Below are 114,004 nucleotides of genomic sequence, written 5' to 3' on the forward strand. Positions count from 1 at the left end.
AATGTTGTGACTAGATACAGGCACAGATGTGAAACATAGAAAAAGAAAGCCAGTCCTATTGCACAAGGCCCATGAACTTCAGTGTTTTTACTTCTGTACAGATTTAGGAAATTCAGATGATAACCAGGTAGAGAGGACACAGCCCAACAGCTGTGGTCAGGAAAGACATGGTGCCATAGCTAAACTGATAGAAGCACATACAGAATTGTTAGTGTGCCTTTAAGCGTGAGATGTCTAAGGGCAAGCTCCCTCCACAGAAAAGAGACTGATTTATGGCTGGTAGTGACAGAAATATAGACCCGTCGTCATAGAAGCAGAACAGAAACTTTGATGCTTTTCCTAATTTAAAATGCATACACTATCCAAGTGTGACCATTTTTGACTTTGTCCCACTCTAGTTTATTTATTTAAGTCTTCAGTATGGCCATTATTTACTGCATTATACAATCTAGACATGTTTTCTACTCCACATAGCTATTTTTCACACAAATGAGCTGCAAATTTTGGAGCCCAGATCATCTGGCTGTCAAAATCTAGTTCTAAAACCAGGTCTGCACCCTGCCAGTCTGATTATCTATGAGAGCATCCCTAATTAAGTGATTGAACTCTATGAAAGACTGTTTGTATTTTACCACAAAGCTACAATTTCCACCTAAACACTTTGTGGATATCAGGAGAATGAGCTGCGTAACACCGGGCAGAAAGGCAGAAACAAAGAGCTCTTTAGCTTCCTCCTGCTGATGGGTGGCCATGGAAAGACCCCCATCCCTTTCTTCAGGTGAGCCAGCATCATTGGCTTGCAATAGCAAGGCTGGACAGTCTTCTAAGTGAGGGGACTGCCAAGAAGCAGTTCATAAAGCTGGTCCTTAATGCCACTCCTCAAACAGCTGCCTTGTTTGCTGAGGAAGGCCTGTCCTGGCTTGCTGAAGGGGGGCTCAGCACCCCACAGCTGTGCACTCAGGTTTCAGAGCCACAGCCCAGGCAGAATTTTGCTGTTCATTAGACTAAAAGACAAATATCTGAAGTTTCATCTTTAAAAGGTGTGACCTTGCCCTAATAACCTAAGACTGTAACCAGCTAAATCCAAGTAAGCACATCATAATAACAAAAGGTTTGTCTGAAATACCCATAAATTGAGAACCTATTAATAGTCATGGCCCTCCATATTTCTCTGACATCATGCTGCCTTATGCTCCAAGTCACTTATTTAGATCCACATCTGCTGGTCTGCTGGTATTCCCTAAACATCAGTTTGAAATCATCAGACCCAGAGCCTCTGGCGGTTATTCTCAACCATCATCATAATCAATCTTTCTTGGTTTGCATAGCATCTTTCTAGTAAATGCTTTCTAGAGAAGAGTACTTCTGGATGGAAGGAGAATAGGGATGTTATCTATTATTTATGATGAGTAAAAATCATTGCAAATTTTTAAATAAAAAAACAACAAATAAAAACGAAAGCATTTGAAGCCACAAAATAAGACTAAGAAAGTCAACACCAACTTTGTAATTTCAGAAAGAATAAGATCTAGAGAGTGCAGCAAATAAATGTGTATGTAAAAACCCAGCATTAGATAATGATACTTCAGCTTTGCCACATTTTATGTCAAAGCCATTGCACACCTGCAGAAAATGTTCCATCTCACAGTTTGTCATATTACACACAGAAAAGCCAGTCTAAGCATCCAATCTAAGGCAAGTCTGTCTAGTTTCTCAGCCTCTCATCTCACCCTCAAATTTGTTAAGCCTTTAATTTACCCTTTGTCAAATCCAAACCTGATACCATATGCAAAGTCTCAGAGTAAGTTCAACACCACCTCAGAAAAACTGGAATCCCAAACCCACACAAGGAGAGAACTTTAAAGGGAGCAAGGCAAGTAATGAAGAGAGAACAATTATAAGGCTCTCTGTGTATTTGCAGCCTTACCCTGAAGCACTCACAATCAATTTCTCTATGAGCTGTACGTCAATGAAAAGACCCTCAACTATTTAGTAAATTATTTTAGAGTGAAATGAATACTCTCTCCTGTGTATATTCTAATTTGGAGTGTATAGTGGAAAAGCTGCAATGCTTGCACCTTGGAAACTGCTTATCACACTTGTCAGAATTTGCTGGGAGGTGCCGATAGCCTATTTACTCTCTGGTTTGCCCTGGGACTTCAGTTTTCAATGTAAATCAACATAGTACTTCTACCTTCTATAGTTCTTTCTGATTTATAACTGAACCCTTTATACAATATTAAAATAAAAACAAAACCCGGAGTAAAGAATGTGAAATCATTACCTAAGTTTCTACATCAGCTCTTGGAGGCAAGGAGATACCACTTCCACAGTTACTTCAGCAAATTGAAATCTCCTGTGTTGTGTGCTGACCTCTACACATTATACACATGAAGGTCTTATTGGGGAAAAAATAAAATGTCTGGAAATTGTAAGGACATTATAATACCTTAAAATACAAAGGGCGAGGATTAAGATACAGAAAGCTCTGTACCCATGCAGCTCCTGTTGCTGCCCAGGGCTCCTCAATGGCCAAGTGCAAGTGCCCCACAGCTCTCACCTAGTATCCACCTGAGGTTTACTGCTAGGAGACAGGGGATGACAATTTGCAAATTATTCAAATGGATGAGAGAGTGGGGAAAGCACTTCTCTACCTCATTAATTTCCTTCCCCACAGATTTCAACTGTTGGCTGCAAAAATTGATATGTAAAAGATACCTTAAAGTCTCACACATCCAGGAGACTTTTGAAGATTCTCAGTTCTCACAGTGTTTCCTTAAATTTATTACCACTCATAATAAAATCTATTCACAAAATTATATGACAACACAAATGGCACTATGTAAGTAACACTAATTCTTGGTGACATTAAGCTCGGTGCATCAGAAACTGGAGAGGAAAACTGGAAAGTTCTAAGTTATACCACAAACTCCAACCTGCTTCAGCTGAAGTAGTAACAGTCAAGATTATTTGTTTTCATTTATGGAGAAGGAAAATTTATTCATTTGATTTGGAGGTGCTGAAGGGAGAAAAGTGGATTCCTTTTTCCTTGAAGCATCTTTGCCACTCCACTGCTTGACAGAAATCTACTGGACCCTAGGAAGTGTTTAATCTGTTTTTCTGGCAGATGGGTAGACATGACCGCTGGTAGCGTGTCAGACAAATCCTCAATCGACCTGAAATCTATAGACCTCCACTGGTTTTATTAGAATTAAATGGGTATACATCAGCAGAATAACTTGTCCTATGGAGTTTCTCAGCATTTAATCTCCTGGAAGTGGTCCACTCTAAACACTGACCTCACTAAAACCATCAGGGTCCCTATATCATTCCTGAGGGCTAATGGAAACAAGCAACCAGCACTTAACATGCTTCTCATATTTTTGCAGCTAAAAATGTCAATTGTGCTCTTTGAATCAGTAAAAGGTAAACTTATTAACCAACCTGAACAGAAATAAATAGTGAAATGATTTACATGAAAGGAGTTTCAGGCACAAATTTGTGAGTAAATGGGAGCTGTTTAAAAGAAGAAAAGAAGCCTTCTGTTTTCTTCACTCTTGGTCACATGCTATCAAGATGTGATCAAGGTGCATTGTAGCTGGCTGTCTCCAAGCAAATTACAGTAGGGGCTTTAGGGTCTTGCTTACAGTTGACACATAGCTCCATCCATCGCATCTGTTTTCATCATAAATTACTGGAATCCCAGGATACTTTATGGTTCACCATACTTCACAAACCCTCGCTCCCCTTTTCTAAAATTTCTTTCCTAATAGAATATACATGAGGGAGGGAAAAAAAAGTTTGGCTATATTGGTTTGAATGCACAGCTTGTCAAAACAATTTTTCCCTCCAGCTGACATTGAACTTTGTAATTATTCCTGAACACACAGTTTTAGAGACTGCCCCTGGCCGTGCTAATTTAACAGAGATCATGTTCTCTACAGCTTGCCTACATGTCTCCTGCCTCTGCCTGATTAAAGAGGAATATCATGGTTTTTTAAAGGACTTCTCTCTGCTCCCTCTGTCCCTCTCTTCCCCCCCCCCCCCCCCCCCCCCCCCCCATCCTCCCCAGCCATTTTCACTCAGTTATTTTAGCCTTTGGTTTTGTGAAGGCAAACTGTCATCTGACTTCGAGGAACAAAACCTCAAGGAGGAAACCACAACACAAAACACTCACGTACATACTGAATTAAGATATCAGCAGCTGCACTGCACTGGAGTTTGCAGTCCAGAAACAAGCTTTAAGGGAAGTGGGGGTTCAGGGAGAACAGAAATCTTCCCATCTCTAAAGCTCTTAGGAACTGCTTTTCTTCCACCCAGACCGAAGAGAAAGCACTGAGCACACAGGGCTGTATCTGAACTCCAGCCAGGAGTGCAGGGCCAATTACCTGAATAGAAGCTTCACCCATTTTGAAGCAAGAATGCGGACCTTCCTCATGTAAGACCCACACTGTTTTCTCAATCAGTTCAGCAAAGGTCAGAGACACAATTTGAAAATGCAGGAAAATCTCACATAACAGTATGTATAGAATATCCTGGCAGCTAATGCCTCACTGAGGAAGTTAGCAACCACAATTTGAACACATCACACCCCTGGGAGACTGATCTGCTCACCAGGCTGCTGAAGTGCCCTAAGTAGGTCTATGCCTCCTACGGACACTGGGCTGCTATACAGCCTAGCACACAGGAGATGACAAAAACACTAAGGCAGGTTATAGTGTTGTAGGCCAGCATCCAGGTCACACACTCAAGTGTGACAGGAGAGGGTGAAGCACAACTAAGTTTCAGAACTGACTGAAATTATAATCATAGAATCACAAAATGGCTTGGGTTGGAAGGGACCCCAAGGATCATCAAGCTCCAACCCCACTGCTGCAGGCAGGGTCATCAAGCTTCATATCTAATACTATTGGACCCCTGCAAATAAAAGACTGAAATCTCACAAATAAAAGACCTAAATCCTGATGGACAATTTGTTACAAAGCATCTACCAAGTCTGCTGAAATTCAGTACATACATGACTACCTAAATCTGAAAAAAAAAGATTAACATGAATATGCTTTTTTTTTTTTTTTTTTTTTAAGGATCTGAGGCTTCTGTATCATGGAAAATATGAGTGCATAATTCAAGAAAACAGAAAAACAGAAAATAAGACTAGGCAGCAAATCACGTGTTGTGAAGGATCCTTCCCCATAAACTTCAAGAAGTGCATTAGTTTGTGCATAATCCCCATGGGAAGCCAGTGTCCCTGTGCTACAGGGCTGCAGCTTCTGTAGTGCCTTTGTTAGTCAAGAAGGCGAAAGGTCACCAGCAAGAGTTCTTGTAAAATATTCAGATGTAATATTGCAAAATTAACGCTCTTAAAGGCTAAGCACGATAAGCTGATTACTGTAAATGGCTTTTCCTCTTGAACAATGGTAGGAGAAGATGAAAAACCACACCAGAAAAGGGAGGAGGTGATTTATGGAGGAGAATGCTGGTTGGCTGGGGAGAAGAGCAGAAATACATGTGAACTATTTCCCGCAATGGCACAGCCTTCTCTGGATTTAAAGCTACCTTTTGTGTCAAGCTGGAAAGAGAGGGTGCACAAGGTATCAATACATCAGCATTTTGTTCTCGTGACCTTTCAGAGGTGAGCCCATCTACCCAACTAGGCAATTTCCCCTCTCCCCTCGCATTTCCCAAGAGGCAGCTGTCGGGATAATCACCTCCTTCAAGATCCTGGAGCCTCAGAAAACACAAATAATGCACTAGGCCAGCAGTTCAGCACTCTCCTTCAATTACCAATATACGTAAGTCAGAAGAAGCAGGCAATAAAATATCCACTTTAAGGTAGACTTTAAGAGGTAGAAAAAACAAACCCACACACGCACCCTCCCCTGCCTCATAAAGTACAAATTTGTCCTCCCCCTACCTTCCTCAAAGCATCGTCTAAGCAAGGAAAACTTTTAAAAAGGAACAAAACGTATATTCCTCCTTAACTCTCCTGTATCAGAAGGGAAATTTATCATTCTGTGCGCCTCAGCAATATTTCCTTCTTCAGCCTATGTGCTTTCAAATTCCCTTCCAAACATAAAAGCAAAGCATCGATGAAAAGAAAATTGATGTCCCAACGAGCAAGAGCTCTTGCAGTGATTACAACCAAACAGCAATTGGCATGAACAGAGCCAACATTTAATACCATTTTAAGGTATAATTAAAAAGGAGAGCTGCTCAGAAAGGGCTCTTTACTATAAAATATGGCAGGTACACACCACAAATACTCCACCAGCTTCTTCCCATGCAGTGGAAGCCTAAAAACCTTCAGATGAAAATGTATGGTGGGTCTGCAGAAGCCCTTTACAATAACACTTAGGGGCCTTTCAGCACATAATAGACTTTGGCACCCTGCTCTCCCTGTCATTAAGGGTGGCACCAGGAAGATTTAGAGCCAGAGCTCACCTCCTCCCTATCTCACAGGGCGAGTGCTGTAAAAGGTTGGGGTACTTCCACTCCACGTCTGATTACACTCTGATTTAGGGGGATTATAGAGGAGGACAAATAAAAACAGATCTGCTGTTAGATGCCTTGTCTCCTGTTGTAAGACTTGAGTAATAACGTAGTTTAAAAGGAGTTGTGGAGTAGAAGGGAAAACCAGAGTAGATTAGCAGCAGAGCATAGTAACTGCAGTGATATGAGCTATTTCACTGAATGAAATAGGAACTTCACTGCCAGGAATTTACCAGTGTGAAGCACAGAGGCATTCGGCTGTCTGGGGTTCAATATGATTCCTTATTTACACAAGAGCCAGTTACAGCTGAAGCAGATCCAATTTTCCCTATAAAGCTGAGGATCTGACTCTAACCTCGGTGCATGTGGATAACTGACTGTGCACACAGTGAAACCACAGGCAGCACAGCCAACTGACAAGAGTGAGGGTGTGTAAGGACGCCTTGCATGTGTGCTCGGCAAGGTGTGCTCACATGACTAGGCTGGGGCTTACCACTGCATTGACAGTCCCAGGGGCACATCAAGTCTTCTTGACTTCTTTTAAGACAAACATACTAATTTCAAGGTGGAAGCCAGAAATGGCTTCTGCAGCACAAAGAATCCTTTATTTAATGTATAGAATCATCGAACTCTTAGGGTTAGCATCAGGTCTTCCAGTCATCACAGGTGGCACCCAGAAGATTTAGAACTTCTTCCATCTTTTACAGGGACTGCAGCTTTTCAGTGGCTAGAGTCTCTGAAGGAAGTCCACACACATATATCCCGCTAGTTCACAGATTGCCAATTCATGCACTGTGGTTTTTTGTTTTGTTTTGTTTTAAATTTATCCACCAACCAGTTGTTTAAGCATGCCATATTACTGCAGCCATCCTTGGACCACAGTGCATCTCCTCAAATTCCTGGTATTTCTGAAACTCGGCACTCCCTGCTCCCAAAAAACATACAGTAGTACCTTCAGCTCTCATGTTTCAGTAAGGCAGCATTTTAGGGGATCACATAACACTGACCTTAGACTACACCCACTCCTTTTCCCACACCAGATTATCCATGAGATAAAGCTCCATGGGAAATTTCAGACACATGCTGGACATGTCATTACAGGGTAGACACAGAATCATAATATTGAAAACTCTTAGTTACTGGGTACATGGGAGTGATCCCTGAGTCAAGGGAAAGTTCTAGAAGGAAGAACAGCTCTTGTGGAAACAGCAATGTCCAATTACTGTTTTAGAGAATGTCAAGATCTTGGCTGAATACAGCAAAACAGATGCTAAGATCTCACAGTCTGCTGCACACATCAACTGAAAGCACATGAGAAAAAGTATCTCAAGAAGCATCTGAGAATAGAAACAAGTGCTTCGACAGCCTCAGCCTAAACAGTGAGATCAGATGTTTCTGAATACCAGGTCTGAAAAATGTATTCAGCCACAAGAGGGAGACAAAGACACCGAAGGACACACTGCATTCGGATTTCACCAGAAGAAAAACTTTGTGGAAAACAGTCAAAAGGCAAATTCGAGTTCCACCTTTTAAATGAATATCCCAAGCATTAAATTTGCAGGGGTTCCTGGATCTAATGAAATTCAGCTCTAAGCCAGGACTGAAACAACCTGACTTATTTTTTTTTCCCCATGTACTAATCCCAGTGTAGTAAGTGAATGTCTAAACTAGAAAGAAATGCTTCTTTTCATTTGAAGCATCTTTTCTAAACGAAAAAACTTTGATGCCATGTTGAAACAGCTTGGCCATAAAAACCAAACTTTTCAGAAACATTAGGGTTAAACAGAGTTCACAGCATTCTCAATATATATTTTTATGACATCTATAAGCCTATCGTATGTTATAAATTAATGGCAGATACAGCACATTCTAATTACACCACCCATGTCTATGTCATTTAAGTAATAGCTCTAAAGGATGGATTAAAATGAGAAAACCTAAGGAATAGCTGCAGATAATTGTGTGAGGTGCAATACTTCACAGATTTACAGCCTACTGTACAATATCACCCTCTGCTGGGCGCAGTGAGAAGAATTTTGCAAGGCAGCATCCTCAGAGATTCCCACAATGCACCAGAGCAGGAGCAAGACTGGTAGTGCTTTATTTGATTGAAGCACATCATCTTACATACAATTTAAAGCATTTAGCCTGCAAGATTTCATTACAGCTCAGCATTAACTGATCAACTGGCCTGACGGAACAAAATGGCAAATGTACATTCAATATGTGGTAAATAAAATAACCCAGGCATCTGGTCTTGCATGCCCCTCACTCACCACAGCAGCAGCTCTGAATATCCTATGTAGCCAGGATTAAACCCAAATTGCCTTTTGTTTTCAAATCTTCATGTAAATGCAAGTTATTTTAAAAAGAGGAATTGTTTGGAAAAGGGCCATTTCACAAACCAATGAAAACAACAGAGAATTTAATCCTTACTTCAAGTAATTCCTAGAAGGTGGTATTCGCAATATCGGCTACCCAGCACTGCAGATTGAAGCTACACATCTGGCATATGGCCCGTAATACCTCTGCAGCAATATAGAAAAACCTGTAAGAAAGTCCAATAATACAACAGGGAAGAAACTGAAACTATTACCTTAGCCACATTTCACAAGCAAATCAGTATTACCCTAAATATTACAGAATGTTTGCCCATGGACTAATTTGCTTTCTATTAAAAGCAGCAGGCATTTGCACCCCATGACATAGGGTAGAGGAGCAGGGCTAGCTGTAGGGTCTTCACTGCTGGGATGAGCTGGGCCCATTGTAGGCAGTGGATCAGGAGGAGGTGGCTGCCACCTACTCTGTCCCTCACTCCAAGCACAGCACCAACTGAGGCCCCAGAGCAAACAGAGCAGCTCCAGGCAATGCAAAGAACCGCCGTGATGTCCTGTGAGACCATTTCGCAGTTAAGAGCAGCAAAAAAGGCAGTGTGACTCACCTGCATCTCATTCTTCCCACATCTATGTGTGGGCTATAATCTCTGGGGAAATCACCTTTACACCAGGCACAGTTTCACTGGCTCTTCAGACCCAAAACCTCCCTGTAGGGAGGCCTTGACTTGAACCCTGATTTTCACCATTTGTTCTTTTTATTTTAAAATCCTGCATTCAGACACAGGATCAATAACATCAGAGGCTATTGCATTTTAACTTGTTTAGGTAAGAACCATCCCACAGCACAATTCCTTCTTAAGTTCATAAAGGCTGCAATTTTCCCCAGCTGTGGTGCATGATGGAGAAGGCACCAGAAGATGAGCTACACATCTCTGGCCTTCATGGAACTCCAAAATGCTGTAGATTTAAGACAGGTTGCACTGCAGAAATCAGGTGCTGTAACATTCTCATACTCATCACTTTCCAAGAAAGAATGCAATTGAACTCCTTTTTTGTTCCATGAACAGGAAGTTTAAGACTCTTTTTATTCTGTGGTCTATATACTACAGCAATTTTTAGAGAAGAATTAGACAACAGATGGATGCTGCTTGATGGAAACGCACAAGTTCTAGGCATATCCAGATTTCAAGTCTCTGAAGTTCAGACAATGCAGACTCTTGTGCGACTCTTTTTACAGGACAAATGTCTTGCAAACACGCTTTTTCAAAATAATATTCTATTTACTGACTCAGATTAAATGAGTATAACTCAAGCTGAAATCAAGCTGACTACCTGAGTTTGCATTAAATGAGTTTAAAAATGCCTCTATTTAAAAAAAAGCAAACATCCATGTGAATTGAACCTTGGTGCAATAAAACTCTTTCTTTTGCAGACACTAAACAGGACAGAACATAAACAACTGATTCCTCCTCAAAAAAGATGTACAAGCACAGGTTTAAACTAATAATTAATTTTTTCCTCAATAAATCTGTTTGATGTTGGAGACAAGTGATTCTTTATCACTGCCATTTGGACCTACGTCTGAGAGCTTTAATATAGTCTAGCAAACACCTTCAAATGGAGAAATTATCATCCTTATTATACTACACCCAGATGACACAAGGAACCTCACTGGAGCTAGAAGGATGGTTTACATGTAGAAGGACAGCAGAATCAGGATCCCACAATTTCCAGAAGCAGCAAAAAGTTATCATCAAAACATAGATGTTTTCTGGGCTGCAGAGAAGTCTATAACTCCAGCAGTGTGAGCTGATGGCTAAACACATGCACCATCCAAGTCTTATAAGTGAACCTAATTTGCCTGTGTTTGAATTCCCAGTGAACAGTATAACCCATCTCTGCCTAGCATAAACTAAGCCAACAGCAGCACCAATCTCAATTTTATTCAAAACCACAAGTCATGCCTTGAGGATATAAATTTTTCCCCTCCCTTTCCCATCAACACGCACGTTTTGCCACTCGCCTTGGGAAGCATGTTATTAAAAAAAAATTCATTTCCCCCTTGGATACATTTTTATATTGTATACTAAATTATGCATTTAAAATCAAATAAAAAGAATTTACTGCCTTAAGATTACTGCACACATCAGAAAGCTCTCTGTTTCTAAATTTTGGAAGAATTTTCCACCTTCCCACCCAAGCCAAGCAAACATCCAGTGTTGTTACAGCTGAAGTCGGAGGAAAAAAAAAAAGACAAATATTTTTCACATTAGAAAGCTTTGGGTCAAGTATTAAGGAGGAAAAGAGCATCTCAGAAAAGGTTCTGCTCAATGGCTTCAAGAAGTAAAAGGAACTTAAATTTTGAGGGCATATCTGAGAAGTTTACAGCTTAGGTCAGTCTGAGATAATAATCCTATCATACTCTCTTGAACAGTATGGACCTTGGAGACTGATCAATTATAGCAGCCTACCACAGAAATTTTATCTTGTGGCATTTTGCTCCATTGAGTCATGGCTCTCATTGTTAGCAGGAAGGGAAGAAGTTCAGCAATGCAGATTCAGTTCAGACATGGGAAATGTTACTTGAGGCTTTTGTTTTCAGGAGAATGGAGGATGGGGGTGAGAGGGAATCTTTTTTTTTTTTTTTTTATGTTGTTATCAATGGAGAGAGAACTCTATACACAATAGTCAGCATTTACAAAACATAGAAATGTAAAATACAAATGCCTCAGTTCTTACCTGGAGAATTGAGTGAAAGTATCCTGATTTCCTGAGATAAACAGTTCCCATTCACTTTGGATTGTTCAAATATTCTTAAAAAAAAAAATAAAAATCAGGAAACTTTGATGCTTAAGTTTAAACTTATCACATTAACTGCAGGTAGTCACACTTGGACAAGTTTCTCTTATGCTTCTAAGGGAGTGGCTGCAGTCTGCACCAGTCTCTGATGAACACAAGGTTTGTTCTTCAACTTATGCAGAAGAAATAGCTCAACTAAGATGAAAAGGACTGCTATCAGGCAACACCAGGTTTAGTTTTTACAATAAGTTAGGTTTTCCCATGAACTAAATAAAAAGAAAAGCTAAGCTGGACGGAAATGGAAATCACTGTGAAAACACTGCTATAACTCTCCCGTGGAAGTCCACCAATGCAATGAGACCTACTGCCCAGAAAGAGTTAAGATAACACCCCTTGTCAAGCTCTGGAGACACTTAAAACTGAAGAGTAGGTATGGATGGAAATAGCGAAGAAATAATAGATAGAGGCTCAGGAGGCGTCGTAGCTAGAGAAGGCAAAAGTAGAGCAGACAACACTGAAGAAAGTATAGCACCATAGATACACAAGGATATATATCTGCAGATAAAGGAAGAAGAGTGAATACTTAACAAAAGCTTAAAAAAAAAATGTGAAGAAGCCAGTGTAATATAGGGCCAAATATGATCTAGAAGCAGGGAGACAAACACAGTCCAAATACCTCAACCTAGCCAGTAGCAGTATAGAACACAGTAACGTTTTTCCTATGTATGCACAGGTAGTGCCCCTCTTCCCTTCAGCAACCCCTCCAAGCAGACACATTCAGGTGGCAGGGAAGGTGACATACTAAACAGCAGGAACCCAGTGGCAGGCTACACTATATTTATTGCAAATCTTTGCTCGCACCTGAGCTTCTCCATCAAGAAGGGTCTATCCAAAACTTCTACATAACTCCATTGCTCTCTCACCCTTATGCTTCATGCAAACAGAACATGTGTTGGACTCCAACACAAAGGGGTTTAACATTCCTACAGTCCTCCCTGGCTTTAAAATGCAGGCCTCCGGGTTGCATGTAAAGGATACCACTATAATTTAAATCAGCTCATGGACACTCAAACAGGTCAAGCATTTGTCAATTCCCTTTAAATGTCTTTTAAAATATTTCCAGAACCACCAAATAAGCCCCCAGAGAAGCATGAACAAATAGCAAGAGTCTGTTAAAGAGAAGCGGAAGGATTGCTCTCTCCCAGAAGGCAATAGTCAGGACATCTGTTGAACACTCCAGGTATTTTTCCTTTCCTAAGGTAATTGTTGACCCAATCCCCTGGTCCTACTTATGCTTTCAACTGGAAAACTATAACTTGGGTAGCATCGTAATTCACTGTTGGATCTTTCTATCCGTAGGTTAGATGACTAACATGACACTTGGGAAATTGTTTGCACTTCTTGGCAGTGCAGGTTTGAACTGAAGTCTCTAATTTGTACCCAAGGAAAGTGATTCCCTTGTAGCATGCCTACTAGACACAAGGCAGACAGTGGATTTGTACCATATGTTGTGGGTGGGAAGATCGTTAGTTCACCAGACTGCACAGTTCTTACAGAGAAAAAAAAATAAGCAAGCATCAGTTTTGCCATGGCCACTTCCAGCTACTGCTCCAGATTTTGTGTTTTGGAGGGGATGCATCTGCAGGGATGTACCACAACAGGTGACAAAAATCTCAGCATTAACTACATCCTAAAGCTGATAGGGAAGAGTGCATCTGTGTCCCACATGTGCTGAAAACAACAAATTCAGCAGTTCTACCTCAAAGGGAAATTCTGCCTTCTGCGAATAGAGCAGTTGCTGTTCTGCAGCCCAGATAAAAACTGTGCATTCCCCTCCTGTGAGTGAATTTAATGATAGTAACAGTTGCCACATCAAGTGTAGGAGATTTAAGCTTTCTGCTCTTGCAGAGGTCATTTTGCACAACTTCCCTTCCGTACCTGATGAAAGAGTAATTCTCTCCTTTCCCCAGCACTCAGCCACACTAATGGGATTGTCAAAAAGCACAGAAATAATGGTGGAGCTTGGACTTCAAATCTCCTAGGAGTTCATCTAAGCAAACAGATTCCTTCTATGGTACTGGTGCCCCAAGCTGCACATGAAGAAACCTGCTCATGCTATCCATGTAGAAAAACTGGCTCCACTAGCAAGAATCTTACTAAGAATAGAAGACCTAACCAATGCAACAAATGTTTTTCAAGTAAACCCATATCTAATTCAGTAGAACTCTTACCCAGTTCCTCTCACTGATCAGAGGTCTCATGAACATCTTCAGCACGAACAGATTTGATGATTGCCAAGAGACAGCCTATTAGCGGAGCTCCATGTGAAACCCCATGCTGAACAAGCAAAAACAAAAAAAAAAAGGAACTATATCAACATCAAATTGCTGCTGCACAGTAGACCAGCCTCACACCTACAGGCCATCAACAAAACCAAGTACTCCCGATGAAAACAAAGAGAACACAGAAACATCACTCGTGAAAACACGGTTAATAAAATAATTTAAAATGCCCTGTAAATTCCTTTCACGTTTGTATGAGAAATCAAAATCCATACTTTTGTGACCACAGTGCATCCTGAAAAGGCCAAATTCCATCTCATCTAACCAGCAAAGACAGCCAGCAAGAACTGTACTAAAAACATCTCACTGCTTGGTGAGCTGTCAAATCCAGTTCCAACCAGCAAAATGCATCTTGCATGACCTCCCCTACATGAAAGTACTTCTGTATGTGCTGGGAGATGAACTTTAAGACTGTTCAGTTTTGAACTGTATAGCAGACGAACTCATTGGCACTAATGCAAGAAAATGATTGTTGGTATGAAGTGACCAATGTTTCACATTAAATGTTTTATATGCAACATAAACTGATGCTTCTGTATTTGTTTCTGCCCCAACTTCTTTAACTGCTCCCTAATGGAATGTAGTCAAGTGTTATATTTTGATTTGCATGTTTCACATGAATCATTAATGCAACAATACAGAACATAATGTTGTTCCCACCAAAGCCACTTTAAGTTCCTAGAAATTGAGTGCGCCCACATTATGCTCACTCTAGAAGAAGCACACAGCTAAAGAACGGGCACATGCATACTCTTTGCATTTAAAAGCTGCTGTGGGCAAATGTCCCTTTTACTTGTTTGCATTTAACTATTTTCATTTGTTTTCCTTTTTTTTTTTTCCTCCCTTCTAGCAGCTTGTCTAGATTTGTTTGGATTTTTTTTTAAACAGTTGTGGGATGTTAAATGGACTTGAAGTATGCGGAGCTGGTAAGTGTTAGGCGATCTCTACAAGATCGCTGCCATGTGGATCACAGACTGTAGGTTTTTGTCTCAAAAAGACGTTGATGCCTGCTGGCACAACTGAGCTAACACTTCACAACGTATCCCCAGCACCAGCTCATCCTAGCTTTTAAGACAGACCTGCACATATTTTCTACATATCTCATTTCCCAAACTCATTGCTAATGTTACAAAATAAGACAACTCCATCAGCCAGGAAGGCCAACCAACTGGTCAAGAAGATAATTTACAGTTAATGTAAACCTACTCAGTGGGATTACCAGCACATTTATACATTTACAGGCATTCATGAGTGGCACATGATGCTAATGGACATTAAAAGGAGGGCTGCATGATGAATGATGGTAATTAATGATTAAAGCATTACACAACACGTTTCCCTGGGAGTGCCATGTTAAGTGTCACAAAGTTAAGATCCATCAGCCTGCAGCTTAAGAGGTCCTGAGGTTGCAAATCATTTTGGAAAACAGAGAGATTTTACCCTTGCGCTTTCTTTCTGTAATGGCATGTAGAAATATTAATATAAAAATGAGGACACCTCCAGTTTGCAAAATATTAAATACGTGCACAGGAGCACACACACATGCTCTTTTTTGAAAGCTTTACCATTTCCTGGCTACTAATGATTCCCGTCTTTCCCTTCTTTTAAAAATGCTTCATTAAGATGTACCTTAGATTGTTCATGCGAGCAATGAGTCTTAATAACTTAATGCCAGCTTATCGGGACAGTCAGGAATTCTGTTTGCAGTAGTGTTGGTCATGGTTACGCGTTATGGGAGAAACTGTGAGAGAGGAAAAGAAACTTAAAAGAAAACAGCAAAGATTCTGCATTCACTATTTTCTGTCAGGAAAGAGAACAATTTTCAAAATAAATATACGGAAAACACACACACTCTTCCTCTGGAAGGAAAGCAGCAGCAGCATGCGCTGTATATAACCTGATCCTTATTAAGACAGCAAAGTGCTAAGTAACCTGCACAAATGAAGTAAAGCACTAGTAACTGTGCACCACATTAGTGTATTCACTCTGACCATCTGAGGATGACTTACATGTCCCCTGAGCAGGTCTAGAGGAATGGGCACATCAAGGATATGCCGCTGCCTTATTCCAGGTTAGGGCTATACAGTCACACCTGACTCCAGCCACTGCTCCCAGTGCTAACTTTTCGAGGTTCACAAGCAGCTGCCCAGACTTTATGACACTGAGGAAAAGTCAGCAGAGGAGAGCATGTCCACATCTCAGCCAAACCCATTACCTTCCGTTCTCTCAGCCCAAATCACACTGCAGTGTTTGAGTTTAGTGATACTGTCTGTGAAATTGAACCACTAGCACAAGTAGACATGACAGCCTGCCAAAACTGCTGTGGGGGCCCATGAGCCCTCATGTAGGCAGAGGTAGTATCAGCTTAAACTGTAGCAAAGAAGAGCCAGAAACCAGCCTGTCACACTGCTTTCTTGACACTGGGTCTTCCAGCTGTGATCAATAGCAGGCTGAAGGAAGCTTGGCAGGGAGGGGGAGGGTGTTTGTTGATTCTGCTATCCTTTTAAATGCAATATCAGCCTCTTCAGGGTTGCAAGCCTGAACAGACCTACCCTGTACTATTCTTAAATCACATCTACTTAGCCTGTTTCTTGAAGGATTAGATAAAATGGTGCAGAAGAGACAAGCACATGCAAGATGCAGGTCTGCACTGGAGCTTCCTAACATGTGAAGGGTGTGTGCCCATCTTACAGGACTCAGCTTTTAGCCTGAGAAATGGATTTTCCCAGTTCCATGCACTAACCAGACTGTTTTCTTCAACTTAGCATCTACCGGATGCTAATCCGAGTAAAGAGAGCTGTTATAGCAAAGGATGCAGGCACTGGAAGAGTTACCTTGGCTCTACAAAATTATTCGCTCACACTACATTTCATTTAAAATTAATAATAGTTCATTTAAAATTCAAACAAAACTCTGAGAACACTACTGGAGGCAGCTGCAAAGGATAACAGGCACATATACATTTCCCAAACTATATGATCAGATTCTTTTCACCAACCATCTATAGCCTGAATGTAACTTTCCAGTCTCAGTACAAACAGCACATTTTCAGAGCATGAGAGGCAGCCAGCTAGAAGAGAATGAGAAACTTGAAGTGATCACTTGATCCTCATAAATGCTGCTAAAGCTGATTTCAAAAGTGGGCCTTTGTCTTCCTAATCCCAGTAATTCCTTTAATTGAAACTACAAAAGTTGTCTTTTTCAGCTAGGAAGTGCTAATTCTTCATTCTTAAACTGATACAGCCTGGAAGCAGGCAGCATTTGCAAAGAGTATACTAGCTGGAAGGCCTAGAAGGAATAACAATAAAAAAAGCTTTATGTGAAATCATCAGGCACTTCATTTTCACAGGTTGGAGAGGAGAAAATGCTGCAGAGTCCACAAGGAGATGGGAGAAAAAGAAAAAGTAGGGATTTCTCCCGACACATTATTTTCCGTAGAGTGAAACTAGAAACCTAGAAGAGATTAATCATTATGAAGCGGAGAGGAATTACACCTAACAGTTTTGCTGTTCTTAAAAAACATAGAGGACAATTAGGAGCCACAGCACTTGGGCTCTGTCTTATACTTGAACAATGATGGTCTCCGGCTTTGAATAAAATACTGAGGTCCTGATTCAGGGCGAAAACCCCTATGAGGCCACTGAAGGACATGCTTCACATCAGCAGGACTTCCACATGGGAGCCTCAATTATCTGAGTGCCAGATTTCAAAGTCCAAGAAACTACCATAAATCTAATGGTTCACATACATCATATGGAGATACAACAAAAAAATACACTATTTCCAGATAAAACTACTCAAGTCCAACAGCAGGAATCCCTATTTCTGATTTCCAAAGGAAACCAAGTTCATGCTGCTATACACTTTCTCAGTAAAGAACGGCACTTTGTTCTGGCACTAGAACTACAAAGGCAACACTGTCTGCGTGCCAGGACATCATTCAAAGACTTACTGTAGAACTTAGGTTTTGTCAAAAGATATTTGTGGTGGTATCTTTTCTCTAAAGACGAAAGTTCTCTAAAAAGGAAAGGGCTAGCAAAGAGCATAACCAATTATTTCTGCATCCCCCACATAGCTGGAAAGAGACCTGAAAGATGAAAGCTGGCAGACTTCCACTTCTAAGGATCCAGGCCACAATCCACCTGCTTTAGGATATTTGATCATGATCTAATTGTAGCCTGGTGCATGTAGGGCACAGCTGATGATACCCAACAGACTTTATTCATTTTACATGGAGAAACAAATTAAGCCTTTAGAAGCAGAGAAGCCAATGGATGTCCACAGTAATGAGTGCAGTAACACCACTCTTAAAAAGACTCTAGAAAGGGAAAGAAGAAAATGAATGAGCTAATTTAAAATGAAAATACGGTTTCCATCCTTCCACAAATGGGAGAGACTGACTGCAGATGCCCAAGAAATCGCTATGATACAAATAACTGTATTACATTAAAAGCATTCAGATTCAGTTGAACAACTGAAGAGGAAGCTCAACTTCACAGGTTTCAAAACTGTTCTTGATTTCATCTGACCTAACTGAGACCAGAACCTGGCCTGCGACCATTAAGCTGCATAAAATTATATTTGAAGATATAAGTGACAAGTTTTGGAAGCAGAAATATAGAGCCAGAGGAATGGATTTCATGTATGCCATATTAAGTATTCCTAATCAAGAAAACTTCAGTAGTGCACAGAAGTCCACATTCAACATGAACAGAAAGTCCAAGCATCAAAGTGAGGATGAGAAAAAGGAAATGTTTGGGTACTCATTTGTTTTTAATGAAAAATCACAACGTTAAGAAAAATAAGTTAGACAGTAGCCATACGTACTCCAAAACATATTATGCTACATCCTAAGCTATTAACTACCTCTGAGGTTTCTTTTGTAAAGTGTCGAGACTGTGATTTGAATATCTTGAATGAGTGAACTTGTACTGCATCAATAAAGTCATGATATAGGTCACTAGCAACATCATTTGCGCTAGGCTGGCAATGAGATCTCAGATCTGACATATGACTTCACTGTCACAAGATGTTAATTATCCCCACTGAGCCAATACGCAGGCAAACACACAGAAGTGCACATTCACTTTTGATTTATTAGGAACTGTATTAATTTACAAGAATAAACACAGAACTCATTAATTTCAAATAATGTAATTTAGCTGCACTGAATTACACCTGTTCCTTAGCTCTAACACAGAACAGAAAGGCATAAGGTATAATAAAAACATGAAAAGGATTAAAATACCAAGTCAGGCCAGGGACTATTGCCTTTTTTATTTAATGCAGGCATTGTCTATTACAAGCAATTTTCTGAAGGCGATGCTCTTGCATAATATGCTGTATGAACATGAAGAGGGTGGGGTCCCAACAGCCCAATTCTTTTAATTCACTGAAGTGGAAACAGTCAAGAACAAATGGAAAGCAGAGATCAATTGCTCCCACTGGCAATGTCACCAATTATGAATTTTGTGGAATTAAAATGAATTTACCATCTTGGCTGTGTTATTATGGTTACATTGTGTAACATTATGAAAGCACATTCATTTCATGTATAAGATTAGCTGAAATAAATGTATGATTTTTCTCTTTTGAAATCCTGTACTTAGTAATGATACTTGATCAGTTCTAACAAGATGTCTAGGGCTCACTTGTTAAATAGTCACAAAGCAGCTGCCAGTAGTATCAGGAAGCAAATGCTGCAAGAAAGGTAAAACATTTATCCCCACATCAGCAACATCTGTTACAATCTCTGGTACTCACTGAGAAACCTAACAGCTCACATCTCCCACACTACCTTTCTCCAAAGATGAATTATCTTAACATTCAGAGGACCAGCTTACAGTACATACTAAAAATGAGACATTAATATGGTCTGTGCCTTCAGAAGCAGACTAAGCACATCAGTGATCTAAGTACCAGCAAGGAGCACCACCCTACCCAGAACAGTCCAAATGGGAGAAGCAAATGCACTGTTACTTTTTCACCCAACAGTGCTGATAGCCTGATGTTCTACAGCAAGGACCAAACCATAAGTGACAGCAGCTGAGGCCCAGACACTTGGAAATCCCCATTGCATTTAAGGGCTTATGTACTGCGGAAAGAGTAATCTTTTTAAGCATTCCAAGGAAATTCAGCAACATTCATCCAACCACAGCTTCTAGTCAGCTCCAATGTCATTTTGTCTTTTGGGCTCACAGAAAGAAATACACTTCTTCTAGACAGCTGATACACTAGAATTGCCAAGTTTGCGTTAGGAAATGAAACAAAGTAGATATTAATCACTTACCTAACAATATTTAGTGGTGGAAGGCAGAAAATACATATGACTGTTGTGCAAGCTAATATGGACAAAAGCCTTACCTGAATCACTAGCTCCAAGCAGCGAAAGTACAGCCATGGTACTGCAGGCAGTTAAAGTCACAAGGGTACCTACCCTTCATTACACTGATGCTAGGCATATATTAGACTTAAGAAACTGCATTACAAAGGGAATGGGAACAGGCGAGTCAAGAAAATGAAACAAAAGCTCTAAGAGAGTTTAGATTTAAGTAGAAAATACAAATTGTAATAGTGTGGGAGTGAGGAAGGGAATTTCAACAAAATTTAAAAGGAAAGAAAATTCTACAAGGCGAAAAGAGATGTTGCACAAAACCTGTTTTTAGAAAGAGAGAGAGAACCTCAATGATCAGGACAACAGTGTATAACTGACACCTTGCATCACATGGAGAGCAGAGAAAAGCATACGGTGTTTGGTTCGGAAAATGTCTTTTTTCCAGGCTACCGGAACATTACTGCTTCACCTTAAACAGCAATGACTGTACTGTCTGCTAAAGAACCAGAACTCAGTAAACAACAACAGATATAGTAATTCATCTGTGGGCATCTATTAGCATTAAAAATATGTTTCCCATAACAGCATCTCATTTTCTAATGGGCAAAGTAATGCCCATTTTTTCTAATTTCTAATGGGACAGTAATGCTAGAATACAATTAGCTGGCATTTTAGCATGGATGGCATGCAAGCCATGGAGGGCAGCATTTCACCTTTGGTAACATTTGTCTCAAGATTCTTGACTGATCAAGAATTGAATCAAGAATTGATCGACCCACAAATGAAGAACAGAAGATTCCTGTGAACAGGCTTTTTTTTTTTTTTTTTTTTGGCAAGACAGTGAGATGTTCTTTTAAACTCCTATTTTAATAATTTACATTGCTGTTAGAACCACGGCTCAAATCCCATCAAGCTAAACACATGCTGGGACGGTGTTCTAGCCAAGAGCTGAAAACTTTAATACTGCAATTACACAAGAAATAAAAAGAAAACTGTGATGAAATTTATGTGTTAGGAGTTGAATTAACTTGCTCTGGGCCCAGATGAAAGGAAGAAGCAGAGAAACAATTGTACAGCCTACAAACCTACATGCCTGCACTACCTTCTGCTCCTAAGCAGAAGTCAGGAATATCACTGAAGAAATGCAGAACTGCGCAATGAAATTACTTGAATTTTTCCTAATATGGATCAGCTAGCTAATATTAATAGAGATTACTAAAGAACTGAGAATAATTGTCCATTCTGTATAATTGCAAACTGCCCTCTCCTGGACAGCACCGGAACAGTCAGGTACTTTGTTAACTCAGAAAACAATGCTAACTTTTTAAAGCATCTGGAAATTCTTAGGCATTAGACACTGAATTCTCTGAATAGCACGGAAGATTGTAACTGCCCCTCTGTGGAACCCAGTGTCAGCACTCTCTCTCCAATCTGATTCAAAACACTGTCAGGCAATAGCCACCAGTTCACGGTTGCAGGCTATAATGGGTTTTGAGCTATAAACTTCCAAGGAGGTGATGGACTACCACAGATCCAAGCCTTACTGAAGCTTGAAACAGCAGCAATCCCCTCGCACACCCCCAAGACATGTACACCCAGGATAGAGGGAAGTTTAGGAAAGCTCTGCTACAGAATGGCCAGGCCCCCTTCATTTCTCAAACAACAGCACCATACAAAGCAATTAAGGAGACTACACAAAGGATATTCAGAAACATCCTGCAATGAGGCCAAATCCAGCAAGCTGCTGAGTAAGTACCTCCCACAAGGTGCAGCATGCCCCTGACTCCTGCCTCAAGTTATACTGCAGGAGCCTTGACACATTCGGACGCGTGGAGGACACCCATTATTTTACCCATTTGAAAGGAAGCCTGATTGATATAAGGCACCCACAGGGGCAGTAGAAGATGGCTGCAGCCTGAGCAGTGACACAGGAAGGTCAGAGGGAGGCAGAGGGACTGCCTGCTATGTCAGATTTAAAAAATAAATAACCCCTCCCCCTCCTAGAGCTTCGGAAATGACCTGCATGCCATTTGTCAAATAGTTTCTGCTGTGATACCAGCAGACACAATAGTTGTATAGCAGCCCTGAGCAGGATAGGGTGGCAGGAGAGGGAGCAGATGCTTAATAGCTGGCTCCTCCCAATACACTGCTGCTTAGCTCATGGCAGCCGAGTACAGTGCTTGGGACCACAACAAGGTCTTGCTTTTCGCTGCAATTTAAAAATACTAAGCAGCTTCCATCAATTAATAAGCTTTTTGAAATACAAATACCCTATCAGATCGTATTAGAAGCATATAGCTTACCAGATGTATGGAGTAAAAGCAGCATCACATTGTGCCAGTTAGTAAACATATTTAAGGATATATTTTTCATGGTGGTTTAAGAGAGTGAGGACTGGTAAATTATATAAACAATTCTATAATATACAATTCCTGCCTAGAGAACCTAGTCTTGGAGTCAGTATTTCTAGAAATGTAAGTACTGAAACTGCACTTTAGTTGTCAGTAAATTCATTATCACACGAACTAGGTCTAAATTATTAAACCTTAATGATGTAGGTTCTCAAAATGCGTTGGGCTTTATTTTCCCACACAGAATCAATGTTAAACATTAGCAGTATAAATTAAGTAATACTTTACCATGGCACGCTGCTGCTTTGAATTGAGTTACCCTCGGAAGATGTATATTCATGGCTACAGGCTCTCTTTGGCCTCCTAGTGAGGATGATATAGTTTATTGTAACAAATGAGCAGTCGACCTGTAATGACTTAAATGATGTATACGTTTTTGCCAGTGAAAATGTACCAGTGCGGACCTTTCTGCTTAAGGGAATGAGAAGAAAACAGGAGCATGTACTATAAACATAATTTCCATGAAAGCCTGAGGGAGCATCTCCCTTTACACGGTTTAGAAGCATGGCGCATACCACAAAACATTTTAGGACTGTTAAATTAATAGAATATAGACTCAGGCAAACTTGAGAAGGATTATTTTTTATAAACAGTATTTTGGCTTTAATCCTGTGCTGCTTTTTTGTGTGGCCTTTAATCTGAGCTGTGCAAGAAGACAAGTAGGGAGACAACACAGTCATTATATTGATACAGTTTATAGCTCCTTAAAAGAGGAAAGTATTTGTATTGCAAAGTCATCATAACCATTGTCACATATTATTGCTGAGTTTCAATCTCTTTTGTTGCTATTTCTTTTACTCACCCAGAGGGCTTTAACACTGCAATGACTGTCTGATAGCCTAAAGTTTACTGCAATGTACATTTTGCAGTGATATTTGAATTAGACTAGGGAAGGTAAAAATATACATTTCATTGCTTTTCAACAGTTCCCAAAAAGCAGCCTGAAGAGTCATGGATGCTAGCTTGTCAAAATCATCGATAACTATCACCAAGACACTCTAGCAGGTTGATAAGAACAAATTAAAGACTGATAATCCAAGGCCCTTTGCTGCAGATCCTTTGACAGCACTGCCATACCCAAAAAGACTATCTCACCTCATTCAGAAGTGCAAAATGAATGCTGATTCTGCCCAGATGCAGAATCAAAGACTAGCGAACTGACAAAAGGTACATTATAAACCAGGATGTGAGAGACTGCACAGTCAATGTGCCAGCAAGCCACTTTCTCTTCTACTGTTGGAAATACAAAGAAGAAAGATTTCCTCTATCAGGATGTATAAAAGACTCATGTTATCAAATAAAGATGACAGAAACTGGGAGGTAAAGAGAAAAAACAAAGATGACAAACTTACTAGTGACAGCAGTGCAGTACAACCCCATGAATGGCATGTGGAGATCCAGCTCAGAATAATTTCCCCTATCTCCAGAGATACCCAAGTGATCCAACCTTCTCTCACATGTTGTTATTAATTACATGATGACTTTTTCCTCAGTAAAGCCCTACTAGGCAGCAACTTCCAAAACACACAGGCTGAAAAATAAATAAAAGGACAGACCAACTTTTCCTCCCACCCCATTTGAGTACACTGGGCCAGCTGGATCAGTCTGTGTACAGTCTTCTCTTGATAAAGCCATGCATAAAGCCTGCTTTATAGGGCAGCACAGCGCATGCAGATGAACTGCTGTACTTAAGATTGCTATCTCTAACACATTCAAGTAGGTCCACAGAAAACGTTCACCTAACTGTAGCAAGACAGCAAAGCACTATCAACATAATGCAGCAAGTTAGGCACCCACACGACTGTTGAAGTCAGCTTGATAAAAGGCTGGATAGTGGGTGGTAAAAAAAAGTCTCTATGAAAATCTCAGGAAGGTCTGAGAAGACAAAGGGAAAGGCAAAGATGTTTTTTAGCTACAGTCAAAAACCTTTTTACCTCTTCTGCAAAATCTTTTATTTTGCATTCACAAATGCAGAAATTACTTATGGGTAGCCAATATTTTACAAATAGGAATCAATGCCTTTAGTCATTTCACACCTGGTTTCCCCTTTCTATCCACTGTCAAACTTACAAATGCAACTGATACATAGAAATAGGGATGTGAGACTTGCCCCTAGCTATCATCCGTATTACATGGTTGGTAACACATCCAGAAAAATCCCACAATTTGTGTCACTGGTGAATTTTAGTCTCACATACTCTGGTTTTTGAAACATGCAAAATTTCTTAGAAATACAACAGTGAATCGTGAGCTGTTTTTAAGTGTTTTATCACACACAATAAAGGATTGTGCTTTACAATATCCCTAGCTGAGTTCTAACACCCTTTATTTATAAGTCTTTTTTGAAAACTTTGATTAATTTGGAATGTGGACTTATAGTAAGCAGGACATTAACTCTTGAAACTGAAGTATCCATGGACAACTCTGCATGGTACCATACTAAACACTGCTGGTGTACATTAAGCATGTCCAGGAATGCCTCCACAACATTGCCTGTTTGCATCTACAACGTCCGCCACGGTATCTCTCAAAAACTACCAAGTAATAGTTTCAACCTGAGCAGAGTGCTTTTTCTGTCATAGAATGTCATCAGATATAGTATAAGTCAAATGCTGATTTAAGCTAACACCTGTGCTAAAGAAATTGGCTTGACACAAATACTGATCATTCTATTTCTACATTAAAATACTTATTAAAAAAGAAAATATTACTCCCCTTTAAAGAACTTCATACTAAGGACTAATGCGTGTTGTATCAGAAATGCAACTGTTTGAGCTGTAGAAACTACTGTAGTAGTAATTCTGGTCAGTAAGACGCAAAATAAAACTAAACCCAGATTTCCATTTAAATAGTATGCTTGCAGCTGGAATTATTTGTATTTACGTATTTCCTCTTGGGTTTCATTCATGGCACAAGGGATCCTTAGCTCCTGTAATCCTAGTGCAACATTTTTATACAACGGCAATTCAAGTACACACTATAGTTTAGAGTACATTACTTCCCTGTGGGAATTAGGTTTCCACTCACATAACTTTAAGTACATAGAGTGCTATTGCCAGCAAAGTAGTAATAAAGCCCTTCCTTGACTCATTTGGTGCAACTTCTCATTGGTTAAAGAACAGCTCACGAGTCTATCTGTTCCACTTGTTTAGTAAACCCAGAAAATGGAGAAAATTGCCTCCCTGCTTCTTTGCTCTAAATGCTTATTCAGAGGACCTCAGACAGGGTCTGTTCCCAGTTTTTTTTTTATTAAAACTGCTCCATTAGTACTTGCACCTTGACATGTAATTGCAGAAATTGGCTGTGCATCTCCAGCATTTTTAGGTACAGTGGCATGACATAGTGTGAAGGTATAATGTTATCATCCATTTACACAGCTTCTAATAAACAGATTTTTTTTCCTTGTAAATAAGTTAATCTAACAAATAGAAAAAGGGTTTAATAAATCAATAAAGAATACCAAAGATCCCAAAATCTCTCCTTGGTGAGGACACATCTTGATGGAGAATGTATGTGTATGGCACCGAGAAAGCTAAATTCAGAGTACACAGAAAATAAATACATATCAGACCAGGATCCCTAGCACTGCTGTCATCTCCATGACATCAATTTCAAAGGAACTAAGTAAGTCTAAGTCCAAATAACTACACGTAACTGTTTTTTAATTGTGTAATGGCCGTCCCCCAAGGTCTCAGTCGCAGGCCGGGATACACAAAGAAAACCAGATAGCACCCAATGACCAAAGTTAACACATACCTTCAGAAGAACAGGTACAGAAAGCAGTACTCCAGAAACACCAGGAGAATCAGTCAGATACCATTGTCACTGCACGGTGTCCACTCTGCCAGCAAGCATCCCAGGGAACAATATCCTGAGACACACAGCAGATGTGCTTGGTTCAGCTCTTAGACTGCTCTGCCTGGATGAATCTACTGTACATATCAAAGCCAAAATGCTGTACTTCAGACCTGAGTGAGAGCAGCGTCATGCTCAGACACACAGAGACACAGGAAAAGCTTTGGCACTTCAGACTGGAAAACATTAAGCACATGATGAAACAGATATACAGACAAAAGTGTGCAAAACCTCCCAACCTGTTTGTCACTTAGTCATTACATTAAAGTATATTTCATGTCCCCTGTCCAAAACCAGTCTCTTACAGAAATTAGTGTTAAACTGCACATTTCACATCCAGGCAAATGTCTGTCTTTTTTAACAGACATCTCATTATGTGGCTACAGGATAACTTCTAGATCTTAACATAAAAGGAGAACAGGATAAGCCTATTAAGATAGCCCTAACCGCTGGTTCCTACTTGGTACGCTAACAGTACAGGTGAAGTGCAGTGCTAAGCTGTTGCAATTTTTTTAGGTTTTTCTGAGCCAAGCAGAGTCTCATTAGGGACCTCTTCAAAGATCAGCTCCTCAAAAAGCAAATTGAAATTATCCTGTATGTTCTGGCTACTCGCAGTAGCACCTTTATATTAGGTATGGTTCTTGATTGCTCTCTGTGTGGGCAAATTGCAGAACGTGCTATTAGGGATTTTTCATTTTTACGAAGGATGAGAATTTATTGCTGTTTTTATGCTAACGCATTGGTGTTCTGAGTATTTATAACATACTGTTGCATTTGTTATTAATAGAGCTGTGTACTGGGGAGTGCATAAGAATCAATAAAACTCTCTCACATCTGCACTTATAGTATTTAAGAACAAGATAGAGCATACATAGTCCACAGGGTTTACTTGGGGAGATGCATTTCCTGAGCAATTACATTGTTCTGCCTCGTGTGGGGGTTTTGGATCACTAGTATTGATGGAATGCACTAGCAAAAACAGCAGAAATCATAAGGCAGTGTTTTCTACGTGCTGCAAAACACTAAGGCTGAAAGTGAAGACCTCAAGTTCCATCCTCGTTATTTATAAGCTACGTGATCTTGGAAAGTCACTTTAAGCCAGACTTCTAAGAAAAGTGAAGGGCCTAAAGACAGTACCTTGTGGGATTCCTGAAAGAGCCTCACCCTCAAACTCCATGAGAGAGGGCAGAACGTGATTCTTAGGCAACTTGTGTAGGGTGAGCAGGGATGGGCATATCTAGGTGGAGAGTAGGATTTGGGAACCCACTGCTCTCATCAACTCTACATTTTTCCCATCTTCCACATGAGACATTACTTTGGTCCTTTTCCTGTTACCTAGAGGGATTTCCCAATATCTATGCTCTACCTGTATCGATAAGGCCAGAACTGGTCTTTACAGCAGGTAATGCATACCAGGGGCTCCTAACCATCAACAGAAGGGAGGGTACCACTCACTGTCTATGCTTCTTGCATCCATCCTCATTTTTTCCTACTGGACCTCCCAGTGCCACCCCTGTGCAAAGCATTCACAAACACTCTTTCTACATTTTGGCACAGCAAAGCTACTATAAGACTTCAATCTGCTTTTAGCAAGTCTCCAGCTCTTATCTGGAGAGCGGACCAACAAACCCAAGCAGCAAAGTAATAGCAGAAAATACCAGAGGGGTTGTTCACAAACCTGCACCTTTCAGCCACCAGGGAGCACAAAAGATGCTTGCATCTTCTGCCTGAATGGATTCTGATGAATGGAAAGTAGGTAGGTAATGCGGAGATTAATAAATAGCAAGAGAACCTACACTCAGTCTCTCGACAGAACAAATTCACATTTGTGGGTGTGGTGGTAAGCAGCGTATGTTCTAGCCAACTCCCAAAGGGGCATTTCCCTTAGAGCCATTTGCATGGCACAGAGACATGGCATTTCTTCTGGGTGCCAGATTGGTTTCAGGCATTTGTGGATGAAAACGCTAAACTATGCAGATAAATTTCAAAAGATGAATGAGCATCTGCACTCCAAAATAATTTATATGCAATAATATATGTTATTTATACACTCTGAAGTCTCTGCGAGCCAGAACATCACCATTTTGTCTATTTTCCAGACTTATAAATAAGACATAGGATTGTAGAGAAATTATATTGGAGTACAAAGGCTCATTTATCTTTTGAAATTTACTTGCATACCCTTTACACTAGGAAAAATAGCACCATCCAGAATTTATACAGAAATAAAATCAGTCAGATGAAAGGCTGTATATGAAGTGTTAAGGTAACATACTCAAATTAAACAAAGTCAGTCTTTTTCAGCATCATTAACCCCCACCATAAGCTAAAAACAACTTCCCAAGTTTAAACTCTCCACATTTAGAAAACAATGCAAAGGCAAGTCTGGTTAGCTTGAAAACTAAGAACTACTCTCACAGGGAGCACCCAGCCTGCTTTTGCTTATACCAGGTTAACAGCCGTGACCTGGAAATTACTGTTCTAGATCTGCATGAATCTAAACAACAGCATAACATGCTGCAGAAAGGAAACACCTGCTCAGGCATTAGGAATCTGTGAACTTTAGGACATACTCACTGTAATAACTGTTTCTAATTCTGTAGCTCATCTCCAGTATGTGTCCTCTTGGAAGGAACTTACACAACACACTTGTTTGTTACCAGTAAATGCGAAGTCAACTACTTAGAACCGTACACTTTTCAGTTACAGCATTTAGGAGGAAATACTTCATAAGCTTTCTCACCCTTAATTTAGATATATTTCAATTTTTCATTTAGGCAATAAATCCGAGGACTGAAGTTTTGATTCCCGTGTTCTTCCCTTAGCCATCACCCTGTTCTTTCTTACACGGTCCAGTCTTTTATAATGTGTCACATATTGTGTTCTCTGCTTCATATTCACAGAGCAGATCCACAACTTTAACAACTCAGGTAGGGCTACAGCTCTTAGACCAGCTGAGAACCCACGTGAAAACCTGTCCTACTGCTACTTCACTTCCTTTCAGCCTGTCTCCTGTGTTTGAAATACTCTGCTCTCAGTAAGTCGACATTGAAACATCTTCTAAAGGCTTCCACATGTCAGTTTTTCGGTAAACGAAAGCATTCTGCACATCCTGTAGGATACCATGACAAAAAAAAAACAACCAAAATGCATGTGTTCTCAGAATACCTAAATCCAGAGCCACCAAGTATTTGGTCCGGATATTAACAGCTAAGCAAAGTTATGCCTCATTTTCCCCAAATTGCTCTTTTCTAACACTTTTTAGCCTCACTTTTCTCCTGAACTTAATCGCACCATTACCTTTACTGCAGAAACTGCACTGGGATTTCTTGCTTTCATAAGCAAAGGTTAGCTGAGTTACCTAAAACTGATTAAAAATATACCAAATCTTGAACTAAAATGATGGATTTAAAACATATTTATTTTTAAAGAGAAAAGTAAAGGAGGAGCAATTACTCTTGGTAAAACGAGACAAATCAGCAGACACCAAAGTACTTCCTAACTGTGATGATTATGATGGTTCTTGAACTTGCTTGAAAAGCAAAGAGCGTGAGAAGGAAATATCAAAACAACTGAAAAAAATTCCTATCTTCAATAGAAAAAAATATGAAGTAGTCAACACTAAAACCTAGATTTTACTAGTCACAAGTATAACCAGTGGTTATGTTGTCTTCCATGCAATGCAATCCTTTAGATATCTGTTCTGGTCTGGTTAAAACAGCTCGGTATGCTAAAACTTCTACTGTGAACCGCACAGATAAATAACTGATGTTTAAGTGCACCCTGGGATGAAAGCTTTATAGATCCAGAAACATTTTTCATCTGCTCAGTTCTGCAGCACATTCCTACTTTAGGCCTTCTGGCAACATCTCACGCGGCCACAGCCAGGGAGCTCCCAATCCACCAGCCTGCCTTTGTATTTTTCCTTTTCTGCAGATGCTATAATCTATTCTGCACACGCTTAGTACCAAACAGCAAAACCAAAGCCTGATAAAATGACAACAGAAGATAAAGCATTTCTTAAAATCCAAACAGCCAGAAGCAAACATAACTACAGTATTTCTATGCCTCTGGCTGTGAGGCAATACATAAATAGAGAAGTATCTCATTTAAACTATTCAGTTGAGCTTGGTATCCAGGTCCGAGCAAACTGTCTTCTAAAGGTAATCTTTTCAGTACAGAAAAAGAACCTCTACAAACTCAAAACAAGTACTTTATGTGTATCCTTTGCACTAAAAAAAATAAGTAGAAAATATCAAGGCTCAGATGCCATGCATTTGTCTGGTGACTCGTGTCATGTGGCGCTGCCTCTCCTCATAGACTGGGTGCCTCTTAATATAACTGCTCCAGATCCAGCTCTGTAAGCAACTTCAGTGGGTAAATGCACAGAGTTGCATGCACACAGACACTGGTGATGCCTTCACTCAGCCCTAAAGGCTCAGCTGACTAACCACAGGAAATCAGAAGTTTGGGGCCTAGAAAAAGAAAGGTGAAGTAAGATGACATGACACAGACAAGAACTACAATACCACAGAGGTTGATAAAATGAAATACAAAGCTAAACAGGATATGAGTAACAGAGTAGAAGTTGAGTCTTCTGGAACACTGTTCCTCCCTCAGTACAAGACAGAAAAATACTGCCAGGATGTCCCCTACAGTCCAGGCTACTTAGAGGCCACACCATGCTATGAAGTTCTACCCGGAGTTTCAGACACTAAAACCTCCTGTAATTAATCAGTCATAAAGAGAAAAGGACAAAACTTGCATTGAAAAACTACCCCCACTGACATCACTGGAGCAGATTTCAACTTTTCACTATACCAGCCTGAAAACAAAAGCTGCCTGACTCCCCCTCCACAAGTGCTGTCCCCACTGGCAAGTGACTGCCAGCACACAGTAAGGATATTCCAGCTGGTACAAGCACATTTTCTAGTTCCCTTGTTAGAATCCATTTAAGCATACCATGAAAGTAGCTTCCATCTCCCTAGCCCTCAAGCAAGAAAACACTTATTTGGACAAGATATTACCCTAGGTTACAACGAAATTCAAAACAGAACAGCTTCTTTGGGTTCTTGCTGAGACAGATCAGGCAATCTCTTGAATATATTTTTCTCATGCACATTAATATCACACCCTAGTGAGGGACACCTCAAACAGCAAAGCTCCTGACACTGCTCAGCATCTATGCAACCCAGGTGAGACACACCTGATAAAGGACACCAGGACAAGCAGGTGTGGTCAGGGTAAGAGGAGGATGCAACAGGCATTTCTTCTTGACAAGATGAATGGTACCTGCAACTCAGGTATCTCGTGCCAATTGTGAAAAGCAATCACAGCAGTAGTGCAAAGATTATTATACTGTTTGCAAAGACTGATTTGTCTTGGTCGTCCATTTTAAAAGTTGGGGACTTCTTGGTTGGGGATTTTGTTTATTCTTACACTGTAAGAAAGAAAACATGGCTGAGAACACCTAGTTGCTCTTACAAATACATAAAGCTTCCAGCCTTGCCAATAATGCTCTTCATTGTTTTACAATAGCTATGAGAGGATTACTGCCTGCATTTTACAGTTAGGAAGCTCAAAGAAAGAGCAAATAGGACTCCAAACCTATTCATTTTTATTATTGCATCCTGTAGGTATTTCTAGTGTGGGAAAGGAACCAGGAGCGCACAGCCAGCATCATCCAACATCTAAAGAGCTACCATTTAGATAAGCATGCAAGACAATGCACAGTGAATTGTATCAGTCACTCCTCATCACTCTGCTTGTTGCCCTCCATGGTCTTGCCTTTAGCTTCCAAGCCTAGGAAGGTGCTATACACCTGCCTGGATACATCAGCCCTTTACCCCAAGCAGCAATCTCAGAGGTTGCTGCCCCACTGCAATGCTTGGGTGTAGTCACAAGGCAGGTGTGTCTGCAGAAAGAGAGTTAAACTAATCTAAAATCAGACTTGCTTTTAGCAGTGCATGGCTACTGCAGTGTGATTTGCATGCTGGTTTCACATCCAGTGTCAAGGTTGGAGTTGCTGCGGTTCAACTACCAGTTGCATTTGCTGGCTGAAACACTATCTCTTCATCAACAGCTCTCAGCCCTCCCACTGCAGCAGCCATCTCACCTTCCCTCCCTCCCCCTCATTTTGACAGCCACTTCTCTGCAGAGAGGATGTTGTCTTCTCATTGGTGTGTTCCTGGACAGCTATGATAACCCAGAAAGTAGAAGACTAAGACCTACTGACCCAGCTCCACGCAGGCAAGATGCAGACAGAACAGACTACAGAAAATGCTTGCAGCAGCCTGTGGCACTATTTGTGGAATGCAGTCTGGCAATCATGGGTTCCTGCCATCCCTGCCCTTCCCCAAGGCCAGAGCAACCCCAGCCCAGCCTCAGCCTCGTCCATGGTCTTCTTACACCCCAACACTGCTGCTCTTCACCATCCTTTCCACCCTTCCAGATACAGTCCACACTCTGCCCTCTCTTTGATGATGCTTTCATCTGATTATAAACTCTTTCAGACAAAGATGATCTTTTATTATGTGTTGGTACAGTGCCTAGAAAAATGGGGTTCTGATCTCAAGACACTGCTGTAATATAAATAACAATAATTCACTACTACTTGCCTTCAGTAGCTCCAGGAGTTTCACTGGGAGATGGTGAGTCATGCTAGCATGCCTTTCCACAGCACAGAAATAAATCACTTTTGCACATTCCAGTATTTTTGGGAGATGGAAAAGGAGGGAGGAAATGCAAAATGAATCTAAAACACATTTGATTCTTTAAATTTATAATAAATCCGAGTGATTTACCAGAACGTAAAATTCTCACATGCAGAGTCAAGGACAATATTCTATTCATATGCAGGAGTCATTTATTCATTTATAATTAGATAAAATGAACTGCAATTTTTTAAGAAAAAATTTGCATGTGGCAACAGTAATGTATTATGGAAGGGTGGCACTCTGTTACATCCATTTGTTAGTCAGGACACTGGAGCTGCAATTTAATAGACAAGAAATAAGTACAGTAGAGGAAGGGAAAAAATTAAATTCCGCATGATCAGCAAGGTTTCGAACAATCGCTAGCCAACTGAAGTGGGTGCCATATCTATAAGTCATTTTGTTTTATAGGCCATTAGGATCTCCTGAGAGAGGCTGCATGGAGACCGCTGCTTTTTGTTGAAATTAAAATGTCAGAGAAAAAGAAATAGAACAAAACAGGGAATCTGCAATTAATTACAAGGCCATAAAAATTCAATAATCAGGAGGCAGTGCTGCTGTAGGCACAGCGGTATCTGATTCAGGCTAACAGGAATGGAATACATTAATCTTTTCAAATTAGTTTTTTAATCTGACGGGGATATATAGTGACGTGTTCTTTTACTGTTTGAGCAGAGCTGCTGTCTAATATATAATGCTGAGTGTCTGGAATTAGGACATCTATAGCTGTTTTGTGACTACAACATTTTCACGGCATTTATTCAACCTTATCTGTACACCTGTCCTACAGTAATCAAGAAAAACATGTTCAAAGTTCACATCCCAGATACTGTTTAAGAAAAAGACTTCACATGCTAGGATTAAGACAAAATACAAGGCCCCCAAACAAGCTTGTACAAGGCTGCCTGAAATGACAGTCTACTCTTCAGGATATATCATTAGGCTTTGAAACTGTGTTGCCTGTCCATGTTCACAGAAATTCACTTTTGTTATTTTCTTTTATTATTATTTCAAGTGATCTGCCAATGTTGTCTTACAGCTTCCAAGTTTTGTATGCAGTAAAGCCCTAAGAATTCCACAAGTTCTTGTTTTACACTTTCAATATCCATAACATCCCTCAGAATTATTCTTCTTGTGGTGAACGCTTCCCCACTCTTCCTGGTGGCCATCTTAAAAAGCACAATACAGATTGCTACATGTGAATTGAAAACCCAGGAATGGGATATTTTCTGGCTACCTATTACCTAGAATGAGCGTTCATCCTCAGAGTTTGTAGTGATACACAGAAATTATTTGACATCATTTTTTTTTTTTTTAAATAAATCTCTCCCTCTCATTTGCTCAGCTTTACTCTCTAATTTTACTGAAATTACATAATTTTCTTGAATTACCACTGGATGTAACTAGAGAAACCTTCAAAGTGAATGAAAAAAAAAATAGTAACCTGTTCCCTTTTTCCTACTTGCCTAAATACTTTTTATCCTTTGTGTAAAAAAACCTCTGAGAGACCACTTCTACATTCCTCTATCACATGATGTGTGGTAGTTTTTAAATTACTGAATTCTCACACTTTATGAGAAGTCTTTAAATAGACTTGAAAGCAACAGCAATACAATTAATTAAGGCCTACTAGCTCAAAACTTTCCAACATGTGGATGAAATCATTGCCACTCTGTTCATCCTGGGCACATCCATTGTGCTGTTTGAGGTTCCAATCCTGTAGGCACGCGTCCCAAGGAAGACATTCTAGATGATCATTAAAGAGACTAAGCTCAGTTTTGAATTAGACCTTTGGTTAATTCCGTTTTTAGTTTACAGATTTTTAAATCAAATTTCAGTGCATTCAACTTGAAAAGTGGTTTTTCAATTCTTTATGGCGCTTGCACGTAGAGTAACATCATTTATGCATTCATTGCTTTTTCCTGCAAGGCAGGATAAATAGGCATGGATGTATCCTTTTCACAGATCCTTCAAATAGATAAATAACATGTTGATGTGAGGGTAGATGGAAGAAAGAGAGAGGGAGCAACTAGGCAAGACCTAATACTGTAAGAGAGGCTTTGCAGATTAAAAGAAATAGTTGCTCCATTTAGGAAAAATACTCCAAGCTGGGAAGGACAGAAAAAACTTCCTGCAATAAGCATTCATCACTTTCGAGGCATCAGTTTTCTTTTCAATTACTATGATAGCAGAACTCTGCCTTATGCAGTTAGTTTATCTAACACCCATTTCCTATGAATGTATCACTCATATGCATGCAAAAAGCATATTTATATCCAGAGGACAATGGAGGGCACAAGTTTAACTCCCGAGGTCATCAACTATCATCAGTATTACTGTGGCAAGAATCTCTCCCTACATCTCCACACTGAGTAGATCTGTCCTGACTATTGTTTCTTGATCTTTAAAAGCCAAACACTTTAGTAGTTTCAGTGTGAGATAGCCATATTCTGTCATCATAATTGTCCATATGGAATTCCTCTCATCTGAAGGGGTCCCAAGGTGCAGTTTCCTGACTCTGAAAGCCAGATGTAACGATAATATACTCATTAAAATAGTTGAATGCAGCACCCATTTCTCATTACAAGATGCTAGTCTCCAACAATTCTGACCAACAAGAGCAGAGCACTGCACAACAGAAATTTAAGGCAGAGTTCAGGCAGGTGTAGTTTCCTGAGTAGTGTGGTACTCACTTATACCACCTTTATGCTACCTCATGGGAGACACTGCACACTGAAGCAGAGAGTCACGGAGAATTAATTCACACTGTCACATCCTAACTGCAGCCTCATCAAGCAAGAGGTAAAAGTAGAGCCAGGAAAACTGGCTTAAATTAAATGTGACTACTCTGTTCATAAAGTGTTACGAGTATTTCTGTAAGTGTTAATGACTCAAAATTATTTGTAGATGATCATCATTGCAAGTGCATCACAAGCGCTGAGAGTTCAGAGTAAAATAGATTGTCCCAATCATTCAATTTACTTTTCAATCATAAATAGATAAGCATAAGAATTGAAATGACATTAAATCCTCAATTCTGTCAGAATTTAAATGCTTCCAAATACTGTTCTGCTGTTTGAATACAAAGTATGTACAGAATTACCGTGAATATGACCCACAATAAAAATAAATTTAAAAAATTAAGAACAGAAAGAATGCTGTCACATATTTGTCCAGCCCTGACAAGACAGAGAAACTTTGTCCATAGTATACTCTGACAGTTTTGATCACTACCTCACACTGTGCAGCTCTATTAATGGTAGCACTAGAAGTCAGGCCACTGGCACTTATACAGCCGAGATACCTAGCCTTAAAGAAAATAAAACCTGAAGAACCTGGTTGTAGAAAAAAAAAAAAAGAAAAAAAAAAAAAGAAACTGGCTGTAGTAAAAACTTAATAAGGCTTGCATACAGCATGAGAATGGATAAGCACAGGACAGTTTCCTTGGACTCTCTTTTCCACTGTCCAGACTCTGAGGATAAACAGATGGCTCTTGAAACATGTCCTGTTGGCAAGAGACAGCAGCCTTAAATTCACTCAGGACAATGACACATTCCAGGGTAAATATTCATTGTGACTTGAGGAAATTAACCATGCGGCTCTGATTAGCAATAATAAAGAGACAGACAGCAAGTATCTACAGCTCACAATGGACATTAAACATACAATGTCTTCTCTTGTAGTTCCTGTGCTTTAACAAGAAAAACCTGTAAGGAGAGAAAATACTTTGTACTTAGCTTGCATTTTCTTCTGCTGAAAATAAAACAAAGTGTTTAAAAGTTGCTATGTTCATAAGATTTACTAAGAACATACACATATATACACACACACACAGATGGTACCCTGAGCCATCTGTTACATCAGAAAAACAGCCATGAGATTAGAGTCTGGACAACCAGTCTTCCAGTTGTAAAACATTCCTGGTGTTAGATATTTTGTTTACAACAGTCTTTAAAAATAATGTGTATTTTCACAATAAGATGCTAAAATAAAGTATAAGAAAATGTATTTATCAAGATAGTATGAGAAGTTGATTAGATAAAAAGGTATTGAAATGCTTGACTAGCCTAGTAGCTTTTCACAAGGAGATGATTGGCTTGGTGGATGAGGAAAGGTCATTGGATGTTGTTTCTCGACTTTCACCAGACTTCTGACGTTGTAACCAATGGACAGTGAGGTAAACTGAAATCAGGCTGAATTGGTAGGTTCAAAGAGTTGTGATCAGCATATGAAACCCAGCTGGCAACCAGTCACCACTGGTGTACCCTAGAGGTTGGTACTTATGCCAGACTGTAATGTCCTCATTAATGGTCTGGTGACAACACAGAATGTATCCTTAGCGTTTCTTGTAGACGTTAACAGAATGAAAAGAGTAGTTGACACATGAGCTCATTGTGTCCCATTCAGGGAGACATTTACAGGCTGAAAAAAATGGGTCAGTGGGAATTCCACCACATTCAGCAAAGGGAAATAGGGAATTCTGAATCTCAGAAAGAATAACTCCACACACCAGCATAGCCTGGGAGTCAAGCTGGAGGAAGAGCAGCTTTCTAGAGGACAACCCCTAGATTGTCCAGCTAGCAAACCAACCATGAACCAGAAATGTATGTTTGCAGCAAGTAAGGTCAGGAGCACCCTGGGCTGCATTCAGAAAACAATTATGAGCATATAGAGGAAGATGATTAAATCTGCCTTAGCAGTCCCAAGTCTGAGCAGAGAGATCCCTTCCAATCTCAATTGTTTTGTATTTCTCTGAATAAGTCTCAGTATATATGATATATACCACTATACATGATATATATATACACATGCACACACATACATATATCAGGAGGATTACTATTTGCACAATGATATCCAATGCAGTTCCTGGCCATGAATCCTAATCTCTGTTCTGAAGTCTTTACCACATACTGGCAAAAAGAAAGACAAAGGACAGCAAAAAGATAACAGAAGATCCTTGCAGTAAAGTCTGTTGACTTACCATATTTATAACTAACTGAAGTTACTTCAAATTAGGATTCAACATGAGTACTCCAATCTCATATTTCATTCTCCTTTTGCCTGTATATCACTAAAGCAAGTGTCCCATCTCATGCAGAGCCAGTGACAGAGCTAGGCAATGAAATCAGAATGAAGATTCCTCTGAATTATAGCCTCAGGTGTTTCCCCCATCTTCCTGAAAACCTATTTTATTCTAAGACAGAGTTTAAAGACACTTCAGATGTTGTATATGCAGGACACATTCTTTGTGTAAGAGCAGAGACAGCCAAGAGGCCCAGTGAAGCAGCAGTAATTTTCCTTGAGGCCAGAGGCCATTCCCCCCAGAGTTCAGCCTGTCCAGCCACACACACCTGATACCCCAATAAAAAAGACAGCAGGGAGGAATGCACGTGTTCCTCTGCTGGATTCACTGAAACCACCAATTTCTGCAGGTAAAGGACTCGGCCTCTAGATTGCCAAAGAGGACTGCTTTTTCTCTTACATGGGTGAGAATAGGTTAGCAGTAACAGTTATGTGGGTTGACTCTGAAAAGAATTTTGGAATTTATGGAGAAAAATGGCATAATCAGCAGTCAAGAGAAAAGATGAAGGTGAATTGAACAACAACACATGTGTGCTGGGAAGGAAGGGAAAGAGAAAGGGAGAACATGGAGGAGAAAAAAAAGATAGCTAGAACCTTCAAGACAAACCTCAGCTTCTCTTCAAAAATTATACATCCAGTACATCAATTCTCTGCTCCCAGTTTCAAATGCAGACAACAAACTATCCTTCCTCAGCATCTTTTGGAGTATTATGATCCATACTTCAGCCTCTAGTCCATTAGCAATATGGATTAAATTCCATCTTTCCATCAACATTCAGGTATCTGGAAATTGTAAAATTGCACAACATATTCTAGACGGGCATCCTACTGCATAAAACAGCAAGCAATTCTCAGCATACCTCTACATTTATGTAGCACCTCCTATATAAGTATTAATTTTTATATAACAAATGCGTACACTTTTATTATGTATAGCCTCACTCATCCCATATGACATCATTAATTCTTTCTGCAGGCAAACTGAACAGGCAAGAACAAAAACTAAGCAGGTTTTAAGTAAAACTTCATTAGGTGGTTTAAGAGAAAAGGTGAAGAGCAGCCAAAACTACTTGGATGGAAAGAAACAGAAGAAAAAACAACTTAAAGAAACCCGAGTCATGAATTACAAAGAAAGGTCAACTACATTATGCTATATAGCAGTACACTATACAAGCCTGAACCTCCTGCAGTGCTTATGTTCTATGGGCCAATGTTGGACATCCAGAACTAAGGAACCTCAAAACTACACGAGCATAGAGAAAAAAATAGGGCAAAGGCTGGGTGAGAAGACACTGAATGAAAACATGAGATAGGCAATTTCAACCTCCTCAGAAATGCAAGATGGAGCTGAGGATGGAAGGAAAAGGAACAAACAGTGAGAGGTTGCTCCAATTCCTGAATGACATTCAGAAGCCAACTCTGCTCAGCAAGGCAGTCATTACATGTCATTTTGTCAGCCTGCTCAAATCTGGAAACCTTATAAAGACCATTAGCTTCAACCTCCTGAAAATTAATTTAAAATGCAGCCCATGTTTTGGCACCATGAATTGAGACGGTATGCCCTGTTCTGTTTTACTCTCACATGTGCAATAGCAACACCAACCTTTCAACAATACACCATAATAACAGATGGCACAGGGAAAGAAAGCCAAAAATGTAACACAGGACCTTATGCTGAATGGCTTTTGGTATAAAAAAAAAAAAAAGAGCAGTGTAAGTATCATTTATGAAAAAGATTTGGTTGTGTGAGCCAGAAGACCTGACGATTTAACAGAAAACTTATGAATGATTTCTTGCCCTTTGAGTCTTTTCTTAGTTGCCAGTAAGACTTCAGAGTCTGAAATGTTTACAGATCCTCTGGACACCTTGGCTGCTGTTCTCCAGCCCCACCACTTCTTAAGCTTCATGTGAAACACCCTACAAGGAAGTTGCTGAGTTACAACAATCTCTGCAATAGTACTGCAAGGATAGAATTGCCAGTGATAAAGAATTCCTCACTGCAAAGAACTGACAACCACATGGACAGCGAGAAAACTCTCAGCCCTAGTCTTCTCCATAGGTGATTGTGGTTTGGCTGTGAAGATGTGTATTTAAAGCATTTGTATCATTTAATTATTTTATGCCCAGAAACAGCAAATTCTCTGCCTTTTATTATTTAGGCATTCATGTCATGTCTGACAAAAATAATAATAATAACCCCTTACATGTTTCATAGCCTTACTCTTTTGGCTCCAATTGTTAGAAAAGGTTTCAACTCAGCAGCCCTGGATCAGCTGCCCATCATTTCTGTGCAGCATCACCTGATGGTATACCTGCTAGAGCAGCAGCAGAAGTCACATTGGTTTCACGTGACACAGCACAGTAATTCAGCGTTCCAGCCACAACATGCATATTTCCTAAAGGGCAACGTAGCATTCAAAGGAATGAATTTAAATGATTTAAAATACAAAGAGGTAGAAACGAGGAAGACAAGCAGAGTTTCTCAGTCTTCTCACATTGATGAGCCTGCTTTTTCAAGCAAGCCAAAACATTAAGATTGCCTCAACTTTACTATTAAAGCTAAGAGCAAAATTATAGCCATCAAAACACTCCTACTCATGTGAAATTCACCTGTGTTTCAAGAACAGCTGACAGAATATTTAGCCTTCAGCAGTAATAAAACAGGAACAAGATTTTCTATGTACAGAGCTGAAATTCACATCTTCAACGCTTTTAGAATCTTAAATGTCTTTTGAAACATAGCACTCTCGAACAGCAAATAGACAAATGAGAGATTTTATGGATACAGTGCCATGTATGTAGTTAATTAAAAGAGAAGATTTGGCTATGTCAGTATAATTCAAGATAATCAGAACATATCAAGGGGGAGGGATCAGTATATATCAGGCAAAAAAAAAATTAAATTAAATATAGGACATAACGGAGCTGTAAACTCACTAAATCAAGAAAAAACACAAAAAATAAAATGCCAAGGAGTGAGATTTCCCAAACCTAAAAGTCTGAGTGTAACAAAGTAATGAGAAGAAACCAAGAACACTTCACATAAACACCATGGACAAGTTTCCAGAGCAAGAAACTGGCTGCAGCACAGCCTCACACAGAAGACTGGTAGCTGCAACATTTTGCAACCCACAAAGCAACAAGGAAGCTGGAATCAGAGAAGGCTCCATGCTGTACGTGGATGTACAGCACTGTCCTCAGTCTGTTCAGGTTTATAAAAGGCAAGCTCAAGCACTTTACACAGGCACAAACAGCCACTTTTATAACAACGCTACAGTGCCTTATTCACCCAGTCACTCCCACATTATTCGCAGCTAGCTACCCAAGGAGAAGCAAGCCTTATCATGTGAGGTGTTTAGAACTAGATTGGACAAGCATTAGAAACTGTACTGCAGGGGACTGGCCCCAGGGGACAGATTAGATGACCTCACAGGATTTTTTTTTTCATTTCTCTAATTCACGTAGTCTACGATGAATACTTGGCTCTTACTGAAGGTCCATCAAGGGTGCAATGATTGCAATAATCATGATTTGATAGAACAGTTTTCTTCCAAATTAGATGGCTAATACAGCCTTTGTCTCATTCCCGCCTCTCTCCCCCAATCTCTAATTAACTCCTCTGTGCAGTGGCTCAGGAATGCTTGTAATCCCTCCTGGAAAGGCTTTTTCCTAATCCTCTGTGACAGGACTCACAGCACGCTGATACGGACTCCAAAGACACATGACTCAGTGCAACTAGAGAGGCATATAGCAGTCCTGCTACGAAAAGCTCACAACCCCACCACACTCTCTCTGTCCTGAGTTGAGTACCATCATATTCCTTTGTTCCGTGAATTGATTTTCTTACACTAGCATCCAACTGACTTCAGAATTCACTACGGAAAATGGCCTGCAACTTCCTAGTTGCATAGGATTAACAGCAGGCAGATAGAGAATATTAAAGGCACTGACTAGGGGTCATCATCCAAACTGCCATCCACTGTGCACTGAGTGCCTGAGCCCTGTGGGGAATCCTACCGAGTCCAACCACAGCAAGAAGGCTTTCAAAAAAAGCTTTAGCAGTAGTATGAAACAGTGTAAAAATTAGCCTGAACTCCAGCTACTGGTTACTAGTAGCTAAATTCACTCATAACTTTTTTCTGCAATGATCCTGAGAAGCAAGAAACAAAGATTAACAAAAATAAAAATATTCATACTAGATAACCACAAAAGCCTGATAAAGAAAAATGAAGATTGGAGTGGAAGAAAAAAAATATCAGGCTATAAGGAAGTGACAGAAGTAGGTGAATCACAAAAAAATTAAAAAGCAACAAGTATTGAAAGTGACCTTAAACAGTTTAAGTTTCTTAGAAAATTATTAAAAACACAATTTAGCTGTTAAACATTATATGCACATACATAGACATACATATAAATCTGGTCAGATTTATTGAAGGATCAGACTGGAGCAGTTTTTCACATTGTAGATCAGTAAATCTCACAATCCATTTGTAATAATCTCCTCTTCTTTCACTGAAATACGTCTCCATTCTCAATTTATGACAAGTAATATAAAAGGTAAAGAGTAACTGATGAGTTGAGAATAATCAATGCTAGAAAAAAATGACAAGCAGCTGTAAAGATTGTATACTGGTGCACCAACCATTCTTCTGATAAATACATGTGCACGCCTTAATACAAATTCACATTATCACTTTCTCATTAATAAAATTTGTTCGCCAACACAAATTCTAGTAGCTCTAATTAATGCATATTTCTGAAAATCTTAAGTGCCTACTTTGCAACACCTTTACTTTTCAGGGCTCAGTTTTTTCAGGACATCATCCATTCAGGTTTCTTCCTCTTGATACATGTCAAGGTAAGCACCGATACCACATATACCACCACACCTACGGTCTCCATCAGCACAGATATTTAGCTTTTCCATCAGCAAATAGGTCACGTTTATATTGCAAAACAGCACAAATTCTCTATATAGTTTTCAGTTTAAATTGGCTCCTGGAATTAGTACAGCCATGTTGGAGCAGGTCCACAGAAGAGGGCCACAGAGATGCTCAGAGGGCATCTCACCTACAAAAAATGGCTTAGTGAGTTGTCCTTACTCAGCCTGGAGAAGGGAAGGCTCTGGGAAGACCTCATTGCAGCCTTCCAATACTTGAAAGGAGCGTATAAACAGGAGATCAACTTTTTACATGCTCTGATCATTACTGGACAAGGACGAACTGTTTCAAACCAAAAGAGGGGAGATTTAGATTAGATGTTTTGGGGAAAGTCTTCACTCATAGGATGGTATATAAAATATAAAATAGACAAATGAGAAACCTAGAGGGAAGAAAATATTAACAGAAAATCAGGTCCTAGAAAACATCTCTGATTGTATTAGAGTTCCTCTTACAGAGGATCATGTTCACTGTTTTTCCCTTAAGAGTCAGGTTTTGCAACATCAAGAGAAATAGGGATTCATCTCTCCCAGCCTGAGAGAAACTGTCAAGGAAAGACATCATTATCACTACATAGGCTCTCCCGAGCATCAGTGCTGCTATCTAGGGTATCTATTGGACAGTTCAACTGTTCCCTTTGAGCACCTCAGAACCATTATTTGCTATCAAAGTAAGAATTGTGTAATATTTTCTGAAGCTTTGAGTATTCAAATTGCATTATATTAAGTAGTGTTGTCATCCTTAATCCTGTCAGAAACCTCTTGGATTTTTACTGTAGCAAAGAGAAATAAGTAGCAAGCTGCTTTCAAGTTGACATAACCCTAGATGAATGATCCCAGTGAAGTCAATTGATTTTCCTATTTCCCAAGAAAGCATTAGATGATGAGTAAGATGGCTAAATGTAAACATTGTATCAAATCAAGTTTCTGGACATCAGAGCTAAACACAATGACTGACCTCATTCAAAGGATTTGGACTTCATTCACTGTTGCTCTCAACACATTTGAAAGGTGATGGCAACTTCATAAAAAGTACTCAAAGGATTCAGTATAGAAGACAGACAGTGATAAGAGGATTCAGGGTGCAGGAAGAGGCTGCAGTAAAATTTGACTCATTTCAGTTTGGTACAAAAGAGGAATTTAGTGCAGAATTTCAAAACTCAAAGAATTTCTGCCCATTAGAAGATTTAGGAAAAAAAAGAATCTTGATCCGTTATACAAATGCATAAAAGAGATTCAAGGTAAATATTAAAAAAACAATTGTAGATTAATACAGCTGCCTTTGCAATAAAGAGAACCATTCTTAACTATACTGTGCTGTTGTCTAAAGCAAAAGCAAAATTTTTCCAGAAGGTGAAGCTGTGCTGTGTCATCAGCTGTTCAAAGAAGGGTCTCACTTCCAGCATGTAGAGAACCAAATATACCTAGGAGTCACATTTGTCAAAGGGATATTGATTTCATTTATAGCAATTCTTCCCTTGTCTTGATGAGATGAACTCGTAAGTTTGACTTGAAAAATTCAGTTCCCCAATAGTCCCTATGTCTCTGAGGGGCTCTAAAATAACCTGAGCTTAGGAGGTATTTGTGAATGAGCACAATTAATATTTCATACTCCTCCATTTGCCCAGCTATCCACTCTATCTGAAGTAGAAACTGTAAACAGAAAAAAACTGATACAAGGCATATCAGCTTTACATAAAATAGCTTATAATGACAAATAGTGAAACCATTGCAAATAGCCATGAAGAAATTAGAAAAACAAATGAATTCTACTAAGTCTCCCAAAATAACTTTTCTTAACGATAAAGATGCCAACAGCTTTAGGTGAAAAATATGCTACTGGAACATATAGAAATCCACAGATTTCATAAGAATTTATCACATGGAGCCAACAAAAAACAAACAAATGAAAAAACCACCATCACAAAGCATACACATATGAGAAAGATGTTCCAAACAACAGAAATAGAGGGAAAAAAAAAAAGACAGACTGCAGTAGGGTAGTAAATTAAAATGTTATGCTAATGGGATTTTTAATGCATCATTTATTGTTTATTCCTCATTTCAGCAGCCCTTCCAGGTCACTAGAGTAGAGCATATCACGTAGGAGTAGGGAGTAGCAGCTACATTTAAACAAGTTTTTTTTTTTTTTTTTTTTTTAAAAAACATGAATAATAACCTTAAGTACTTTCCTTCCACCTAAAACCCCACTTACAGCATAAGATGACTAAGGAAGAAATTGATCCATCAAGTAATTTAAGACTACAAATTAAACTTGTCCTAATCAATTCAATACATGTGGTGAAAACAGGGTAAATAGCAAAGTCATTAAATTCTCCTTCAAAAATGACCAAGACAACATAAACAGATGATTTAAAAGTCAGATAAAGATGTAAGAGCCATCAGAAGGAAATCTCACAATTTCAAGTGTTACTCTGGATTTACATTAGTGAAGCTTAGATTAGAATTCACCCTTCAGTATATTGGCTGTTCAGCCATAAATCCATCTTAACAGAAAAATATTTATCTTCAGGAAACCACTTATTACCACTGGTGTATTTTTAAAGTTCTATATAGGATATGAGCAACACTGCTTCTTTTAACAATTTGCCACATGGGCCTGCTCTGCAAAGTTACTGAAGTTCCATATGTAATTTCTTTCACTAACATTAGATTATATGTAACGACTTCACAAAGACAAGAAAAACAATTTTTCCTAGCCACCAGCTCTCTAAACTTAGCCCAAATAGACTCAGTCTTTTCCCCATCCCTCATCCAGTCCTCCTGTTCACTAAGAATGGTCTCACAGAGTAAGCTATGTCTCTCCAATAAAGCTCCACCATATTTTCATTGTTCTCCATTGGATGACACAGATGAAAAAATCCACAACTGGGACACTAAACTGATCTGAGTGTACACAAGCAACCCAGCTGAGCTACCATCTCTCCTCATACCTCATTAGTTTATAGTTCAAAATCCCTTAACATATGCCACTGCCAGACAACTGCTCCACTTGACAGTTTGAGCAGAAAACCAGACTGACTACTCAATGTGATTTCTGGTATATCTTCATGGTGTTGGAACCAAGTAGAAAAGACTGTTTTAATAAATTTACAGATGAGAGAACTGCGAGTGATAGCTTAGTTTGACACAGCTCTATTGCATCTTCCTGTAACAAAAATCTCTTGTAGTGTAAGAGATAACAATTTTTAAAAAATTTAAATTATTTGGCAATTCAGATTTAACATTAAAACATAACTAATTACATTCGCAAAATGGTGTCAATATAAATAGCAGCAGAAGGGTAGGAGTACAGAAAAGGGATATAAAAGTACATAGCTTATAGAACATGGAACTTACCAGTAGTGAGAAATAACTTTCATGGATCAAAAGCTACTTAGAATTTTTCTTCCAGCCTTGGACTTCATAATTGTCCTCAGTATGGCAATTCATGTATATGACTGGACAGTGGACCTTGTTTGTAGCTGATTAGATTCGCATCCTAGCTTCTGAGTAGTATGATATTACAACTAGCAGTGATGAGGGATTGAAACACTCCCAAGCATACAGAAGACTAAGAGGTCTTTACTTGCATGATGTAAACATGAACACTTGAGCAATGAGGCATATAGTATAATTTGTGCCCACCTGAATGACAGCAGAGATGCAGTTAGAAACATCAATGAGAAACTTCAAATAAAAACCTAAAAGGTGGCTTTATCTCATGATGAGTATAATTATTTCCCAGCAGACAAACATTACTGGTTCTCACCCAAAATATTTGGAAGTGAAATACAGCTAAAAACAGACTCTTAGGCCTAATTATCCCAGACAAGCTGACATCCAGACTATGAATTTCTCTGCAGCAGGGGCTGATAGGGAAATTTAACAGTAGAACTAGTCGTTCTTTCACAGATGCTAACGTAGGTCCTACAAAAGCATCTAAGGTATTATTTCAAATGTGCAGACAGTTGTATGTCATTATACTAGACAGTTCAGTAAAATGTTCATTAATAATGGGTTCTCATTCTTTTTATTAAGGCAAGAGGCCAGTATTGCTGAATGTTCCTGAGAGGTTAATGTTTTTCTTTCATTAAACAATGTATGCTGGTGCAATGCTGTAAAATAGATGGTGACTGACCTAACACTACAGGACAAGGTAAAGCAAACAAGTTTTGGTAATTTTGCCAAGAATAAATATTTTTATTCTCAGGACTGACTTTGTACAGAATGCTGGTCCTATAATAAATTCAACTTCAGGACATTACTATTTGAATGAAACCCAAAACTACTGTTTGCATTGGAAGATTCTAATGAGACCAGTCATCTAAATGAATTGGATTCAGAACTGAGACCCAGGAAAAACATTACTTTTGGTTAAAAGCCATGCAGTCATGGGGAGTTCCAACCAAATTAACCAAAAACTAGTTGAAAGAAAGATGCTTCACACTATCCAGTGAACTGAAAAGTATCAAAATAATCAGCTACACCATAATGACTGGAACATTGATAGTGGTTTCTGTGACCTAGAGTAACATGCCTCACCTCACGTATAGGCAAGCAAGAAGTTCTGTTAAGTGTCACTACCATTATTTTTGCAACAGCTATTAAAAACCCTCACACAGGGAATGAAATATCAGCTACTGAATGGTCTATTTGAGTCCAGTGGAAAATGGGCTTGAGTAAAGACTGCGGGAAGAAACATACAATATTACAGTAAAAGGAACTAGCAGAGAAAACAAAGGAAAATTTCAAAGAACATTAAAGGAAGGTTTCCAAAGTACAAAGGCAGTTGGAAGCCGGATATGCAGTCCACTTTACTGTCTTTGAAACACTATCTCTGAAGAAAAGAAATTAACTGGAAATGACTCCAAACATGACACACATTACTGCTAGAGAAACTCAGGAGCTCATGATCAGAGTTAGAGGGGAAAAAAGAGTAACATTGATTTGACAACTTTCAGTAAAGTATAGCTAAACCATAACAAAGAAGTCAAGATCTTTTTCACGTGTCAACAGGGAATGGATGTTCTCCAAGGTGCCAAATTCCCAAGTAATTCTGTTCATTAAAATATTTTGAAGTGCCATTAGCAGAAACTGGTACTATTTTAACATTACCTCCCCTCCACACACCTTTTACATGGACTTGGAGTTTAAAACTTTAACACTGTTCTCTTGGGACCTTTAAGAACTGGCAAGAATTTCTCAAAAATGGAGGGGGGGAACAGGTATGAGATTCCATGTCTGCTTTGCTCCTCTGGTCTTGTAAGTTCTCAATGCCATTTAACTTCTGAGCTGACTAAAATAGAAGCCACTCTCAAATTGAATGGAAGCAATCTGCAACATAATTGTTGCAGAACACAACAAACTGGTCACCACGCAAACCACACAGCCATGTCTGCTCTTAACAGTACTCAATCTTCACCAAAATCTTTGTTTAGAGCCCTACCAATTGTGCACAAGGAGCAAAGTACAAACAAGAGCTCAACTCAGAGACAAAGCTTGCCCAAAGACACAGCGTGGCAGACCTCAGCCTCATGGCTGTCGTTTTGTTGTTTCTTGCCTTCCAAGTTGAAGACTCTGCTTCTTTCACTAATTAGCAAGTGTACAAAACTGTACAAAATTAGAAAAATAGAAACAATTCTATTCTCTACTACAGCCTGAAGATATTTATACTTCCCTGTCCTAGTGAAGAATACAACTTCAGCCAGAGCAGATTTAAGTTAGAAATGTGATATAAGGTACAAAAAAAAAAATCTTCCAAATCAGAATTTCAAATCCAGTTCAGTATATTACCAATGAAGATTCATCAAGTGGCTTTTCTTGAAACGTGTTCACTCTCTTGACTAAAAAATTCAGTAATTCACAATTAGACCCAATTCAACCAAGGAGAAAAAAAATGTTTTCAGGTGGCAAATATAATTGTGCCAACACTGCAACCTTTTGAAATATTGAATTAAATGATGGAATGTTTAAATGGAATATTTAACATCCTTGGTTTGGGCTCTCTGGCTGCATTTCATTCTGACTTTTAATTTTGTATTGCATTTTTATTATAATATCGGCATATATCATGTTATGCAATATTGGAATGTTCCAAGATAAAAGCATTCTGACATCTTCAAAATGAAGTATTTCTGACTTTTTATGCTGTGTTTAATTTCATGACCAACGAGGAAAGATGAAAAAAAAATTCAAAACATCACATCTTCCCCACAAGGACAGCAAATACATTTCTCAACTACATATACTCACAAAGAGCAGTCTGACTGCATTAGCTTGCTACCTCCTGATACACAGGCATCCACAAAACAACAACAAAGACAAAAAGCATACCACATACCCAATGCCCTAGTCACAAATTCCTGAATCAGGGACCTGAAAATGAAGTGACGTTCTACTTCTTTCCAGTCTGAAGTATTATGATTTATCTGGGTCACTTAGGATGTGTTCTATGACTAAAGAGGATTTTTGCCTTCAGCAACTTTCTCCAACAGCAAATTCTGCTTTAAAGAGCATAAGGGAAGAAATGGCCTTTGCAGACGAAACATGTTGAGAGCCAACACATTCAAAGCAGCAGTTACAATTTTGTCAACTGAGGAAATTAAAGATCTTCACCATGCTTTTGTCAAAGTCAGTGGCCAGCATACAACTTCCAACCCTCAGCAAAGACAGCCTTTGACACAGTAACACCGATTTGCCATTAAGGCTCAAAAGCACAGCTCAAAAACACATTTGAATGAGATGTAGAGATGCATATGGTGAAGTTAGGAATCACCAGGAAAAAAATTCTCAACCTCACTCTTATTTCATAGCCTTATGAAGCCAAGACTCCAAGAAACTGAGAGCTCAACTAACACGTTCTTGTGAGGAGGCAGATAAATGACTATTTCAGGTGACTGAATATCTCTGGCTTGCTCATTTTCAAAGTCAAGTGAAAATAAGCTTTCATCAAAACTTACTGAGAGGCTCTTGCTAAGGAAATGTATATTCAGATACAGTTGCAGACAACTCATGGGAAAGGAAAATGCACTGTCCAGTTGCCAGCTAATGTGCATTTTATGAAAATAGAAATTCAATCTCGATGCTGTCAGCTACAGAATATTGATGGCATTGATGATACTTCCCCTGGTCCACAAGACTGTGAATCACCTTCCTGGGGACACAGTGGCATAGGCTGTGGGAGACAGTAAGACCATCACTGTCTAGTGAAGAAACTCCCTTAGATTCATGATCAGTCAGATAACAAACCAAGCTGTCAAGGGATAAACAAATCATTTCTCAAGAAATCCACACCACACATCTTTATGTGGATGCTGATGCTACCTTTGATTAATACACACCTTCATTTAGCAGCCCCCAACTTCACAAGAAAGCTTCAGGTGTTACTGACCTGGAAAAGCAGCCACTTTTTTGGCACAAGTGTCTTTACAAAAATGCAAAGGATAAACACCACCTACAATAACAAGTCAAAGAGAAGCAACTGAAAAAATACACTATGAGCAATTGAATCAACTGTCTCAAGCCAAAGTACATTATTTTGTATTTTCAAGGTTCTTGTATTAAAATTAGTCAATTGCTTCTGCTTCTCCTGAAGCTCATGTGTCACTACAGACAGACTGCCTGAAATTCCTTTTGCCCCAGATTTTAATACACACAAAGGAAATATCTTCCCCAAATCCACTTTGCACTATGCAGGGGTCTTCTAGCCATTAATGATATTACCTTAAGCCAACAGCTCAGAAGTATAGTCAACAGTCCATTTTATTACTCAGATAATTAAAAAAAAAAAATCACAGCTACTGCTATTTCATGAGTTAGCAGGTGGTGTGAAGGCAAGTGCAAGCTTCTTTAAGACTCCATAAAGAGAGGAAACCATTCCACTTGGTGGCAGCAGTGGTCTACAATGCAACTCCATGTTCCAAAACATCAGGATTGACACCTTCAAATTCTTCATTTAGCAACAGAAAGAGAAACCTCCCCTTCTCATACCAAAATACATGAGGTTCTCAATCTTTTAAATGATTAAGTTCGTATCTTACTGATTTATTCCTTATGATTTTGAGTTGCATTACAGAACGGAAACAAGTTCCAAGAAAAATCAAAGCTTCCTGTGTCAGTAAGGTTGATGTAGATATAGAGCTATGCTGAACTGTAGTCTCTGTGAGAAAGAAATAACTTCACCATCCACTATACCCAATGTATGGCTCTGTCAAACTTCTAAAAAGTTAGGAATACGGAAAAATGTCACCTCACAATACTCAGCCGAATAGTGTTCTGGCAAGAGACATGAGACTGACATTGAGCTATGCCATCACATGGCCTTTAATGCCAACTCCCACATGAACAATTTTACAGGCCAAATCTTTGTCCTTAGAGCTCATTTCCGCCTCGTGCAGGGATTCTTGTCAAGAAACAAAATATAAAACCTAACTCTGACATACTAACAAAATATTTCAGTGATGGCTAGAACAGTGTTCTGCATTCCCTACAAGATACATACTGCTTTCATAGACTACAGCAGCACCTCGGAGTCTCTCCTCACTTAAAATATTATTCTATGCTCAAATACAATCTGCATCTCTCACTGCAACTCCCCTCTTTGCTTTACCAGAGAAATTTTCAATGTCACTACATCAAACATAGAAATGGATTGCCCTCCCCTCTTCTTTATCTGAGTCTCAGGAACTCACTGCCCTAAGCAAGAAATGAGCACCATTCCCACCACAGTCACTTGCACATGCAGAGTTGCTGAGCACTGCTCTGCCATAGGCAGCCCACACACTAGAAACACATGGCAGTGCCCCTCTCCACCTACACTTCAGATGAGAAAATACAAGGCCCTTGTACAAACCAGTCCTAAGACTTACACCAGAGTGCTGCAGATTATAGTCTTCTAATTGTGAGTGAGACAGGGCAAGGAGGAGCCAACAGGTTACTTGAGCAGCGAATTATTGATATTTGGCTATTAGCTCCAAAGCCCCACCACAAACAGCTCTCCACCTGACTCAAGGTAATTTGATTTGCAAAAGTAAATCTTTCCTACAGGCCTGAACCATGAGAATAAGGAGTAGAGAAATCTAGAAGGTAGACACTTAAGTGAGGTCACAGTTACCTAGGCAACTGATACCCCTTTATCTGCGTCCCTTGCACTTCATCTTTCTTTGGACACCTTTCATCTCTTATGGACCAAACTTGGTCTGTGCTTTTCAGATTACGTCACCTAGATTTTCTGAAACACTTTATTAACCAACAACACAAGTTGATACCTTGAGCAATAGCACAGCTGAAACAAAGCTCTCTTCACTGCCTTCAAAAACACACAATCTTACAGCTGGAGCTACAGCAAGACTTATTCAGCTGGTGGCTGCCAGCACCTTTGCGTATAAACACAGACAAGCCATAACATCTACACAGCATCAAGTGAGTGTAAGATGCTATACACAATAAAGTAGCAAAATGCCTGAAGGAGCAGAAGTGCTTTTCTATGCACCCCTGAAGACACTTGGACCAACAAGACCTTCAAACCATTCCCTGGCAACTGCTGTGACAGCTCCTATAAACAATTACTAAGGGGCTTCAAACATGGAAGTGTTCCCCTGCCCTCCCCCCCCCCTTTTTTTTTTTTTTTTTTTTTTTTTTTTTAAACACAGGAACATCCCTACCTTCAATTACACTCCTGCATTTAGTTTGTCTGTAGAAGGGTTTTTGTTTTTGTTTTTTTGTTATTTGCTTTTTCTTAGGGTTTGTTTGTTGTTGGTTTTTTTTTTTTTCAAGAATCTGCAAATTTGGTAAAAGCCTCAGCTGTATTGATTACTTTTCAGATTGGGGGTGGAGAAGATATTTTAAAATCTTTATAAGTAGTTGAAAGCTCATTTTCCTTTCTTCCTTCATATTGGTTTGTCTGAAAAAGCAAAAAATCTATTTGTTACCCCCAATTTATCATCAAAAAGGACCCGACATTAATTGCATTCTGTTATTACAAGCGGAGGTCATACGTACTTTTCTCAATAGAGTTTGTAGCTCTTATTTTTATAGATATTCCATGCAGGCTAAATAACATTTAAAAAGCTAAGGTCAAAGCCCAGTCATTTCAAAAGAATAAAGGGAAAAGATTTACAAGATATTCGGTGGGAACAGTTTATAAGGGGAAGCAAGACTTTTCTTCTGAGATTACACCAATTGAAGCCTAAATTGGTGAAGAAATCCCAAAGGAAGACACATTCCACTTGGAAAAAAAAAAAAAAAAAAAAATCAATATTGCTCAGAGATGCAACTGATTGGATCTTGAATTTTAAATGGGTGATAGTTTCTCACACTCCAGAAAGCTTCCCTACAAACTTTATGTTTCAGTTTCCATAAAGCACTTTTATGATTGCACCCTCTGCTCAAGCCTTCCAAGAGTCCTGTTCTGAGTTCACCACTTTTAGCCCATCCCAGGTGTCTGTCACCAATATATCCTCACCCACACAGACACTTTCTCTCAGATATACTGGCATAATTGCTTCTGAAATCATTTCCTAAGCCACTTCAAAAAAGCAATCTGTCTGGCTTACACGTTCTTTCTACACTAACTGATTTTAACCATGTCACATTACATGAGCAGTTATCTCAGTTGACCAGAGAGAGGATCTCCATGACAAGAACCACCATGAGACAGCAACTTGTCAACACAGTACAGCTAAGGTCCAAGACAACACTGACCAAAGCCTCATCGTCTAGTACCAATGTTTGTATCTGTGAACATAAAACAAACAGTTAAAAAGAATAATGAAATAAGAAATTAAAACTAAAATTTCTCGGGTGGAATTTTGCAGAGGCATCCCATTATTCTTCCCCAGTGGAGAGGTATAAGATTTAGGCTTTCTCTAACCAGGCCTTTGTCCATTAGAACTCTCTAGCTTCTCCTGCAGCTTCATCAGACAGATCTCTATTAAACAAGGTCAGAGCATTTTCACCTTCTTCCAACTGGCATTACAGGTATTGAAAAAGAAAAACAAGAACAAACGAAAGCCAAAGTCAATCCTGTCTGCACATTTCAAGAAGGAAAAATAAGCTGCTAATTTTTTCTTTTTGCTTTCCCTTTCCTATTTGCTTTGATAGTATAATTTGTTATTCTCTTCCCAATCTCTTGCTCATAAATCCTCTTCAGTTCCAGAAAATAATCCCACCAGGAATCCTGCCCAGCACTGATTTCTTTGGGCATGGTTTAAAAACTGCTGCTATCAGTCCTCAATCACTGCCTTCAACAGGATCCACACACATCTAGCCTGCATCATCCGCTCTAATTATCACACAATTTGATCCATCTCCTGTCGCACTATTTTCTTGTAATGATATTTCTTTTGCTATGTAATCTGAGATTGCTTCTCATGTACGCTCAGTATCTCTGAAATTAAGTAGTCTGAAAAAGCATCACACCTCGTATAGACTATGTATGCAAAAGATACAGTGGACAACATCCTTTCCCACTCCCCTCAGTGACTCTCTCAACTATTAACTATTATATTATCAATATAATGCATTGTCTGGTTCCTCTCTTTTTAACACTCACTTCAGCAGCATTTGCAAATATCTATTTAGAGACCAAGATCTATCATCTTGCATGCCTTCAAGTCAGGTCTGGAACTGTACTCTGCCAGCTGAAATATCTGTAGCCTGTAGGTTTGCCTCAGGCAAACCCATCTCTAGCACTAGTAGTCAAAGCAAGTACCTTCCTCATTCATTAGAAATGAGTTGCATTCAGATATCTCAGGAAGATGCTGTGGCTAGCTGCTCAAAAATAAACTAGAGTCAACCAGTTTGGATTAGGTCCATACAGATTTTTAACTCCTATCTCAAAAGAACAGGTTACAGAGAGAAACTTGACCTTAGATTATTTCATCTGACCATCTGCAATTATTTAGAAATATCAGCTAGAAATATGGAGCTTGAAGTATGGCTTCAAAGCAACTCAGCCTGAGGTTCATAGAGATCCTTAGACATAGATCTCAGTGCAATCTTGTATCTAAAACCAGAGGTAAAAATCAGAACAAATACAGTTAGATCCTGATTACAGAATCCAGATAACTGGCCTCAAAGGCTAGTATCTTAAATTTAGCAGTTAGGTTTTAAAGATCACTGCAGATACAGCAAGGTCCTTCCTGCAGCTATAGGAATTATTACATTCAGCAACTAAGACGACATTTTGTTTAATTTCAGTTACCAAGGTATTACTGTTAACTACATCACCATTTCTTAATAGGATTGTTACAATAAACAAAACATCCAATTCAGAAGCTAACAGACAAACATTCTTAAGTGTCATTCAGAATACACCATTAATCACACAACCTCACTCTGGAGTTAATGCTCCTTCTGGGCCTGATGTGTTGGAGCCGCACTGTCCTACTTAATTGGAAAAAAGATACAGCATGAGGGAAACTGATCTGATTAATTTCACAAGAGAAAAATATTAATCTTCTGATAGTTCTGCAAAAGTTACTTTTCCCATATTGTCCAGGATGACTAATATACTGGAGATAGTATATTTTATCTGATGGATACAGACTCAATACAGTGAAATCTACTCCTTGTAGTATTATTAAGAGGTGCACATTGATAAGCTTGGGGATGATCTTGTCCTAAAGCCCAAGAAAATCAGAAATTGCTTGCTCAAAACACAAAAGAAAAGCTCTTAAGTAACGACATACAGAAATGTTACGCATAAACTACTTTGTGATAAACTGAAATGTTAACAGTATACTTATAGAGTCCGGTTTCATGTTATACAAATCAGAGTCAGAATAAGAACAATAATTTTGACTTGTCGAGATAGTTCAGCCACCTTATATAATTTTCTTCAGCTGCCTCTGTATTTAAAATTTTAGATTTCAAGGATAGTAGCACTACTCAAAAATGAGTTTCTGCAGCTCTTGCATCTTCAGTTCATGTATTTTCTTGTTCAAAAGAGCAGATTCACATCCAAGATCCTAACCTAGAACCTAGACTTATTAATTCCTGGGAGGCCTTGCCAGTCATTTAACCATTTTTAAGTCAGGCTCTGTTACTTCTGTCTCTGTCAAATCAATTTCCTCATCTCTAAAGAGCAGTGATAGCACCCACCACACCTTGCTTTTGTCTGCCTAACCAGATAGCAAACCTTTAGAGCAAGGACTGATTCTTAACATATGCCCATATCACACCTGGCATTCTATGGCTCCGGGTAGGCAGTAACAACAATTTAATAAATAAATCCACACCAACCTCAGTCCAAAGAAAAAAAAAAAAATCTACAAAACTGAAAAGAAAGCAACAACAACAACAACAAATAAACAGAACACTACTTTGGAAGAAAAAATACAACTTTTTATTTTTTTCCAGCCGCTATTTTGTTCTAGTATCTTTTAGGACAACTGTTAAGCGGTGGAACACAGCAAATGGTGCAACCACACAAAGGGAAGGCCTCACATTGAACATGGAACACCATCCCACCTCCCACTCAAAAGAACAGAGGTAACACCCACATGCCAGAAGAGTCAAGTGCCAAAACAACTTCTGTGCTTAACCAAACTCAGGCCCATCCATCCTGAGGGATTTTAAAAGATTACCTTCCTATGCCTTTTGCACAAAAGCAGCACCTTCTTCCTAACTCCAACATTGCAAATGCAAAAGCCCAAAGGGTGATCAAAGTATGCCAGAGGTGGAAGATCCTCCACATATTTACTCCCTTCCTTGGCAGAACTGTGAATTACAATTTAGAAAACACTATTTACTAGATCCTATACAGTATAACAGAGTGCAATTTAACAGTGATATGCAGAAGAGTCACTTAGGCCCTTCTCACCTTCTGACCCCAACTCAGTTCACAAACAAAATTGGCTAACAATATCTAATGTAGTATCAGCCTCTGGCTACAGAAATACACAGGATTCTGTAAAGACACTGCTCTCACTATGCAGCAGACTCAGTAGTCACCACGGATTACTGCAGACTATTTTCTGACAAAGCAGCTTGATCTGATTGCCCAAACATGACATTTGTGTCCTTTCCCAAATCTATAAAAATTCAGTCACATTTTGAATGCCATAACTGTAACTTTCATATACATGTGGCAAGTATAAAAGACACAAGAGGAGACAGTTGCTTAACCACTCCTGAAAAGTTCCTAATTTTCATTCAAGTACTAGCCTTCAAATAAATGCTACTTTGTAAGTAAACACAACAGGAATCAAAAGTTAAGAATCACTTCCAGAGAACATTCCATGCTTAAGACATGAAAATTCTCTTTAGCAAAAGCATGAATTATATTGTGCAATGTATTAATGCAACTAATAATTTCTTCCCAAAGCTCCCCCCAAGAAATGACAGGAATCAATCTTAGGCAGATGCACAAATTATTGGAACAATCTAAAATAGATTGAGCTTTGCAGTCTAACACTGCAATGATTCTTAAAAACATTTGTTATCACGTAATTATCCCAGCATCATTTTCTGTGAACTTTTGCCTTCTCTTGTGCAAGAAATCCTTCAGGTTTTTCTTTTTTTTTTTTCTTTTTTTTTTCTTTTTTTTTTGCATTTTTCACACAAAATAACACAGCACATCAGAACAGCTTTACTGTGATGGTTCTGTACCAAGATAATACCCCATGTATAATAATTTACATTAAATCTTTTTTGCTAAATACATATTGTTCCCATCAGTGAACAAACAGCCTACCCAAACGTCCAGATAATTTGTTTTAACAACATGTTACTGTTCTTGGGTAATGCAACAAAGCAGGCAATCACAGATGAGTGAGCAATATGCCAATAAAATTCAAAGAAATAAATTAGTATCATGGTAACACATGTGTCTTCACAATTAATAAATTCCACTCCATCAGTCTATGATTTAATTATGCATTATGTATAGGGCTACCATGAATCATTCATGTATTCTTTTAACTAAATGGCTGGATACAAAGCTTATAATGAGAATATTTACATGAAAACTTAAGTGTTCATGAATGGTAGAACACAAAATGATCTGAAATTATTTTCCAAGGTTTTTTTAATTGTTGCTTTTTTTTAAATAAATATATGCATAAAACAATTTTGTCCAGATTTGGAACAGTTTTCTGTACATTTCAGCTGAAACGATGCAAGTTTTTATTGCACAATCTACAGCTAAGTTTAACTAAGCAATTCCTTAATAAGATCTTTTTCAAGAAACCCAGCTCTGACCATTGACTACCAATAGAGCCCTAGATGAGGTTGCTCAAAGTAAGATTTGTCCCTGCCGTCTCCTCACTCACCTCAACCACTGTTGTTCCTTTCTGTCAAGAATCATATCCATCTGGACTTCCTGACTGACACATCTATAGATTAAGACATAGTATTTCTTACAGAGGAGAAATGCACATATAATAGGAGCAGAACATCACATACAAGTCATATGGCCCTGACTTAATATCTATTGCAGTGTAAAAAAATAATACTTGATCGTTCTCTGAGTGGAGGAATTGCTCCCTTATTCTGAGGCCTAATAAATAGGAGAAATATCCTTTCACAGAAACTGCTTTTAAGATCACTGAGACAAGGAGTCTTTTCATTAACTTCAGTGAATTATTGATGAAGTTCATGGTTAGTAACAAACACCAAAACATGTCTGAGACATGTCTGTTTAGGGCTCTCTTCCTGCCACCAAGACAAATACATCTGAAATCACAGCAAAATTCTACATCACCAGGCATCACAAAAAGCAAGAAACCCACACAAAGGCAATATAGGAGCACGGGGTCCCCCTTCTGTACTTCCTTTACAGCAAATTTTGATCAAGATCTATTTAGCTAAGACTTCCTAACAATTATATAAAGACCTAAAGCGATCTCGTTTCAGAAACTATGTCATACAATTCTAGTATCACTGTTTAACTTTTACTTATGAATAAGTCACGGGCAAATGGTTCAGAGATTTCCATCATATAATGAAGAGTTGGATATTTCTAGAAGTTTTTGAAAGTTTTTTCGGATTCATCCTCCTCTTATTTACAGTGAACTTTCCGAAATCTTACAAGAAAGTGTGGTATAACATCATTACACCATGACTGACATTGAAAGAAGCAGCTTTTGAGCCCCTTGCATTGATTTCAACACTGAAATGCTCTGCAAGACCACTGTTCTCTTAAGCAGAAGCTAAGAAGAGATTCTGGCTGCAGCTAAGTTTGGACTTGCTGACCTCTATCTGTCCAGAAATACTAAAAATAGTCTTCTCTGACTCACTGCTCAAGCAATTTTTTCTGAAACACTGTTTTAGAAGAGTACTCCAGATTTTTACACAGTACATTGCATCTGACATGAACAGTCTGCAGCATGTCATCTTAATGCCTACAGTACTGCCTATAAGGTAAACAAGGTAATATAAGGTAAAACCAGTGTTTTACATGATGTCTACTCCTTATAATAAATAGCCAACAGGAATAATCACTTCTTGACATCCCATCTAGAAAAGAGAGGTCTGAGAAACCCTCCTTATAATACTGGTGTCTCATTTGCAGCTGAAGAACCAAGAGATCCTCAGATCATTCACGATCATTATCAAAAACCTTGTATTTTAAATAAGAAAAAATCTAGTCAAGTTTTACTATAAAATGGACAGTGTGCAATGTTCTTACAAGTCTCCAGGGTGACTGCAGTGAGGTACCACAATGCATTCCATCACAGAAGCATCTCTGCTTTCCAAATAGAGCTGTTCCACAACTTCTCATGCAGACCTCCACTACCACTGAAAGCAGAAGAACTGAACACCTCTCACTCTTTCCCTGCTTGCTTGCTTCCTGAGTGTGCTGTCACCAAGAGCTTGGTTGACTTGCCCCAATTACAGACAGCTGATTAGTTAAGAGGTATCTCCTAAGCTACAGAAACACCAGAAAAGATAAAGCAGAAGATCATCAGTTACTGCTCCTGTGTCTTCTGTCTTAGAGCTATGTGAAACTGCTCAGGGAACTGTCTTCAGCAACAACAATTCTCAGGTAACTATCTTCCACTACCTCCTGCAAATGTAAGCTTTGCAAAGCGGTCACATCACCACATACCACAATAAACTAAAATGCAAAAAAAAGCATACATGTTTGCATCTAGAGTATAGGCTCTGGTCCATCACTAGTTTAAGGTGAGGAAAAGAGAATCTTGTATACGTTCTTTGCAGTTGCAGATCAACTTATGATAGTAATAACACTGAGTGTATACCTGCTGCAAAGAGCCTGGAGAATCAGAGGCAATTTTATACTCCTGGAAAGAAGCAATTACTTATAGAGATGAAGAATGTAGCTGTTATGATAACAGCAACATATTCAGGAATTTAGGGATTATCTAGCACTTGGTTCTAGGAAACCCTAAGGTTAAATCCAGTTTGAGTTCCTCAGTTTAAGAAGAACACAGAAAGAAAGCATCTTTGCTTCAACAGCCCAGTCCTTGAAGGAGCAACATCTGAGCCCACCATCTGAAAGTTCCTCCCCTAGATATCCTGCCCCACTGCAGGACTAAAAATCAAATTAACTTCTGAGTACCTGAGAAGGATTTTAAAAGCAGCCTACGCACCACAGGGATGGCATAATTGGAAGTGGAGTTGCTGGGTCAGCTTGTGTCAACAGTCAGAAGTGCTAAGAGTGGTTAAGCAGAACTTGTTTAGCCAACATGGAAATCCAGAAGTGAGGTCAGTTCATATGCACATAAGGCTTTGTTATTTTTAATCTACTTCTACTTCTCTCTACTCACTTTATTTCTCTGGGATAAGTAAAACCATGTGTTTTTGAATCTGCTGCTGTATTTTGAAAACTTGGATCATAGTATCCAGTCTGGGAGCTATAAAAGGGGTCAAAACTAACTCTACCTGTAGGAGGTGAATACTCCTGCCAGAAGGAAAGACGGAGTACTCAAGCAGTACATCCTAAAAACAGAGGGCTAATGGCTGTCTAAATGAAGGCCAGACACAGAACTGAAAAAGGCAAAGTTTTTTCCCCAAAGGAAAGGCAATGGGTAGACATCCAAATGTGACACACATATCCAAAGCAATATGACTGGATATGTTTCCTTTCAACCAGTTCCTGCTGTACTATTGACATTTTTATAGGATGAAAAAGAAAATCTTTTCACAGTTCTATAGAGAATGAGTGGAAAATCCTCATGTAGTAAAACAAGCAGAATTGTCTGTGCAAAGTCAACCAGCTTCCTTCACATTACTATAGCCATTGTAGATAATAACTGACTCTTCAGCCACATATACCATATTAAATCCTTGATAATGTTTGGGAAAGAGGGCAGTCAATTAAAAAAAAAAATTAAATGCTTATGTCTTCCTTATTTTAATTTGCTCTGTGTCACCAGTTCTCTTTAACAGAACTTTTCAGGTTGTTTTAATAGTGCTGTAATTATCATTAATGATTACCCCTGCCCACAGTGGAAAGCTGCAGATTTCTTGTGGCAGGTGATGCTGTACACTGCTTAAAAAATTGTAATGCACACTGATACAAAATGTGTCAAGGAACAGCATAAAAAATGAGATACTTGGACAGGCTCAGGCAAATAGACCAACTGTTCCAAGCTTCCTGCTTCACCTGAATCCATGAAGCTTTAAATGTTCGTTTGAACATAACCATTCAGAAGATTCAGAGGATCGGGTTTTCACCCCCAGTTTTAAGATATTGGCATGCTCAACCTTAGGTACGGTCCAGCTCAGTAGCATGTAAAGAATGGGACAAAAACTTTCCAGATGATGAAGCATGATCTCAGCAATCTCTAATTTGAGAAGCACAAGGAAAACGGCATCATCTGGATTACAGGAAGGCCAAAAAAACAGTGAAGATGTCAAAGAAAACACACGAGATCTTTAGCATGCACCTAGAAATTCCCCACTTATAAGTCAGAAAGAATAAATATTTGTGCCCAGCACATACAGGAACTTAGGGAAACTGTCTTACAAGAAAGATATAACAGACATGTTCCACGGGAAGTGGCTTAAGTTACCTGCTAGGGGAAATAGAAGTTGCCTGCAGTGCGCTTATGGTCTATAACAGACCACTGTGCAATTTCAGGCTAATCCAAATATTCAAATAAAACGTTCTAGTACATAGATATTTCTAAACAGCTTTGGACAATTTCCTTTCTGTGCACTGAAGCACAGGAATTTTTCTAGACCAGTTGAATGACTCAGTAGATAAATCTTAGGGAAAATGTCTGTAGTTATACCAATTCAGAAACACGGGATCTCCAGCTTCCTGGGATGCCTTGAAGCATAAAAGCGATTTGTCTTAGCTTATTAAAGAAGTGAAAACAGAGGAAAAGGCTTGACAGTTTTCTGGCTGGACCTGGTCTATGTGTATTATGCCAACTCTGTTCTAGAAAAATCACTTTAGTAAAAGGCTTCTTTATGTTTCTGAACTAGTTTGGTTTCATGAAATATTAAAGACCAGCCGTCAAAAGGGAACATGTCAGTATGAACATTCCTTTCCCATACAGAAACATCCTACAGTAAAATGACATTAACGTTATGTGCTTGTTCTATTCCTCTCCCATGGCTGCCCACTGCCTGGGTCTTCGGGAAACTTGGAGACCGATTTTGTCTCCATTTTTTCCTGGGTCTTTGTGTAACACAGAAGAGAGGTAGACAGAGCAGGCAAAGTTTCAAGAGTCTATTGTTTCAACTGATGAGAGCTGCGAAAGCTCCAGATTCTCCAGTTGTTTGAAACATGCTGGGGGAATAGGCAAGATGCAAGCAGATGAAATTTGATTTATATGAATATAAGGTAATGCACACTGTCAAAACAATCTTAACTTCTCATGTATGCTGAAGAAGCCTCTCAGAAGAGCAAAGGCAGAGGAATCAACCTGAAAAATCAGAGTAATGTTGCCTGTCCTCTTCTCATCCAGAAGTTACTAAAGCATGTTACTTCATTCTTTCTTGGCCCCTTTAAATGAAGCTTAGACACACTGTGTTCAAATACACATCTGAATCAAATTGTCATCTGCAATACTTATGCTCAGTCTTGCCCCTGGAAAGGCAGAGAAGAAAGCGAAAAATTGAAAGGAGATCTGTGACGATTAGTGGAATCAAGAAGAAGCTCCAAGGGAGCACCTCTCCTATGAAGACAGGCTGAGGAAGCTGGGCTTGTTCAGCCTGGAGAAAAGAAGGCTGTGGGGTGACCTCACTGCAGCATTTCAATACCTAAAACGAGTAGGGGAATCAACTCTTTGAAAGGGTTGATAACTGCAGGACAAGGGGAAATGGTTTTAAGTTGAGGGAGGGGAGATTTAGGTTGGATATCAGGGGGAAATTCTTTACAGAGAGAGTGGTGAGGTGCTGGAACAGGCTGCCCAGAGATGTTGTGGATGCCCCATCCCTGGAGGTGTTCAAGACTGAATGGGGCCCTGGGCAGCCTGGTTGAGTATTAAATAGGGAGGTTGGTAGCCCTGCACATGGCAGGAGGGGGTTGGAGATTCATGATCCTTGAGGTCCCTTCCAACCTGGCCACTTTATGATTCTGTGAAGAGGCCACATTGGAACCAGAAACATTATTTTCACCTGTTACATAGCAGCCTCTGCTCTTTGCCCCCACACAAAGGCAGATACAATACTCAAAGAATATCCTTTATTTCTACTGCATTTCTATGCAATGGCTGAAAACTGTCATATCCTTTACAGAGGCTGTTAGGACAAGCTCTGCTCACTTTCAGCACCGCAGCCATTCTTTTTATGTGCAGGACAAAGGGAGAATGGAATGAAAATAAGGAGGGCATGATACTCATCTCCTCTGCGGTGACTAGATGTTCTCCTTCAGATCTGTGCTTTATCAGGAATATCTGAGCCCTCCTAGGGGGCTCTGCTGAAGATAAACACTCAGAACTTGTGAAGGCTAGACTGAATGACAGCATCATAACTTATGGGTCAGAATGTATAAACACATATGCAACTGGTTATTTCATAGCACAGAACCAAAGAACAATTGGAGTCTTAGGAACTATGAACAAATTCCTGCATTTTAACTGGCAGAGAATACTTCAGGTCAGTTTGTTGGCAACATCAACACAGCCCCAGAGTGGGAAAATTTCATGGCCATTTTGAACAACAGGCAGCAAGTGATCCAAAGGCCTGCAGAGACGTCACATCCGCATGCTACAGTATCTGTCAAACCACCTCCTGAACAGAAGTGAAAACATACACACAAATACATATAAGTTAATTTTTCCCAAAATTGAGCACAAGTACAAGGATGGAAGTGGATAAAGATGATGTGCCAGAGGTACAGCATGCTACACACAAAGTAGGGGTTAAAGGACTAATTCCAGACAGCACAGGAAGGTCAAGAAACAAAAATCTAGAGGAGCACTGGCTTGGTGGATAGTGGCCAGGGACACTCAGGCACGTCTGCTATTCCGAAGAGCAGTGTACCACTTGGTCTCTCTCCTATTTCTCTGTAGAAGTTCACACCCTGTGGGGCAGAAACTCTTATTGTGTGTTTATGAAGCATCTTGTACAAGACAGTCTCATCACTCACTAAACTGTCCCAAGCAATTGATGGAGATGTGTACCAAGTACCACACTCAGCTCACGATTTGATATAATACCTAAGGAAATGTCAGCAACAAAAATTTGGCTGTAATAAGAGCAAGGTCCAACTTCCCTTCTCTGTAAGCAGCTACAGCCTGGAAAATCTGAGTTACTCTTGTCAGAGCTGTTAAGACTAAGATGAAAATGTCACTGTAGGAAAAGTTCGCTAATGAAGTTACTGACAGATTAGCATCACTGCATGATTACAAGGATGCATTCTCCTGAAATAGAGCAAAATACAGGAATAGAGGCAAATTTCAGAGAAAAATAATTTGGCATTACAGATTTCCAGTGGACCAAGAAACTAAAATTAAAAATAATTCAAACGGTACACATGGGATTTGTTACTTAAAAAGGATGATTTCCACAAAGCATCACTCACACATGCTAGATTATCTCAGACACACAAAGAAAGCCAGCATCTTCCTCTCCAGATTGAAGGTCACCAGTACTCTCTATATCTAGAAGTGGCTGTTCGGTTTATAATTAATAAATAAATCAGTGCTCCTAGATCCATTAATTGGACCAGAACAGTGCTCAGGCAACGTGGGTCACAGTGCTTTAACAATACCAGTACAAAGCAATCAGTGTTTCAAGTGACCTCGTGCCACTGCCATTTCATTGCAGAGAAAAAGGCCTCCAAAAAGAGGAATCCTTGCACCTTTCTCCACTTCCTTTCATTACAGTTTCCTATCAGAAAGAAAGATCAAGCTGAGGGCAGATGTGGGAAAAAGTCATTTGCTATGCTGGTAAATGTTAGAGGCAAACGCTGTACTGTCAGTTGCAATTTGATTTTACAAACTGTTTCATTGGTAATTTTAAGTATAGCAATAAGATTTCCCCACTGCACCAAAAATAAACCTGCTCATCCAATTACCAGCAAATTATCCACCATTACCTTTGTTAGCGAACAGTAATTTTTTCCTACCCCACAGAGGGGGAAGGAAGTCTGAAAAATCACATCCCTCCCTAATTTCAGTAATAGGATAGTTGCTTTCAATTCATGACATCTAATGCACCTGGAGTGACTTCATTGGTTACTGTACTGGAATGGCTTTGAAAAAGTAGTTTTTGAGACCTCTGATGTCAGCACAAGCTCTGCAAGCAATAATGTTTCTGCAGTCGCATACAATTTCTTTTCTGACTGCACTGATGCAGCCTCCTTATGTCACTCCTCACAGATACTTTCTCCACTCATCAGAGGAGCAGGCCTGGGAGCACAGCTCCCCTGCAATGCACACTGGTTGCTCTGACTTGTACTACACATTCGAACTGTTCTCAGTAACTCAAAAAGGGGAAAGGTTAGTTGGAACAAGCTTGTAGCTTTAATTCTAAGTACTACACCTTCAAGGACTTTATGAACAGCTAACCTGTATCTGCTCCTTGAGGAAAGCAAATGCTATTAATTGCAGACTAAGCAGAGAGGCTGAAGCCAACCTTTGCACAAGCCTCCATTAATTCCAGGCATTCCAGTTTTTCATGCCTTTTAAGAGCTGATCTTCAGTAATACACATGACGCCACACGGTCCTAAAAAAAAAGAGGCACCAGCCAGTACATTCTTGATTGCCACCTGCTGGCATTCCACATATTAGAGCAAAGATTACAGAAAGATTAAGCACATAATGTAAATTAAGTAGCTTCAAGAAATCTTTGCCTGTACACTTAGCATAAATATTTCCTGTGCTATTTTCCAAATCACATCTTCTCTTAAGCATGTGCAACAACATAAAAGAAAGAGGAAAGGATTGTACAACCACCAAAATCACTAGTTGATGACCAATCTAAAAGACCTCATAATCAGAAACTTGGTTTTAGAAACAAAATGATGCAAAGATTCCCCATGTTTTTCTCCTACAATTATCTGTTTAATAGACAAAGTCCATCTTCTAGGCTCTACTGCATTTGAAGTAACAGGCTTTAATCTGACTTTACACTCAAATGCTCCTTGAGAAGGCTTTACATACTGTTGTTTCCCTTGGATCTTAAAGGAAACCAGAATCCTCAACCCCAGACACAAAACCTCAGTTGGGCATGAGAAACAGTAACAGCTTCCCCCAGCTATCTGGCAAACCAGGAGTAGTACCAAGGACAGACAGTAAGGACAGCAAGTCTTCTCTAATCTCTTGACCACATGAAACATCCCAAAACAGCATCCAAGCCGTCTGCCTCACAGGATAACTTCACAGGCAATGGAATCAGCCTTTTAAAGACCTCTAGAAGTTACTGACCACTATTAGGATATGGTATTTCAAACCTGTCCCTACAATCGATTTTAACAATTCAATACTGTCCTTTCTGAGTCCAAACCATTCCACTCAGCGTTCTGCATGTTACATCTACTCAGGCAATTGGTTTCCTTCAGTACAAATTAAGGACTTAAACAGCAGCATGTAGTATTTTCATAGCTCCACACTCACTGAAGTAATTGGGATTTGCAAGTTCGAAAGCTATATCCTACACCAATTCATTCCAAAATTAAATGAGAGAAAGAACAATATACTTCAAGGTTCCTGTAACCACAAACACGCAGCTCTCCCAGCACCACTTTGAACTGATACAACTTCTCATACATACACCAGCCTTCTCATATTTAGCACACTTAAGCTTTACTTTGCATTTTCTTTAGATACATTATTTGCTCGTTCTTGACAGAAGCCCAAGTAATCCCCAATAGAATTCCCAAGAATAAAGTTTTACCTTTTAATTTATTTTTAAATGATCCAAGTAAATCAAGAATCAGTATTTTAAAACATTATCAAACACAAGATCTGCCATAAGACAACCATTTCCTGAATACTGCATCAAGACAAAAAAATATATGCCAACCACACACCACCTACAAATGACCTCATACAACTGAAAAAAACAATATTTCATTCTTCCCCCTATCTCCTTCCCTTGCCTGCACTGAAATGAGAAGCTCAAAATATTCTCTATTTTTCTCCAGATCTCTGCTTTACATCTGAAAGATCAATTTTCTACTTGAGGGGGAAGAACAAGATAGAACATGAGTCCTGTGGCAGGCTAATACTTCTCTTCTGTAAGTTGTCATTAAAAATGTAGTTTAATCACAACACCCTCCAACATAAAATGCTTAAAAAAGAATAGGCTGCAGTGCAAAATTCTAGTAGCTACCCTGCCTATCTACTGCTTACTGAGGACATTCACATTTGTTAACACAGAGAACAGATCAGTATTTCATCAAGTAACTGAACTGAGAACAAGCTTATCATCAATAGAATTAAGACATCAACATTACATTCAGATCCAGACTTCCTAAGTTGAGATAGATTTGATACAGGTTTTGCAATCAGTTCCCTTCTACTTTGGGAAAAAAAAAAAAAAAAAACAAAACCAAAAAACGAACAACCAACCAAAATAAATCACTTATCTCCACTTCTATTATTTTCCTGTGAACACCTCTGTAACTTCAAAGTCTTCCCTGCTCTACATAACAGTGCAAGCTATTCTTTTGTGCCCAGCTTTCCCCAGCAAATCAGATAAAGCGATACGCTTCAAAGGTCAATTATAGATTCAGTGCTGATATTAGCCAATTAATTTCAAAGACAGAAGTTTGCTGCTTATGCTTATACACATTCTATATTTAAAAAGTAACTACAGTTGATGTGTGGCAAAAAGGTTCCAATTAAGATCTCCTGGCAGGATTAAGGAATAGACTTAAATGCTACATTTCTCCCAAACAACACTTCTATTCCTTGCTGTTTTAAATCCTGGAATGGCTTGGGTTCAAAGGGACCGTATAGTTTCCACCACTTTTCCAATCACTGGGTACTTCCCTGTGAACAAGTACAGTTAAACAACAACATGAGGTTAACTTCCAAAGTCAGCCATACATACTCCGGTTAAAAATCAAGAGTTTGTCGAGCAAATTCAACTTCTCATTCAAATTACTCTCATGATACAAGCATGGGAGCCTCTCAGTAGCCACAGGATGATTTATATACAATCATTTTAACAGCACCTTTTTTATTTTTATTTATTTATTTTTTTTTTTAAGTTTCTGGTCAAGAAGTAAAGAATGAAGCCAAACAGCCAGGGATTCAAAGCTATGGTTCATTTTTACTAGATTAACTTCTCAATTAAAGAGCTTGAGAGACAATAGAATATAACCACTTTAATTAGGCACTATGCAAGCAGCTGAATGACACTACAGTGCATAATTAACAATAGATTCCCCACCTGCCTCCTTATTCCATATTCAGACAGAGGGTCCTCTCTTTACAAAGACAGTCTTGCTGATGACAAAAGACGGAACTAAGCAGAGCATAAGGAATGTGCTCCCAGATGACAGTAGGGAAATGAACAATGAAGAAATTAAAATGTCTAAATTTCTCTCAGCTGCTAAAGGATATATGTCACTTCAGACTGAAGGCATGCAGTTTCCACCAGCAGAAGCATTGTAAGGCAAGCAGAAGTGAAGGGTATTACATTTGATCATATTGTGACCACAATAAAGTCAGAGGTAAGCATGGACCAGCTTAACACATGGCTGTTTCAGAAGAATGCTTCACAAAAATTAGGTAGTGAGATACAGCTCCACTTGTGCTAACACAGGCTCTATTCTAACACCACCCAACTGCCTTCGTACAGGAGCCTCCTTTGCAAATACTTTACTTTGTTTAGGCCACCACTGAGTTACACAGAGAGCACAGCTCCTGTTTGGCACCTAATTTTTTTTTTTATTTTTTTTTTTTAAACATGCCCACACCATAATGAAGATGCAGACAGCTCAAAAAGTCTTGTACACAACTGCACTTTCATGTGTATCTCCACTGATCTAACCCAGGCCATCCTGTTGTGTGACCGCAGTATAGGCAGACTCCAGCCTATGCTGCTAAAGGGACAAGAAATGGGACAAGGCAACCAGGCTCCAGAAAGCTCTTCTGTGGTATGCGCGTCCATTACCCAGACACTGTACATTCCACCTGGCCTCTAGGCAGCTCTAAAAGCATCAAGATTCGTTGATGAGCAATTACAATATGCTCTATGAACTGAGAAACAGAAAGAATGGCAAGATTCTCAGATCTGTTCACTGTACTGCACAGACAGGCCCTCAGGAAAAGCCAAGGAAGCTTTTAGTAACCCAGTGTCCCTAAGCATTATCAAGGCAAGAAAAAAGCTAGAGGGAAAGCACTGACATAATTCAGATTTTTCCTGAGTACAGGAAACTGAGATTTAGAGTCACACCAGAGTCCTTTGACAGCTTAAAAAATCATGTCAGGTCTCTCAGGTCCTGAAGCAGTGCCTCTTAACTGTGAGGTAAAGTCAGGTAAGCAACTGAATCCTGCTAAGCTCCAAATGATACAGCTATTAGCACAGTCAGAACAACATCTGAACCAATAATGCAGAAGTAGGAAATCATCTGTCTCTTACTAAATGAAGCAGGAAAGACTGCACACATGCATCTATGTTATACATACGTGTGGGACATGGATTCCTCTTTAGTAATTGTAATTTTTCTAGAGGAAAGGAAGAAGAATTTACTGGAAAGAGGACTCACATGCTTTAAGATACTGCTCTAGATAAGCAGAGGAGCCTTTAGCAGGCTGGATTCTTAATCTAAACTATTCCACATTGGCAGTTGACAGCTCTTTCAGTGAAGAAGCACCTGAGTACTTAATAACAGAGAATTAACAACCTGACAATAGGCAAGGTACTTGCTCAGGCATTAGTAAGGAAACAGAGTGACACCTTACATGAAAAGCTACTTGAATGCCATTTAAACTTGTCAAATTGCAGAAAATAGAGCTGCAAATTGATAAAATCAAGGTTATTCATTATGTGAACTAATGTCTAATTTTGTTAAATTGCATCCATTTTACACAAGTTAAAACAAGAGAGAATTTCCTCTTGAAGTATTAACATTTGGAAGCAATCCTGGACAGGCCAGTACTGACAAGAATTGGAGTAATGTGCTCAGAGATCCTACAGCTCAAAGACATGAAAGCAATCATCCTGTCTGACCTCCTATAAAACACAGATCATACCAGCCCCTAAATGAATTCCCTGTTTCAACTGGAGCACACTGTCAAGAGTGAGATTGCTAACGATAACAAATCCACAACCACCCTTGTTAAAACACTCCAGTGGTTAATTGCCCTCATTATTTTCAAATAGGGCTTTTTCTTTTAGCCCAAATTTGTGTAGCTTCAGCTTGCAGCAAGCAACAATCACTTGTCAGCTAAATGGAAGAATGCTTCTGGTCCTAATATAGGTACTTACAGACTGGTCAAGCCACCTCTAAACCTCAATTCAATAAACTAAGAAGATTGTGCTCTCAGAGCATGTCACTGAAGGACATGTTTTTCAGACCTTTTAATCATTCTGACAGATTGCCTCTGATACTTCGCCAATTCGTCAGTACCCTTCTAGCACTGCTGAAACAAGACTGAGGCACAGCATCACAAAAGAAATTACACCAGTGACTGAAGAATTGCCTCCTGACTCTCACTTAACAATTCCTCGTTTTTACACTGAAAGACCTCACTAATCCTCCTAGTAACCTGAGAAATTATTAAGCAGGCATCTCGAGCACCTCGCAGTGCTCTCCCCTTCCCCAGAGGGTCTTCCACTCTGCAAGAGTGACCTCTTTAGCTCCTAGATATCATATTTAACATTTGGGTCTATTAGAGGCTCCACACTTGCCTATTACATTCTCCTAGATAGTACTTCTGACTTGGAAATCCAGTATTGCAAAATGCCATTCCCCCCAGTTGACACAAGACTAGGGGACAGCATATCTGCAGGCTTTAATCACCAGCAATCTGTTATTTTCTTTCACATTCATCTATTAAAAAAAAAAAATTAGACAACAGAGATATGAACCTTTGCTGCAGGACCTTACTGAAAACACACCCACTCAGCATTGATTCCTTGTTTACCAGTTTAACATCTCATTTAGAAACTTGTCACAACCAGCCAGTTAGCAATGTCATTAGTGTGTGCCATGCTAATTCTGTATTGGTTTTTTTTCCCAAAATGTCCTGGAGTAGCAAATCAACTGCTTTAAAGATATCTGTAGTATTTTCTGTTATCAATTAAGTTTATCATAAAAGAGATACCAAGTTAATTTGACAAGATCTATTTTCCATAAACTCATTTTGAGTGACATTATTACATTATTCTTTTTAACTCTTTGCTATTCAAATTACTTATCAGCCATTTCATTATTTTGCTCAGGATCAATGTCAAGTTGACAGGGCTATAATTACCGAGTTTGCTTTATTTACCCCTTTTATACACTAACACAATTAAGTTCCTGGAACATCCTCCATAGATCCAGGAACAAGCATTAGTGACCCCAAGAGACAGATGTGCCAGTGTTGAACAAACCACTTATGCATGTATGGGACAAATTCTCTCCAGCACCATTTTACCAAGCACAAGGCGTGCCTCAATCATCTCCCCTAAGCACAACTAAATCAGGACCAAATCCTGAGAAGCAACAAGAGTCAAAAACACTAGCTAGCGGGTACTTCAATCTAACACACCTCTAAGGACTTAAATCACCCAGTGAAGAAGGCTAGAGTTGCAAGACACCTGAGAAAAGCCCTCTGCAGTTGTCCACTGACCCATCCATCACACAGGAATGGAGAGAAGACCAAAGAACACTGCCACAGTTCAAGTAGTTTGGTGCCAGATGGCAAATTAGAGTAAGCACAAGAGTCCACCACAACCAAATACATTGCTGAGGGTGGTAACAAAGACTTACTACCATGATAGGAGACACTTGTGCAGTCAGTTCTCCCAGGCAGACTCTGATTGAAATCAATGCTGAACTCTCAAAGTCAGGAGATAGACAAGTGTAGAAGTGTCAGCAAACATCTAACTCTTAATGAAAAAAGAATAGACAAGTGGAAATCAGGCTAAGAAGAGGCTAGAGGGCCTAGATGGAAGTGATAAGATGACATAAGAGATTGGGACATGTCAAAGAATGAGGCATTACCAGAAGGACAATAAGGCACCAGGAGGGAAAGAAGCAGTTAACATGGAGAAGACAGTGGAGGAGGGGGAAATTAAATTGACAATACTGTTGCAAAGCCAGGTGTAGTTGGATGAAATCACATTTCTACAATCCCCTCTCAGCCTGCTCCAATCAGCTTTCACAGCCTTTTCTAAGCACTATCAATCTCCATACCACTGCACAGAGGAGAACAAATGTTGTAGGCAATGAGAAAATGAAGTAAGAAACCTTCAGAACTGAACCCAGGGTCTGCTTACTGCGCACAACAGTCATGAAACTAGCTACTCTGCTCCCCCAGGGCTACAACACAATATAACACAAACTGTGTTGACTTTAGGCAGAGTCAAGACGTTTGGATGTGACAACACTCCCAAAATGGTAGATGACAGAGGTCTCGTCTGAGGTGCTGGAGGCCAAGCTTGTTATTTGCCTGCTGACACACTTAGCAGCATTGTGTTGTTCTGAAGAAGGGAGGTCACAAAAGGCAAAAATCTCAAGAGACTTAGTAATTCCAAGAAACCACTCTCACAAGCTACTCTGGGCCTTAAGGGGATAGAAAGTACTTGGGAGATGGTGACTGAGTGTTCCTCATCTTACCCCACTACATTATTCAAATTAATTTCAGCAGGGAAGGGAGAAAGTGAGGATCATGATTTCCAACTCAGAAAATGAGCAGTGAGGCAGTATTGTGAAAAAGAGACCCAGGCAACACCAACAAAAAAATAAGTGTCAATTTACTGGGTTTAGTAAAACTTTATTTCACTGTATTCAAAGCATATTTGCCTGTATGTAAAACAGTATCAATCCCATTGCAAAGCTAGCCAAATTGGCTGGCAACTTGGAAGAGATGGCACAGCTGAGAGTAAGCAAGCTAGAATGCTGGGACTAAATCAAACTGACAGTGTCCCTTTAAGGGAACAAGCATAACCAAATAGGGTCTATTTTTAAGCCACTTTTGCAGAAGGCTGCTGCCATTCTAATGCTGTTACCAGCAGCCAAGACAGCATCTGTGGCCACAATTTCAGGGAGATGGTATAGCAGGAGGGTGTTCCTCTACCTCCCTACCCAGCCTATTCTCAGGAAAAGAAGAGAGCAGTGAAAAGATTTTAATGAATTTTGTTCTAAACAAAAAAAAAAAAAAAAAAAAAAAAAAACACCCAACCACCTCCAAGCAAAGCAACCAGCATATGGTGCCTTCATCAAAAGGAAAAACAATAGCCAGGTCTGTGCATGCTCAGCACTCCGGTCCTTTTAGGCTGTGCTGATGTCATTAGACAGACCATATTCTGGCTCTAGGATATGGAAGAGGGAGAGAAGTGGCAACTTAACAATATCTGTAAGACGTACAATGAAATCTATAATCAGTGCCACCAGGTAGCTCACCTCCACTGCTAGGAATGATTGGTGCCCAAAGAACCTTTGTACCTCTTCTACACCCCCCAAAAATGCATTATTTTTTCTAAGAATGTTAAAGAAAAAGAAAATCCTGTGGAGAAATGACCCTAGTCCTAGCAGAATGAATTAAAGGACATCAAGATTTTCTTAGAACTTGCTTAGAACTTCTGTGGTCGCTCCCATACAACATTAGCAAACAAATCCAAAGAGATCTAGACAACATAGGCGAGAGATCCTTTTAAAAATAATTAAGCCCATATTAGATTTGGAAGGCTGAGGTTGGGAAGCTGCAGATTCAGCAAGTAGGAAGTATTTTCAATCTCTTTCTTCTACTAATTTCCTCAAGCAATAACACAATGGTAAAGGGTCAGTTGACCTAGCCAACTCATTCAGAAGTAAAATCCAAGACAAGTTCCTTGCAACAGAGAAGCTATACTATTGAGCTATTAAGTTCACATCCACGCAGCATTTTGAACAGCCCTTATTCATTTGCGGCTTGTTGTCACAAAACAAGGAAACAGCTGCTAATTAATAAAAAATTTTGACAGCTGTGTAGCTGCACTCAATATTTGCAAGATTTTAGGTATCCCCACTCAGGAATAGAGCATTATCTTCAGTCAAGTCAACTCCGCGTTAAGCTTTCTTTCACCCTGGAGAACAATTTAATAGAGACCATCTCCCCAGCATCTTCCCCTCCTCCCATTAACACACCTCTAACATCCACATGGCACCTAGAGCAATTGCTTACACAGAGAAGCACCAGCAGGGAAGCATTTAAGCTGTTTCAGCTGTCTTTCACACAGTTTTTAACACCATCTGATCAGCAAACACTCTATAGACTATGGCAATCCACAAGCTATAACTTCATTATTTGCTGCAAAGCTGGACATTTATATAGGTTGCATCAGTGTAGCACAGACTTCATAAAGCATCCTCTTCCAACCTTAAAAAGCATAATTTTCCTAGCAGAAAGTGCTCCCTTGTTCATTAGCATCAAAATGTCACTAATGGTGCCACTAGACATCAAGCAGCATCCTTTTGATAATCTGGCATATTCCTCACTCTCCTAGCTTTCAGATGAGTACAACATTCAGCTGAATAGCTTTTTCAACAAATGACATGTCACAGCCTTGACAGAAAAATTCTTGCACCTTGTCAATCATTCATTCACCATCAAGTTCAAAAGCTCATCTTCACAGAGACGGATTTGATCTGCTCCGCAGTTAAGAATATTAAATATGGACTCTCAGAGGAGAAGATGACCACAAGTACAAAGCAAGCGTGGCAAATCAGACAAAGTACAATGCCATTTGTTGAGTAAATAGACAACAGAATTTCTATAGCATGTGAAAAATCAGGCAGCAGCTATACAGAACAAAAGCAGAGTGTTAGACGATAAGGATGGAAATGTAAACTCATATGGATGGTTCTCCAATTTTAAACTGGTGACCTAAACAGCCCAGCCCAAAGGTTAGATACTGTTTTATCCATCAAGATTGTTATATTGCAACCATCACTATCATGTAACACAGCCAGTCAGGTCCTTTATTGCCAGACAGAAATTCATGTGTCATTTCTAACACCTCGGTTATTTCTTTGATAGATGTGTAAAACAAAACACTATTGTGCACAGGAAGGTGCCTCTACTAGACAGGGCATCGTTCATCACTCCCTTCAAACCCATTCAACCAGAACTAAAACTATGGTGAAAATTAAACATAGTCACTTTAGAATTATTCAAGCAAGAGAATAACTTTTGTACTTAACCTCTCCAGGACAATGCTACAAAAATAACTCAAATATCTTCAAAGACCCCTGTAAGGAGATACAGTCTTGTTGGCTTCCACTCTGATTACCTGAGGGTTTTCTCCTGAATGGTATTGTTATTTCACAGTTACATTTTTAATGAAGAATTACATTTAATTGAAAAGCCCATTTTCTGATGCAGCACTGCTCTGATGTGACATTTTCAGCCAGCCTGTTTCCAGGCTTTTACCAGTGCCTCCAAGTCACCCAGAGAAGCCATTTTAACCATCTATGCATTCTGTCTTCCACAGAGACCCTGCTAGACCAGTTCACATAACTTAGACATAATCAAGTTGTTGTCACGTACATTTCACTTTGCAGCTTAATATTTGGATATATTATTCCTCGCATTTAACATTCTGGTTACTTCCTTTTACCTCTGTGCCAACCATCCTCAACAATGAAAGATTACATGAGCTGGTCAGTCAGCATAGACCATCTATGCTGATACATGACAGTCGTGAAGTTATTGATTCTTGTAGATTTTAATATCCTAATGAACAGCCCAATCTGATTAACTCAATTTAATTTAACGTCACTCATTCCTTACTTTGAACTCTTAATTGCCACATGCTAAGTTAGCTGGTTTTCTGTCTCTTCAGTTTCCTTTTTAGCCCTCTTTCATGGATCAGGTAACTCTATACTATATTCATAGTCAAAGACTTCTGGGAATTAACTCAAGAGCAGCCAATCTGCAATAAACCTGAGTTTCTCAGTTAAAGAAGGCTCCACTTAATTGCTTCTTGAATAGAGGCCCTGCAGTTTCAGTGAAAACAGCTCCAGTGCAAGACATTCCCAGGACTCCATCCTAGTGGATAACCGGCATGCCAGGATGCGAAGTGACACATCAGGAAGTTGTCTCTATGTTCAGTGACAGCAGATTCAGACAAAGAAGCCTGCTCTTCTGCCTGCCTCCATCTTCAGGAATTTCGATGTCTGTTTTTTTAAAAGACACTCTTTGAAGCCTAAAGGCACCAGACATACTCTGTTCACTGCGGTGTGTGCATAGAAAGCTTCTTCATGCCTCTACAACTGTGCCTATGCAACACAACCATATCTCTGGTTCTATGCCACTTTGTTCTAAGGAGGTTTCTTAGAAATGAACACCAGCAAAGGCAGGGAAGGACCATAACAGCAAGGCCTGAAGCTCTCAGAGCAATGTATTTTTCTCCTGGTTCTAAATGATTTTATTATATTTCAGATTCTCATCAAATTATCACAAATGGCAGGAACTGGCCCACCATTTACTTTCATAGCATTGCCATTACTGTAAAGTAGCAGCTCTTTTAATTGTGCCAGGGTTAGTGGCTCCAGACACAAAAAAAGGATTATGGTAGGGTGCCCATTTACCCACTGCTACCTCATTTCATCAGCCATTTATCAACATATTCTTCATTTGGAAGAAATAAAATCAATGGTAGGCAGAGCTCTTTCAGTGCATTTAACTTCCCTGGCGTGATACAGGTGGCAACACAGCTGAGATCAAATACTTCCACCTTTCCTCCAGAGCCAGCTTGGCTGCAGACTAGCTGCTTCACAATTAGAGACCACAGTATTTCTGGCAAGGGTTGAGCATCCTTTCTGCACCTGGGATTTGAGTGACTGTTGCTTTCTACCTAAAGAACACTCACTTTCTTCTCACTAGCTCATCCAAATTTTATAAATTCAAGAAAACAAAGGCCTCACTCAGATTATGCATAAGCAAGTCTTAAACCTAAGGAGATCTTTAAGCAAATAATAATACCGAGATATTTGAACACTGTACTACAATTTTTACACCTTCAATACACCTGCAATAAGTAATTCGTTACACCTGCAATAAGTAATTCTCTGCTAGTTTCCTACAGGAGAAGGGCTTTAACTACATTATGGACAAAGCCTGACTAAGCTTCAGGAGACTACATAGCTTAAGTCATTTCTGCTAAATGAATATTTTTATTCCAATCAGGAATAACAAGAGTTGCCCAACAACAGTTGCTTTTCACAGGGTTTTTCACCAAGTTTAATTACTTGGGATATAGATGAGGGCAATAGAAAGGAGGTAACATCCAGCATTCCAGTGCTCTGCAGGGAGAAAGAGCTACAATAGTGGCTTGTTCTACTTTCAGAGATCTTTATTATAGAATAGATACCCCAGATTACCCGGAGAAAACCTCTCTTTTGGGTTTTCTATTGAATTTGTAATGTAACTACAACTGCCTAGGACTAGAGATCCTGGAATCAAAGCATCAGTAATGACTCATGTTCATATGACATTAAAAAAAAAAAAGAGATCTGTCAGGGCTTATACAACTCTCAGAACTGCTGATACAGAATCAAAGTGTTATGAGAAGTCACAGCAATATAATCCCTTTCTTTTTACCAAGATAGAGTATTTCAGAAGGTAAAGCAAGGAATAAGGAACCTGCTGCTCTGCTCTCATGAGACCCCGCCTGAACACTGCATTCAGCTCTGGGCCCCTCAGAATAAGGACATGGCCCCATTAGAGCGAGCCTGGAGAACGACCACAGGGATAATAAGAGGGCAGGAGCATCTTTCCTGTGAAGAGGGGCTGAGTTGTGTAGCTGATCAATCTTGAAAAGAGAAGGCTCCTTTCCACACTTAAAGGGGCCCACAGGATATCTGGAGATAAGCTCTTTATCAGACAGAATAGCAAGAGGACAAGTGGCTTTAAACTAAAAGAGGGTAGATTTAGATTAGACATCAGGAAACTCTACTCAGAGGGTGGTGAGGCACTCAATCAGGCTGCCTGGAGAAGTTGTGGATGTCCTGGAGGTGTTCAAGGCCAGGCTGGATGCAACTCTAGGCAAGCTGATCCAGAGGGAGGTATCCCTACCATGGCCATGGGTTAGAAATGCATAGTCTTTAAGGTTCCTTCTAATTTAAACCATTCTATGATCATATAACTAAGTTTTGCCATGTATTTCCCATATGATCTTTAAGGCCATCTATTACTCGTGATATTTAATATTGCAGTAGAAAAGTCTTCCACACCCGGCACCTCTCCATGTCCTGTTAGATCCGCTGCAGGGTCTACAGGATGATGGTGAGTCACTCTTAGATTGTCTGAGCTTCTATAGAACTTCATCAGTCAGTCAGTCCTTGCAGCGTGACAATCCTTCAAATGTGAAGCTTCAAAGTAACTAGGATGCCTGGTTGTAAAATTTAAAGCCAAGTAACTTGTAGCCTCACCCCTCATATTGAGATCGACAACATTTGGCTGACATATGATTTAATCATATAAATATGCGGTATTTAAAACACTGTGCACTGGAGACTTCACATTCAGGCTAGCTTCTTTTTCAGTAATGTACACATTGTGTTTTGTACTTTACAAATTTCTAGTATGCATGTAACTCAATAAATCAGCTTGTATAAATCAGCTGTGGACTCTGTTGCATCCATCTTTCCACTCCCTCCCTTGAAATGCTTTGTCAGCACAGGCTTGAGATATTGGTTCTGCAGGTGCATGTAGATCAATATTAAACACACCGTAGTGTAGTCTGCAGTGACTTATGTTAGCTCTGCTTCACCAGTCATTTGGAGAGTGCAGTTAGCTAGGTAAGGATTTCCAAAGCACTGAACACTGACCAAAGTCTGCTTTCAGCTAAGTCAGCTGTATAACTCTCATTGAAATCCAGCATACAGGCCCTCTGTTAAACACAGGCTATGGATCACAATGTTTCTTAAACTGTATTAAGTAGTACCACATTAAAAGAGGTGTCAGATGAGTCAGAACAAGCTGTTGCAATAAGCTAACAGCTCTTTCACTTGCTAAAACCCACAAATCTGTCCTCAGAAAAGGCGTATCTTGCCACACACATGCTATTCAAAACAATTCTCAGCTTTTCTAATCTTTCTCCTGTTAAAAAAAAAAAAAAAGCGAGGACTCTCACTTCAGCCAGCAATGCACCCATAGAGCCCAGAAAGCCAACCATATCCTGGGCTGCATCAAAAGAAGTGTGGGCAGCAGGATGAGGCAAATGATCCTGCCCCTATGCTCTTGTGAGGCCTCATCCGGAGTCCTGCATCCAAATGTGGAGTCCTCAGCACAGGAGAGACATAGACCTTTCAGAGCATGTCCAGAGAAGGGCCACAAAAATGATCCAAGGGATGGAACAACTTCCATATGAGGACAAAGTGCGTACAAGAACTATTTCCTTCACCACTGAAACGCAGCCCCCCCGGGAACAAAATATGGAAGATATTTAAACAGAAAAAAAATTAACTTTGAAGGAAACTATAAAGATAGAAAACAGTCTATAATAAACATAGCTGGAAAATAGCCACGTATGGAAGACAACACCAGCTACATGCAGCAATGAGGAGTAACACCGCTTGCTAACAGCCACATCTGTCTGGGTCAACAGGAAGGTTCCAGATTAGGAACGCCTCTGCAACAGAAGGCAACTGGAGGCAAGGCTTTTACATGCAATAGCTATCATATTGGATACCTCTTCTGTACTAAGAGCACCTTCTTACTATCTCCACCAATGAGAAATATGCAGGTTATTACTTTACATACAACCTTCACATTTCAGCTGTCTTAGGAACAAGATAATCCATGGAAAATGTCTCTCTGTGTTTCCTTGTGCTCATTTGTACACCCTTGAATTGTACTGCTTGCACCAAATCTCAAAGAAACCAGGCTTTCATCCTCCAGAGCAGAACTCTTCCCAAAGGGAAACACAACAGAGCTGTCAGTCCCACCGTTTGCTGAAAAATCACCCTGCCCTCTCACCCACTCACCTCTCAACAGATGAGCAATTTCACCACATGTGTCAGCCTACAAGACAAAATGGAAAAGCCTGTAGCTGAAGCATCTGCCACAGCTGATTTAGCCTTTGGTTAAAAAAAAAAAAAAAAAAAAGTGAAGCAGTGGGAGAAGACTGAAACACTTTAGACCACATGTGTCCAACCTGATAGTATTATGGGGGTTTTGCCCTCTTTTATTCTTTGTTTTAATAAAAATTAAAAATAACCGGTTTTGTTGTTTATATTCAGCAAATATATCATGTATTTTATGTGCAGCCCAGGCAAGCCAAAAATTTGGACAACTACGCTTTATATTCTGTTATTTGTGTTACAGAAGGCTTTGACCAGCCCTTCTACAGATATAGCACCTATATAGACAAAGGTCTATAAGTACTCAGGGTACTTAAGACTCAATACAGGAGTCAGGAAGGTGAGTTATTTCCAACTTCAGTTAAGTAAGTGACCATATGACACAACTAAGCTCACAAAAGGTAAATGAGGATTTCTATCTCCTTTTCCATAACATTAATCAGCAACAAACAAGGGAATAAAGGGCCAGCAGCACCAGCATCACAAAAGGAATCCTCTGAGAGGGAAGTAGGAGGAATAAGCCTAAACCCTGTAGTTATCTAACTTTCACATTTCCCTTGGTAGCAGTTGACTATGAAGGAAGCACATTTTTATTTAACTTCTTAAACTATCCTTGATTTTCCAATTCCTTGCCTCAGAGGCTGCTGTCCTTCTGAACTTCTTCACTTTACTAAGCAAGCAGTGGAAAGCCATCCAGAAGATCCCAGATCCCAAGTTGCAGTGTTCTTGTTTTGCTTTTCTCTTGACTGCTTAATTTCCACTCCAGGATGATTCAAGGTAAAGAACTGCGGGGAGCTATAAGCCTCCTGGCTATTCCACTGGCACCAACTATGTATTCCTGTGTTCCAAGACACTACCAAAGTCACACAACTTCTCAAACCTCTCTGCTTTAAAGGATACATTTACACTGCCCTTTGAGCAGATGTGTGTTTGTACTACTGCAGTGAGTAATGGTTCCAACCAGAAAAGGATTCCACAATGCCAAATGCAGCACACATGCACAATAAGAAACAGCTCCTGCACCCAAAACCAGACAATTTAAAACAAGAAGTAATGAGGGGGGTGAAACTAAGAGTACAGGATAAGAAGATGAAAAACCTATTACATGAACAGGTGCCTTCATTAACTGTTTCTACTTGCCTCCTGTTTTTTGTTTGTTTGTTTTTTTCACAGAGCTTAGGTACCTACAACCAATGCATCATAAAGAGTGAAACCATGAATCAAGATTTGAAGGGCTTTTTCGGTCCAGAAGAGGGCAGGAACATAGCATAAAGCCATCCTAATCCAGGCAAGTTCAGCTGTTCCAATGCATTTTCAAGCAAGCTATTACAAGTGATAGAGTGACTCTCTAGAGGAGTGTTACAGGAGGCAGGGATTTAAATGCTCTTCTGAATTTTACAACAGGTGAAGGTACTTATCTACTCTGACCTGGCCCTGCTTTTTATGACCAGCTTGTTCCATTCTCTGATGTCTAAAAAGGATGAGAAAGAGAGAATGAATGAGGGAGTGTCTCTCTTCCTATTTATGCCTGCAGCAAAGGCAATGTTTAATTTATTGCATACCCACTACACACACCCTTCCACAGCTTGTATTACTCAGAACCCACACCAGAAGGGCATGACATTTCCCCCAGACTGCAATATGCCCATTCATTTTCCAATAGCAGTGCCACTGTTAGGATGACTACTGCATACCAGGAAATTGCTGGGGAAAAAAAAAAAAAAAAGAGGCATGCCAAAAGAAAGGGAGATACATGTGCCAAGAACTGGGCAGTGATCTGAAAGGATAACTTCAGGCAAATAGACTCATATGTACTTAACCTGTATGCCAACATGCAATATAGTACAGCTCTGCTGTTCATCCCATCTGATTGTAGAAGGGTGGGAATTGGAAGCTTTCTGCTGCCAGAATGTCAGCCACAAGCCAAAAGGTACATTTGGTTGCTTGTCAGTGCAGCAGATGTGCAATGGGCATCCTTTTCCTTCTCTGACCTCCTCAAGGACAGCAAAATCAGCTCCAGGGAAGGCAATAACAGAGATCAGCAAAGATGGGAGGGGGTTGTAGTTTTTGTTTGTTCTTTAAGAAGTTCTGCTTTTTGGCACTATTTTCATATCAAGTTATTCTACCAGAAATTTGTCAAAAAATTTCACTCCCTTAATATTTATCAATCATGTAAGAAAATCCAGGGAACTGAAGATATTCATATCAAACACAGACAGTAATTAATAGCAATGAGGAGGACTTGTACTGAAAGCATTCAGAGAAGAGCTGACCAGCATATGGAAACACTGAACACATCAAAATGAGACATCACAATATTGTGAACCCAGATGAAATTTCTCAAATTGCTCTTACAAATACCCTGCTTGCTCAATGCATGTTCTTTACACTCAGTGGTTAAGACTAAGTACTTCGGTAGCTGGAAAGGCTGTTCCACACAGCCATGAAGTGTGGAGAAAAAGCACTGTGACCATGCATAACTGAAAGAGAAGGCAGGAAAGAAGGAGTCTCATCACCCACCAGCCTCTTCATGTCTTGACTAGAATTAGTGCTGCAGAGAAATCAGACACCAACAGGCAAAGAAGGAAGTTGTACTTAACAGTTCTTCTTTCAAATGAGATTCCCTTTTGAAGACAGGACAAAAAAGTGCCTTTTCTGCTTTATACATTAAAATATCTTACCAATCCTAGCATACCATAAAACAGTAAAAAGAGGGAGTTAATTGCAGCAACTATTAGATCCCACATGAACCTGAGAAGGCAGAGATGTGAGCCATCACTCAATATGTTATATTTGAATAGAGAAAAAGGATCTTAACTCCATGTTCTAAATAGTTTTTGCAGCTTCAGAAGGAAGGGGGTGAGGGGAAGGTGAGGGAGAGAGAGGTAAGCCCTACAATCAATAGATCATACGTAGACAGTCATAGGTCCTTATTTGATTAAGTGAACATTTTGATTTTATAAACATCTAGGAGAAACTTAACTGTGCTGATGCTGTGCACTGACTTAAGATGCGATGAAATTCCTTTATAATGGAGGAAAATATCCAAGGGAAACATTTCTTGCTACTGTCTTCCTACTATTAGTACTCATATTGTTTGGGTTCTGGTTTGTGCTGGGAATATATGTAGCATTTCACTCAGAGAAATTACTGTCCTTTAGAACAGACTCCCAGAGAATGATTTTGTTACTTCATGGATTCAAGGCTCTAAAAAAAAAAAAAAAATCTCAGTTACACTTCAGAGAACAGAAGCAAAGGCTGACTGGCTGTAATTCTACTGAACACTAGAAAGGAAAAAGGAGCAGCTTTGCTCAAGTTTGATGTACTTTAGAGAACAAAAGTAGAAAAAAAATGTATGGCATTAGGCTGCAACATCAGGAAGCAGTATGTTTTGCCAAGGGTTCAGGAACATCCAACACATGTAAGGTCAGGTGTGTTTTAAGTGTGCTGATGCCTAACAGGAGCTCTCAGCATTGTCCACATGGAACCAAATTTCCTAAGGCTTCGACAAATCTCCAGGAACTCCTAGATTCTCACACACCATCAGATTCCACACAGTGACAAAGAGAGCAGTCCTCCAATGCTTGCACACATTGCAGCCTTATAGCATTCTCCTTAAAGCTCTCTACATGCATGTCCTCAGAACAAACCTTCTGTCTAAGTTGCTTTTGTTTTCTCTTATTGTATTGCACCTGCACATTAAGAACAGACCAGTTTCCACTCTTGTGTGTTAAAAAATAGGTCTGATTTAACTGACTAGAGACAGGTTTTCAAGCACAGTGCATATTTGGGTCTGCAAGTTTATTTTAGTACCAGAAGAACAACAACTTCTAAGGATATGCCAATAGAGAAACCCATGAAAAACGTGCAGAACTGGGAAGGAGCAGTCATATTTCCTATGGTTATGGGACATACACACTCAGTCCATTATGCCACTTGCCCTTTTTAACTCCAAGCTGAATGCACAATAAGCACCAAGTCCACACTTCACAGCTTATTTTGAGCATACAACAACTCTGAGGGTACATAAACATCAAGCAGCTAAACAGTTCATGAATGACAGTGCAGCTAGGCTGGAAGAGTTACTAAACCCCATTTGGTCAGAGGAACTGCCTCTGCCTTGGAACCAAACAGCTTTGATTTTCCAAAAGGCATTTCATCAGGAAGGTATACAGCATGCAGTAATTACCTATGCTCTCAAAAGCAGCGAGACAGACGACCAGCTGCATACCTACCCTCCTCCTGGCCTAGCTCCCAAACACTCTAGCATTTTCCACTGTTGCCTACATGAATTAGAAGACAAAAGCAAATCGCATCAAGGTTCCTGCCAGTTGGGTAGTGCTTTGGGTTTTAAGGACTGCAGACTAGGATTCAGTTACAACAGTTACTGTTTACAACATGCTACAAATACCCTGTTAGGAAACATAACAGTTCTCTGCCTATAAAGCTGCTCTACACTGTGAACTATTTTAGTAGGGCTTTGCCAGGGTACAGCACTGTCACGTATTTTGCATGTCCCTGAAATCCAAAGGTTCACATCACCAAGTCTGATCAACCTCTTGCATATACTACCTGGATGAAAAGTTACTGCTAAGCAATTTAATTGCTTGCTTTCTGAATTAAAGCAGCTATTTGTTTTTGTTTTGTTTTAACCAGAACAGCGTGTTCAATTCTCTGCACTACCTTCTTTATATAGAAAACAGGGTATGTGAAAATCCAGAGGCAGAAAGGGCAGCTTCTCCTTGGCAATATGATGGGACCAAAGCTTTAACTTCTCCAAGTGGCCTGCTACCTCTGAAGCCTCATTCAGAAACACACTTGCCTCTTTCTGAGGAAGTAATACTCAATAACAAGCAGTTGCTGACTCAATAGCCCATTACAGCTTCTCTCATTTTTATAAGAGACTGTACTGTTTCAAGCATTCCTTTGCTTAGGAGAGCCTTGCTGACATTGTGAAGATACAGTCTAATTATTTCAGATAAAGGAGATAAAGAGAACAAAAGCAAAGCTCCCTGGAAAGAACTAGTATGACTGCATTTCCCCTCTGTGGCAAACAGCAGCAACTTCAAAAGCAAAATGGCACTAGGGAAGGCAAGGTGCAGCGGAAAAAACTGAAGTAAATCTCTCCCAGAAATTTCTTCAAAGAGCTTGGCAAATTCAGGAAAAGATTCCTTACTGATTGTGCAATGCAACCCAAAAGAGCCAACAGTTGTCCAGGGATATTTATGGTTCTTCATACAGAGGCTATTATCCCTTGGAATAGACTACAGAAGAATCATTTTGCTACTTCAGGGGTCCAAAGCTCTAAAAATCTGTGTTACACTTAGGAGAGTAAAAGTGAAGTATGCAGAAGTGATCAAAGGAGAACAGGCTGGTTTTATAGCCTGCAGGGAAAACAACTGATCATATATTCTTCCTATGACAAACAACTGAGAAAGTAATTGAGAGCCTAGCAGAAACCAATGTTGTTACCTCAGCATTATTGATTTTAGGCAGACATCTTAATCTAACACATGACAAAACTTTGGTCATTGCAGTAAGATATAGCTTTCAAGGAAAAAGGATATTTATAAAGGAAGTTTATAGTTCAGTGAGAGATTCTTATGAAGTCAAGCCCAGGCCATACATGAATGAAAAGAAAGACTTCCAAAATGGATACTAAGTTCGACTAAAAAGTGAAAATGTAATATATTAGTGTATTATAATACACTATTACATAGCAGTATATAATGCAGAAGGATCTTCTGATCTTCAAAGCACTAAACTACACAACTTCAAAATGCAGTACTGAGAAAGCCTTGTTCTTAACAAAGGGATGACTGTCACTGAAAAAGCTTGAAGTTCAGTTGGGATCCTGTTAAAAAAATAATTACTAGATTTAACAAAAGCATTCCAATTGCTTATATATATATATGGGATTTTTTAAAAACTAAAATTTCTAACAAAATCGGGCCAGAACAGAATAAAAAAAAATAGTCCTTTGCTAACAGTGACTGAGTCAAATAAACAGAACAGCAAAGAAAATTTAAAGAACATCAACAGTAAAGAGCACAAATGTATAAATCACAACAAGAACACCCCTAATTCTGCACCTCTCCTGTTGTCATGCTGTTGCTTTTGTGCACTGGAGACTTTAGGGGTAGTGCCCTCAAGGGAAGGAAAAAAAAACACCAGGCCTCTAAAACCAGCCTTTATCTTTAGCATCCATCCACATACATTGCTTAAAAAAAAAACACAATCAGCTGGCCTGTAACAACAATTTGTTTAGATACCAAATATATATATATATATATATATATATATATATATATATATATATATATATATATAGTAGTAGAGCCTGGTTGATGAGGTGTTATGGCTATGGTTGATTTGTTCAGTGCACGTTACATTTTATCACACGCAGCAGGGTGATAAGGAGCAAAAATTCTCACATTTTGTTTATGCACTATACAGCTTAAGTCTTACATGTCACAGCATCTTGAGACTTACGGCACATTTTATGAGTAAAGCAGTACAGCTAAAGTCATACCTATTTCAGTTACATGGGGATCATTTGCAGGAGAAAATTAACAAATTTTATTCCTCAGTAGCAAGCATCCATTGCACCACTGTCCTCACAACCATTTCAAGGGTGAGGCTAGGTCATGACCAAGAAGAATATCATTCAGAACAGCCTGGCACCTATTTTGAGAAATTCAGAGCGCCTCTGAATGACATCCTTCAATGATAAACTCTCTTTGTCAGGAGAACTGCTTGTATCATTGGATCTGTCAAGCTGAGCCACCAAAGGAGCTATTTTACTGGGTCTCCCCCAGTCCTTGATACTTGTGGGAGATTTTCATAGAAGCCATTAACTTACTTTGCACTGGGAATTACGCCACTTGGCAGGAGCTATCTCTCCTCACAATACCTGCATGTCCAAAGCTGAACCTACTCTTGTAATGAGATGGCAAAAAGTAGTCATATATATTCAAAATGTTGGCCTGTGAGCCGGCAAGACCTGAAAATATTTACCAATATGTCAAAATGCTTCTAGCTGAAAACCGTTTCTAAACCATTCGCTGTTTGCAAGTTTAATGGCGTAAGGCTTATGGGCTCATGAATCACCAGCTTTCACAGCAGCAGCATTTGAAATGTTGATACCTTAGCCTTGAAATAGATGTGAAGGTACCACAGCCTTTACAAGCTGTTATCGAAAGACATACTTTAAAAGCTTCCGCAGAAGACTGAGTGCAATAGAAGTAGCTCAGCAAGATGAAAATAACCAAACCAACTTAGTTAAAGTCATTGTTCATGTCTGTGTTCCATTCTAGTGATTACCCTCCAGTTGGACAATGAATCATATTAAACGGAGATTTGATACTTACAGTTTGTCTGATAAAAAATCCAGATGACTTGAGAAGCAATGATGAGTATTTGGGAGACCATTAGTCTTATTTCAAATTACTGAATTCAACTATTGGAAGAAAATTTTGGAGAGCAATTCCATTTATCACAGATTTTTAAAAAACAGCTTTGTACTATTCTTAGTATTTTAAGATTTTCGGTTGAAAAGACATATGAACAGCCATAGCAAAAAATTGCTACTACAAAAAGATACATGTAGTTTGAGTATCTCTAAGGTCAAGGGGGTTTTGCCAGTAAATGGCAAATGCTGCATTACAGAACTGTAAAATGAAATGCTTAGCGTATCAGAGAATTAGCGAGGATGGAACAGTCCAATACAAAAGCAAACCCAACTGGAAGAAAAAAGAAATCTCAACTGTAAATAAAAATAATAATAATTCCATATATCATTCTCTAAAATATGCCACAAATTGGTTTACCTGGGTTTTCCAAGGGAATACTCTCTGTGGAGTGTAAAATTATAACATATGTATGTGCTAATTTACAACACCTCAGACAGATAAAAGAACACAAAAAATAGAAGAAGTAAAGTTAACCTCCAGTATTAACCAAAGAGATTAAGAAAACCCACTAAACAATAGTAACAATAAATACATAGAACATTTACCGATTTGTTTCTCTGTGGATAGTGTAAAAGGCATGTGAAGTCACAGCTCCACATTTTTTTTCTGATAACTGCCCCGTCTATATTCATCTACTGTGTTGATGCTGACAACTTGCAGATCTCCATCTTCCTTCCTACCTCCTTGCAATCAGATTAAAATCCTAATCTACTTCCCTCACTTCTCTGAGGATGTCTGAAATCAACTCAGCCTCAGCTCTCCAATATTTCTCCTACATCAATACAGATAAAAGTGGCATTTTGCCTATCACTTAACTCATAATACTTCATTTTCAACTCTGATTTCCCTCTAGACCTTCACATTCAAACCATACAAAAATAATCAGAAAGATTTTGACACACTTCCAACATGATTTATTTATGTGCACCTTCACAACTAAAAACTTATGTCCAAGTTCTCATCATCCTGATTACTGCAAATTCTTTCCACAGATTTAATCCCATTCAAGTCCCATCCATCCAAAATGCCATCTTCAAAGAGTGCTTTCAGCAGTAATTTTATGTTGAGGCTTGTACTCCCACACTCATATTTGAGGTAAACTCCTTCCAACCAGCTTCAAACTTCATTCTCCTTCCTTAACTCTCCTTACAGCTTCTTTGCTCTGATTTCTCTTGAGAAACATGCCAAGCAATCTGACCAATACACCCTTAGCTCCATGCTCTCCCTTCCTGTTACCATTTTTCTTACTTTCCTATTCTAAACTACTGGGGAGCAAATACCACTGCCTTCACTTTTTTCTCTGTACAGAAGCTCTGAACACGTTTCTACTTTACTCACTAAACTAAATATACCTTATGTGAGCGCTGCTGTGTCAGAAAACTGTGTGACTGCTATCCTCATCATGAATGCAGGGGAAAACAGGTAATCCAGGTTTGAGGCAAGCACTATTTAAATTATGCTTGAAGCCACACCAGCAGACACAACACAATAATAGCCCTACTATATTATTTTTAACACTTGTAACTATCAGAAACACTACTCCAACACAACGGAATAGTGATACACAAGATGTAATGACAAGGGAACCAGCACAGCAGAAAAGCATTACAAAGGAAAAGTGCTCACCATCTGCCTCTGAAGAGCTAGGCTCACAAGGGAAACTCCACAGAGGAGGGATCACCAACCAAAGAACCTTCTAGAGTGGCAATCAGCCCTTAAATGAAGTCAAAGAGAGGTGCAGTCAGGCTCTACACCTGCTGGTCACACAGCTGAATAGCCTTCACCTGTGCTCCCAGGGCTGATTGGGTCCTTTCCCCAGGTGCTCAATCAGTGGTTCAGGCCATCACTCAAGTTACCATACAATGTCATAGGCAGTATAACTTCAACATGCGTACTGGGATTATTTATGCTGAGTTCTGCTGTTCAAGAGGTCTATGCACACTTCCCTCAGATTGTTTGTGGCATACAGTGATTTTTCTGCCACAGAGCAAATATCATTCTTAGAAGAGTCATCTGTACCCACCCTCATCTAGTAGAATCATATTAGCAGCTGTGATGGTTTAGGACTTGCATTGCCAAAAGGTCTGGTAAAACCAAATCAATAGCAAATGTGGTTTAGCGCACATCTTGCAGGTAGTCTGTCAGTCACTGTGTGCAATCCCATGGTCAGCCACCCTCAGATTTTACTTCTCTACAGTTCATCAGGAAGACAATTAAGATGATTATATTTTGGTCTTCAACAACACCATGGAGCAGACCACAGAACAACACCCATGTATCAGAAGGCACAAAGCCGAGCTCCAGTAGCTGATACACGGGAGTGTGAAGAGGGAAAGAAACACACACACAAATAAATATATAAAAATAAAGACAGTGGATATTCCTTTCAGAATAACTTATTAAACTCATTTCAATTCATTTAGCATTTCACACTCCCACCTCATTATGCTCAGTACTACTGGTCTTTCTGAAAAATGAGGTGGCGCAATAGCGCAAAATGAAAGGCAGAAATCCAGAAGTGAGATTACATCCTTATAAGTAGGCTAATATTTCCCTAGTCCTACTTATACCAGCAGTATATACAGCGGATGATAGTAAAGTGGATGGTGTACCACATTCCCACGTACAAAACAAACAAACAAACAGAAAAAAAAACAGTCCTAGAAGGACAGTATCAAGTATCAAGTTGAAAAACAAGCTAGTGCAGACATCAATCACCCAGTGACCGAGAAGCTGTGGGACAGGTTATCAGTATGAATAAAATGAGGATTTGCACATCCTGAGGTCAACTGCTGACTAGCCAGTCTGAATCCTATCTATCCTACTCCTTACATTTCACAGAAATGATCATGTTCTGGCTCCAGTGTGAAGAAGCTGTCAAAGTCTCACTCTTTCAGGATGCAGTTGTAGGTAGGAGGCGCTTTGAGGCACAGTAAATGTGCTGGTCAAGTAGAACACTAGAAACAATCTCAATTCCAAATCCCAAACTTCTCCCAGTTCTGGTCACTTGGTAGGAATTCAAGAATGTTATCAGGGCATGCAAGGAGGCAATGAGGAAGGCTAAGGACCATTCTAATTAAATCTGGTGAGGGAGGTCAAAGGCAACAAGAAAGGATTCTTTCAGTATGTAAGTAACAAAAGGGAGACTAGAGAAAATGTGGGCCTGCTACTGAATGAGGAAGATGCCCTGGTAACAGAGAATGTGGAAAAAATAGAGTTACTTAATTCCTTCTTTGCTTCAGCCTTACTGCTAAGACTGCTCGTCAGGAATCCCAGACTCAGGAGGTAAGAGAGTGTCGGAGAAAAGGAAGACTTCTTCTTAGAGAAAGATGAGGCTAGAGATTATCTAGGCAAACTCAACATGCAAAAATCCATGGGTCTCAGTAGGATGCACTCATAAGTGCTGAAGTAGCTGGCAGAAGTAACAGCCATACCATTCCACATAATCTGTGAAAGGTCATGCAGAACAAGAGAGGTACCTAAAGATTAGAGTACAATGTCACTCCAGGTCGCTAAAACAATAAGAAGGAGGACCCCGAAAACTACAGGCCAGTCAGCCTCACCTTCATCTCTGGGAAGGTGATGGAACAACTTATTCTGGACATCATTTCCAGGCAAGCAGAAGAAGGTTATTGGGAATAGTCAACACAGATTCACCAAGGGGAAATCACACTTGGTCATCCTGGTAGCCTTCTATGATGATCTCCAGAGGTCCCTTCCAACCCCTACAATTCTGTGATCCCAAAGTTGTGTGAAATTTGTGCAACTGAACTGACCTTATAGATAATATGGAACAGTGGAGCTTATATTCCAAACCACTTCACACACACCTTCTATCTCTAGGTAGCCTCCACCTACCCAGCTCAAGAAGTCTTTCAGTGCTCAAGTAGCCACAACACACTGCAAGCATGTGTCTGAATTAATGTGACAGCCAAAGTTTATTGTCCAGTACTATATAACAGAACAATGTAAAATGAAAACTGTGATGGCTCAAAGAAAAGCAGCCAGCTCATTTTGATTTAGTTGGAGAACTTGGATTCTTTTGCCACTCTGAGACCAAAAGAATAACTGTTTTATCTTGCTTTGGATATCTGTACATCAATTTCCTCATCTAAAAGAAACAATACATAGTCCAATATATATCTCAAGATATTAAAAGCCCTGTCACTGCTACACAGGTAAACTATTACTATGTAAAAAGTTGGGGCAAAAAAAAACGTTTCAGACTTGTTTAAGTATGCTAGCAATTCTTTTCACTAGTTCTCTGAGTGATTTCAGAAACCTTGAAGACCCTGGAGAGGTACAAGCGAGGCATCTCGTTCAGTTGTCAGTCCGGAGGCCAATACGGCTCGCAGTTCTCAGAAAGAGCACAAAGAGCAGAAGCTAAATAAAATAAAATAAAATAAAATAAAATAAAATAAAATAAAATAAAATAAAATAAAATAAAATAAAATAAAATAAAAGCGGAGAATCCCATAGCTGATCTCTCCCTCCTCCTGTTGCAGTTATAGAGAATAATCACTAGATGGAGCTACAGAGTCACAAATCTGATTTATGGCCGCTACAAGAGTTTGTTGCCTCGCACAGTTCTATTTGGCCTAAACGGACGGATCCCGGCGGTTCCTATTCACTCACCTTCTGAAGGATGGGGATGAAATGCTTTCATTTACAAAAGCAAAATGTACACAGAGGAATTGATGAGAAACTGAAGGGAAAAAAAAACAAAAAAAACCAACAACATTCACAGCCTTCAAAATCAAATATATTTTAAAAGCAAACTGAGAGATATTTTATCTGCCAAGATAGACCAGATTTCTTGCTTTGTTCTGCAAGTCAGAAAGCACAGCAGACTCCTTAGCGCCTGACATGATTAGCTGAGCTACTGCAAGAGAAATACACGAGCTCTGAGCCCTAGTCCTTATAAATAAGGTCTAACACAGGAAAAAAATGCAGTGATGGGCAAATCTGTGTCCCATAAAAATAAGTACAGCTTCTGCCTTGGGTGAAATACTTAATCCTGCACTAAAGACGACTTACAAGAGAATCTCTTTATGCTAACTGCACTGACACTGGACAGCTTTGCTAGCTTAAGGACACAGCTGAAAAGTTACCATCCTAACCTAATGCTGCATAGTTCATCGGGCTTTATACAGGATATGTGCCAAAAGGGAAGCGTTACCTGCTTTCATCTTACATCTCTCTAGGCCAATATGCAGTCCACTCAATGCCTGCAGTCCCGGTCTGCATGCAAGATTGATAATTTCATTTCCCCAGAGAAAGATGGATCTCTGCATCTTGCAAGGGCTTTGCCTGTCATTGCCAATACTTCACAAAATGACAACCAAACCCCAGGGTTTGGTCCCTGCAAGTGGAACTGCACCGTCCTTTCAGCACTTATCCATGCATTTTGTGATGAGGGAGACCTCTAACCAACTAGAAGGGTCTGACATGAGAGCAGAGGACCTGTTCCCCATCCTTGGCTTGATTCCTTGCACCCAGAAACCCACAGCTTTCGGGCACAGTCTGATGCACTTTGTGACAGGGAGCCTGCTGGCACCTCACTATGGGTGCTGAGGAAAGAGAAGGCACACCTCCAGGACTGGTGGAGGGAGGACATTTCTGCCAGGAGCTCCTCCGCCACAGTGCTGCCAGCCTACACGCCACCAGGACACGCTTTGAAACGAAGAAGCAGCAGTGAGATGCGATGCTCACAGAAAGCAGGTCGCAGCCCTTTCTCCACAGATACTCCAGCAGACACACGTTTCCCTCGAGGGAAGACACAGCATCCCTCAACTTCCCGCTCTCGCGCCGCACGTGGCACGAATGCGATACAGGAAGCACGGAGGGGGCGGGCCCGGGCCGCCCCGCATCAAGCGGCAGACAGCTCCGCCCCACCTCGCTCCGCCGTGCTGCACCGACCCGCTCGCAGCCGCTTTTCCGCGCCCCGAGATGCCGTTCTTCAGCGTGCCCAAGGAGGTGGCCGTCGGCACGGCCATGCTCGGGGTCGCCTTCGCGACGGGGCTGCTGGCAGGTAAGCGGCGCGCTCTCTCTTCCTGCTGGGCCGCAGCAACAAGCGGAGCCGGAGCCCGAGCCGCGCCCTGCAGCCTGGCTGGAGAGATCGGAGCCGAAGTCCTCTCCAAAGCGGCCCGCTGCCTGCCCCGCGACCCCGGCCGGGCAGGAGCACCGTGCGCTGCGCTGCGGGCGGCAGATGCTCCCGTCCTCGGGGGGGTCGCGGAGCTGAGCGGCCGCGTCCCGCGTGACACAGACCGCGACGGGCGGCGGAAGCCGTGGGGCGAAAGCGCTCCTTGGCGGCGTTCCGCCAGCAGGAGGCGGGAGGGCTGAAGTTGGGTTCGATAGAAGCGCGGAGCCTGGGGAGAGGCATCAGCTGACAGCCCCGGAGCCCGACGGCTGTCATCTGCAGAACGAGAGCCCCAGGCTAAGGAAACGGCGCTGGCGCTGCCGTGCGAAGGCCATCCGATGTGTCATGCCCCGGTCACGTTTCTCTCCCTGCGCTTGCCCCATGTCTTGCAACACTTGTCCCTTTGTAGCCCCATGAAATTACGTGTCCTGTAAGGTCAGGCTGCCCGGGGGCCTTCACCTCCAGCTGCTGAACGTCTAACCATCTCATGCCCAATCCTTTTCCGTTCAGTCTTTGCAGCCTTGAGCTGTACAGTTCAGAGGTGTATACGTATATATCTATATGTGTATATATACATATATGAAGTCCACTGAGCTGCCCAGCTGCATTGCATCTCTATTATTCACAGCAGTTTTCAGAGCAAAGCGCTCTAACTTCAGTGCTTTTTTTCTTTAAGCAGCCTATAGCAGACAATTGCAAAACATCACTATTGGAGCTCCAAGTTATCTTATTTTTTTGTTATTATTATTTTATTTTATTGTAGGTAAAAGATATCCATCCCTATTGTTTGGGACATCCAAACCACACAGGAGTATTATTGGGAAAAGCAGCCCTCTGTGGCAGTATATACTGGATCATTCCTTGAGGGAGCATCCAATTCTCAAGAAGCTGCGCCTGGTTGGTATTTTGTCTCCCAGCATAGTTTTTTCATTTGATAGTATTGCTTTACATTTTCAACATGCCATCTTATCCATGTGTTTGGACCTCACTTGCCTTTACCACGTGACTTCTAGATGTTAATTTTAGTTGACATATAAGGAAACTCTATCTGAGAGAGGTGATTGCCCCCAGCCTGCTCCACAGCTCAGAACAAGTGCCTCCTGCTTCACAGCTTGGTCTGACCAAATCAGATGTAATGTTCCCATACAAAAGCAATTAAATATTATATACTGGGGCTGGTTGGTTCAAATGGGACCCAAGAGAAGAAAGGAAATTGTAGGAAAGGAAATTGAAATTCCTTTCCACTGAACTGCTATGGCATAGCTGCTTCTCCTGCTGTCCCTTCCACAATGCCTGGGTCCCTCCTACCCTGACTCCTCCAGCTCTGTGCTGTGCAGCCAGAGCTACACAGACCAACCTTCAGAAACAGGCTTGGACCTGATAGTTTAAAAGTGGAAGAACCAACCAACCAAAAAGAACAAAACCAACACAAAATCAACATCCTACATGTCTTGGAGGTTTAAGAGCAGCAAAGCTTGTTACTAAGAAAATAAATAAAAAATACCCACTTGTGTATATGTGTAGAAATAAAGGACATTTACAGTCAATACTCCACTAAGGTTCTTCATCATTTACATTTCTGAGTTTCCTACAGCGATGGGGTAACTTTGGGGCACATCTCTACTTTGAATAACCAGTCAGTGTGTACGACCTCCCACCATCCACCTTAGTTATTGTTAAATTCAAAACAATTTCTATCTCATAAATGGAACACAATACCATCTAAAATGAGAAAAATAAGAGTATATATTTTCTCTAGTTTGGAGGTGTTGGGTTTTTTCGTCTGTTTCCCCCTCCCACCCCCCCTTTTAGGATATTGGTTTGGGTTCTTTTTGTTTGTTTGTTTGTTTGATGTATTAATTTCTTTCCCCTTTTTAGCTCACTGCAGAATATCCCTGGGGCAGAATGATGGTGTCCTGTGACCAGGCTCAGCTGATGGCAAATTTAATCAAACTCATTAAAGCCAAGAAAGTTATTGAAGTAGGTAAGAGTGTCACTTTGTTTTGTCTGTAGTAAAATCTCCTGGCTGTGCTTGTCCAAATCCAAACATGTTTACATAAGATAACGTTATCAAATACAATTAAGGTACTGCATCTTTGTGTCAGCTTTAAGGTGGACAAGCTACGGTGTGAAAAGCAGCATTTGATTTGCACATACTTGCCACTTGCATTTGGTATTTTTGTCATCAGCATGTGTGTCTCAGCAACTCAGAGGCAACCTGAAATATTAGGCTAATGGGTCACTTGGGTCTGCAGTGTTGGCCAGCAATTTGCTGCAGAAGTCCAACACCCAATTCATTTCCCTTAACACGCCCATGTTAGAAGGATCTCCCAAAGCTGCTGAGCAGCCAGGTACAGGTCCCACCACCTCTACCCTTGTCATCTCTTATGAAGCCCTCATATTTTGTTCCTGGGTCGATGCAGTCCCTTTGGCTCAGGATTGAGCTCCACTTTTAAATAAGTGGGTGATCCTCAGATATAGGACTAATTTTGCCTAGCACGTCCAGGAAACCTTTAAGGGGAAGAAATAAAGAGGCACAACACAATTCTTTGCTACGAGATGGATTAAAATAATCTTCCTAACTCCCATAATGTTTAAATTGAGTGGAAAGCCTTTTGAGTCCAGTAGCAAATTGCCATCCTTGATTCTAATGTTGTTGTGTTTTCTTTGTTTTTTAATGCTTATTATTCCTGAAAGGAGCATTCTATTTCACTATTTATCAGTTTTGCAGAACATTATAACTGTTTATGGCTTTTGTGATTTTCCTAGGAGTTCTCACAGGATATAATGCCTTGAGTATGGCACTTGCCCTGCCAGATAATGGCAGAGTTATTGCTTGTGACATAAATGAAGATTATGCCAAAATTGGAAAGCCACTGTGGAAAGAAGTAAGTAGCACCTTAACTATTACATGTTTGCAACATTTCTTTTGCATGACCAGGAATTTTGGTATCTTAGACTTGTACATTCACACACAAGCATCCGTATTGTTATAACAAGGGTTGCTACAGCTTATTTTGAGAGGACAAATAATCTCTTTCTTTCTAGAAATCCTAGAAATAATAGGAAAAGATATCTGAACACCAATCACACCTTCATTGCAAGATACGAAGAGGTTATTTCTTGAAAACTTTCGTAATCTCTGTGTTCTTTTTCACCCTAGGCAGGAGTAGATCATAAAATTGACCTACGGATTAAGCCAGCTACTCAAACACTTGGTAAGTAACCTGAAATATGCTTTCTTTCCTTCCTTAAAAACCAAAGACAAATACAATGCTGATGAAATCCAAGGAATACAGTATTGGATCTGATAACTTTGCTAATAGTGAAATAGATATTCTTACCTGAAGAATTCCTTAAAAAATTAAAAAAAAAAAAAAAAAACAACCAACAAACAACCACAAAACAAAACACAACTTTACAAGTTCACGGTTTTGGTATGTGTTAGCAGAGAGGTGAAAATGCTTATCCTGTGTAGCAAGCTACGCTGGTCACTCAGTTGTCCTGTCCATTGCCTTGTTTAATCTATGAAGTATTATTATCAGCTGCTTCTGGAAAAGCTGATTAAAACAGATTAATGAGACAAAGCCCAATTTTTCTTATCCAGTGTCCATTCTAAGTAAGTGTAACTCTGTTGTAGAGAGGAAGAGTCTTCTGAAAGAGCTGCAGTGTGAGAAAAAAGAAAATACAGAAGCCAAGATAAAACTTAAGGTGTAGTAGTTGGTTTGGGTTCAAAGAAGTTGAGACTTAGGTTGCAGTAAAACTATGCAGGGCCATTAGAATAGCAGTGGCTTTTTTCAGTCAATAAAAGAAGATGTAGAGCAAAGGGAATAATAAATATACTGAAATGCAATAAAATTGTTAGGAATGCAGGAGGTATTAGCAGAATATAGAAGGATTCTAGCAGGGTTGTTTGATGATCCATAGACCCATCCATCACCTTGTATTACTTCCAAATTCATTCTTCTTTTCTAAAGAGGAAAATACTAGCAATCTGCCAGGATGCACAGTCCTTGAAGTCTGATGGACAGCTTTGTCTAGGCAATGCTTCAGAAAAAAAATGTCTTATGACAGAGGATGAGGGTGGGAGAGCAGAAAGGGAGCGAATCTTAGGAAGACAGCATCAGCCCCTTTGAAACAGCAGTTTTGAATTTTCAAGAAGACAATTTATAAGAACTTAAATCTAAGTTCCACTTGCCCTGGCCCAGAGAGGAATTACTTATAGCTGTCTTTTACTGTGCTGATGATTTTTGGCAGGGTTTGTTCATGACCTGCATCGTGGCACTTGGTCATCAATTAGAAATTATCATACAGGACCTGCTCCTAAATGAGAGAAAAACACTAATCCACTCCAGAACACAGTTCTTTATCAGCTCAAAACACAACTAGAGGTGTGGAACACATCCAGTTTCAGACTGCTTTGCTTACTTCTGCTGCACCATTCAGCAGCCCCAGCTGTATCCTGTGGGTTTTCATAACTGCTCCTTGAACTTCTTCCACATTGGCAGCACTAAGTGACCTGGTGTTTTACGATAGAAACCAAGCTGGGTAAGATGTATATGTGGTAAGCATTACTGGTAATTAGCTGTGGAAGAATAGACTGCCTGGTCAAAGCACCAAACACATTATTTAATGAGAACATCGACAGATATGGATTACTTCCTACCTTTACGCAGCATTAACCAAGGCATAACGACTCACTTTGTTGCCCATCTAGATGAGCTGTTGGCTGGTGGAGAAGCAGAAACCTTTGACTTTGCTTTCATTGACGCGGATAAAGAAACCTACAATGAGTACTATGAAAAATGTTTGCGCCTCATAAAGAAAGGGGGAATAATAGCTATTGATAATGTAAGTACTGTGGTTGTAGTGGTAGTAGCATAGGGAGTTAATGCTTTCCCCTCTGGGAAGGGAAAATAAAGTCACAGTGGGACTCTAATAACTTGATTTCTCACCTGCATCTCTATTGAGAGTTGCAATATCTTTGTTCCATATAATACAAAGGAGGCTTTAAAATTCAACAAAAACTATCAAAGTAAGCTTTATGCAACACTATATTTAGAACTTCTTGCGCCCATAAGTAAGAAGTAGTTGTTAAATTTATGTTAGTACTTAAACAGCCTGAGATGAAAGGTTTATTCGTTACAGCTAATGCTCTGTATTAGTTTGTTTTGTCTTGTAGTGTTTTCTACTATTTACACAAGTAAGGTATTATTTGTAATCAGTAACTACTTATAAGTTATAAATTAAGGACTTTTACTAGTAACAAAGAATGATGGTAAACTTTAGAGACCTTCAGGTTTACGGTGTCAGCCAGATAGGGGCTTTTAGAAATACATTTGTCATACCTTTTGTTTGTTCTGGCTTTTGATCTGCAGTAGAAGTATGGTTACCCAATTCTGCAGACTCCCAGTCCCACTTTATTATGACAACTCTGTGATGGAAACCATTAGCAATCTGAAATAAGATATCAATTCCTAGAAAACACACATAATCTTTTCTAGAACTTCCTCTCTAGTCCAGGGAACTTACTGGAACAAATGAGGTGCATGACATTGCTTTTTTCAATAGGTTCTTCGGTGTGGAATGGTGCTAAAACCAAGAAAGGATGACTTGGCAACACAGAGCATCCACCAGCTCAATGAGAAGCTTGTCAGAGATGCACGAGTCAATATCAGCATGATCCCAATGGGGGATGGAGTGACATTAGTGTTCAAGTTGTAAATGGAGGTGTCCCAGCACATGGGAAACAGCAAGCATCAGATCACCAGCAGAAATGTAGCCAGAATGCTGTCAAAAATGATTATTTAACCCACACCTCCACAGCACAGCGCGGCTTGGGAAAGTAGACTTCAGAATCATCAAGACTCTAAGGGCAGCTAAGTTGAGGAGAATGATTTGCTTGGCAATATAGTGTGACTTCTTATTTTAATTATTTTAATTATAATAAAGGAAGCATATTAGAAAAGTACCTTTTTAAAACAGTGATTAAAAAAAAATAAATGAATTTGTGTAGAATGACTTACTTCCAACTACGTCAGTACAACAAAGAGATTTTCTGTCCTGAAAGAGGGTACTGAGTCTGAGACAAAAGGAGGGTAAGGACACTGGGAATTAAAACATGGAAATATTAAGTAATTGAGGCAAGACCATGGAGAAGACCAAAATCACCCTCTGAAACAAATCTTAACCACTAGAATATTCTTCCCTTATGTTTTCACTGATTAGAAGGGACATTAATTGCACCTTCTACTGATGAGGGGTAAGTCCTGAATTTGGACAGGAAGAAGGGGTTTAAGTAGCAGCTAGATAAAGCACTAGTTAAGCTGAGAGAAAATAAAAACTGCTGATACAACTCAGCACAAATTTGCATTAATTAAGAGCAAAAAAGTCACACTTTTTATAACTAAGAAGGACAAAGCAAAAAATCTTGTATGTTACTAGGAGATCAGAGGAAAAAAAAATCCATTTTCTGGTTGCCTTATTGCTGTTCATTTTGTTGGGTTATTTCTGTGGAAGTCATAGCAAGATGGATAAAGAAGTGGCTAAGGTACGTTTTGGTGACACAGTTTTGAGGACTGGAGAGGAGGGCAAACACTAGAAAGTGAACTCACATACCATTGGTCTCTAAAAGCAGCGTCAAACTGATTATTTTTGAGCTATTTAGTACTTCTCTACATACTAAGAATCCATGCAGGTAAGAGTGTTCATCATACTGTTTCTGTGGGTTCCCATCTGTTGGGAACATCTGTCTCAAACTAAAAGAGTGAATCTGTCAGTTTCACTGGGACTTCACACATCCTGCATGTTTCTAACAGAACTGGGCCAATAAAATCCCCCTTTTTTTTCCCCAGTTACCATCACTGGCTTAGACACCTTGATTTTTTAATGACAGTGTAAATAAACAGAAGGTCAAGGGGTCATTGTCCATGAAAGCTCTAGAGGACACTATTTAATTGAAAAAGTCCAAATGAGAATTTATTTTGGTGACTCATTTTTGTGTGATAAGACTAAGTAAAAATTACATGCCTTCTGGAGAAGACTACATTCTCTTGTTATTAAGATATTTGCTAGGTGCTACGAAGCACCAACAACCATGGATTCCTTCAACATAAATGGGTAACTGAACTCATTTTTTTTTTCTTTTAAGGCAGGAAAAATGGCACACGTAGCTGACATTCACAGCACTTGGAGGCTGAGTTTTCTGCACCGCCGGACAGCAGGCAGTGGTAGTTGAACTCAGGAACCTTGCTCTTAATAGCAGAATAACGAGTCCTATTGTCGAAAGGAAAAGAAGCAGTTTAATGTTAAAAGTTATAACAGGGAAAAAAAAAATTGTGCTAGGATTCTTGAACCAGAAATTAAAAATTGCTGGTAATTATTGAAGGATACTGTGTTCCTACTGCTGCAGTGGGAAAGTTGTGAGGAAAGGAAGTGGTGCCTGCTGTGTCAGAGCGAGGAGATCTCTGTTCTATTTCCGTCTCTTCCAGTTAAAACCCTGATTCAGCACAGCACGTCAGGATGTACTTAAGTACTTTACTGAAATGAGGGCTAGCTGCTGTGATGTAAAATCCGTGGGAGAAGGCCAGGACAAGGTGTGTACGGCCCTTCCATGAGGTTTTAAATAGGGCATAAAGCTTGCACAATTTATTTCTCAGGGTATAGTTTTACCCTTAGAGCTGCCAACCTCTTTGTGCCTCAGTGTTCTTATCCATATGAAAGAAATAACACCTTAGTGAAGTCTTAATGATGTAATAGCTTTCAGATGGAGAGGCTAAAGAAATATACAAGGTCATCATGTTTTCATGCAAAGCTTCTGGCTGTGTTCCACATTACAATCTTACTTAAGTGGATAACAAAAAAGGTAAGGGTTACAAACAATACTTACACACTTGAACTGGCTACATACTCTTCATGTTTTGGTCCCAAAGGGCTGTGTACCTTCCTGACTGGGCTTCCAAAGCAAGCTAACAGCTGCCAAACATTGCTCTGCAATGGCACAAAGTCCCTTTGATTTCTTTGAAGTTCTGTAAGACTGAAGGCTCTGCCCTAGCAAATAGGATGGAAACAAACAAACCCACTCATACCTTACCCTCAGCAGCGTCCAAGACTATATTTAATTCCTGCTAGAGATCATAGCATTGTTTGTAACATTTCCATCAGGAGACTGAAACCAAACTGGCTGTACCCATCTGGTGAGCTCACCACATAAGGCAGGCAGTGGGAAAGAAAAGTGGTACCTGGTTTTACAGGGAAAGCATAGATAATAGATGAGAGATTGAATAGATAAAGTTCCCTGAAGGACTTAGATCATCTGAGCTCTATCAAAAGTAGGTTTTAATAGATTATCTCTGCTGAAAGGCAGAAGGATTCTGTTCTTCAGAACACCAACATTAAGTGTTTCAGGGATGTGCAGGCAAGTTTCACTGACAATCTACTGACAATCTGAAAAGGCAGATACACCTAATAATGTATTTGTCATATAAGAACATTGAACAGACAATTCTATTTTACTCAGTATGAAGGCAAACTGAAATGAACTAGAGCTTACAAAGTTCAGTGAGTGAAGCAGCTCATCACTGCTTCATCACTTTTGGATGCTGCTTTGTGGAAGTCAGACTACACCACACATACAACTACACAATAAAAGTGAGCACAAAGCATTTAAAGATACTGATTTCTTGTATAGGAGAACAGGTTTTGTTACTGATAGATTATTCTAAGCAGGAGGATGAGACAGAAAGTGAAGTGTGATTTCAAATCTTATGGAATTATTCTTTGCATCTACTGTAGTGTGGATCTGCTGCAAAGGTAGCTACAAGCTGGTAAGAATACATGCCCTGATCTAAAAGTTATGGCCTTTCCTAAACTTGCAACAGTCAGTGGATGACTATCACAGACTGTAGTTAATAGCAAAATCCAGGTTATCTTCTCAGTGAAGCAGATCTAAAGAGTCAGAAAGTTTCTGAGAAGAAATGGTCAAATAACACTTCAGCAAAACTCAAAAACAGTTTTTGACTTAATGAACTCCTCCTGCTCCTTGAATGGTGGGAACTGGCAAAGTCCCCATCACCTCGGCTAGCATAAGACTGATTTTGTTCAGATGGCACTGTTAAATGCCAGTCTGAATCTGCATGCAGCGGGGCTACCACATCGCCTCTGCTATGGACTCAGCTCCATTTCAAATATGCAGAGTGTACTGCAAGCATTTAATCAGACCTGTCTCCATCCTGATCATGTAATTACCATTAGAAAGAATAGCAATGTGTCCCTAAACTATAGATTGATGAGCCATCTGTAAGCTGAACAAAGAGCAGAAGGAAGCCTAATTGAATCAAATATTTAGAATACATTACACTTTATCTTGTAGTTACTCAGAAGCTGGCCTTCTCTTCAAGCTCCTGCCCTGCGTGTCTGGAATTCATCACTACTAACTGCATTTAATCCTTCAACCTTACTGTAAAGTGACTGCTGATAATGTATAATTATGGTTTAATTCAAGTGGTGAATCAGCTTTGGGGAATCTGCGGGGACTACGGGAATTTAGGCTTTCATTAGGTGGTGAGAACAGACCACACGACAACACAGCATGAGTCTTTGTCTCTCTCTAATGGCGAGATCATGTATGGAAGCTTACAGGTCTGAACCTGATTCCCAGCATCACACCTGTTGTTCACACAGTATAGGCTCACCATTTTCCAAACTAAAGACTTGCAAAGCGGAATTAGAATCTTTTAGTAACTGCAACTCCAATAAGCAGCCAACATTCACTCAGCATAAAGCAGCCCATGGCAACACTGCTGGCCTCTTCCACTATATCCAGAGGGAAGACAGCTGGATCCTGGAGTTACCTGCAGCTTGGGAAGCACTCAGGACTGAGCTGTTGAAGTGCTTTTAGTCTGTTCCAGTTTAACCACATCACACATGGTCAGCAATTCCTGTGAACTGCTTCTTGAAGACAATTGGTGTGCTTCTTGTGATAAAGCCCTTAAGATATACAGAAAGGAACATGACTAAGCTTCATCCAAGTCCTCTCCTTTGACACACGAGCAGCTCCCCAGCCACTCAGGAGCAAGGACCTGGCACGTACCACATCTCAGGCCCTGCAGCCTTGCTGATGCTCAGCACAGCAGCAGTTGATGAACCTTGCAGCTACAGCATGGCCATGCTGAACAGCTCCAGATGTTCTTCCTCGTGAGGGATGTGCCATCTCATTTAAGGAGCCTCTGAGCTCCCCACATATGGATTCTGGACTGATTATCAGGTGTTTTCCATCAGTTTTTATTTTACTTCTCCTTTCATTTCCACTTCAGCAGCACCACTTTCTTATGCTTCCCAGAATCAACATGTGGAAAGCCGTAAGTGCAACCAGAGAGGCCTTCCAAGCAGGGATTTCTGACCGGATACCAAGCAAGAAGTACTGGGCAGGGAGCAACCAAGCTCACTGCTGCAGGTACTGCCCCATGTTTGCTCCAGGTTCAAGGGCTTGCCTCAGAATAAAGCATTACCCCTGCCTAAATCTAATCACGCACAAATTGGTCTCATGCATTTGCAACTACTCATGGCTTCTAAGTCACCTGGTTTATAATAATAAAGGCAATGTTTTGGAAAAGGAAATGAACAAACATAAAACCTTTAAAAGAGGGAAATTAATGTGGGATTTCAGACAAGTTATTTGTCATCCTTTCTGCCTCTGTGCAATACTGTAGGGATAAGCACATAACTAGCTGCTTTAATATTTATTCCTATTATAGGAAAAGTAAACATTGCTGATAAGTCACCGCTTTCCAGGATTAGATTTCATATTTTAGAGACTGCTTTAAATTAATGCAGAAGCAAACATCATCTTTTCTTCTTATTCATATATTTCCCTAATGAGTTCCAAGCAAATTGTGCCTACTTATATTTTATGATTTTAAATAATTAAAACATTTTATGGAGGCAACTAAAATTCTCCCCAGAGTTAGCAGAAAGATTATTGATTGAACAGATCTCAAGCTACAAGGAAAAAATTATTATTTAGTTTAAAGGCTCATAATTTTATCCTAGTATTCAGCCTACTGAAAAACCAAGGGATTGTGCATTTTTACAGCAACCTTTTGAGTTATGCTGGGGTAGGGACACGGGGTTTGTTAGTAAACTGAAAGCAGTAACTTTCTGACACTGTGAAATTATATTTGCAAACGAGTTAATGAGTGTTATTACTACTGGCACAAGTAAATACAATGCCCAGCTACTGCATGCATGTAGAGCACATGGGATGGAACCAAGTTGTACATTCAAAATACCCCGAATTCAAATCCCCCCAGATCCAAAACATTGACAGAAGAGTCTGCTTTCCAGGGGAGAAGGGGCTTGCAAAACACCCAGTGTCAGCAGGGCACTGCCACAGGAGTCACTGATACAAAGAATCACAGAATCCCAGGGATCAGAAAGGCCACCTGGAGACATCTAGTCCAACTCCTCTGCTAAAGCAACAGGTTGCACCAGAGAGGAACTTGGCAGGTTTTGACTGCTTTCAGGAAGGGAGAGCCCACAACCTCTCCAAGCACCTACACCTGGTGCTCTGGAACAGTCCTCAAAGTAAAGGAGTTTGTCCTCATGTTCAGATGGAACTTTCTGCATTCCTGTTTGTTGCCACTGTTACATCACCGGACACCACTGTAAAGATCCTGACTTCATCCTCTTGACACTCTCTCTTCAGATATTTAGAATCACAGAATCATTAAGGTTGGAAACTAGGACCATCCAGTCCAACATCAACACATCACAATACAGCCAGGTCCCTCAGTGCCACATCTCCATTTTCCTAGAACACCTACAGGGACAGTGACTCCACCACTTCCCTGGGCAGCCTGTTCCAGTGCTTGACCTCTCTTTCAGAGAATAAGTTTTTCTTAATATCCAACCTAACCCTCCAGCACAATTTGAGGCCATTACTTCTTGTTCTACTGCTGTTACCTGGGAAAAGAGTCTGACATCCAATTCACTTCACTACAACCTTCTTTCAGTGAATTGTAGGGTGTGATAGGGTCTCCCCTGAGCTTCCTCCAGACTAAATAATCCCAGTTCCCTCAGCTGCTCTCTATATAAGACCTGTGTTTCAGATCCTTCACAGCTTTGTTGCCTGTCTCTGGACACATCCAAGGGTATCAATGTCTTTCTTGTAGCAATAGACCCAAAACTGAATACAGTACTCAAGGTGCAGCCTCACCAGAGCCAAGTACAGAGGGATGACCATCACCTTTGTCCTGTTGTCCTGTTGACTGCACTATTTCTGATACGAGACACGGTGCTACTGGCCCTCTTGGCTGCACTGTTGACTCATATTCAGGATACAATGAATAGCAGCACCAGATCATTTCTCACCATGCAGCTTTCCAGCCACTCTGCCCCAAACCTGTAGCACTGCATGAGGTTGTTGGGACCAAAGTGCAGGTCACAACAGACCCTGCATCTGGTCTTGCTGAAGCTCAAACCATTGGTCTTAGCCCATCATTCCAGCCTGTACAGATCCTTCTGTAGGGCTTTCCTTTATAAGCGCTGATAAGATCTCAGTCTTCTTTAAGCTAAACAGTCCCAGGTCTCTCAGCCTTTCCTTCCACAGGAAGTGCTCCAGGCCCCTGATCATCTCTGTAACCCTTTTCTGGACTTTCTCTACAAGATCTCCATCTTTCTTGAGCTGGGAAGCCCAGAACTGGACACAAAATTTCATATGTGGTCTCAGGGATTTCTGGCCTGTAGCAGAATCCCAAGAGGCAGCAAAAACCTCCAGCAGGGAGCATGAAAAAAAACAACCATCCACAAACAACTAAAAGCAAAACCAGACAAATTTCTTGAAGAACAGGTGAAGGGAAACTTGCAAAACTGTATTCTTACAAATGTAAGTCAAAAAGACTTACTCGAAGATGTGCATAAGAAACCTTACACTTGTTCATGATGTAAGTTTACAATTTGAAATTCTTTTTTTTTTAGGAAGCAAACATTGGAAGTTTACTTTTAAAGGTCAGCCAAAAATATATCTCCTTGGAGTAGCTTAGAGTTAAAAGAGGAATCACTTAAAAAAATATATATAGGTGGACCAATCCAAACTGGTGATTCTTTTAAGACCATTATTGCTTACTCTGGAGCAAACTCCACACAAGGCCACAACAGCTGTACAAAGGCAGCAGCAGCATCTCCCCACCACCCCGCACAGGGACTGCACCTGCCTGCAGCCCTATGAGCAGAGATGGGCAAGGTGCCTGCACCCACAGTCCCTCAGCCTCCTGTCAGCAGGCACTGCTGTGCCAACTCCACCCAGTCACCTTCCACATCATCCGGCCACCTAAACGTCAGCTGCTATAAAACACTCTCCCAAGCTACTTAATCCATCTTCTCAATGAAGAGTAATTAGTGGGGTCGTTCCAAAGCAGAAAGACACAGTTAATTGTGCAACTACTGTGCTGTCATATGTATTATATCAAAGAGATTAATATGGCCTGAAAGAAATCACAGGGCCTTCTTCTGTTCCCTTTCAACTGTCTACTGAGCTGAGGTAGACAGGCTCAAAAACATCCCCAGCACAGGACAGCATTAATTCTCTATCAGAGTGCAATGACAGAACCATGCTCACTAGGTCAAACCCTCAACAAGATGGTACATGAACAAAAAGCAGCAGGTTTTCCCTCCACTCCCCACTACAAGAAAGACATCAAAATCCTGGAGCGTGTTCAGAGAAGGGCAACAAAGTTGTGAGGAGTCTGGAGCACAAGATTTATGAAGAGTAGCTGAGGGAACTGGGATTTGTTCAGTCTGCAGAGGAGGAGGCTCAGGGGATGACTTATCGCTCTCTGTAACTACCTGAGAGGTTGTGGGGTTGGCCTCTTCTTCCAGCTAATGGCAGTGGGACAGAGGGAAATGACCTCAAGTTGTGCCAGGGGAGTTCAGGTTGCATATCAGGAAAAACTTACTCTCTAAAGGAGTGGTCTGGAATGGGCTGCCCAGGGAGATGGTGGAGTCACTGTCCATGGAGGTGTTCAAGAAAAGGGCAGGTAAGACACTGAGGGACATGGCGTAAGGCGGTCACAGGTAGAGATTGATGGCTGGACCAGGTGACCCCAGTGATCTTTCCAGCATTAACAATTCTATGATTGAAAAATACACAGAGCCATCTTTGCTGTGCCACTGGGCCTGCCTGCAGCCAGTGCATGCACCAGGCAGAGCTGTTCCTCATCTCAGGGACACACAGGCCAGAGCAGTGCCCTGCTGAGAGCCCAGCCTGCAATTCCAAACCTAATATTTCCCAACCCATGTGAGGGTTGTGTAGCACCAAGCCTTATCTGATAGATTCGACCGCTAGAAAAAAAATCCCAATCCAGCCTTCGCTGAAGTGAGTTTAACCAAGACACCAATTTGACTTGTTGACAAAGACAAACTTGACAGAGGCAGAAGTACAGGTGCATTTAATCAAAACACAGAGATCTGGGGCCCCCACTTCACTCCTGTGTAAAGTGAAAGTAGCCCAGGTACCATTAAGAACTTCTCTCTCCTCTCTTCGTCCCCAAGCTACGGTTACTTGTATGGCTACCACTGTGATTTCCTTCCTTAATTTACAGCACAGTCACTCACATGCCAGGTATGCCATCATGCCCTTTAGCACAAGCGTAACTCCAAGGATGAATTTAAACCTCCAAATACAGACTATAATACACCCTTAACAAGAACGAAGCACATGCAGCCAGAGCCTGTTCACTGAGCTCATAGAGCTTTCATGGCTGCCCCACAAACTGCATTAAACACACATGCTTAAGGCTGCAAAGCTAAGCACTGGAAATTTACAGAAGACTAAATGTGCATAGCAATCTTAATTTTCACCACCTCAATTATAAATGTGCATTATACACATACTAATTTTATGGTCAAGCATTTCTGTACTATACCTCTGACTTGCTTTTTCCTGACCTAATTAGAGCTCATCTTCCTTTCTTTGGGTTAAGGTGTGGAAAACCTCCAAGAAGGGAAACAGCTCACTTCAGGCAGCTCTAGATAAGTGCTGGCTACATCCCCAGTCTGCCTCACACTGTGGTCATGGTTCTCCAACAGAAGTGGAGGAAATTAGGGAGCCAAGCTCACCAGCAGAAGCTGCAAGTACTTTTCTATGTTTAAGTATCTTTTCTTTCCACCTTGTGTTTGGCTTCATCTCCATAAAAGGAAATTGCATCACAACAGCTACGACAGCACCAAATCATTTTGACTGCTTCCTGTTGCATCTCCTCCAAGGAGTTCAAAAGCCATGAAGCAAGAGGGATGTAAAAGTGTAATGCACAAAGAAGAAATCGTAGGAAACAGGGATTTTGAGTCAGTGTTTGGACAGTTCCCAGCAAGGAAAAAGCATGAAGGAGCAATGCAAACAGTTCCAATGACGTACTGAAGTACCCCGGACAGAGGGAGGGCTTTTATGTCAGACTAAACATTGTACCACATCTTACAACAAACTTCAAGAAAGCAAAGTAAAAATAAAACATTTATCAAACACCGGGGGAGGGAGGTCAGCCTTGTGCTATGAAGACTGCAATAGAAGCCAGGCTAAGCAGCAGCATCCAAATTAGTTGCTTATGAACTGCAGTTTACTTCAGTATCTTTCAGAAAACATAGATTTACAAAACACCAGGTGTTACCACACACCCACCTGGTGCTGTCATCTGGCAGAAAGAACACCTCCACTCCTCTATGAGGGCACCAGACAGAGCCAGTCCCGCTAAAGGAACACACAAGTGCAGCAATCAGCCCACATCCAACCTCTCGATCCCAGCAGCACTTGCTATCAATTAGAGAAGTGGTAACAGCACCAGGTGACCCTCATGATGGACTGTAACTGACTGGAATGTTAAGAACACCTGTCACTTTGGTCTTCACAATACCATCACCAAAAAAATTGCAAAACTTAGAAATCACAGTCATGGTAAAACAGCTTATCCTGTGCTAGAACGGGCAGGTTTTGCTGCTGTCCTCCACACAGCAATCTGTCACCAAACGCCCTCTGAAGCGGCTGACCAGCCGAGCTGCCACACACCTACCAGCCTTTACCTACGGACTGCAAGGGCGCCCCATCCCCGCCACCCCACTGTACATAAGGAACAGCAAAGAAAGGAGCTCCGTCCGGTTCTATTACCTTCCCAAGAGAGACGAACGAGGCAGGCAGTGGCCGCCAGATGGCAGAGCAGACCCACGGGCCGCGCTGCGCAGCGGAGCTACGGCACATCGCAGATCCTGCCGCCACTCGTACCGCTGGGTCGCTGCAGCTGCAACAACGCTGCTTCAGCAGCCGCGGGAGAAAACATCCCCACTTCATGCCTGCAGGAAAAAATACCCCTCCCCAACATCCTCACCTTAGTGATAGCACCTATTTTCACAGCGTGATTTTCGATATCCTAAATGAAGAAACTAAGCATGTCTTACACTTGTCATTTGGTTAAGGTGTGTTTTAATTAACAACATCGTGGATAAATTAAAATACCTAGGGCCAAAGTTCACTATTTCTTTGTGAGCTGCTCCCTGTGCTTTCCTACCCATGTGGGCTGTGGTTATAGAGCATGGGTAGCTGTGACTCACACAGCACACCCAAAGGCACTCCAGCAAGCACAGCAAACAAGATTAGTAAGATTTGGTAGTACCCATTCATGTTAATGCTCCTAGGAGCGTAAGTAAACACAGAAGATTCAGAGTCACTAAAAACATGGAGTTCAGTATGTAGAGCTGTTACTATCACACCAGGGCCTTCCCCAGTGGACCCAGGACAAAGCACATCCTGACAGCACCCACAGCCTCTTGAAAGATTGTGGTGTGTGCTACTGATACCCAGCAGGAGCTTACTGCAAGTACCTGCATGGCACTGCACTCAGCAGAAAACTCTCATGTAGAAACATGTGCTATAATGTGCTATAGTAAAGGTCAAATATTTGGCACTGAACAAAACCCTTGCTTGCCACCTTTAGCATTGTCAGCACTTTTCCCAACACTAGTAAACATGACTGTATGATGAAGTGTGGATTGTAACCAAATCTCTAACACCCCACCTTCTAACAGCATTTCTAGATTTTTATTGTGTATTATTTTTTTCAGAAATTGCTGTGCATGTCCATTTTGACTCTCTTTACATGAGCATTAGCATTATACTCATAGCTGAAGCAAAAACTAGTTGCATCATTAAGCTAAATAAATAAAAAAATTGTTTATTGCTTTCTATTTGACCTCACAGCACATGGAGAGCCTGACAATCACAAGTCAGGCCCAGGAGCTTTGTAATGAGAAGTGTCACTAAAACACAATGTACACACTACAGGAACTGATATGATTTGTTTTCTTCCTATTCCAGATCAGGAACAGAAGTGTCCTGCAGCAAAGAGAGACTGAGTAGCACATTAGTTCAGCTTGCAACAAACACAGCCCTTCCATGTCACGTATGAACCCAGCCAGACTGTTCTTTGGGTTTTCCTTTTTGGCAAGGCACAGGAAACATTTACACCTGCTGTTAGGATTTGTTATGTTAGTTAGTGGCAGAGTTCTTTGCGCCTTCACTTCTCAGGAAGCCAACGGGGCTGAATCACTTGCACATGGACAGTAACATCTGCTCAGTTCTGCCTTCTGTAGAAGCAGCTTTGCTTAAGATTCAAATGCAGTAGCTCTGTGCCCGCTGGAGAGCAGCAAGCCCAGCACAAGAACAGGACGGCAGAGGGCAGCACGTACACTCCAGTGCAACCTGGCTGTATCCCAGCAACACCCAAAGGAAAGTTACAAACCTGTACCCCAGTACTGGGTGTGAAAGGGCTTCCACACCCAAAATAGATCCAGACAAGTTTCACGGTTTCTTAAGACTGCAGTGCACAAAAGGCAGATTTAAGAATATAGCACACCATGCTGAACTATGAGTAAGTTCATGAGACCTGGGGAATTGCTACAGCGTAACAGGAACAAAAGATGTTTGAGTCACCCAGTAGCTCGCAAGATAAAGGGAGGGGATCAGCATCATATGAAAGTTTTACTTACGGAAGTAAGATTAAGCCTCCTTGCAGTATGCACACAGACAATCCCTATTCAGCTACACCAGGCAGGAACACAGTGCTACAGTTCATCACTCTATGTATGCACAACCACACTAAGATCACTGAGGAGCCCAAGCATCTTTATTTTGTTCAGAATGACCACTGAGGAAAGGCTGGCTAGTGCTGAAAATTATCATTAAGGCTTTTTACATTTCCTAACAAAATAAAGCTTATTAACGCTACTAAGATTCCTCACCACAGAACTCTAGATACACCACTAGCTTCTGCAGCACACCTGGAAAGAAAGTTTGAAAGCCTTCTATAAGCCCTACTTGAGAGATGTCAAAAGATAAGACATCGAACTTCTTCTGCTTACTCAAGGCAGTGGTTTATGACATTTTCAATTAACTACTGTGTTCCTTACTTGTATTTTACCTACAGCCTATCGGCATTATAACAGAGAACTGCTTAAGGTTTAAAGGCTAAGGACTTGTTCAGCATATTACCTCTGACCATGGAATAAAATGAATAGGTTCAAGCTTCCCATCACAAATTTGTAGGTGAGCCAAAGCGAAACTCTAAAGTACCCACTTTTATTTCACTTGCCCATTATACAACCTTGAGAAAGACAACTAGAGGTAAACAGATGGTAAAGAAAAAGGGTTAAGTTAGTTGGCTCGTGCATAAGACCAGGTGCCAGACCACGAAGAGCCCTTGCATGCAGAATAACAAACTGCATCTTAAGTGCTGCTTCTTGCATCACTGGTGGAAGTGCTCCTAAAAGGGCGTTTTGACTGGGCACCAAAGCTATTCCAAAATGACCCACACAGCTGAACTTTCTTTTCTTCAGGTAACAGAACTGGTCAGACACTACATGAAGCCTACTCAAAAGGCTGAGCAGACAGTCTTCTCAGAAGGTAGGAAAGAGCTTACACTAAGAAGGTGGCTTAACAATTCCGTAGCTAAAGGCTGAATACAGGCAGTTTACTGTTGTACTTCAGAATTTAGTATGAGTGCAATAATGCAGGATGGGCCAAGATCTCAAGTAAATCGTGAAGACTTTTAGGTGAGCTAAGTCTACAAGCTGTAGACAGAACTTCCTGATAAGGCAGTCTCCTTCCCTACAAAGGAAGTTGCTGTGAACTAAATGTTGCAAGATCAAGAAGCAAGAGACACACACCTATATCAGCTATGAGATACTGAGAACCAGACCCAAGGTACACCACTGAAAACAGTAAAACCCTCTTCTTAGAAGAGCTGCACGAGTATAAAATATTCCACATTAAAAACATTCACAACTAGCTATGCTTGCTCTTAGGAGTGCAATCTTAAGAGATTTGTCCCTCACACAATTCTAGAAATTCCAGAATATCTGAGTTTTTCTATTATTTGACATTTCTTACCAAATTTGCCAATATTTATCTGTCAATGAGAAAGCAAAATTGGATATATTTTCCTCCATTTCCACTTAA

The 114,004-nt window shown here is 40.1% G+C and overlaps 1 protein-coding gene and 1 long non-coding RNA gene across 2 annotated transcripts; one reads left to right on the plus strand and one right to left on the minus strand.

The window, feature by feature from the left end:
- Positions 1–11,566: 11,566 nt before the first annotated feature.
- On the minus strand, positions 11,567–90,070 carry LOC125693527 (uncharacterized). Its single transcript, XR_007377137.1, has 3 exons — positions 89,997–90,070; positions 13,856–13,961; positions 11,567–11,638 (listed from the first exon to the last, which is right to left on the minus strand). It is a non-coding gene; the product is annotated as an uncharacterized LOC125693527 (long non-coding RNA).
- A 4,108-nt stretch (positions 90,071–94,178) lies between these two features.
- COMTD1 (catechol-O-methyltransferase domain containing 1) lies at positions 94,179–100,480 on the plus strand. Its single transcript, XM_048945593.1, has 7 exons — positions 94,179–94,401; positions 95,273–95,406; positions 96,388–96,493; positions 97,279–97,397; positions 97,673–97,727; positions 99,227–99,360; positions 100,081–100,480. Exons 1-7 carry the CDS (start codon positions 94,194–94,196, stop codon positions 100,231–100,233), a joined length of 909 nt encoding a protein of 302 aa, XP_048801550.1. The 5' UTR covers positions 94,179–94,193; the 3' UTR covers positions 100,234–100,480.
- The last annotated feature ends 13,524 nt before the right edge of the window (positions 100,481–114,004 follow it).

Source organism: Lagopus muta, chromosome 5, assembly GCF_023343835.1.
Source record: "Lagopus muta isolate bLagMut1 chromosome 5, bLagMut1 primary, whole genome shotgun sequence".
Taxonomy (NCBI): domain Eukaryota; kingdom Metazoa; phylum Chordata; class Aves; order Galliformes; family Phasianidae; genus Lagopus; species Lagopus muta.

Excerpts from the sequence above, each read along its gene's own strand:
- COMTD1 (XM_048945593.1), top strand. The coding sequence starts at position 94,194 with ATGCGATACAGGAAGCACGGAGGGGGCGGGCCCGGGCCGCCCCGCATC. Across the intron at positions 95,407-96,387 it reads TTCTCAAGAAGCTGCGCCTG|CTCACTGCAGAATATCCCTG; the intron begins GTTGGTATTTTG and ends TCCCCTTTTTAG. Across the intron at positions 97,728-99,226 it reads GCCAGCTACTCAAACACTTG|ATGAGCTGTTGGCTGGTGGA; the intron begins GTAAGTAACCTG and ends TTGCCCATCTAG.